Source organism: Mustela nivalis (genome assembly GCF_964662115.1).
Source record: "Mustela nivalis genome assembly, chromosome: 2".
In the NCBI taxonomy this organism is placed as follows: domain Eukaryota; kingdom Metazoa; phylum Chordata; class Mammalia; order Carnivora; family Mustelidae; genus Mustela; species Mustela nivalis.
Genome location: NC_139021.1, coordinates 95,090,733 through 95,229,307, shown reverse-complemented (window position 1 = coordinate 95,229,307; position 138,575 = coordinate 95,090,733). Strand labels below are relative to the sequence as shown.

At 44.7% G+C, this 138,575-nt stretch overlaps 1 protein-coding gene, 2 long non-coding RNA genes and 1 pseudogene across 4 annotated transcripts; all 4 read left to right on the top strand.

Moving 5' to 3' along the window:
- Nucleotides 1-19,800: 19,800 nt before the first annotated feature.
- On the top strand, nt 19,801-21,022 carry LOC309859117 (dual specificity mitogen-activated protein kinase kinase 4 pseudogene; annotated as a pseudogene). The gene has a single exon. The product of its transcript is annotated as a dual specificity mitogen-activated protein kinase kinase 4 pseudogene (transcript).
- Nucleotides 21,023-37,600: 16,578 nt separating this feature from the next.
- On the top strand, nt 37,601-51,410 carry LOC309859934. The gene is made up of 3 exons (XR_014309042.1): nt 37,601-37,697; nt 48,193-48,387; nt 51,269-51,410. It is a non-coding gene; the product is annotated as an uncharacterized lncRNA (long non-coding RNA).
- Nucleotides 51,411-52,966: 1,556 nt separating this feature from the next.
- LOC309859933 lies at nt 52,967-103,077 on the top strand. Its single transcript, XR_014309041.1, has 3 exons — nt 52,967-53,090; nt 102,167-102,265; nt 102,719-103,077. It is a non-coding gene; the product is annotated as an uncharacterized lncRNA (long non-coding RNA).
- A 674-nt stretch (nt 103,078-103,751) lies between these two features.
- LOC309859313 (spermatogenesis-associated protein 31A6-like) lies at nt 103,752-107,496 on the top strand (the record flags this gene model as incomplete). The annotated part of the gene is made up of 2 exons (XM_082719971.1): nt 103,752-103,808; nt 104,049-107,496. Exon 2 carries the CDS (start codon nt 104,128-104,130, stop codon nt 107,494-107,496), a length of 3,369 nt encoding a protein of 1,122 aa, XP_082576097.1. The 5' UTR covers nt 103,752-103,808; nt 104,049-104,127.
- Between the last annotated feature and the right edge of the window lie 31,079 nt (nt 107,497-138,575).

Sequence of the window (138,575 nt, the reverse complement as noted above, 5' to 3'; positions counted from 1 at the left end):
CCCCCTCTCCTTCCCTCTCACTCCCTCCCTTTCTCTCTCTCTCTCATTCATCATTAGCTCTTTCGGACATGCAGGTCACCCTGTAGATATCTGGGTGGCAAGGAACTGAAGCCCTCCACACCTGCCACCTACACAGAATTGAGGTCTGTCCATCATCACATGTCCTTCAAACAGCTGCAGCTGGCTGACTGTGTGATGGCAATCTCATGAGATACCTCAAGGCAGAAACACCCAGCTCAACTGCTTCCAGGTGCCTGACCCTTAGAAACTGTGTGAGATCACAAGTACTTAAATATATTGTTTGGGCTGCTAAGTTTGGGGGTAATTTATTGCACAGCCATAGAGGTGGGATTCTATACTCAGAATCAAAAAATGCCTTATTCCATATATGTACTCAGAGTCAGTCTGATGTTCAGAAAGAGATATGCCTGCCTGAGTCAGCTTAGACCCTGCAGTGCCTCAGAACAGGGGGAGACATTATAAAGAGGTAACCATGTGGGACTCAGGTGGTGAGTCATATGGTCAAAAACGAGGAGGGTTTGCAGAAGCAAGACTGGGAGGTACTGAGCCAAATCTAAGTGCCTTCAAAGCTGAGACCACTGTCTGCCTCTGTCCTGGAACATTCTATCTTCTTCCTACCCAAGTAGAAGTCAACTCCAGAACAAAGTCCAACCAGATTTCACAGAAAGAATTAAGAGGAATATTTCTACAAAGTAAGAAATATTCGGGTGGGTGCAGATCCAGGCGTTTCTGGGATGCTAGAATTTTAGAACTTCAGAATGTTATACCCCAGTGATAGATCCTGGAGGACCCTGACAGCCACACTAAGGTATTTTGACGTTATTGTGCAAGCCAAAGGCACCTGCAATGATTTGGGGCATGAGAGCTGGGAAATAATAACAGCCTTTAGGAAGATGAAACTAATCACGGCAGGCAATGTGAACTTGAGTCAGAGAAGCTATGAAAGTGTGGCCTATTTCCAGCATGAGGATGTCAGTTTCAACTTAGCAGAGTCCTTCTCATCCCTCATGCCCCCTGCCCGCTCAGCATCGAAGTGAGCCTCACTTCTCCATTCCCAGTGCCTTGCTGTCACCTTACGCCAATTAGAAACTTCTCTTCCGTGGCCACTCACTCCCTCATAAAAGTCCTTCCATAAGACCATCCTAGAAGCTGAAGTCCATCTGAGGCTAGCATGCTGAGTCCAGGGCCAAAGCAGGACTGGGCTCTGGGGGAGGTTAGAGTGGGTGCGAAGTCCTTGAAGAGGGAGGACAGGGCAGCCTCCCCTGGGATATGGAAAGATCTTCAGGAGAAAGAGCCAGAGAGCTGACTCTAGGCAAAGAGTGTGGGAGAACAGAGGCTTCCCACAAATTGTTTTAATGTGCTGGAGGGATCTTAGGCATATTCCGATTCAGCCCACAGTTTTGTTAGTAAGGCACCGAGCTAAGCCTTATACATACAATCCATGGAAAGGTCTCGACTCCTGGTCTGCAGTCCCCCAGGCCAGTCTAGTATCACCTACAGACCCCGTCTACTCCCCAAGAGGAAGAAAAGTCAGTGTCTACCAGCATGCAAGGGGAGCCTCCATGACTGGGATGATGGCACAGGGTTCCCTAGAAAGCAGACTGCCCCTGGGGTGTTTTTGCTCATTTTTTGATGAGTTAAAATTGGGGAACTTGGAACTGGTGCCTCCCACTTCCACCTAGACAAAAATGATTTTTACACTTGGGTGAAGGAGAGACGAATTCCCATCTAGTTTACTTTCTGTGACTCTATTGAGGGGGAAGTTAAGCAGGTAAACTCGACATATTTTTATAAGTCTGTTTTAAGAAAGTTGAAAGATTAATGTGATTTATTCAAGAGTATTTGTTTCTCCTCCTATAATTATTCTGCGCTGGCATAGATTTATTTACATTCACATGGGAAAGGCACAATCCTAAATAAGGGGAGGAAATCCTCCCACTCGATTTTGTCATCCACTTCCCTTCTCACATGTCTTTTCTTTTTTCCTGAGAAAGTCACCTGGTTGACTTGTAGCACTTCGTACCTCCCGGCACAGAAGCAAAAGTCACAATGTGTGTCAATCACACAATAGGACTGAAACACCTGTTTACAAAATTAAAGCAGAATTTTATTTACTAACCTGTGCATTTTATTAGGCATCATTTTCTTCTCTTTATGTTTCACACACAAGCCTGCAGGGTTCTCTTTTTGCAATATGGCAACCTAATTACCCAAATCATCCCTTCTTGCTGAAAATAATTAAAAAGGTTGAAAATCAAAGGCTTCTTCAAAGCGCTGATGAGCTGGCAAGAAATCAAGGCACACACAGGGCAGAACCCAAGGGAACATGGAAACAGAGGGAAGTAACAGAGTCGGCTCTCTGCCTGGGGCATTTGCCAGCTTTGGTGACACTGAGCTCCTGTGCTCACGGCTTTGTGGAGCCTAAGAGATGGAGATGCAGCACAGGACAGCCAAAGTGGCACATCCCAGAAGACCCTCATCCCCCAAAGCTGGGACGCCCGAAAATCACACCTTCAGCATCAGCTTGATCTGAAAATAGACCCAAGTTTCCCCTTACCACCACATAGCACTAGGAGGAAAATCACCCAGTTCCTTGGGGTCCAGCAGAAGGGAAACCCCGCCCATGGGAAGTCACGGCCACAGACTAGACCTTATACACATTTGCAGCACAGACTCACACTGCCTGGGTAACCAAGTTGCTACACTTGCACAAGCGCACAGTCATTACACGTGGGAAGGGACTTGAGGACTTTCAGGTGGCAGAAACCAGCAGAGCTGCAATGACTAGGCCAAGTTCCCATTACAGTGAAGGGCAATGTCAAATTCATTGCTCTTTCAAATTTGTTGAAGTCCCCCTTTCCTCCACCTCTCTTCTACAAAACAAGCATAGGTGTAAAAAAAAATAAGTGTTTTCCAAAGTACTGGAGCATGGTTCCTTGGATTGGTGAGGAGAAAAAAACCCTTTACAACCCCTCGACAAATTCAGTGTTAATAAGAACAGAGCGAGGTAGCTGGTATTGAACTAGAGCTAGTATCTGATGCATGATAGTAAAGATCAGAATGGGCACTAGTCGAACCTCAGCATGCCTTATCAATCAGCTGGGAAACTGATTCACTAACAGACTCCGCTCTGGGGGCTTGGGTTGGGACTTGAAATCCCTCAGCTCTGACGATGAGCTCCCAGGTGATGCTGATGTTGCTGGTCACTTTGAGAAGTGGGTGTCTACCAGATGGTAAGAGAGCCATTTGAGAGAGAGGCTTTCATTTAGTAACTTTTTTAAATTAATTTTTTATTTTTTATAAACATATATTTTTATCCCCAGGGGTACAGGTCTGTGAATCACCAGGTTTACACACTTCACAGCACTCACCCAAGCACATATCCTCCCCAATGTCCATAATCCCACCCCCTTCTCCCAAACCCCCTCCCCCCAGCAACCCTCAGTTTGTTTTGTGAGATTAAGAGTCACTTATGGTTTGTCTCCCTCCCAATCCCATCTTGTTTCATTTATTCTTCTCCTACCCACTTAAGCCTCCATGTTGCATCACCACTTCCTCATATCAGGGAGATCATATGATAGTTGTCTTTCTCTGCTTGACTTATTTCGCTAAGCATGATACGCTCTAGTTCCATCCATGTTGTTGCAAATGGCAAGATTTCATTTCTTTTGATGGCTGCATAGTATTCCATTGTGTATATATACAACATCTTCTTGATCCATTCATCTGTTGATGGACATCTAGGTTCTTTCCATAGTTTGGCTATTGTAGACATTGCTGCTATAAACATTCGGGTGCATGTGCCCCTTAGGATCACTACATTTGTATCTTTAGGGTAAATACCCAATAGTGCAATTGCTGGGTCATAGGGCAGTTCTATTTTCAACATTTTGAGGAACCTCCATGCTGTTTTCCAGAGTGGCTGCACCAGCTTGCATTCCCACCAACAGTGTAGGAGGGTTCCCCTTTCTCCGCATCCTCGCCAGCATCTGTCATTTCCTGACTTGTTGATTTTAGCCATTCTGACTGGTGTGAGGTGATATCTCATTGTGGTTTTGATTTGTATTTCCCTGATGCCGAGTGATATGGAACACTTTTTCATGTGTCTGTTCGCCATCTGGATGTCTTCTTTGCAGAAATGTCTGTTCATGTCCTCTGCCCATTTCTTGATTGGATTATTTGTTCTTTGGGTGTTGAGTTTGCTAAGTTCTTTATAGATTCTGGACACTAGTCCATTATCTGATATGTCGTTTGCAAATATCTTCTCCCATTCTATCAGTTGTCTTTTGATTTTGTTAACTGTTTCCTTTGCTGTGCAAAAGCTTTTGATCTTGATGAAATCCCAATAGTTCATTTTTGCCCTTGCTTCCCTTGCCTTTGGCGTTGTTCCTAGGAAGATGTTGCTGCAGCTGAGGTCGAAGAGGTTGCTGCCTGTGTTCTCCTCAAGGATTTTGATGGATTCCTTTCGCACATTGAGGTCCTTCATCCATTTTGAGTCTATTCTTGTGTGTGGTGTAAGGAAATGGTCCAATTTCATTTTTCTGCATGTGGCTGTCCAATTTTCCCAGCACCATTTATTGAAGAGGCTGTCTTTTTTCCATTGGACATTCTTTCCTGCTTTGTCGAAGATGAGTTGACCATAGATTTGAGGGTCTATTTCTGGGCTCTCTATTCTGTTCCATTGATCTATGTGTCTGTTTTTGTGCCAGTACCATGCTGTCTTGATGATGACAGCTTTGTAATAGAGCTTGAAGTCCGGAATTGTGATGCCACCAACGTTGGCTTTCTTTTTCAATATCCCTTTGGCTATTCGAGGTCTTTTAATTTTAGCATTATTTGTTCCATTTCTTTGAAAAAGATGGATGATACTTTAATAGGAATTGCATTAAATGTGTATTTGCTTTAGGTAGCATAGACATTTTCACAATATTTATTCTTCCAATCCAGGAGCATGGAACATTTTTCCATTTCTTTGTGTCTTCCTCAATTTCTTTCATGAGTACTTTATAGTTTTCTGAGTATAGATTCTGTGTCTCTTTGGTTAGGTTTATTCCTAGGTATCTTATGGTTTTGGATGCAATTGTAAATGGGATTGACTCCTTAATATCTCTTTCTTCTGTCTTGCTGTTGGTGTAGAGAAATGCAACTGATTTCTGTGCATTGATTTTATATCCTGACACTTTACTGAATTCCTGTATAAGTTCTAGCAGTTTTGGAGTGGAGTCTTTTGGGTTTTCCACATATAGTATCATATCATCTGTGAAGAGTGATAATTTGACTTCTTCTTTGCCGATTTGGATGCCTTTAATTTCCTTTTGTTGTCTGATTGCTGAGGCTAGGACCTCTAGTACTATGTTGAATAGCAGTGGTGATAATGGACATCCCTGCCGTGTTCCTGACCTTAGCGGAAAAGCTTTCAGTTTTTCTCCATTGAGAATGATATTTGCGGTGGGTTTTTCATAGATGGCTTTGATGATATTGAGGTATGTGCCCTCTATCCCTACACTTTGAAGAGTTTTGATCAGGAAGGGATGCTGTACTTTGTCAAATGCTTTTTCAGCATCTATTGAAAGTATCATATGGTTCTTGTTCTTTCTTTTATTGATGTGTTGTATCACATTGACTGATTTGCGGATGTTGAACCAACCTTGCAGCCCTGGAATAAATCCCACTTGGTCGTGGTGAATAATCTTTTTAATGTACTGTTGAATCCTATTGGCTAGTATTTTGTTGAGTATTTTCGCATCTGTGTTCATCAAGGATATCGGTCTATAGCTCTCTTTTTTGGTGGGATCCTTGTCTGGTTTTGGGATCAAGGTGATGCTGGCCTCATAAAATGAGTTTGGAAGTTTTCCTTCCATTTCTATTTTTTGGAACAGTTTCAGGAGAATAGGAATTAGTTCTTCTTTAAATGTTTGGTAGAATTCCCCCGGGAAGCCGTCTGGCCCTGGGCTTTTGTTTGTTTGGAGATTTTTAATGACTGTTTCAATCTCCTTACTGGTTATGGGTCTGTTCAGGCTTTCTATTTCTTCCTGGTTCAGTTGTGGTAGTTTATATGTTTCTAGGAATGCATCCATTTCTTCCAGATTGTCAAATTTATTGCCGTAGAGTTGCTCATAGTATGTTCTTATAATAGTTTGTATTTCTTTGGTGTTAGTTGTGATCTCTCCTCTTTCATTCATGATTTTATTTATTTGGGTACTTTCTCTTTTCTTTTTGATAAGTCAGGCCAGGGGTTTATCAATTTTATTAATTCTTTCAAAGAACCAGCTCCTAGTTTTGTTGATTTGTTCTATTGTTTTTTTGGTTTCTATTTCATTGATTTCTGCTCTGATCTTTATGATTTCTCTTCTCCTGCTGGGCTTAGGGTTTCTTTCTTGTTCTTTCTCCAGCTCCTTTAGGTGTAGGGTTAGGTTGTGTACCTGAGACCTTTCTTGTTTCTTGAGAAAGGCTTGTACCGCTATATATTTTCCTCTCAGGACTGCCTTTGTTGTGTCCCACAGATTTTGAACCGTTGTATTTTCATTATCATTTGTTTCCATGATTTTTTTCAATTCTTCTTTAATTTCCCGGTTGACCCATTCATTCTTTAGAAGGATACTATTTAGTCTCCATGTATTTGGGTTCTTTCCAAACTTCCTCTTGTGGTTGAGTTCTAGCTTTAGAGCATTGTGGTCTGAAAATATGCAGGGAATGATCCCAATCTTTTGATACCGGTTGAGTCCTGATTTAGGACCGAGGATGTGATCTATTCTGGAGAATGTTCCATGTGCACTAGAGAAGAATGTGTATTCTGTTGCTTTAGAATGAAATATTCTGAATATATCTGTGATGTCCATCTGGTCCAGTGTGTCGTTTAAGGCCTTTATTTCCTTGCTGATCTTTTGCTTGGATGACCTGTCCATTTCAGTGAGGGGAGTGTTAAAGTCCCCTACTATTATTGTATTATTGTTGATGTGTTTCTTTGATTTTGTTATTAATTGGTTTATATAGTTGGCTGCTCCCACGTTGGGGGCATAGATATTTAAAATTGTTAAATCTTCTTGTTGGACAGACCCTTTGAGTATGATATAGTGCCCTTTCTCATCTCTTATTATAGTCTTTGGCTTAAAATCTAATTGATCTGATATAAGGATTGCCACTCCTGCTTTCTTCTGATGTCCATTAGCATGGTAAATTCTTTTCCACCCCCTCACTTTAAATCTGGAGGTGTCTTCGGGCTTAAAATGAGTTTCTTGGAGGCAACATATAGATGGGTTTTGTTTTTTTATCCATTCTGATACCCTGTGTCTTTTGACAGGGGCATTTAGGCCATTCACATTCAGGGTAACTATTGAGAGATATGAATTTAGTGCCATTGTATTGCCTGTAAGGTGACTGTTACTGTATATGGTCTCTGTTCCTTTCTGATCTACCACTTGTAGGCTCTCTCTTTGCTTAGAGGACCCCTTTCAATATTTCCTGTAGAGCTGGTTTGGTGTTTGCAAATTCTTTCAGTTTTTGTTTGTCCTGGAAGCTTTTAATCTCTCCTTCTATTTTCAATGATAGCCTAGCTGGATATAGTATTCTTGGCTGCATGTTTTTCTCGTTTAGTGCTCTGAAAATATCATGCCAGCTCTTTCTGGCCTGCCAGGTCTTTGTGGATAAGTCAGCTGCCAATCTAATATTTTTACCATTGTATGTTACAGACTTCTTTTCCCGGGCTGCTTTCAGGATTTTCTCTTTGTCACTGAGACTTGTAAATTTTACTATTAGGTGATGGGGTGTGGGCCTATTCTTATTGATTTTGAGGGGCGTTCTCTGAACCTCCTGAATTTTGATGCTCATTCCCTTTGCCATATTGGGGAAATTCTCCCCAATAATTCTCTCCAGTATACCTTCTGCTCCCCTCTCTCTTTCTTCTTCTTCTGGAATCCCAATTATTCTAATGTTGTTTCGTCTTATGGTGTCACTTATCTCTTGAATTCTCCCCTCGTGGTCCAGTAGCTGTTTGTCCCTCTTTTGCTCAGCTTCTTTATTCTCTGTCATTTGGTCTTCTATATCACTAATTCTTTCTTCTGCCTCATTTATTCTAGCAGTTAGAGCCTCCATTTTTGATTGCATCTCATTAATAGCTTTTTTGATTTCAACTTGGTTAGATTTTAGTTCTTTTATTTCTCCAGAAAGGGCTTTTATATCTCTCGAGAGGGTTTCTCTAATATCTTCCATGCCTTTTTCGAGCCCGGCTAGAACCTTGAGAATTGTCATTCTGAACTCTAGATCTGACATATTACCGATGTCTGTATTGATTAGGTCCCTAGCCTTCGGTACTGCCTCTTGTTCTTTTTTTTGTGTTGAATTTTTACGTCTTGTCATTTTGTCCAGATAAGAGTAAATGAAGGGGCAAGTAAAATACTAAAAGGGTGGCAACAACCCCAGGAAAATATGCTTTAACCAAATTAGAAGAGATCCAAAATCGTGAGTGGGGAGAAAGGGGATAAAAAGAGGTTCAAAAAGGAAGAAAGGAAAAAAAAGCAAAAAGCAAAAAAAAAAAAAAAAAAAAAAAAAGAAAGAAAGAAAAGAAAAGAATTTTTTAAAAAAGAAAACACCTAAGAAAAATGTAAAAAAGATAAAATATATATATTAGATAAACTTTCAGAAAGTGGTTGTTTTTCTGTTTCCAGAATTGCTGTTCTTCTTTTCCTCGATCTGCCGATGGATTTTCAGGTGTTCGCAATCTTTAGATAAGCTATCCAGCTGATCTCCGGCTAGCTGAAGCAGTCTCAGCTTGCTACTTCTCCGCCATCTTGACTCCTCCCAGCTAGTTGTTTTTTAGTGAAGGATTTAAAATCACTTGATTGTTTCCTTCAATTTTTTAATTTTTAATTTCTGAGATCAATGATCATATTTGTTAGATAACCATTTCTTTTGAAAATGAAGCACAATTTTTTATTCATTCAGTTCATTTTACATATTTCATTGGAAAGTATTAACAGTGAGTTTACCTTATCAATATGATTTTTCCTAAGCCAGCCTTGATTTTACTCACTTTTTTCCCAGAACGTCACTGTCCTTTGGGATACAGCCTCTGATTCTCAAGGTTGATAACAGATATAAGAACATGACATGTGGGGGCCCCTGGGTGGCTCAGTCGGTTAAGCGTCTGCCTTCATCTTAGGTCAGGGCCTCAGGGTCCTGTGACTGAGCCCCACATCAGTCTCCCTGCTCAGCAGAGTCTGATTCTCCATCTTTGATCTCTCTGGCTCTCACTCTCTCAAATAAATAAAAATAAAAATCTTAAAAAAAAATGTTGCATGTGTCATGGATAACCATAGTCTGGAAAACACAGGTGTGATTTTTCTTCCGCTTGATAAAAATATGGGGAATGCTAGAGTCACTTCATTTTTCTGTCTTGGGTCATTCCATTTTATCTCTTACTGGTGGGAACATACAGCAAACAATATTGTGAGAGACTGGCATATCCCGTAATTGGAAACCTTACTCCATCGACGGCTGGTTACAACAGATTTCCCACCAATCGATGGGAAAGTTTTGAAAAGATCATACATTTCTTAAGTACTTCTTCAGTAATTCAGCAACTTTATATTAAAAGTGTATTGTAAGTGTAAAAAAGGGATCAAATGCATTTCAGTAGGAAAATTAAGGCTCATGAGCCTGAGAGAACATGTACATCTGTTACTACTAATAATAAGAACTGACATTCATTGGGGATGCACTAGCAGCTTTCCCTATATTCTCTTCTTTATTTCTTCCTTTTTTTAAAAAAGAATTTATTTATTTATTTGATAGACAGAGATCACAAGTAGGCAGAGAGGCAGGCAGAAAGAAAGAATGAAGCAGGCTCCCAGCTGAGCAGAGAGCCCGATGCGGGGCTCGATCCCAGGACACTGGGATCATGACCTGAGCTGAAGGCAGAGGCTTAACCCACTGAGCAACCAAGGTGTCCCTATTCTCTTATTTTTTGGAAAAACTCTGTGAGACAAGTACTACTGTACTATCTTCATTTTATAGATGGGGAATTTGCGAAAACACCAGATGACTCAAGTAAGTCACACAGCTAGCAAAACAACGAGCTTCATCGATCAAGTCAGAATCAACCTACTTCAAACACCTGTGCTTTACTACTTCAGAGTATGGGGGAAATGGCAACATATTTTAACAGGACCTCTTTGCATTTTATTGTGCAATAAATATCGGTATTTTATTTCTTGTAAATTTTATGGTCTCATGTGGCAATTTTTCTAGTATTCAAAGAGGTGAAGTCGACAATCCCATTATGCAGTCGGGATTTTAGCTCTGTTTTAAGACTCAGCCCCCAGGCGTTCAATGCACATATAATAGGAACTGTCTGTAGAAGAGTGTAGCTGTTGGTTTTATCTTCATGCTACAATGATACTTGAATCATCACCAGTAATAAAGACTCAGAGGACAGTAAAGTAAATATGCAAAATCAGAATGGCATTCAGCGTTTTCCCCCATTGATGTGTTGGCTTTGCTAAGAACAGCCCAGATTTTGCCTGAATTGTAAACTAAGCAAATATGACTAGAGGATACACAGGGAACAGATGTTGATTTTTAAAAGACCACTTATCCATCATCACTTTTTTATATAATCAGCTGAAACAAGCATTCAATCCTGTTTCTTTTTTTAATTTTTTATTTATTTTCAGCATAACAGTATTCATTATTTTTGCACCACACCCAGTGCTCCATGCAATCTGTGCCCTCTACAATACCCACCACCTGGTACCCCAACCTCCCACCCCCCCGCCACTTCAAACCCCTCAGATTGTTTTGCAGAGTCCATAGTCTCTCATGGTTCATCTCCCTTTCCAATTTCCCCCAATTCCCTTCTCCTCTCTAACTCCCCATGTCCTCCATGCTATTTGTTATGCTCCACAAATAAGTGAAACCATATGATAATTGACCCTCTCACTTGACTGATTTCACTCAGCATAATCTCTTCCAGTCCCGTCCATGTTGCTACAAAAGTTGGGTATTCATCCTTTCTGATGGAGGCGTAATACTCCATAGTGTATATGGACCACATCTTCCTTATCCATTCGTCCGTTGTAGGGCATCTTGGTTCTTTCCACAGTTTGGCGACCGTGGCCATTGCTGCTATAAAATTGGGGTACAGATGGCCCTTCTTTTCACGACATCTGTATCTTTGGGGTAAATACCCAGGAGTGCAATTGCAGGGTCATAGGGAAGTTCTATTTTTAATTTCTTGAGGAATCTCCACACTGTTCTCCAAAGAGGCTGCACCAATTTGCATTCCCACCAACAGTGGAAGAGGGTTCCCCTTTCTCCACATCCCCTCCAACACACGTTGTTTCCTGTCTTGTTAATTTTGGCCATTCTAACTGATGTAAGGTGATATCTCAATGTGGTTTTAATTTGAATCTCCCTGATGGTTAGTGATGATGAACATTTTTTCATGTGTCTGATAGTCATTTGTATGTCTTCATTGGAGAAGTCTCTGTTCATATCTTCTGCCCATTTTTTGATAGGATTGTCTGTTTCATGTTTGTTGAGTTTGAGGAGTTTATTATAGATCCTGGATATCAACCTTTTGTCTGTACTGTCATTTGCAAATATCTTCTCCCATTCCGTGGGTTGCCTCTTTGTTTTTTTTTTTTTTTTTTTGACTGTCTTTTTTTTTTAACTTTTTATTTTTTATAAACATATATTTTTATCCCCAGGGGTACAGGTCTGTGATTCACCAGGTTTACACACTTCACAGCACTCACCAAAGCACATACCCTCCCAATTCTCAAGGTTCTAGCCTCTTTGTTTTTTTGACTGTTTCCTTTGCTGTGCAGAAGCTTTTGATTTTGATGAAGTCCCAAAAGTTTATTTTCTCTTTTGTTTCCTTTGCCTTTGGAGACATATCTTGAAAGAAGTTGCTGTGGCTGATATCGAAGAGATTACTGCCTATGTTCTCCTCTAGGATTCTGATGGATTCCTGTCTCACACCAATATCACTGATGAATATGGATGCTAAGATTCTCAACAAGACCCTAGCAAACAGCATCCAACAGCACATTAAAAAGATTATCCACCATGATCAGGTGGGATTCATCCCTGGGCTATAAGGATGGTTTGACATTCGCAAATTGATTGATTTTAGAACAAATTAATAAGAGAAGAGAGAAGAATCACATGGTCCTCTCAATTGATGCAGAAAAAGCATTTGACAAAATCCAGCATCTGTTCCTGATTAAAACGCTTCAAAGTATAGGGATAGAGGGAACATTCCTGAACTTCATAAAATCTATCTATGAGAGACCCACAGCAAATATCATCCTCCATGGGAAAAAGCTTGCAGCCTTCCCGTTGAGATCAGGAACATGACAAGGATGCCCACTCTCACCACTCTTGTTCAACATAGTATTAGAAGTCCTAGCAACAGCAATCAGACAACAAAGAGAAATAAAAGGTATCCAGATTGGCAATGAAGAAGTCAAACTCTCTCTCTTTGCAGAAGACATGATTCTTTATATGGAAAACCCAAAAGACTCCACCCCAAACTAGTAGAACTCATACAGCAATTCAGCAACGTGGCAGGATACAAAGTCAATGTACAGAAATCAGTGGCTTTCTTATACACTAACAATGAAAATACAGAAAGGGAAATTAGAGAACCAATTCCATTTACTATAGCACCAAGAACCATAAGATACCTGGGAATAAACCTAACCAAAGAGGTAAAGGATCTGTATTCCACGAACTACAGAAGACTCATGAAAAAAATTGAAGAAGACACAAAAAGATGGAAGACCATTCCATGCTCTTGGATCAGAAGAATAAACATTGTTAAAATGTCTATACTGCCTAGAGCAATCTATACTTTTAATGCAATCCAATCAAAATTCCACCGGTATTCTTCAAAGAGCTGGAGGAAATAATCTGAAATTTGTACGGAATCAGAAGAGACCCCGAATCGCTAAGGAAGTGTTGAAAAACAAAAATAAAACTGGGGACATCACGTTACCGAATTTCAAGCTTTATTACAAAGCTGTGATCACCAAGACAGCATGGTACTGGCATAAAAACAGATACATAGACCAGAGGAACAGAGTAGAGAGCCCAGATATGGACCCTCAACTCTATGGGCAAATAATCTTCGACAAAGCAGTAAAAAATATACAGTGGAAAAAAGACAGTCTCTTCAATAAATGGTGCTGGGAAAATTGGGCAGTATACATGTCATATAATGTAGAAGAATGAAACTCGACCATTCTCTTACAAGGTACACAAAGATAAACTCAAAATGGATGAAGGCTTCTTTTTAATCACTATCCAGGGAAGTCACAGCCTGACTTAACATATGAAAGGAAGGACGGGAGAAAGTTCTACATGCAGGAATCAGGTTTTCTCCTTGGGTCCTTGAGCTGGTTCCTGACCCTCCAGTACCCCAGGCAGTTTGTTTTTAATCCTTAAATTAACAAGTAGTGAAGGTTTACCTGAGCAAACACACTTGTCAGGGAGTTAAATTTTATTGCCTCTCTGGGCAATCTCATGAGGGCCTCTGGGGAGTAGTCTAACCCAAGGGGCAGGAGGTGGGTAGACACTAACACCCAGCCATCCTGCGTACAGGGGCACCCCCAAGAGCTTTCTGCTGCAGGAATGGTGATACCTGCATGCTGGGCAGCTTCTGCCTATGTCCTGCCCATTTCACAAGCCAATACTGCCTGCATGATCAGAGGCATAGCTGGGTGCCTGTAGGAGCTGTCTGTGATTTGGGCAGGGAGAACCTGGGTTTGACCATGCGGAGGGGAATGGGGGGTGGGGTCCCCAGATTAGGGCAGGGAGCAGAGATCTAGGGTGGGGAGGCCGGGGGTGGGTGCGGGGCTTGGATACTCCTGGGTCCTGCATCTGCCTGCAGGGCTGCAGCTGCCTCTGCTCCGTGAGCGCAACACACTAATTCGTGGAGCCTGGACCTTCCACCACAGCCGCCTTTGCAGGTGTGTCTTCACAGCCCTGCACTGACTTCCCCAGCAAACACCGGGCATCTCAGTTAAGTGGATCTGCCTCCTGTGTACACAGTCCATGCTCCCAGGCAATGCACAGAGGTCTAGCGGTGCCAGGAGACAGAAAGGAGAACCTGGGGTGACTGATCACCTAAGAAAGTCATGTTCATTGTGATTACATAGAGTATTATTATTTTTATATTAATTACATGGTAATTAATGTCTATATTTATTATATGATGATATATATTATGCTCACAATGATTATATAATGATACTTAAAATAATTATTATGATTTATTATGCTCAGATGGCTGGGTTTAAATATGTTTTCCAAACAGTGTCCTTAAGTGTGCTTTCAGTGAACAGAGTTTGGGAGCACACAAGCTGCTAAGCAGAGCCACGCCTAGGAGAGAGGTTACAGACGAAATCCACAGTGATTTCCCTACACCAAGCCACACCCTCTCCTTGGCTGTGAAATGAGGAGGGCACTGGAGCAGCACAGGAACAGGCAAGGATGGCCACATGCTGCCCTTTAGAACCAACCAGGCCATGCTCCCAGAGAAAGAAGTACCTCGTAAGCGCAACTCAGGCCTCCCATACATTTTAATAGCCAGGACGGTGTGGCGAACACATGGGTGAGCACTAATTTTGAGACATCTGAGCAGTTTTTACAAATATGCGAGCTCTATTCAATCCTGGCAACTTTATTTGCAACTAATAAATCAGAACAAACACATACTTAACTTCAGATATAATCAGGGTCATAGAAAGTCTGCAACCTTCTATTAATCTGTAAGTGTTAAGCATGAGTCTTTAGAGGATAAGCATATATCTTCGACAGCTATTTAGCTATGGTGCCAGGAGACTTGCTCAACTCAGGCTTGCCAAAAACCAATTTGTAAAAAAAAAAAAAAATGCATTTTGGGCAAAGCTCAATAAAGTGAAGTGCACTAAAATGAGGTATGCCGATATGCCACTTCCTGAATGTAGTCTGCACATAGTAACTTCCTTCCGAAGAGTACAGGATAGAGGAGGGGCAGGGGGGAGTGTAAACTTAAAGCAATCTTATAAACAGTACCTCAGCCAGGTTGTCAACTTTAACACTGATAGTGATACCACACTGACAGCACGCATCCTTAGTACAACATGATGAAAACAGCAATTGACCTGAGGGGTTCTATTTCCCAAAACCCATACCCCCAGAGAAAAAGTCAGATAAATCACAATAGAGGGGCATTTTATGAAATTCTTGACCAGTACTCTTCAAAACTATCGAGGCCATCAACAAGGAAGCTCTAAGAAACTGCCACAGCAAGAGATGCCTAAGCAGACAACTACATGTGCATAACGTGGTACCTGGATGACATCCCAGAATGGAAAAAACACATGAGAGGAAACTGAAGAAATCCAAATGAAGTATGGACTTCCATTAACAATATATCAATATTGGTTCATCATTGAGACAAATGTGCCATAATAATGTTAGATGTTAATATCAGGAAAATTGAGTGTGAGGTACAAGGGAACTTCTGTTTTATCTTTGTGATTTTTCCAGAAACCCAAAACTGTTCTAAACTTTGAAATATAATTATAACATTGTTTTCCTGATCTGAAAATTTAAATGGAAATGAACCCAGAAGAGCCAAAACAATTTGAAAAAGTTGAACAAAATTGAAGGACTTAACCTTCCCAATTTCAAAACTTACTTTAAAGCTACTTTAGTTAAACCAGTGTGGTGTTTACATAAAGAAAGACATAGAGATCAATGGAACAGAACTGATTCTTGGTAAAGCTGGGAATGCATTGTAGGAGAGTCTTTTCAGCAGTTAGTGCTAAAAGGTTGGATATCAATATAACAATGTGCAAAAACAAAGAAAAAAGAACATTGATACATAACATCATACAAACATACAAAATAAACTACCTTGAAATGGATCATGGAACTAAATTTAAGATGTAAAGCTATATGAGTATTGAAACAATATACTAGAGGTAATTTTTATGATCTTGGGTTAGGGACAGATTAGGGTACAGATAAGTTCTGAACTAAGAGATGTTTTGTGTTCAATAATTCTTTTTTTTTTCAAGATTTTATTTATTTATTTGACAGACAGAGATCACAAGTAGGCAGAGAAGCAGGCAGAGAGGGAGGAAGCAGGCTCCCTGCTGAGCAGAGAGCTGGATGCGGGGCTTGATCCCAGGACCCTGAGACCATGACCTGAGCCAAAGGCAGAGGCTTTAACCCACCGAGCCACCCAGGTGCCCCAATAGTTATTTGTTAATCTGAAGTAGACACATTCCACTAATCACTGGTCCTATTCAGAATATGTCATGAGGGATCCAGTGTGACCACCAGCAGATTGGATTGGATGCTAATCTTTGATCCTAGCAGGATATCATCCTAGCCACCATCTCAAACAATGGCTCCTATGTCTATTCCAGTGTTCATAATTCTGGAAGGAGTATACATTTCAATACCCTTTGAATAAAGAGCAGGAGTGTGAGAAAAGGAAGAGAACCATATAGTTGACCAGTCTTCAAATACTGACTGAAATCAAATGCAAGGGTTTGGGAGAGGATGTGAGGGTTAGGGGAGAGGCAAAAGACACTGAAACACCTCATTTATTCAGCCAAAGTGTGAGTTAAATTCATACAATATATCTTAAGTGTTTTTAGACATTTCACTCTTTCATTCATCCATGTGCCAATGTTCTGCATAAGCAGGAGAGGCAAAATAAAAATGAGTGAATACAATTAAAGAAAAGTGCAAGAAGTGTTCTTAAATCAGAATTCTGATTCTGTTCCTTGAGGAGACCACCTTTATCTATTTGCTGCCATCCTTCAGCTTTTAGAACCTCTGCCATCTCCTGGATCTTTATTCATAAAGTTTCTTTTTTTTCCTCACTGTAACAGTGAATTTCACAACAGTGGTTCACTTACAGTAGCCAAACTTCATTCCTTCATTCTGGAGTTGGTTAACAGAATCTGGGTTGTACATTCTGACTATATATATATATATATATATATATATATATATATATATATATATATATATTGTTTTTTAAAAAAAATTTCAATTTATTTATTTTAAGAAAAACAGTATTCATTATTTTTTCACCACACCCAGTGCACCATGCAATCTGTGCCCTCTACAATACCCACCACCTGGTACCCCAACCTCCCACCCCCCCGCCACTTCAAACCCCTCAGATTGTTTTTCAGAGTCCATAGTCTCTCATGATTCACCTCCACTTCCAATTTCCCCCAACTCTCTTCTCCTAACACCCCTTGTCCTCCATGATATTTGTTATGCTCCACAAATAAGTGAAACCATATGATAATTGACTCTCTCTGCTTGACTTATTTCACTCAGCATAATCTCCTCCAGTCCTGTCCATGTTTCTACAAAAGTTGGGTGTTCATCCTTTCTGATGGAGGCATAATACTCCATAGTGTATATGGACCACATCTTCCTTATCCATTCATCCGTTGAAGGGCATCTTGGTTCTTTCCACAGTTTGGCGACCGTGGCCATTGCTGCTATAAACATTGGGGTACAGATGGCCCTTCTTTTCACGACATCTGTATCTTTGGGGTAAATACCCAGGAGTGCAATTGCAGGGTCATAGGGAAGTTCTATTTTTAATTTCTTGAGGAATCTCCACACTGTTCTTCAAAGAGGCTGCACCAACTTTCTGACTATATTTTTAAGCAAGCTCTTCTGCCCAGTGTTGTCTCTGATAAGCCTGATCTTATACTGTGATTACTCCAGTTCCCCTCATCTAAGGTTGCCTGTCCTCTGGCTGGGGACTGGTAGAGTGTGGATTAATGGACATGACTGGTGGTGTGTTTACTTTCTAAGAAATCCCAGTGCTGCTGATTAGAAGGCAGATGCTATTTCTATCCTATTTCTCTTCTCATCTTCATTTATCTTCTTGTCGGCATTTAACAGGCATTAAGTGCAAGAGCAGACTCTTGGAGAGGTTAATGGATTTGGAGGTAGAGTAACTTTAATTTGGTACACTCATGTGAAAGCATCTGTTCCTTTCTTTTTTATTTACTGAGATTTAAAAAAATAATGGTGGTTGGGTTTAAGGAAAAAGTTGGGTTTTGTTTGTTTGTTTGTTTTGTTGAGAAGCATGTGGTTGATAAAGAGGTGAAATGAAGCAAATACTTTTATTTTTTGCAAATTCATTTTTTGATACATTGAAAAGTACTCTAAGTGGAAAGAAAGATTGTGAAGTCTGTTGTATTTCATTCTTCTATACTTCATCTTGTCTTTTTCATAGCTTCACCCTATGCTTGGTACTTCATTCTAACAATCTTCAGTATCCAAATAACTAAAGAACCAAAGTTTGTGGCATGTATAAGTTCTGGATATTAGATTTCAAAGGAGTTTTTATTTTTTTATAAGAGAAGGCTAGTTTGAAAGGTATTGAATGTGACTTAGTTGGAAAAAAATAGTACTTCGAACATTTTTTTTGAAAAGTGAATAGTTACTTTTATGAGTCAATGGAAATCTGCTTTTGGTAGATATCAAAATTTTTTCCATACAAAGCTCTCTTTAATTTTCTAGAAATAAGGTTACTGAGAAAGGATTAGATGCATGCCTTAGCGGAGGGCCCTTGATATCAAGGACACTCCTAATGGGAGCCACTATTTTTTTTTATTATTAACATATCATGTATTATTTGTTTCAGAGGTATAGATATGTGATTCATCAGTCTTACACAACATACAGCGCTCACCACAATACATAACCTCCCCAGCATCCATCACCCAGCCATCCCATCTCCCCCTTCCTTCCAGCAACCTTTTCTCCTAAGATTAAGTGTCTCTTATGGCTTTTCTTCCTCTCTGGTTTCATCTTGTTTGATTTTTTTTTCTCTCTTCCTCTATGATCCTCTGCCTCTTTTTCTTAAATTCCCCTTATCAGTGAGATGATATGATAATTGTCTTTCTCTGATGGACTCATTTTGTTTAGCAAAATGCCCTCTACTTCCATACATGTCATTTCAAATGGCAAGACTCCTTTTTTCATGGCAATGTAGTATTCTGTTGTGTAAACATGGCACATCTTCTTTATCCATTCATCTGTTGAGGACATCTGGGCTCTCTCCATTGTTTGGCCATTGTGGACATTGCTGTTAGAAACAAAATAAAAGACATCCAAATCGAACACGAAGAAGTCAAACTCTCACTCTTTGCTGATGATATGATCCTTTTGGTGGGAAACCCAAAAGACTCCACTCCAAAACTGCTAGGACTCATACAGAAGTTCAGTAAAGTGTCAGGATATAAAATCCGTGCACAGAAATGAATTACATTTCTCCATACCAACAATGAGACAGATGAAAGAGAAATTAAGGCATAGCTCCCATTTACAACTGCATCCAAAAGCACAAGAAACCTGAAAGAAATCTAACCAAAAAGACAAAGGATCTGTATTCAGAAAACTGTAAAACACTCATGGAAGGAATTGAGGAAGACACAAAGAAATGGAAAAACATCCCGTGCTCATGGATTGGAAGAACAAATATTGCTAAAATGTCTATGCTACCTAGAGCCATTACACAGTCAATACAGTCCCTATCAAAATGCTATCAACTTTTTTCACAGAACTGGAACAAATAATCCTAAAATTTGCATGGAACCAGAAAAGACCCTAAATAGCCAAAAATATGTTGAAAAAGAAAATCAAAGTGGTGGCATCATGGGCTTCAAGCTCTATTACAAAGCTATAAAAATCAAGACAGGCCTTGCAGCCTCCCCAGCGCCTCTGGGCTCTTTACTCCCAACAATGGCGGCTCCAAGCCCGAGCGGTGGCCGTGGCTCCAGGAGCAGCAGCGGCAGTGGCACCCCGGCCCCGTGGGGACCCCGGTGCCGGGCCACCCGGCCGTCAGCAGCATGCAGGATAAACGCAAGTACTAAGGTTGAATTTTGCAAATCCACCTTTCAAATCTACAGCAAGGTTTACTCTGAATCCCAACACTACAGGAGTTCAAAACCCACGTATAGAGAGACTGAGAACACACAGCATTCAATTGTCAGAAAAACTGAAGATCTCGCCTGAGCAGCACTGGGATTTCACTGCAGAGGACTGGAAAGACCTTGGAGAAATTGGACGAGGAGCTTATGGTTCTGTCAACAAAATGTCCACAAACCAAGTGGGCAAATAATGGCAGTTAAAAGAGTTTGGTCAACAGTGGATGAGAAAGAACAAAACCAACTTCTTATGAATTTGGATGTAATAATGCAGAGTAGTGATTGCCCATACATTGTTCAGTTTTATGGTGCACTCTTCAGAGAGGGTGACTGTTGGATCTGTATGGAACTCATGTCTACCTCGTTTGATAAGTTTTACAAATATGTATATAGTGTATAAGATGATGTTATTCCAGAAGAAATTTTAGGTAAAATCACTTTAGCAACTGTGAAAGCACTAAACCACTTAAAAGAAAACTTGAAAATCATTCACAGAGATATAAAACCTTCTAATATTCTTCTGGACAGGAGTGGAAATATTAAGCTCTGTGACTTTGGTATCAGTGGACAGCTGGTGGACTCCATTGCTAAGACAAGAGATGCAGGGTGTAGGCCTTACATGGCACCTGAAAGAATAGACCCGAGTGCATCACGACAAGGATATGACGTCCACTCTGAAGTCTGGAGTTTGGAGATCACATTGTATGAGTTAGCCACAGGTGGGTTTCCTTACCCAAAGTGGAACAGTGTGTTCGATCAGCTCATGCAAGTCGTGAAAGGAGACCCTCCGCAGCTGCGCAACTCTGAAGAATGCAAGTTCTCCCTGAGCTTCATCAACTTTTTCAACTTGTGCCTTACGAAGGATGAATCCAAAAGGCCAAAGTATAAAGACCTTCTGAAACATCCCTTTATTTTGATGTATGAAGAACGTACGGTCGAGGTTGCTTGCTATGTTTGTAAGATCCTGGATCAGATGCCAGTGACTCCCAGCTCTCCCATGTATGTCGACTGATCTTGCTGCTGCATCAGATTTGAGAAAAAAAGGGCTGAGAGGAAGCAAGATGTAAAGAATTTTCATCCCATATCACAGTGTTTTACTGCTCTCCCAGACACCATGTGCAATAAGATTGGTGTTTGTTCCCATCCTGTCTGTATACTCCCGTCATTTAGAACACGCATCCCCATGATACCTGATTGATCACAGTGTTAGTGCTGGTCAGGTGCTGCCGGTGGTGCTGGGGCAGGGTGGGGGGAGTGCCCTCCCAGGGCGACTGTACCAAATGCTGTAAAACAGTCCAGGGAGGACGGTGTTGTGTCACGTGACATCCCCATAAATCTCCAAGTTTCAGAAATGAATTATCGCTTCGGTCCACTTCCCTAGTTTCCCCAGTTTTCCCCCACCCCAGCCTCCTAAACCTTCGACCACCCCAGTGCCCCGAAAGGAAGCCTTGTTGTGTGTCTTCCTTCAACCACACCAAGCCATCATCCTCCGTTGCTCCCAGAGACTCAAGAGGAAATCTGTTGCTCTGTTGTCCACTTCCCATCTGGCTCCAGGTAGGGTCACTTTGCCATTGGACACGTGGCGATAAAAGCAATTCTGACTGTCCAGGAGCTTCATCTGACAGTTCTCTTGTGTGGATGACCACATGAAAAGACAATTTTAGTGTATTAATCATAGATTATTATAAACTATAAACTTAAGGGCAAGGAACTTAGTACAATGTGTCTTTATTAAAACAAAAGGATGTATAGTGTTCATAAACTGTGAAAATAGTGTAAGAACTGTACATTGTGAGCTCTGGTTATTTTTCTCTTGTACCATAGAAAAATGTATAAAAATTATCAAAAAGATAATGTGCAGGGATATTGCTTTATTTGTCTGTACAAATGGAACTCAGTAACAGACCTGCTTCTTGGAGCTTGGGAATATTTTATCCTGTATTCTTGTTTGAATCCTCCTCTATTTAAGATATATACATGGAATTGAAGTGTTTATGTAATAGTTCTATCCTTTCGCCTGCAGGTCAGTTGTAATAAATCTAGGATATGATGATGACTTTGTAATTAGATTTCCTGAAGTCAGATCCTGAGAGGGGAAAATCAAGTAAATTCCATTAAATTATCTGTGCATAAAAAAATTAAGACATTATGGTACTGGCACAAAAGCAGACATATTTGTCAATGGCATAGAGCAGAGTGCTCAGAAATGGACCCTCAGCAATATGGTCATCTAATCTTTAACAAATCAGGAAAGAATATCTGATGGGAAAAAGACAGTTTCTTCAACAAATGGTGTTGGGAAAATCAGACAACCACATGCAGAAGAATGAAACTGGAGCATTTCCTTACACCAAACAGAAAAATAGACTCAAAATGGATGAAAGACCTCAATGTGAGACAGGATTCCATCAAAATCCTTGAGGATAACCCAGGCAGCAACCTCTTTGACCTTTACCCCAACAACTTCTTGTTAGACACATCTCCAAAGGCCATGGAAATAAAGGCAAAAATGAACTACTGGAACCTCATCAAAATAAGTAGCTTTTGGACAAAAAAGAAAACAGATAGAAAAGACAACCAACAGAATTGGAGAAGATATTTGCTAATGACATATCAGATAAAGGGCTATTAGCCAACAGCTATAAAGAACTTATCAAACTCAAAACCCAAAGAACAAATAATCCACTCAAGAAATGGGTAGAAGATGTGAACAGATATTTCTGCAAAGAAATCATCCAAATGGTTAACAGACTCATGGGAAAGTGCTCAATATCACTGGGTATCAGAGAAATATAAATCAAAACCACAGTGAGATACCACCTCACACCAGTCAGAATGGCTAAAATTAAGTCAGGAAATGACAGAAGTTGGTGAGGATGTGGAGAAAGCAGAACCTTCCCACACTGTTGGTGGGAATTCAAGCTGGTGCAGACAATCTGGGAAACAATTAGGAGTTTTCTCAAAAAGTTGAAGGTAGAGCTCCCCTATGACCCAGCACTGCGCTACTGGGTATTTATTGCAATGATACAAATGTAGTGATCTGAAGGGGCACACATGCCCCAATGTTTATAGCAGCAATGTCCACCATAACCAAACTATGGAAGGAGCCTAAATGTCCATCAACAAAAGAATGGATAAGGAAAACATTGTCTGTATATACAATGGAATATTATGCAGCCATCAACCCCCCCAAATCTTGCCATTTGGAATGACATGGATGGAACTAGAGGGTATTATGCTAAGTGAAACAAGTCAATCAGAAATAGCCAATTATCATATGATCACACGGAAATCAGGAATTTGAAAAACAAGATAGACTATCATACGGGAAGGGAGGGGAAAATGAAACAAGATGAAACCAGAGAGAATGACAAACCATAAGAGGGTCTTAAACTCAGGAAACAAATAAATGGTGGCTGGAATGGAGGAGGGTGAGCGGGGTGTCGTGACAGGGTGATGGACATTGGGGAGGGTATATGCTATGGTGAGCACTGTGAATTGTGTAAGGCTGATGAATCACAGAACTGTACCCCTGCAACAAATAATAGATTATATGTGAATTTTTTTAAAAAGGAAGTAGTCAAATATCATGGTCAGTGGGGAAAAAGACACCAACATCATCACACTGCTAAGATAATTCAATTGGAAAACAGGAAAAGATGAGCTTAAATTCAGTTATAAAAGACAATGATGGAATATTAAAATATTGGAAGCTCTAAATATCTTTATTTGATTTGCGATTGTCATGTTGTTTCTACTTTTCATTTTTTAAAAAGACTTTATTTATTTATTTATCTGAGCAAGAATAGTGCACATGCACAGGGTAAGGACAAGAGGAAGAGCTAGGAAAAGACTCCCTGCTAAGCTCGGAACCTGACATGGGGCTCAATGCGAGGACACCAAGATCATGACCTCAGCTGAAATTCAGAGTCCATAGCTCAATTCACTGAGCCACCCAGGCCACCCCTTCATTTTTTATTGGAAATGTCATAAACTAAACTCAAACTTTTTAGTTTTTGTATTTTAAAGTCTAAGATACTTTTATATCTTGCTACACATGCAATGTAAATATAATTATTTCAGCAATAGGCCATGTAACTAAATTTGCTTAAAATGGGCATATTACTTTCAGTGGAATACTTCCCAATTACATCATGATCTTGGAACTATAACTTCAAAACTCTCAATTACATGGAAGTACATTTAGAGATTGGTCTCTTCCAATGTATTGCTGCTGGTAGACTGTAGACATTGCCTATTCTCCAAATTATATCTATATCTATATATCTATATCTATCTATCTATATATGACAAATTATCTCTCTTTTACATGAACATTCTCATATGAACATTAAAAACTAGTTTAAAGCAGTGAATAGCAAATAAGTTATTTGCTTCAGTATTAAAATAATAAGCCCAATATAAATGATTAATTTATCTTAAAAATTATGATGAAAGACAATTTTATTGATTTTGCTGACAGAAGAAACTTTATATTAGGCATAGAGAGAGAAGAGGAAGTTTGAACCAGTTTTGCAACATCAAAGTACAGAGTAAGTGGCAAATAGAAATCCAGAGAGAAAATGACCTGTTAAATTTTGGTCATTTGGAAGAAATCTTGTGATTGCATTTTATTTTATTTTTTTAAAGGGCTTAAAAAAATTTATTTCACAGAGAGAGACAGAGCGAGAGAGAGAACACAGCAGGAGGAGTGGGAGAGGGAGAAGCAGGCATCCTGCCAAGCAGGGAGCATGATGTTTGTCTTGACCCCAGGACACTAAGATCATGACCTGAGCCAAAAGAGATGCTTAAGGACTGAGCCACTGAGGCACCCTCTGATAGCAATTTAAATTCAGATGGGTAAGGTCTAAAGTTGGCCACAGGCTAGGCTGTTGTCCGTGATTTGCCTATAGGGAAAGGCATAGCTTCCCTCCCTGTTAAGAACAGAAATAAGAAAAAGAAAAAAGAAAATTTCTAAAAGTGCTCAGAAATCAAATCTAAGGACTGGGGGAATTGTTATAGCAAACACTTCCTTCTAGTCTACCAGACAAGAGCAATTTAAATTATCTAGTTCAAGGAAAGAACTGATAAAAAGTATACCAATTATTTTTTCTATGTCATCATAAAAATAGTCTTCTCCTCTTTTTGGATTTTGTTTTGGATATTTCCTTCTAATACTGAAATACATATTACATATTTTGACAGGTCATCAATAATTTGAGCAAAGAAAATCATAAACTACATTTTAATGTACTCCCAAAATGCTCAAGAGACCCATGATTTGCAAGAGAGCATCAGGTTTACTTTTTGGTCTTTGTTTTTAATGTTCAGTTTGCCCCTCTATAGTACATCATTAGTTTTTGATGTAGTGTTCAGTGATTCATTATTTGCTTCTGACACCCAGTGCTCATCACAACATGTGCCCTCCCTAATACCCATCATGCTGGTACCCCTTCTTCCAGCCCCTCCCCTCTGAAACCCTTAGTTTGTTTCCTAGGGTCCATAGTCCTGGACTATGAGGATTCCTCTCCCTCTCTGATTTCTCCTCCTTCATTTCTCCCTTCTCCTAATGCCCTCCACACTATTCCTTATGTTCCACTTGTGAGTGAAACCATATAATTGTCTTTCTCTGCTTGAATTTGCTCAGCAAAATCCCCTCCAGTTCATTCATGTTGATGCAAATGATGGGCATTCATCCTTTCTGATGGCTGAATAATATTCCATTGTATACACGTACCATATCTGCTTTATCCATTGGTCTGTTGAAGGGCTCTTTCCACAGTCTGACAGTTGTGGACATTGCTGCTATGAACATTGCAGTGCATGTGCCCCTTCTTTTCAGTACATCTGTATCTTTGGGACAAAGACCTTGTAGTGCAATAGAATCAGTTTTTTTTTTTTAAAGATTTTATTTATTTATTTGACAGAGATCACAAGTAGGCAAAGAGGCAGGCAGAAAAAGGGGGGAGTAGGCTCCCCACTGAGCAGAGAGCCCGATGCGAGGCTTTATCCCAAGACCCTGAGATCATGATCTGAGCTGAAGGCAAAGGCTTTAACCCACTGAGCCACCCAGGTGCCCCCAAAAGTCCAGTTATAAATATTTCTGGTTTGTTACAAAAACTATACTTCTGTAAAATCCAATAAAATAAATTACTAGGAAAGTGAAATTGAATTAAAAACAGACAAAATACAACCCAATTTTTACTGTTAGATTCAACTGAAAATATATGGCATTTAACAAATATAATCAGAACAAGCATTACAGGAAAGTTTTAAAAACTGTGCATATTGTTCATTCAAAGTTTGCATCACAGCGATCATATAAAGAACCATAATTATACTTGAACTTTTTGTAGTTCCATAAGAGAAATTAAGGAAGTTATGAGTAAAATAGTGATTCTCCACATGGAATGCCTACTTCACAATTTGAAGAGACACCTTACACATCAAAATATAAAGTTATAATGTAAAAATGAACTTGTTCCTTGCTTGACTAATCTAATATAGCCTCTATTGGCCACAACAGTATTCACAGGGAATAACATACCTGAACTATTTCAGTTTCTTAAAACTTGTCATAGAGGAATCAGTCTCAAAATGATATTTTGATAGCAGTGAAAGAAGTGATTTTAAAGCAATTTCAGTAAGCTCAAGATACTCATTCTTAATTTTTTATTTAGGATAAAGAATGTGATGTTATATTTTCAAAATTTGTCTTTAATTCTTCATCAGTAGCCAGCGCCAACAGTTTATCCTGAGAGTTACTGTTAAGCTTTACTTAACTTATGATGAAAGAAGTTGATCTTGGATTTCATTAATATCTGTAAGTGTTCTTTTGATGGAAAAGGACTTTAAATCATTCTACCAAATTTATGAGGCCCTTGTTGACAACTTTACTACCTACTTACTGAATAATTGTTACTGAATTCTGGATCACATAACATTCTGTAGGAGTTCTCTTATCTCATGAATCTCACTTTTGTTTTTGCCTTTAAAAGCATCATTCCATTTCTTGATTGGATTATTTGTTCTTTGGTGTTGAGTTTGCTAAGTTCTTTATAGATTCTGGACACTAGTCCTTTATCTGATATGTCGTTTGCAAATATCTTCTCCCATTCTGTCAGTTGTCTTTTGATTTTGTTAACTGTTTCCTTTGCTGTGCAAAAGCTTTTGATCTTGATGAAATCCCAATAGTTCATTTTTTTCCCTTGCTTCCCTTGCCTTTTGCGTTGTTCCTAGGAAGATGTTGCTGCGGCAGAGGTCGAAGAGGTTGCTGCCTGTGTTCTTCTCAAGGATTTTGATGGATTCCTTTCGCACATTGAGGTCCTTCATCCATTTTGAGTCTATTTTTGTGTGTGGTGTAAGGAAATGGTCCAATTTCATTTTTCTGCATGTGGCTGTCCAATTTTCCCAGCACCATTTATTGAAGAGGCTGTCTTTTTTCCATTGGACATTCTTTCCTGCTTTGTCGAAGATGAGTTGACCATAGATTTGAGGGTCTATTTCTGGGCTCTTTATTCTGTTCCATTGATCTATGTGTCTGTTTTTGTGCCAGTACCATGCTGTCTTGGTTATGGACATTGGGGAGGGTATGTGCTTTGGTGAGTGCTGTGAAGTGTGTAAACCTGGTGATTCACAGACCTGTACCCCTGGGGATAAGAATATATGTTTATAAAAAATAAAAAATTTAAGAATGCAAAAAAAAAAAAAAAGCATCATTCCAGGGGCGCCTGGTGGCTCAGTTGGTTAAGCAGCTGCCTTCTGCTCAGGTCATGATTCCAGTGTCCTGGGATCAAGCCCCACATCGGGCTCCCATCTCAGTGGGGAGCCTGCTTCTCTCTCTCTGCCTGTTGCTTTGCTTCCTTGTGCTCCCTCTCTTTCTCTCTCTCAAATAAATAAAATCTTTTAAAAATTTTTGAAAAACAGAAAAATTTAAAATAAAACATGAAAGTATTAAATAATTAGAAATACCAGAAATACCAAATAACTAAGGTGGGTGCTTACTTTACAACTTTAAAATCTTGAGACCAAACTATATTCTTACATTGCATAAGTGATGAGATTTTACTCTGCAAGTCAAATATTTCAACAAAATTTTCTTCTTAAAAGCCATTATACTTCAGCATGAAGCATCAGTTTTTGTTTAGCTTTTGTATTATGTCCACATAAAAAGAATAATCTCAATTTGACCCTTCAGTCTTTAGAATCACAATTTGTACTATATCACTACACTATTTTGTGTATTCTACTTAAAAAAAAAAAAAACATTTCAGTGAAGTAAAGAATGTGGATTTTAAAAATATTCTGGCACCAGCACCTAAATCCTAGACAACCTCTGTGAGGTGCAGTATGTTTGTGTATCAGAGAACCAAGAGTTAATATAAGGGAGAGATACCCTAGAAGGTGGAGAGCCTAGAAATTCTAACAGAGGAATCTGATCTCATAGCCACAGGTACTTGGGAGCCAGCACAGCTTCTTAAACAAGGGAATAAATAGCATGAGGGTAGTCACATTTTAGCAGCCAGAGCTCTGCAGGAGGTTGGAACATCATGGTGATCTTGTGCAACCTACTCACTTTAGAGATAAGAAAACCATTATGTAAATAATTCACCAATAGAACCAAAGCTAGCTCCCAAAAACTAACACACCAAAATATAAACATATTTATAAAGAAGGTTTTGGTTAAAAAAAAAATAAACCAAAAACAAACAAACAAACAAAAAACCCTGAATAAAATACGCACAGGAAATAGCTTGTATGCCTTGCCATATTTAAAGTTAGGTAACACTGGAATGCCAAGAGCAGTTAAATTTACAAAAACACTGTGGAAGACCTTAACTTGACCCTGCCTGAGAAAAAGTCTCTGATGTTTAACTGTCTTTGGAAAGATACTCTTAATTCAATGACATGGGCAGTTTTCAGGACTCTCCAATCCCAACAGCTATGTGACATGCATTAGCCATGATCATGGAAGCATAAAGAAAGCAGACAACTAAAGAAGATATTAGGGAACTATAAAAACTATAAAAATTCAAGGACTGAAAGTGGCGAATGTAAAGTTGCAATTAGCCTATTGTATTCTTTTTTGGATGACATTTCACTAACGTGCATAAATTTGCAAATAACACAATAAAAATGCAAATATGCATCTCCTGAATTTGACCCTGTAATTGCACTCCTGGGTATTTACCCCAAAGATACAGATGGAGTGAAAAGAAGGGCCATCTGTACCCCAATGATTATAGCAGCAATGGCCACGGTCTCCAAACTGTGGAAAGAACCAAGATGCCCTTCAATGGACGAATAGATAAGGAAGATATGGTCCATATACACTATGGAGTATTATGCCTCCATCAGAAAGGACGAATACCCAACTTTTGTAGCAACATGGACGGGACTGGAAGAGATTATGCTGAGTGAAATAAATCAAGCAAGAGGGTCAGTTATCATATGGTTTGACTTATTTGTGGAACATAACAAATAGCATGGAGGACAACGGGAGATGGAGAGGAGAAGGGAGTTGAGGGAAATTGAAAGGGGAGGTGCACCATGAGAGACTATGGACTCTGAAAAACAATCTGAGGGTTTTGAAGGGGCAGGGGGTGGGAGGTTGGGGGAACCAGGTTTTGGGTATTGGAGAGGACACGGATTGCATAGAGCACTGGGTTTGGTGCAAAAACAATGAATACTGTTACACTGAAAATAAATTTAAAAAAATTAAAGTTTTACCCAGCTAGAAAAATTACATTTGTCTTTGAAAAGAAAAAAAAATTGTAAATTTATTATGGTAATAGTAGTTTGAATTAATTTAAACCCATTAATTATTCTACAGATATACCAGAGATTGTGAGTGGATTTTAAACAACCATTTCCCATTTTTAAATTTAGTTTGCAATACTTTAGCGCATATGCAAGATCTTTGGGAAAAGTTGATTCCACCCCTTATGCTACAGGTGGGAGAAGAAAATGGGACAAAATATCAATGGAGTGAAAAAGGGCCATACCTTACTCCTTACCTTTTCAATAGTCCCATAATTACCTCCTGCTAGACAATCTCTGAGCCACACAAAATGTAATGTAATCACTTTCTTTGAGAAAATGAAAAAAGAGCCTATTAGAGAGCAGAAACAACCTCAGAAGAGTTGGAGGAGACTAATGGATTATCCACAGAGTACATCATTGGTTTTTGATGTAGTGTTCAACAATTCATTCGTTTTGTATAATACCCAGTGCTCATAACAACATGTGCCCTCCTTGACGCCCATCATCCGATTACCCCATCCTCCCATGCCCCGCCCTTCTGTAACCCTCGGTTTGTTTTCTGGACTCCAAGGTCTCTCATGGTTTTTCTCCCTCTCTGATTTCTTCTCAATGATGAATTAGTTAATTAATTCAAGTAAGAGTTATTGACAAATATATGTAGAATGTATTGGTCACTTTGCTGGAGGTGCAGCCAAAGTCAACTCTATGGGATTTTCATTATACTGTGTTAGAAAAATATGAAAAAAATAAACAAAAATATGAATAAATTAATTTCAAAAACTGATTAAGCAAACCAGCCAGTTTTGTGATAGAAGATGATGGGTATTATGGAGGGCACATATTGCATGGAGCACTGGGTGTGGTGCATAAACAATGAATTCTGTTACGCTGAAAAGAAATAAAAAAAAAAAGATGATGGGGATGGAGTAGTAGACCATTCAGCAGGATGATCACAGAGGGCCTAAAGAGAAATATTTTACTAAGAACTGAATGAAGAAGAGGCAGATGAATGATAACCAGAGGAGTTGCCATCCTCAGGTGGGGACCACAAATTCAAAGCTTCAAAAGGGAAAAGGCTGGGATCTGATTTGTTAATTTGCTGTTGAATCCACAGGAGCTGGAAATTATGGAGTACATGTTAAGCGCAAAGTTAATAAATGATGATATCTTTTTTATATTTGGAAATAATAAATGAGGGAGAGTTTTGTTATTTGCAGAGGATCATGTATACATTTCAGGAAGCTGGAAGTCAAAGATGAATCTTGTGCTTCCTTGAGATTTGTTATACTTTGTATTTCCATAATATACTGTTCATTAATTTGATTTATCAATGTGTTCTCAGACCTACAAGCAGTTTTGTCTTATTGATTTCTATTAAATATCACAATTAATTGCTAGTTTGATAATTACCAATGTTAAAATTTTTTAACTTGAACTCTGAATGAACACAAAAGTGCTGAAGGCTTGACATAAGAAGATGGAAACATGGAACTAAAAATTCATGTAGGGGGAAAAAACCAAACATGGGAACAATCTGTTACATAGGCTAAGAGCAATATTTTTTATCTATTTATTTTTAGGATTTTATTTATATTTCAGTTAATGTACAGAATAACATTAGTTTAAGGTGTAAAAATCTAGTGATTCAACACTTTTCTACAACACCTGGTGTTCTTCCCCACTTCTTTTTTTAAATTTTTATTTATTTATTTTAATTTTTAAAAATTTCTTTTCAGTGTTCCACACTACACCAAGTTCTCTATGGAATATGTGCCCTCCATAATACCCACCACCAGGCTCACCCAACCTCCTACTCCTCGCCCCTCCAAATCCCTCAGTTTGTTTCCCAGAGTCCACAGTTTCTCATGATTTGTCCCTCCCTCCAATTCCCCCCCAACTCCCTTCTCCTCTCCATATCCCCATGTCCTCCATGCTATTTGTTATGCTCCACAAATAAGCAAAACCATATGATAATTTACTCTCTCTGCTTGACTTATTTCACTCAGTATAATCTCTTCCAGTTCTGTCCATGTTGATACAAAAGTTGGGTATTCATTCTTTCTGATGGAGGCATAATATTCCACAGTGTATATGGACCACATCTTCCTCATCCATTCGTCCGTTGAAGGGCATCTTGGTTCTTTCCACAGTTTAGTGATTGTGGCCATTGCTGTTATAAACACTGGGGTATGGATGGCCCTTCATTTCACTGAATCTGTATCTTTGGGGTAAATACCCAGTAGTGCAATTGCAAGGTCATAGGGAAGCTCTATTTTTAATTTCTTAAGGAATCTCCACACTATTTTCCAAAGTGTCCACACCAGCTTGCATTCCCACCAAGAGTGTAAGAGGGTTTCCCTTTCTCCACATCCTCTCCAACACACATTGTTTACTGTCTTGTTCATTTTGGCCCTTCTAACTGGTGTCAGGTGGTATCTCAATGTGGTTTTGATTTGAATCTCTCTGATCACTAGTGATGATGAACATTTTTTCATGTGTCTGTTAGCCATTTGTATGTCTTCATTGGAGAAGTGTCTGTTCATGTCTTCTGCCCATTTTCTGACATGATTATCTGTTTTGTGTGTGTTGAGTTTGAGGAATACCTTATAGATCCTGGATATCAGCCCTTTGTCTGTATTGTCATTTGCTAATATCTTCTCCCATTCTTTGGATTGTCTCTTTGTTCTGTTGACTGTTTCCTTTGCCGTACAGAAGATTTGATCTTGATGATGTCCCAAAAATTCATTTTCGCTTTTGCTTCCTTGAGAAGTATTTATTTAAATCACATGATGAATATTTTTACCACCTAGGTTTTTGTTAGAACAAATTTACAATTTTCCTAAAGAATTTTGGAATGTGTTTACTTGGAAAATAAGTAAAACAAGGTAATATTGTATTTCTGGAAAGACTACAAGTGCTTTCCTCCTTGCAAACTTCCCACTTGGTTAGGTAGACTTATTTAAAATCCTTGAAGTGAGTTGTGGGGCAGATCCTCTTGGCAAACATAGAGACTGCTTTTTATTGAGTGTGTCATCCTACTACTTTGGCAATTTCACGTTTGTTACCATAGCAAAATCTCAAATTACTTTTTGTTCTACCTAAATCGCAGTACATAAATAAAAAATATCATAGACTGTTTTGCCAAAAATTTAGAGGTAACTTGAAGTAGTGACATTCCATTTAAAAGAAAATACGTTTTACTAGTACCAAAATCCAATTTCCTTTAATCATCTCTCCCCAGTGCATTGTCTTTCCATTGCTAATGTATTTCCCACTTGTAACTATTGACAAACTTTTTGCAGTTCATGACTGAAATTACTTTCAGGGACACAATTTTAACTTTGTGTTTGCTTCATTTATTACTGAAAATAAATTTCATTAAACATTTAAAAATATTCTTATATGATATCATAATCTACATGGAAAAGGTATAATCCTTTTCCATGTAGATTATGTTCTTATATGATATCATAATCTACATGGAAAAGGATACCTTTTCCATGTAGATTATGATATCATATAAGAACATTTTTAAATGTTTAATGAAATATTTAAAAATATTCTTATATGATATCATAATCTACATGGAAAAGGTATAATCCTTTTCCATGTAGATTATGTTCTTATATGATATCATAATCTACATGGAAAAGGATACCTTTTCCATGTAGATTATGATATCATATAAGAACATTTTTAAATGTTTAATGAAATGGCTTATTAACTAGATTGAAAAGTCAGATAATAGAAATGGAAGAAATTCACTGAGGTTTATTCCTCTGGGTTATAAAATCATAAAAGCAGGTACATCTTGGTTACAGATTATTGTAGAGTTTGCAGCAGGTACTTTGTAACTTTTGTTCAGTGAGTGATTTAATTGGCAATCATTGGAAAGGCAAGTTAGAAAAGAGAGATAAGGGTTTGCAAGACCTGAAGATGTTGATTAAAAAATAAGGAAAATTGGGGGTCCCTGGGTGGTGATGTCTTGGTTTTGGCTGAGGTCCTGATCTCAGGGTTATGATATGGAGCCTTGTGTCAGGCTCCACACTCAGTGGGTGTCTGCTTAGGATTTTTCTTCCTCTCCCTCTCTTTCTGCCCCACCACCACCTCTTTCTCTCTCTCCCTTTCTCAAATAAATAAATAAATCTTAAAAGAAAATAAGCATCATGAGAGACTATGGACTCTGAAAAACAATCTGAGGGGTTTGAAGTGGTGGGGGGGTGGGAGGTTGGGGTACCAGGTGGTGGGTATTATAGAGGGCACGGATTGCATGGAGCACTGGGTGTGGTGAAAAAAAAATGAATACTGTTATGCTGAAAATAAATAAATTTAATTAAAAAAATTCTTAAAAAAAAAGAAAATAAGCACAACTGATTTGGTCTGAGAAATAAGGAGCTTAGAAATTGTCACTCCTTCCCAACAACTAAAAAGCTGAAGAAACTGAAAAATAAGCAATTCTCCTTAGATATTTCAGAGAGTGAGTTCATGGACAAAACACTGCTTCTAAAACTGGAGAGAAAGACAGGCAGAGACAGAGAATTACAACTTTCCAGAGCAGAAACTTCCACAGAAACCAGTCCTGGGGTTGGGAAACCTGAGCTGTAATTAGTGAATTGCTTGGAGGTTTAGTGTAGATATGACTCTGATAAGAACCCTAAGTGAGGACAAGTCCCGCAAAACAAAAACAAACTCCAAGGGGACCCAGCCATAGGGGGCCTCTATACATTTGTGAGTTTTACCTCCAGGGGTTCTACCAGGTCCTCATAGTTAATAGTGGAGAAAAATTTCCTCATACCTCTAGCAGGAGAAAGGAAAACGTAACCATTTATCTATATAAGAACAACTCAAGATGCTGATGGAAAGTAACGATGAGCAAAAGAATGGGAGAAAGTCTCCTTATTCATGCATAAAAAGATTCAATATGGTCAAGATGCAGGTTCTTCACAAATTGATCTGTAGATTCAAGACAATCCCAGTCAAAATACCATCAAGTTAATTTATGGATATCAGCAAACTAATTCTAAATTTACTTGAAAGAAGAAGACCAACAATAGTCAACATCATATTAAAGGAGAGGAACAAAGTCCGAACACAGATAATACTCTTTGTATGAAAGGAAAGGCATTCAGGAACCGGTAGTTGGGAAGATGAAATACCCTGGAGATGACCTCTTTTCTCTTTAAAAGATAAGTTTATGGATATAATAAATAATAGATAAATTAACAGAGATATCAGAATGAGACACGTTTGTTCCCAAGGGTGCAAAATTTAAGGAGTCACTCACTTAAAGAGTGACTTTACAGACTTACAGACTTACAGAGTCTGTTTACAGAAAACAAAATCTGGACACAGATGGCCAGTTTTGTCATAACAAATTTGCAACCATTTGTCCAGCAAATCAATTTTTATTTTGTACTTATAGATTTTCAGTTAAATTTCCAAATTCTGTTACGATTTCACTTTCCTCATTTACACTGTTTATTCATCCAAACGTGTTTATTGAATTCCTACCTAATGTGTCATGGGCTAGGCGATTGATTATATATTGGTGAAGAAAACAAAAGCTGACTGCCCTTTTGGAGTTAATGATAAGTGAGAGATCAAGAGACATTTAACATGTACATAACTAAGTTAATAAGGACTCATTGTGGTAAGGACAATAAAAGAAACAAACATGATGCAAGAATGTCTATTATTACTGATTCATGTTAGAGAAAATAATGATCATCTCCAAGACCTAAGATATGGTGGGGGATCAACCATATAGAAAAACTTTGGGGATGCAGTGTGGTTGAGGAAAATTCCTGCCTGAAGTCCCAAAATATCTCTTTGAATGTTAAATATTAAAGTTAAAAATGAAATAAAAAATAGGAAGATATTTTTTCAAGCATATAGAATAAAAACAAACTACATTTGGTCATACCACAAAGATACTACTAATGAAGTTATTTCTTTCTTTCTAGTTTTGTCCCATGCCAGCTTTAGTAAAATTCATATTACTCCTTGACTACTACTCTTCTGCTCTTGTCTTTCTTCTTTCTCTTCCTTCTACTCTTCCTTTTTATTCTTACATATTTAAGATTGATCTAATTTTAATTTCTTCTCATTTAAAGCCACTCTTGAAGGGGCGTCTGGGTGGCTCAGTTGTTGAGTTTCAGCTCAGGTCATGATCTTTTCATTTCTGGGATCCAGCCCAGAGTGGGCACAGAGCCCACTCCCTGCTCTGTGCCCAGCAGGGAGTCTGCTTGAAAATTCTCTGCCTCTGCCCATCACTCTCTCTCTCTCTCTCTCTCTCTCTCTCTCTCACACACACACACACACACACTCTCTTTCTATCTAAAATAAACAAATCTTTAAAACAATAAAGCTACTCTTGGATATTTTAAGTTTTTGTTGCTGTTGTGAATGAGGTCTGGTCTCTGTTCCTTTTCATAATCTACATAGTCTTGATGTTTCACTGTAGAGAAATTTTAAACAGAGAAAATTCTAAGGAGTAAATAAAAATCTCTCACAGTATGTTATCTGGTTAATATTTGCAGCATATTTCAGGTTTATGTTTATATTTATAAAATCAAGCATTTTTGTTGGTCATACATAATGATTACATTTTGTAACTATCATTTACTTATGTAAAAGAAATTATTGAGTTTTTCTATATGTAGCTTGTATATGCCATTATCCATTGTATCTAATTACTAACACTTTTAATCAAATGCTTTATCTTCATCTATTGAAATAATTATTTTCATATTTCACCAATTGATGAATAAGAGTAGATTTATGTATTTTTTTGGAACAGGAATGCCCGTGTGTTCCTGGAACAGAATTTATCTATTCATGGTATGTTGCTTCTATTTATTTAGTGTCAATTTACATACATGCAATACAAAATTTACTACAACAGCTCATTCCATATGCCTTATATATCAAAATTCTTCCTCTACTTATGAGAAGATCCTCTGGTAGAAAATAATAATTCTTCCATTTTCATCACTTTCTTTCAAGGATTGTTATTTCTTTGACTTTTCCATATCTCACTCTGAAGTCCACTTATATGACATTCAAAACATAATTTTATACTTTTAGCCATTTTAATAACAGAATTGTATAGAATTCACTATTATGAAGAGTGGTGTGATAGAAAATGTTTATCTGTTGATTGTTCAGAGCAACAACAAAAAGTAGCCTTAATTTGTAACATTCGTTTGCTTCCACGGGGATGGGAGGAGCCCCAGGCAGCAGTGCAGCAACAGCGGGGGGTGGGCGTGGTGGGCGGGAAAATCGTGGACGCTAAGGGGGCAGGGCAGCGAATCGCCGCAGAGGCCTGGGGCACAGGGCCAGATCCGATCCACGGCAGCTGAGGTAAGGGGGACAGGGTGAGGCGCACAGCAGGGTGGCAGGGTGCATGTGGGCTGTAGCAATGTGGAGGAAGCACTGGGAGGGGGGTGGATATTCAGGGCGGTAGTAGCGGTAACATGCCTGGCAGCGGGGAGGCAACGGAGCAGGGGGGAGGGGAAGCCGTCAGGCAGTAGTGGGGGTTGGGGGTGGGACAAGCCAGGCGTTAGCTGGTAGTCAACGTCAGGGCGTGGTGGGCTGGGCTGCATGGGCATGAGGGGTTTGCAGCCGGGAGAGAACACTGAGTTAGGGGGACGGGATCACGGAGGAGGGAGCAGGGGTCACCAGAGGCGGGGAAGGGGGCAGGCAGTAGTCGTACAGGGAGGGGTGTGAGCTGCGTGGCACCCGAGCGGGGCAGCCATGTGGCACCTCTGGGGGATGGGTAGAATCTAGGCAGCAGAGGGGTGAGGGGATGGGAGGAGCCCCAGGCAGCAGTGCAGCAACGGCAGGGGGCCGGCGTGGTGGGCGGGACCATCCTGCGCGCCAAGGGGGCAGGGCAGCGAAACGCCGCAGAGGCCTGAGGCACAGGGCCGCAGCGGATGGGCGGCAGCTGAGGTAAGGGGGGCAGGGTGAGGGACACAGCAGGGTGGCAGGATGCATGTGGCTGTAGCAATGTGGAGGAGGCGCGGGGAGGGGGGCGGATATTCAGGGCGGTAGTAGCGGTAACTTGCCTGACAGCGGGGAGGCAACGGAGCAGGGGGGAGGGGAAGCCGTCAGGCAGTAGTGGGGGTTGGGGGCGGGACAAGCCGGGCGTTAGCGCAGCGTCAATGTCAGGGTGTGGTGGGCCGGGCTGCATGGGTCTGGGGATTTGCAACTGGGAGGCAATACTGAGGTTCGGGGCCGGGATCACGGAGGAGGGAGCAGGGCTCACCAGAGGCGGGGAAGGGAACATACAGTAGAGGCACAGGGAGGGGTGGGAGCTGCGTGGCACCTGTGGGGGATGGTCGGAATCTAGGCGGCAGCAGAGGGGGTGAGGGGGTGAGGGGGTGGGAGGGTGCGAGCAGCCCCAGGCAGCGGGGCAGCAACAGTTAGGAGGGGGTGGTGGGCGGGCCCATCGTGCGCGTCAAGGGGGCGGGGAGGCGAAGTGCAGCAGAGGCCTGGGGCACAGGGCCGCAGTGGAGCGGCAGCAGCTGAGGTAAGGGGGACAGGGGTGTATGTGCGCGGTTGCAATGTGGTGGAAGCACGGGGAGGTGGTGGATAGGGTGCTAGTAGCACAGTAATGTGGCTGGCAGTGGGGAGACAACAGAGCCAGGGGAGAGGGAAGCAGCTAGGCGGTGATGGTGGGTGGAGGGGAGGGACCAGCCTGGCATCATCGGGAGTCCAGTGTTTTGGCGTGGTGGGCAGGGTAGCAGGGCTGCAAGGGTGCCAGGAGGTGTCAGAGAGGTGAAAACGCTCAGGTATGGGGGCGGGACCAGTGGGGGAGAGTGCTGGGGTCACCAGAGTCGGGGGAGGGGGCAACCAGTCAGTAGTGGGGCAGGGAGGGGTAGCGGCCGTGGGTCGGGAGCTGTGTGCCATCTGAGGGGGTCAGCAGTGTGGCACCTGGAGGGGGTGGGGAGATTAGAGGTGGCAGGGCAGTATAGGGAGGGTGGGACCAGCCCTGAGGCAGCAGCACAGAGACAGCTTGGCTGGTTTGCTGGGCCTGCTCATAGTGCATGCCAACGAGGTGGGGAAGCGAAGCGCAGCAGAGGCTGGGGCACAGGACAGAGGCTGCCCGGCAGTGAGGGGGCCTGTGGGGGGGGGCACAGCTGGGTGGCAGGGGTGCATTTTTAGGGGGCAGCAAGCTGGTAGCCGCGGGGGGGTTGGTGGACGTGCTGGGCAGCCACATGCTTGGCAGCCAGGAGGCATCGGAGTGGGGGGAGGGGAGTAGCTAGGCCGTAGTGTCCTTGGAGGTGGACAGGACTAGCCGGATATGAGCGGGTGTCAATGTCATGGTGTGGTGGGTCAGGCAGCGAAGCAAGGGCCTGGCTTTGCTGGTCTTGGTGCATGTCTACAGGGCGGGACCACTGTTGGCAGCAGCAGTGTGGACCCAGGGTAGCAGTGGAGAGGCAATGGTGGTTGTAAGTCGGGCGCTGTGGATGGTGGTACAGTGTGGTGGGGGCGGCTCACGTTGTGGGGGCAGCCTGGTGGTACCAGTGCGGGGAAGGTGGAGTAGGACTCATGGGGCGGCAGCAGCGCAGCAACAGGGGTAGGGAATCGGGAAGGCTCTGGTGTAGGGGACAGGAGTAGCGTCTAGGTGGTAGCTGCAGGGAGGGGTGGGCAGGAACAGCAGAGGGGCAGCGTGGCAGGTGGGGCAGTCATGCAAGTCAACAGGCAGGGCTGCATAAGGCTGGGCTATGAAGACCAGCAGCTGCAGAACACAGGGAAGCAGCAGGACATAGGGTAAGAGTGGGACCCAGGGTGGCAGCAGATCAGAAGCAGGGTAGCGGTAAGGGGGCAGTGACGGCGAGGGGCAGGGGACTGGTAGTGGGGGTGTGGGGAGAGCAGATGGGGGTGGTATCAGCAATGTGGTGGGGCATCAGGACAGTACTGAGCATGGTGGTGGGCGGGGTGGGACAGCATGGCTGCACGGGTGCGTGTGGGGTGGCAGGTGGTTGGTGGTGGCATGCGGAGAAGGGGGGACAGAACCAGCTGGGAGGCAGCGGCACAGCAACTGCACAGGTAGGGCACGAAGGGCAGGGTAGGGCCTCAGTGCATGTCAATGGGGCTGGACAGTGAAGGTCAGCAGTGGCCTCGGGCACAGGGCAGCAGCTTAGCTGCAGCAGTGGTGGTAAGGTGGACAGTATGAGGGGTGTGCTGCGGAGGGCAGGGTCACAAGGTGGGCACCCAGGCAGTAGCAGCATTGGGAGAAGGCTGGGATGCGTGGGGCGGCAGCAGCAGGTCAACGGGGAGGGAATCTGGAGGCACTGGAGCAAGGGTGGGGGGCCGACAGGCGGGAGAAGTTCGGGGGTGTTTGGTGGGACCAGCAGGGCAAGAGCATCAGGTTAATAGCTGTGTGGGCAGGGCAGGGGCTCTGCACAGCCGTGGCAGCAAGGGGACAGTATGCAGTGAAGAAATGGTGGGGGGTGGGCAGTGAGCAGCAGTGATTTGAGGAAGGCAGTGATTTGAGATGGCAGCAGGTGGGGAGGCAAAGCAGGGAGGCGAAATGGGGAGGGACTGGTCTGGATGTGGTTGGGAGGGACCAGTGGCGCAGCAGCTACATGGCAATGGCGCAGCATGGCTTGGGGGCTGGGTGGGGCAGTGGAGATGGGCAGGAGCAGAGTGACCACGGTAGCAGTGGTGGTGCTGTTGGAAACACAGGCACCAGGGCAGTAGAAGCACTGGAGGGTGGCGCAGCAGGAGGGCAGAGTCCTGGGGGGTGCACAGGGGAGCAGTAAGGGCACTGGGGGTGGCACAGCAGGGCATCAGTTGCAACAGGGCATCAGTTGCAACAGACCGGGCAGCAGGGCAGCTATGGTGAGGGTTAGCTGTTGTGGAACAAAGGGGCACTGCTGTGGAGTAGCAGGGTGGAGGGTAGCAGCGCTGGTGGCAGCGGCCTGTCAGGAATGGGGGGTGGAAGGGACAGCGGTGGGTGTGTAGGGTGCAGCAGGGTGGCAGTGGGGGATGGCACAGTGGGGTGGCAGTGGTACAGGGTGTGGGGACCAGCCAGGTGGCAGAAGCACAGGTCAGGGGGCAGTGATTTGGTAGCAGCGCTATCAAATGCTTTTTCTGCATCTGTTGAGATGGTCCTATGATGTTGATCCTTCGTTTTGTGAATGCGGCACATTAGTTTGATTTGTGGATGTTGAACCGCCCTTGCATCCCTGAAATAAATCTTACTGGATCATACTTCTTCCTGTATTGTAGAATTAGGTTTGCAGATATTTGGGTGAGGATTTTTATGTTTACGTTCATCACAGATAGTAGTCTGTAATTTTCTTGGGGCGCCTTGGGAGGTTTCGATACGGGCCATGCTAGCCTCCTAAAATGAGGTGGGGAGCATTCCTTCCTCTTGTTTTTCTGGCAGAGTTGGAGAAGGATTGGTACTTATTTTTGTCTGTGGATGATTTGTAGAATTCACCAGTGAAACCATGGGGTCCTGGACTTTTGCTTATTGGAAGTTTGATTTCTTATTCATTTTTAAAATTAATTTGTTTATTTTCAGCATAACAGTATTTATTATTTTTTCACCACACCCAGTGCTCCATGCTATCCGTGCCCTCTATAATACCCACCACCTGGTACCCCAACCTCCCACCCCTCCACCACTTCAAACCCCTCAGATTGTTTTTCAGAGTCCATAGTCTCTCATGATTCACCTCCCCTTCCAATTTACCCCAACTCCCTTCTCCTCTCTATGATCCTGCAATTGATTTCTTATTTAATCTCTCTACTGCTCATTGGTCTGTTCAGATGTCTGTTTCTTTAGGATTCGATCTTGGCAGGTTGTATGTTTCTGGAAATGTATCCTTTTCTTTTGGATTATCCAGCTTCATCTTGTTGGGGTGTAATTGTTCATAGTACATTCTTATGAGTCTTTGCATATCAATGGTTTCAGGGAACATCTCTTTCATTTCTGATGATGAGTCCTCTTTTTTTTTTTTTTTTTTTTAGCTTGAGTGGCTGAGACTCTGTCAGCTTTGTTCTTTTCAAAGAACCAGCTCTTTGTTGATCTGATATTGTTCTTGTTGTTTTTTTTTCCATTTATTTATTTTCAGCATAACAGTATTATTATTTTTTCACCACACCCAGTGCTCCATGCAATCCGTGCCCTCTATAATACCGAACACCTGGTACCCCGACCTCCCATCCCCCCCGCCACTTCAAACCCCTCAGATTGTTTTGCAGAGTCCATAGTCTCTCATGATTCACCTCCCCTTCCAATTTACCCCAACCCCCTTCTCTCTAACTCCCCATGTCCTCCATGCTTTTTGTTATGCTCCACAAATAAGTGAAACCATATGATAATTGACTCTCTCTGCTTGACTTATTTCACTCAGCATAATCTCTTCCAGTTCCGTCCATGTTGCTATAAAAGTTGGGTATTCATCCTTTCTGATGGAGGCATCATACTCCATAGTGTATATGGACCACATCTACTTCATCCATTCATCCGTTGAAGGGCATCTTGGTTCCTTACACAGTTTGGCGACAGTGGCCATTGCTGCTATAAACATTGGGGTACAGATGGCCCTTCTTTTCATGACATCTGTATCTTTGGGGCAAATACCCAGGAGTGCAATGGCAGGGTCATAGGGAAGTTCTATTTTTAGTTTCTTGAGGAATCGCCACACTGTTCTCCAAAGAGGCTGCACCAACTTGCATTCCCACCAACAGTGGAAGAGGGTTCCCCTTTCTCCACATCCTCTCCAACACATGTTTCCTGTCTTGTTAATTTTGGCCATTCTAACTGGTGTAAGGTGAAATCTCAATGTGGTTTTAATTTGAATCTCCCTGATGGCTAGTGATGATGAACTTTATTTAAGTTCTGATGTGTACCTTCTACTAACTTTGGACTTTATTTGTTCTTTTCTGTTTCCTTGAGGTATCAAGTTAGATTGCTTATTGGAGATGTTTCTTGTTTCTTGAGTTAGGCCTGTATCACTATAAACTTCCTTCTTAGAACAACTTTTTTTTTTTTTTTTTTTTTTTTTTTAAGTTGGCTCTAAGGGCTGCCGGTGTGGCTTGGTCTGTTAGGTGTTGGGCTTTGCTCAAGTTATGAATTTAGGGTCCTGGAATTGAGCCCTGCATGAGGTCCCTGGTCAGCACGGGGAGCCCCTTTCTCCCTCTTCTACTGCCTGCTGCTCCTTCCACTTTGCTCAGTTTGTCTGTCTCTCTCTCCCGCTCTGTGTCAAATCAATAAATGACATCTTTAAAAAAATAAAGTGAGCTCTATGCCCAGTGTGGGGTTGAAACTCAAAACCACAAGATCAGGAGTCACAGAGCTCCACCGACTAATCGACTAGACTAATCGGGTGCCCCATTTTAGAACCTGTTTTACTGCATTCTGTGAATTTTGTTTCATTGTATTATTTTTTCATTTACCTCAAAGTATTTCTGTGTTCCTATTTTGGTTTGCCCATGAACCCAATTGGTTGTTCAGTAGCATGTTGTTTAGTCTTTGTGTTTATGAATTTCCAGTTTTCTTCTTGGAATTGATTTCTAGTTCTATACCACTGTGGTTGGAAAAGATGGTTGATTTGATTTCAGTCCTCATTTGGGAAAATTCTAGGCTTCTGGAATTTATTGACTTGTCTTGTGGCCTTACATATGACCTAAGGTGGAGAACGTTCTAGGGGCACTTGAGAGGAGTATATTCCATTTGCTGCTTTTGGGTGGAGGGTTCTGTGTGTATCTGTCAAGTCCATCCAAGTAAGGGGTTGTCTGAGGCTTATGTTTCCTTTGTGATATTCTGTCTGGATGGGGGATCATTGAGAGAAGTGTGAGGTATTAAAGTTCCCTATGGTATTGGTGCTGATTGCTTCTCTTAGGTTTGTTCATATATGCTCTACATATTTAGTTGCTCCATGCTGGGTGGGTAAATATTTATGTTGCATCGTTTTACTGCATTAATTCCATTATCAGTTGTAATGCTCTTCATTGGCTCTTGTTACAGTGTTTGGATTTTTTCTTGTTCTACTCCATTGGACTGAAAACAAGAAGATCATCTGTTAGTTCTGCAGCCATGAACAAAGCACAGCCCTGCTCTAAGTCTGGTTTTCTTTTTTTTTCCTCTGTAAATAAACACAATAAATTCTTCTCCCATGACCATATCCTGACTCCAATACGAGAATGTGTATAAAAGTGCTTTATAAACTAGTAGGAGATACTGCCCAATTATGAAAGTGATTGTGCAACCACCAAATGTTCAGGATAAGATTTTTAAGGACATATTTATTTATTGTAGAGACAGAAAGAGAGTGCACAAGCATATGCTAGAGAAGGGAGGGTCAGAGGGAGAGAGGGTATCCTCCAGCAGCATCCCCGCTGAGTGTGGAGCCTGGTGCAGGGCTCTCTCCCAGGAGCTTGGGTTCTTGATTTGAGCCAAAATCAAGAGTCAGCTGCCTAACTGACTGTGCCACCCAGGTACCCCCAGAATAAGATTTTTTACAACATTTTTTGAGGGCTTACGGTACCCCCAGAATAAGATTTTTTATAACATTTTTTGAGGGCTTACTCTCATAGGTACTATTCTAAGTGATCTCTATTTCACTCAATTCTAAAAACTATTTTTAAATTTAAATAGAAGCTATGCTAAAAGCAAATATTCATAATATCCTCAGAGGTGGGCAAACAGGCAGAAAAGAGGTTAAGTAGGGGCACTGGGTGGTTCAGTCATTGAAGCTTCTGCCTTTGGCTCAGGACATAATCCCAGGTTCCTGGGATCGAACCCCAGGTCAGGCTCCCTGCTCAGTGGGGAGTCGTCTTCTCCCTCTCCCTCTGTCCCTCCCCCTGCTTATGTCCCCCCTGCTTATGCCCCCCCCGACTCTCAAATAAATAATTAAATTAAAAAGGTAAGGTACTTGCTCAGTGTCATGATAAATGTTAGAACTAGATATAGTCCTGAGTGTGTGACCCTGAAGAATGTGTTCTTTACTTCTTACATTTACCAAAACATACCTAGCCCTCAAAATACCATAGATTAAATTAGTTTCCCCTTTCTCCATACATTGAATATCAGAAGGTGCTACAATTCCAGGACCCTGGCTGCCTGGGTCAGTGGAGTGTCTGACTCTTGATGTCCGGGTTATGAGTTTAAGCCATATTGGGGGTACAGATTACTTAATTGAAAAAAAAAAGATGCTATATTTGGGTTTGTTTTCTTTTTCCGTTTTGACCCCTTCACCCATTTCTCCCACCTCCGTCCCCAAACTTCTGCCACCCCCTATCTGTCCTGTCTGTGAGCTCATATTTTTGTTTTTGTTTTGTTTAAGGTTCTACATGTGATTACTAGTATTTGTCTTTCTGTCTGGCTTGTTTTACTTAGCATAATGCCTTGAAGGGCCACCATGTTGTAAATCAAAAGATTTCATCCTTTATTATGGCTGAGTAGAATTCCACTGTGTTTATTGACCACAGTTTCCTTATTCATTCATCCACTGATGGCATTTAGGTTGTTTCTTTATTTTCACTGTTGTAAATAATCCTGCAGTGTACACAGGGGTGAATACACCTTTGTGAGTTAGTATTTTATTTCCTTCAGATAAATACTCAGAAAGGGTATTGCTGGCTCCTTTGGTAGTTCTGTTTCTCATTTTTTGGAGGAACTTCTGTACTGTTTTCCGTAGTGGCCACACCCTTTTATACTCCTAGTAATGGTGCACTAGAGTTTTCCTCTATTCCACATCTTCACCAAAACTTGCTATTTCTTGTGGTTTTTTTTTTAATCTTTTTTTTTTTTTAAGATTTCTTTATTTGACAGAGATCGCAAGTAGACAGAGGCAGGCAGACGGAGAGGAGGAAGCAGGCTCCCTGGTGAGCAGAGAGCCCGATGTGGGGCTCGATCCCAGGACCCTGAGATCAATGACCCAAGCTGAAGGCAGAGGCTTTAACCCACTGAGCCACCCAGGTGCCCCAATTTCTTGTGTTTTTGATAATGGCCCTTCTGACAGGTGTGAAGTGGTGCCTCATTCTGGTTTGATTTGCATTTCCCTGATGATTAATGATGTTGAGCATCTTTTTGTGTTTGTGTAGACCATCTGTATTTCTTCTTCAGGAAAATGTCTATTTGGATCTGCTGGTGTTACATTAGATTACTTGTGGAGTTTTGGTGCTTTTGTGTGTTTTGTTTTGTTTTGCTGTTGAGTTGCATGGGTTCTTTATATTTTATATATTAACCCCTTACTGGATATATAATTTATAAATGTTTTACCTTAGGTTAGCTTTTTATTTTCTTGATGGTTTCCTTTGTTGTTTGGACATTTTATAGTTTGATGTAGGCCCACACTTTGCTTCTTTGTTTTTCCTTTGGTATCAGCTTAAAAGCACCACTACCAAGACCTATGTCAAGGACCTTACCAAACCCTGTGTTTTCTGCTACAAGTTTTATAGTTCCAGGACTTATATTCAAGTATTTGACCCATTTTGAGTTAAATTTTGTATATGGTGTAAGAGAATGGTGCAGTTTTGTTCTTTTGCATGTGGCTCTCCAGTGTTCCCAGCACCATTGATGACAGAGACTGTTTCTTCCCTCTTGTTTATTCTTGGCTCCTTTGTCATAAGGGTCCCGGACCTTTATGTGTGTCATAAAGGTCCGGACCTTTAAATGGACTATAGATGTGTGTGTTTATTTCTGGGCTCTCTCCTGTCTTCTGGTGATGTGTGTGTTTGTTTTTATGACAATGCTAGATTGTTTTGATTCTCAAGCTTTGTCATTAGTCTGAAATGAGCAACTGCAATGCCTTTAGTATGGTTCTTCTTTCTCTAGATTACTTCAGAGTCTTTTGTGGCATCATACAAATTTTTAGATCCTTTTGTTCTCTTTCTGTGAAAAATGTCCTTAGAATTTTGATAGGAATTACAATGTAGATGGTTTAGGGAAGTATGGACATTTTACCACTATTATTTCTTCTCACCCATGAATTTGTGATAACTTTCGGTTTATGTGTGTTGCCTTCAGTTTCTTTCCTTACTGTCTTGTAGTTTTCATTATACAAGATTTTACCTCTTGGTGAAGTTTATTCCTGGGTATTTTATTCTTTTTGATGCAACTTAAGGTGGGATGATCTTCCTAATTTATTTTCTGATGATTCGTTATTAATGTATAGAAATGCAGTAGGTTTGGGGGTAGTGATATTGTATCCTGTCCCTTTACTGAATTTAGTCATAGGTTGAACAAGTTTTCACTGGCTTCTTTGAGGTTTTCCTTATATTCTGTATCATCTGCAAATAGTGACCATTTTACTTCTTTCTTTCCAGTTTTGATGCCTTCTGATTATCTTCTTGCATAATTGTTCTGCCTTGGATTTTTAATATTATGTTCAGTAAAAGTGGCAAGGAAAAAGTGACAGTGTTCCTAACTTCGGCAATCTTAGAGGAAATAGAAACAGCTAAAACTTTTCAGTATGGGATGTGACGTAATCTGTGTGGTTGTCACATATGGCCTTTTTTTTTTTAAAGATTTTATTTATTTATTTGAGAGAGAGAGATATCACAAGTAGGCAGAGAGGCAGAGAGGGGTGAAGCTGGTTCCCTGCTGAGCAGAGAGCCCGATGCGGGGCTTGATCCCAGGACCCTGGGATAATGACCTGAGCTTAAGGTAGAGGCTTTAACCCACTGAGCCACCCAGGTGGCCCATATATGGCCCTTTTGGTGTTGAGGTATGTTCCTGGTCTATGTGCTCTGTTAAGAATTTTGATTGAAAACAGATATTAAAGTTTGTCAAATGCTTCCCTGCTTCTCAAGATGATCACATCATTTTAATTCTTTATTTTGTTAATGTGCTATATCACTTTGATCGATGTGCTCCTGTAAACCATCGTTGCATTCCTACAAGATCCCACTTGATCATAGTATATGATCATCTCAGCATATTGGTGAACTTGGGTTTTTAGTATTTTGTTGAACATTTTTGCATCTATAGTTATCAGGGATATTGGACTTTAAGATTCTTTTCTTGGGGTGTCCTCGTTTATTTTTGTATCAGGGTGATGTTGGCCTTAGCAAGTGGGTTTAGAAGCTTTCTCTTCTGTTTTTTGGAAAAGCGGGCAAAGGACTGGTATGAATCCTTCCCTGAATGGTAGAATTTACCATGAAAGGCATCTGGTTCTGGAACTTGTTTTTTTTGGGAGGTTTTAAATGGCTGATATGATGAGTACTGGTGTTTTATATAAGTATTGAATCACTAGAGATGAAACTGTTTCCATATCTTGGTGGTGGGAAGGATGAAGGGGAACGAAAGTCATGGGGGCCCAGCACTCAGAGGCTCCATCTGCCACTGCGTCTGTGCCATTCCTCTCAGATGCTGGCAGAGGAGGAAGGACATGGTGGAAACACGGCAGAGTGGTGGTGGCAGAAAGTTGGGGTCCGAGCGGGGTGATGAGACTGATGCGTGGCCCTCCTGTCCCACCCATAGGGTATCAGACTGCCTACTGCCTGGCCAACAGCAACTCCAGCACGTTCACCACAATTGGAGATGGGAGCTATGGTGAGGTGATTCATGGCCACCGAGCTGGCCCCAGAGTCAGCGTACATCTTCAGGCTGATGATCAAGATGAGGCAGGGCTGGGGGAGCCCCGACAGGCCACCATCATCACCACTGAGAAGCGAGGTAAGGTCAGAGGCCCAGGTCCATTGTCCTGGTGATGTGGGAAGACAGCTGGGCCCAAGGCTTCCTGGGGCAGGGCTTGCAGGGTAGTGCGTCTACATAGCCCGATATTTACCAGATAGGCAGGAATGTCCCTGGAGAGGAGGTTGTGTAACTGGATCAGGGTGGTTCTGAGTCACCATGTTGGAGGGAGGCTCCCTGAAGCCAGGTACTTTTTCTCTGATGTTGAAGACCACATGATCAGCTGAGCCAGGGGTTCCAAAACAGGTTTCCTACCAAGCAATCCTAGGAAGATGTGTCTTCATGGATGGCACTTCTGTTCCAAGCCCTGGTAAGGTGCTTATTCATTGTCTTGGTTTATCCTCAGCCAATTTCTGGGGGAGAAAGTGCTCTGAGACCCAGTTCTACAGAAGACATGGGGCACAGACAGATTCAGTCATTTGCCAGGGACACAGCTGTTGAGGCAGTGATGTGGACACCCCCCACAGACACTGGGCTCCCTGTTCCCACAGCAATCTGCTATGGGTTCCCATCTCAGTGAGCCCCTGATATGCCATCCAGCCTCATCCCGGGATCTGCCTCAGGGGGTTCCCTTCCCAGAGCCACCCCAACTACTATAGCCCCTTTTTATGCCACCTGACCTTGGAGGGACCGTAAGGGTTCCAGCTTAGGTCTGAGTTAGGACACATCAGGGGCAATCTGGAATGCAGAGCTGGCACTGGACCCCCACTCTGAGGCTGCCAGGAGCCTGCGTGGCTTTCAGGGCAGCATGGTGCCTGCCAGTTTCTGTGCTACCACCAGCCCACATGCATAGTTCAGTTAGAGTTCTGGCTTCAGAATGTGTGGCTCAGGGACTGCATCCCTGTTCTCTCCACATCCAGGGAGCAGGCTGTGCTTTGGCCCTGCTGAGGCCACAGGGTAGCACACAGGTAGTAGCTTGACTTGGCCTATCCCAGGAGTGGTGTTGAGGGGAACATATGGCTCATTTACTGCCTGTGCTCTTGAACGGAGAGCCCCATCCATGCCCCAGAGCTATCTCCATGGACTTTGGAGCAAAATCAAAACAACAAAATGAAAGGATCCAGGTTACATTTGGGCCCATTTACCTGCAGAGGTACTCTTGGTCTGTGGCTTGCTCATCAATGTCAAAGCAGGGCTCTTACTGGAGCACAAGTAGGCTGACAACCGGGCCTGCTGCAGGGTATGTGGAAATGTTGCCACTCTGGGAGAAACACATTTGTTCACTACTCAAGCGTTATTTGTGCTGTTATGCTGAATCCTGCTCTGACCCACCTGCGTACCATGAGAGGCTGAGTGAAATGTAGTGCCTGGAGTGTAGATTATGTTGGCTTCTCTATACATCTGTCCCTAGGGGTTATTCGGGTGGTGTGGAGGTGGTTAGGGAGCAGGTATTTGGGGCTGACGTGTCTTGCTTCCGAGGAGACCCCTGTTTTTGAGCAGGAAGGCAGGGGGCTGCAGTCTGATCATCTGATCTGGCACCTGGGCCCACGTTGGTTACCATGGTGGTTGGGTTGAGGGAGAACACAGGGCCTGCCAGCCGGAGTCTGTGGTTCCTCAACTGCCTGTTGACAGCCTGCACCCAGGGCTCGGGCCACTCGAGGAGAGCCAGAGTCCCAGGGCCCAGGCAGATGCTCACAGGAAGGGACTGGGCCAGGGAGGGAGGGAGGCAGGCAGGCTCATGCAGCCACGGAAGCCAGCCAGGTCACTGGGGGGCTGAAGCCCGGCTCTGTGCTCTGTGCTGCATTGGAGGGTTGGCATGTCTCAGGGCAAAAAGCACACAGTGGCAAGTCTGCCATCACCACAACCCTGAAGTAGACGGTGTGATGTGGCATGAACTCAGGCACCTGGGTGCAATGGGCATGTCTCCTCATCCAGTCTACTTTCACATGCCTTAGGTCAGCACCTGGGCGTTGGACAGAGAGCAGCTAGCTAGGGTGCGGGAGTTCTTTCTGAGGAGGCTGGCAGGTGGAATGCTGCCCCGTGGCTGAGGTGGGCGGTGGGGGTAGAGACCAAAATAGCCTGCCAAGTGCTAAGGCTCAGATTATGTGCAAGGGGATTCTTGGAGGCGCCACAAAAGAAGAACCCCATCTACATGTCCCTGCAGAAACTTTGGTTGGGTGCAAGGAGGAAGAAAGTGTGGGAAGGAGTATATTTGCTCTTTCCACCACTATGCGGGTTACCTTCTTCCAAAGAGATCCATTGAGGACATGGAACACAGAGGCTGAGCGACCTGGTGGACACCAGGAGAGGGTGTGCTGTGCAACTGGGGGAGAAAGGGCTAGACCTGCCTGACTATAGTGGATGCAAAGGGGGCACTGAACAGGTCTATGGGCCTTGGGCAAGGCAGTGAGCTTCAGGGATTTGCCGTTATCCAGGAAGCCTTTGTAAACGCTGTTGCAAATCCTTTACAACCCCTCTGGTTTTCTCCTTGGGAGAAAATTTTAGAAGCAGAAACCTTAGCTCAGAAGACATGAGTGTATTTGGCTTGGAGATACAGAAACTCATGGACACGCCATGTCCTGGTGACCAGGATGCAGGTCTTGTGGCCTCTCTGCTTCCATGTTGATGTCTTGCCTTCTATGTTAGGTGAAAATATATCTCATTAAGTGTGTGTCCACAGGCCTTTTATCCCTACTTTGCCATTAAATGTGACTATACATGGTGATGTGTCTTGTGGGGTCTGAGTGTCCGATCGTGAAAATTCTCAAACTCAACTGGGTACGGATTTGCAGAACTCATGGAAAAGCTGCATTCAAGCCAAGCAAACATTAGTAAAGGGGGACTGAGTGAGTTGAGGAACATGAGCCTACCTTTGTGACTCTTGTTTGAGATGTTGCTGGTTCTTTAATATTTCTTCTTCCAGATTTAGGGAAACTGTATCTGAAAATATCCATGATCTACAGAAATGTGATGAAATACTTCTGTGTGAACAAATGGGAAAATTTAACTTCTCTCCCTTCCTGAACCCTCCATCATTCAGAAATTCTCAGGGAGAATTCTTTCTTCCAAGGAACTTAGGATTATTGGTGTAAGTTCAGCACAAGCACCTTTTTCTTGTTAACAGGACATGGCTGGAAACATTGGTTATTTTACCAAGGGATTGAGTGAAATGTCCAATTTGACAGTAATGTGTATAGACTCAGATAATGAACAGAAAATTTTCAGGAACTAAGGGTGACTTTGTGGAACCCCTTGGCAATAGCGGCTTCACACCTTGATGACACAGTGCTCAGGAGCCTTGCCAGATGAGTAGGGAATGTTACCTGTTGGCAGGTAGAGGAAACTCAGGATATTTGGGGGACCTCGAGAAGAGGAATCCACCCAAATCGATAGGTATTGAAGTCAAGTCTGATGGGAGTATTGCGCTTGCCTTTGGCCTGGGCACACTACTGAAAGTTCACTCTAGAGAATCCTCATGAGAAGTTCCAGCACAGCAGAGTTTCAAAATCTGTATGGAACGGTCCGTCACTATGCCTGCCAGGCTTAGTTAGAATAGATGCTAAGAAACCAAGTGTGCTTGTGGCTGCCTCCTTGCATCTAAGAAACCATCCCAAATCTGTTGAGCTGAAAGCCATCACCCATGTGGACTGGCACACGCTGACACCACCGCCAGGCATTTCTGTGCCTCACAGTGGGTCCCGTGAAGCTCTGAATCTGTTTAGTTCACAGTCAGGTTTGGGGACCTCACTTTGTAGGGTGGCAGTATATTATGGATTGGGAAAATCTTATCAGAACTATACCCCAAATCGTCCCAGAATCCTCTAGAAGCTGGCTGTTGTAGGGCTTGCCCTTTAGGTCAGTAGCATAGTCTCTGGTTAAGAGTGAAGCAACTTCGATCTCCAAGGTATAGGTTACATTCATATTGGGTGGTGATTAGTTGTTGGTTCTTTTATTTCTTTTTTTGAGTTCCAGGGTCCATGAGAGGCATGTCTTAGAAAAGAAAGACCAGAGGCTCATTTCAGCCAAAGAGAGTTGTGAAGAAAGAAAGGAAGCAAGACTAACAGAGTCACTCACATAGAGTAGAAAAGACATTGAGGAGGTAGAGTATATGCATATCTACAGTGGGAGTTCCGTGTCATTGAAGTTACAGGGTAGAGGAATGAGAATGCATGTCAAAGGTGAATGGAGATTCAAGGAGAAGTAAGCAACCCTAGGATGGTCATGCAAAATGCAGTTGAAATAGGGTTTATGCAGATCTTCTGTTTGGGTTCTGGGAGCAGCAGAAACTTTATTTAGACTCCTGTCACTAGTTGCACATGGTGATTGACCTCTGGGCCATTTCCTGGCCCACGTCCTCCTGCTTGGGTCTGGCAAAGATATCATGGAACTCCCGGTAGCCAGTTGACCGTGCATGTATCATCTGAAGGTCTGCCAGCAGCAATGATAAATCTTTAAATTTCGGGATTCTGTGGTTTTGGCCTCTTTGAGCTTGTGCTCTATGCTGGAAGGGAGGGGCATGCTTTCAGTTTTGTGTGACATTGTGTCTTCCCAAGTGCGGTTCCTGAGACCTCAACTAAATGCTCTCCCTGTTTTTACAGGTGGTGCTTTGAACCTCAACTAAAGGTGACTTGACCTCGTTGGCAGCATCCAGCGCGTCTGGCCTCTCTCTCTTCAGTGCAGATTCAAGTGCAAAATACACAGGAATGTGACCTCTGTCATCTCCCTGGTGGATGTATATCACAGTCGTAAGTTGTCATGGTTCTGAACCTCCCGCCAGGGTTGAGGTTCAGGCTTTGACTTGGGTATCTTTTTTGCCGGCTTCTGTCTTTCTTCTGGAGGGAAAAATATCCTCTTCTTGTCGATTAACTTGGAGATGTACCCTTAACCAGAATGTTTAGAGTTTGCTGCTTGGGGAAGATGACTTAGTGGCACATATGGAGAAGGTTCTGCTAGTCCCTGCCCCACACAAAACTTCTGAACTCCAGGTTGCCTCTGGTAGCAGAATCCTGAGTTATTGCAGCCTGACCTTGTATAGACATTCTCTTGATGATCGACTTTCTGCCCACAGTTGCTTTATTGGGCCATACATCTAGAGCAAAGAATCCCGGGCATCTTTACAAATGGATGTCTGAGTGGACTTCCGCACACATTCTCTCTATCTCTATTTCTATCTCTATGTTTCTTTTTGTGGGCGGAGTGGGAGATGCAGAGGATGAGAGAACCCTTCAGTACGCTCCCCATGCCTTCCATAGCCTGACCCAGGACTCAATCCCATAACCCTGACATCATAACCTGAGCCAAAGCAAAACATTGGTCCCTTAACTGAAAGTACCTCACAGGCATTCCTGGACAGGCTTTGTCTTTCTGGAAGGGAGTGTAATAACCCCCTCCTGTTCTAAAATCTTCCGAATTGGGGAGCATTTCCACGTCTGCAGTGATCGTACACCCTCTCAGGCCCAGAGATATGTAGCTGTTCTTTGTGTTGGAGAAAAGCGTTTGGCTCCCACGTTCTCATAGACGGGGAGGAAGCCCTCACTGCCTGATGCTGATGTGTTGAGGTTTGCCTGCCCTGGTCCCAACAGGTCTTCCAAAGAACACCTTTGTAGAAGATGAAATTAATTTGCCAGCCCCCGGGTGGCGCAGTTGGGTAAGCATCTGCCCTTGGCTGAGGTCAGGATCCCTGGATCCTGGGGGATCAAGCCCTGTATTGGGCACCTTTCTTTCTCTTCTCCGCTGCCGGACCCCGGCTGTTCTTGCTCCCTCGCTAGCTCTGTCGATCTCCAATAAGTGAAGTAGATATATTTCTAAGCATGCAATTATTTTTTAAATCCTTTGCGCTCTGTGAGGACAATATTAGTAGAATTAAAGACGCATGAGAGGTAGATCACAAACCATGTGATCTACCATGTGTTTGTTGAATCTTGTGGCCATTCATCCTTGCGATCTACCTACATGGATACGTTCATGTTTTCGTGAACATCCATCGATCGCCTTGTGTTCTGAGATTCTGAGTTCACCCTCGACTTGATGTCTCATGGATCCCAGGCAGTGTATTTCCTGTGACCCCACTTGCTAGCAAGAGACAGTACCTGTGTCAGTTGTGAGAGGTCGTAAAGGAAACGTCCCCCGTTCTTACTTGGCACAGTGTGCAGTGTTGTGAGACCCGCCTGTTCGGTGAGACTGTCCTTTATGCAAGTACTCCTGGATCAGAGCAGATGTGCTCTATTTCTAGCTATTGGTTACTGGAATAGCGCATTCCGCATCCCTCAGAACGGGGCCCTGCTGTATGTGTTGGCAGTGTCTGAGTTTGTATCTCAGAGTCAACCTGAGGAATTCCTTGGGAGGTAGTTGCCCAGTGATTCTCTGATGGGAGTGTCCGGGGAAGAATTTCCCCTCGTTGCTTTGGGATCAGTGATTCCTCGGTGTGAGGGTGTCGTTGCTGGCTAGGGAAGAAGGGATAGCTGAGCCCATTCCTTTGCTCATCAGACTGGGAGGATTTTCTTGTGTGCAAATCCTCCCAGGTCCATCCTGTGTTGGCTCCCTGAGGAATGGGATTCCCATATGGGATGTCCTCGCATTCAGCCATAGCGATGATGGAGGGGTTCCCAGTGGTACCCGCACCTTCGCTCCCGTGTGAGGGATGAAGCACACTCTGAGATGGTAGCGGGAGCCTCAGGCCTGAGCCCCACCTGAAGCTTCTCCCACCAGGATACAACACTAGTGGCTCTCCCCGTGTGAGTTCTCTGGTGTTGGGAAAGGGCCCACTTCTGGCTGAAGGCTCTGCCTCAGTGCCACTCCGGAGACAAGGGTTTGTACTGTGTGATTTCTGTGGTGGTGAGCAAGGTGGGCGCTCTGGGTACAGGCGGGGCCCCAGTGATGACAGACACAGGTTTCTCTGCTCTGAGTTGTCTGGTGTCTCCAAATGTGAGAGCTGTGTCTAACGGCTCTTCCACGTTGACTGCATTTGTCGGGGTTGCCGCCGGTGTGGATCCTCGGATGCTGGCTAAGGGTGTGGCTGGCCTAAATGCTTTCCCCTGAAGATGACATTCAACTGGTTTCATTCTGTGGGAACGTGCCCATGGCCTTGAAGGGATGCATGTAGCTGTGAGCTCTTGTGCAGCAATCCCAGCACATGGCTTCTACCCCGTGTGAGGTCCTGGGCATGAAGAAGAGCAGAGCTCTCTGAAGCAAGGGTCTCCCACCTTCGTTCCATCCCTGAGGTGGGTCTCCAGTGGTCTTACTGTGTACAGATGTGAGCACTGCCCTGGAGTTGTTCCCCCCATGTGTGTCCTGTCTCCTTTCCTTGGAGAGTGAGTTCTCTGGTGTCTCCCAAGGTTAGAGCCCCAACTAAAGGCTCTCCCACACTGGGGAGATGGGTGTGCTGCGATCCAGGATGAACGAGCTCTGATGTCCCTGGCACCAGGGACACATGGCTGAAGGTTCTTCCACATTGTCAGCAAATATGAGGCTTGACTTCCCAGGACACAACACAACCGGAGTGAGGTAAGGCACGTGAGACCTCTCCGTGCTGTGCTCCAGCATTGCCCGGGTTCCTGTGCAGTGTGAACCCTCTGCTAGTGGCCAGAACACGAGGGGCTGTGGCAGGATTGCACACTCATGTTCCTCCCTTCCTGACTCAAAGCACACGTTCCAGCCCCTTCCTTCAGGAATGGTCACTGCGAATACCCCTGCAAGCCACTTGTAGTCGGGTGCCGTGTTTCTCTCCGGAATTCAGATAGATCTTTTTACATGGTAGCCTCACCCCCACGTCAACTGCTGATTAAATTTCTGATGTTTCCGTTTCAAAGACTATATACCCGTGAGTCGTGCTGAAGCCAGTGACTTTTCCAGACACTCGGGCGGCGGCTTGACTTGAGGCCCATTTCAGCTGAGAAATGAAACTCTTCAGGTTTCTGGTGGGACAGCCCATATGCTCAGGGTCTTGGATGACAGGGGATTGTGGGGAATGCTTAGCGTAGCCCGTGTCCAGCTCTAGTGTGGAAGGCCAGGGTTCATGACCCTGAAGCTTCCCGTTGACTTGCAGAGAAGCCGACCTTTGAGATGCCCCCGTGTGGGTCTCCCTTCATCCTTTATAATAGGGAACGAATTGCCGTGAGCTCCTGGGTCTTGTATGCACAGAACGAGTCCCGGAACACTAGGTGAAAAAGTACTGAAGTGCTGTGTGGGGACTAACAGAACAGAAGGAGAAAAGGAAAGAGGGGGAGGGAGGAAGGAATACAAAGAATGAAAAGATCATGCAGGGAAAGAAGGAAGGACGGAAGGAAGGGAGGGAGGGCAGGCAGGTGGGCTTGAAAAAGGAAGAAGAGAAACTGGTAGAGAGGCATTAGGAGAAAGAAGAATTTTGAAAGTTGTGAGACAAACATCTGAGAGTAAGATTTGAGCTTGATGAGAAAGGAAAGGAATGGAGTCCTTTACTCAGGAGCAGAAACCGGTTATAGGGTGTTGGTGATGAGAACCTATGGACCAGATAAACCTACGAGACAAAGAAAGTGAGGATGGGAGGCTGGAGAGTTTCAGAAGGGCAACGTCAACCACGTCAAGGACTGAGAGAGGGGCCATGTGAGGGTTTGAGTGCAAGAACCACAGAAGGGTCCTGTCCTCGGAGGACACAGAATGTGCAGTGGGTGAGGTGGATGGAGTCGGAAGAGTTGACAGAAATGGGCCCGTGTTGCAGGGTTGTTTCCACAGGAGCCCTACAAGAGACAGGGCTGATGTAGGAAAGAGGTTAGCATTTAAGGCCAATGGTCAAGAAAGAAGTCTTGAGACGGCTTTGCTGGCAGGAGGTGATTTTTATTAAAGCACAGGGATATGACCCTTGGGTAGAAAGGGCTGCTTGCTGGGGTTGTGACGGGAGGCTGACTCTCTGGGATGGCATTGGGGGTGGTCAGGCAAAAGGGAGGTTTTGCAAGAACGTGGCAGGAGGACAGAGGACACTCAGGATATGGGAGGCTTTGCTCTTGTGAAGGGAAGGTGGTTTTTCCTGCTAGGAAGGCATGAATTGAAAGATGGTGCAGAGCTTCCTGGAGGAATGTTACCTTTCTCCTCTCCCAGGCCCTTCCCAAGGGACTGCAGGTTTGAAAAGAAACTCTGTTCTATGGACATTTCCTTCGGCCTCAGCCTCCCTCAGTGTCGTGGAGAGGAGGGAGATGTCAGGGCTTCAGGAAATGGAGATCTGGACCTCTGGCAGGTCGCTAGCCTCTCGTGAAGTGAGCCTCTTCCTGCAGAATCACGAGTCAGAGCGCCTGAGGGATGTCCCCCGTATCACAGGTTGGGGGGCGGTGTGGCGTGCCAGCTCCTGCTTGGTGCTCAGCTAGCCTTCTCCTCCCTCCTCGTGTGCCCCTGACCAGTGCGGAGCCTTGCGTGGTTAAGGTTGTTGAAGGAAGACAGTCTCATCTTCTGTAGCTTCTTCCTGCTGAATAGGGGTGCAGAGCTGTCCCTCCACGTGGGTCGTTGCTGGTCAGGTCGGGGAGGCCCAGCTGGGGGAGACCTCTGTTGTCAGAGTTGTCAAAGGAAGAGGCCACTGAGCGCAGGGGAGAACTTGTGACTGGATCATCCTGAGCGGAAAGGACCATCTGTCCTCTGGAACTTACTGCAGAGAAGGGTTCCTGGCACCACCTGCAGAGATGGGGCGGGGGCTGGGAAACAACACAACGGGGTTAGAAGAAGAAAGAGAAGGAGAATCCCCATGAAGAGTCCTCTGATAGTGGGTGAGAACCCTCCCCCAGGCCAAGAGTTGAGCCAGTCCTTAAGGAGAGGGATCCTTGGAAGTGGGGATTTGAGCAGTGGTGTCTGGTAGGAACCCAGAGTTCTCTTTGAGATCATGGGAAATGTATGCACAGCATTGTGTCTTTCGATGGGCACAGGCTCCACCTTGTGCAGCAGTTACCACCTCTGAAGCCTTTGTGTTCTGTAGAACTGCCTTGTGCGTTGGGATCATTCCCGTATTTCACTGAGAAATCCTGTTTGGGGTGACACGGTGGGCCTTGACTGTGTACTCAGTAAGGACTTGCCCATGCCCCATGACATCCTCCATTCCCAAAGAGGGGCAACGATGGATGCCAGGTGGCCACGTCAGTGGAACAGAACACCCGTGCACCGTTGCTTAAAATGGGGAAGGTCGGCTGGGTCGGTGATGGTTTTCATGATGCGCCCATGCATTTGGCCCAGCCCAAATGTCTGGTGGCCTCTGGAGCTTGGGGAAGCCATGGGCCCAGGTTAGAACTTCATGGCCACTGCGTCCCAGCTAGGGTCCCTTATCGAATCCCGAGTCTCCTTGAACCGCAGTCAGGCTTTCAAGGGCTCCTTGGGTTGGGAGGGCTATTCTTGGAACGTGCTAGCATTTCAGGCCCATTTCAGGTTGGCGGGTTCTGGCTTGGGAAGAAGAGCCGTTTCTGTCAATTGCTTCATGGGTGACGAGGACAAGGAAGGCCTGTTGGAGTCCGGATAAATGCTTGTGTGATTTGTTGCCAATGAGAACCAACAGGTGGGCACTAGGATCTCTGCTTTGGGGGCAGACATGTTTGCTGACAGGCTTTGGCCTCAGCAGTCCGAGTTCGACTGATGACAGCACACCTGGTTCTTCTTACCGTCTTTCCCTGAAACTATTGCCGTTGCTAAAGCACCTGTCCTCCTCATTTTCATAGGGGCATCTTCAGTCTAGTGGATTTCAGAGCCTTTCCAGAGTTAGGAGCCATGGGCGTAGAGCGGTTGGGTCCAGGCCCAAGGGTCACTGGGTTTCCAGGTGGGCTGGTTTCGGGTGTTAGTTCAGGTGTATCTGGAAGCATAAGGTGGTACTTGGTAACATCATGGGCCTGCTGTCATGGTTTGGTGCCTTTGTTCTCTGGGACGCTCTGGAGCTGATGCCAGGTCCTTACAGTCAGGGGTTATCCCTGTATGAATTGGGAGGTTCCTTTTCCCAGGAGGGCAGTTGGATGCTTAGCTAAAGCCTTTGTTTGCCAGTGTACCTGAATAGGGGTGGCTTCTTGGATCAGTGGGACTGGGAGGGAAGAAACCATTGCAAGAAGCCCTTTTGATTGGAGATCCCGCCGGAAGATCCTCATTAGTAGGAGTTGCTGGTGAGTGGGAGAAAACTTGTCCGGGAGCTAAGGGCACCCCAAGTGCACCCTCCACTCCAGGTAGAGCGCGGGGTCCTTCATTGTCCCCATAAGTCCCCAGAGAACCCTGTGGAGTGGTGTGTGTTCTCTGGCTTTGACGGGAAAGAGTTCCTCATCCCAGCCCCATCCAGCTGGTCAAGGTGCTCGTTGAGTTCCACAGTCGTGGGCTAATCAGTTGCATGGTCCAGTTGCTGAATGAGCCCTGAGCCCGTGGGGTCTCGGTGTTATGCCCGCAGAATAAGGAGCAAGGGGACTGCCCTCTCACGAGCTAATGGGGCCATGTTTCTGAAGGTGATTTCAAGATGTCTAGCTTATGTAAACGACACATTTGGAAAGGCCACCAGAGTTAGACATGAACGTTCACAAAGGTGGGTTCTTGAAACCGACTTTTTCTCTTCAAAAGAGCACTCCTTTCCAGAGATGGCCAACTCAGGGCTCATGTTCTTTGGAAAGCAAGCCCTGCTTTAACCCACGGGGCCCCCTTATTGACTTAAGCTCAGCAAGCTTTGTGATCGATCTGGAGTGGTTGCTTAGAATCTGCGTCGCCGGGACTTTTCCGAGGAATCTCTACCCGTTCGTTGTCTCTCGAGGCCAGAAGCCAAGGGAAGGGCTGGCCATTGGACTTGCCTGCGATACCTGTGGATTTGGACAGGTTCCTTTTCCTGAGGTGCCTGATAGGTCCTTGGGTTCCCACTCCTGCCAGGAAGTGACAGTCTTTCTGCTCCTGGTGAGGCGGTGGGTAGTCTGGAGGCCAAGGGGTCAGGCCAGCATTCCCAAAGGGCTTGCTGGCCGCCGGCTTCCCGAAAGTCAGCCTCAGTCCCTTAAAGCCCTTTGGTCCCATCTGGGTCTCGGCCTAGCTGTCTCCATAGGACAGTCCCATCCAAGCCTTGGTCTGATCAGCCATGTTTCCAGTGATGGCCCCGTTCTAAGGCAAAGAGGTTCTCATGGAACATCAGGAGACGCTGAGGGTTGCCATGGGAGAGGAAATGCTTCCTGAGACCTTTTGACTTGGAGGGCTCAGGCAGAGTCCAATGTGCCATGCTTTCACGTGCTTCTGAAGGAATGTTGGGTCCCATTTCGTTGTGTCCTAGATGTCTAGCATTGCCGTTCTTGAGGTCCAAGGTTTCCCTGGGGTGCAGCATGGTCCTTGGGGTCCCAGTTCCTCTGGCGTGGTGTCTGGGTGCTCCCGAGTCAGAGCTGAGATGAGGGACAGCCTCTCGTCGCTACACCTCTTGCTGCTGCCAAACACACAGACTGAGTGGGGCCCGTTTTGTGGGGCCGCTGCCAGTGTTGAGCCCAGCATTGGTCATGGTCCTGTGCGTGGAAGCAACAGGGGCAGTTTGGGGGCGGCACCCTCGGGGAATCCAGCAGGGGTAGGGCTGCTGCCCCTCGAGTGGATCCCAGGGTGGTCAAGGGGCCCTGGCAGTGCCGCTTGGTCCTGCATGTGTCATGCTGTGCAGGCTTTTGGGGACTGTAGGGGACAGCAGGAGGAGGAGCAGCCCCTGCAGCAGACAGGGGAGACGGGAAGGCTGCTGTCCCGCCCAGTCCCAGGTGGGCCCAGTCTCACCAGACAACGGACTGTTGTGGGCCCAGATGGTTGCCTTGTCCTCCCATCATCGGCAGGGCCCAGGCAGCCACCTCTGGGTGTGGCGGTTGACTCAGAGGGTCCTCTTGTCTCATCCTCGGGGCTCCAGTGCTGTCCTCTGGTGGGCTTCCCAGAAGTCTCTTTGGCCTACGGAGGTCAGGCGTAAGAGAGCCATTCTTGCAGGCGTATATCCCTGTGTGTTCACGCCGACTCCTCCTCCGGGCCCAAATCGGAGCCGCAAGGGGGGCCCCAGGGCCATCCTGGCTCCCTTTGTCGGAGCACCCCAGGAGCCTCTGGTGCCCTGGGGTCGTGGGCACACTGTCCTGTGTCGCAGCTGTGGAGACAACGGGTGAAGTGGTGTGAGATAGCGAGTGGCGTGTGGTGTGTGGCCTGGGCCAGGTCTTACCAGAGGCCTGTGGGGTTTTGCGGGGCGTGTCTTCTGAGGTGTTGAGGTGGAGGTTTCCCTGCAGGACCCATGCGTGACCTGAAGAGAGGGGAATTTCCCGTGGGCCCCCTGGGGCTGAATGAAGGCTACACTGCCAGGGCCCCTCAGGCCCCTTCCCTGACTGACTTCCTCCATGACAGCGGGGTCTTCCTCCTGCTGGGCTGTCCCTTCCCCAGCCTCTCTGAGAGCCCTGGACGTGCCCTTCTCTGTGGGGGAGGCCTTTGCCCACACGAGTGTTGCAGGTGGTGTGGCAGAGACGACGTGCTCCCGACTCCCACGGGAAGTGAGTTTGCACATTCCACGGGCTGTGGGCAGGTGTTGGGCGAGGTGGGAGTAGGCAGGGTGGCCTTTCCCTGGTGGGTCTCCCCTGCCGACTGAGGGATCGAGGTGAGTCTCTAGAGTATGAAACTCACAAAGCAAAATGGTGCCATGAGGGGACCCACTACCTCCCACGAGGCGTCTTGGAGGCTCGGGGGACTGGAGGTGTTGGTCAGATCGTATGGGAGTGGCCGGTGGACAGGACTCAGCTGGAGACCGGGCCCGTCTCTGTGCCCACAGGGATGTAGCGCTGGGAGGGGTGAGCTGTCCTGGTCCTGTGAGCCCAGGGGCCTGTCTTACTTGCTCATTTCTCACGTGCCTGAAGTGGGAGATGAGGCCACCCCACCACTGTCTGTTCCCGACTAGTGTCGTCCGGGCACAAGCCATCTGCTGACTTTAGCATTGCAGGGTCAGGCAGCAAGTGTGTGAAGCAGGTCCAGCAGCCCCTTCACACAGGCCCGGGGGACTGTGGCCCGCGACAAGGATTCTCTAGGGCAGCTGCATGGGGGCGTCCCGCCCTTGGGAACACGTCCACAGGTCAGACTCGGCTGGGGTTTGAAGGCTGGCAGAAGCTATGATTTATGGGCATCTGTGTGTAGTGAACTCAGGGGAAGTACGCTTTCCCTTCTGCAGCTCTGGGCGTCCCCTTGAGGGTACAGCAGCTCGGAGAGAACCGGGAAGGTTTGGTAGTGGAGGTTATGTGGAGAGAATTTAGACCTGTCTTCCACCTCCTGGCTCAGACCAGAAGGTAGTGTCGCGGCTCTCTTGCCCAGGATAGTGCGGTTGGGGCCGCCAAGTCCTGAGCATGACCAGGCCTGGGCCCATGCCAAGCAAGATGCAGAATCTCTTGTGCACCATTCCTGAGAGGCCACGAGCAAAGAGGCCAAGCTTTGACATGTGGCAGTGGCCACGGGAGGCACGAGCAGCTTTGATGGGAAAGATCCTTCAAGGAACCGTGCAAGGAGTCGAGTGGTGATGACAAACCCAGCCTACCCTAAAGGCACGTGGACACCTCGTCTGTTCTTTTCATGCCGAAACCGTGACATGAGGAAGTGATGCCTGTGCCAGAGCATCCCTTTCCTTGGTGGTTTTTGACCCACCTTCCTCATTCTCCGTAGCAGCAGGGGCAACCCCATGTTCCCGGGAGCCCTGTCCCAGTGTTCCCCTCCTCGGTGCCGTTCCCTACCTGAAGAGACTTCGTCCTCACTGGTGGAGTAGTCCTCGATGCTGTCTACCAGTAGATCTGTAAGAACTGAAAGAGGAGCAATGCTGTTAGGAGAGAAACCGCCTCACTCCTTCATCCCAAGTGCGTTGAGATGTCTCTGGGCCATGCAGCATCTGCCTGACCCTTTTGCTGTGCTGTCAGAGGTTCACGGGGCTGGTGGAGCCGGAGCCCTTGGAGGAGACAGGGATTGGAGTTTCACACCTTCTAATGAGACCAGGATGCTGCAGCAGCCACCTCAGTGTCAGTTCTGCATGCCCATGACCGCTGTCCCCTCCCAGTTCAACCATTGGAAACTCCAGTCGTTATGGGACTCTTGACATGTGGCTAGTGGGAGTGAGCAACTGGACGTTTTCGTTCCCTTGATTTCTGTGTACTGTGCTGAGATAATAAATGACTGTGTGTGATGGATACTAGACTCTTTCCTGGATCACTCAGCACTAGACACCAACCAGGAGCGAGAGACAAGGCCTACTCTCCTGCGTATTGCTCGGGCATCAGTGGCTGGCCTGACCGGGACGTTGATCAAGGGAAGACGTTCCCGGGCTCACACACACCCACGAGGTGCCGCTAGAGGTCTTTGGACCCGAAGAGATTAAGGTGAAGCCCCAGTTCCTAGAATAAATGGGGAACAGATTCTGTGCAGCACTGACCAAAAGCATACAGTGTGATGTTCTTGGGACAGAGGAGCTGCTACAGTAGATAAGGGAACCACAAAGGAGCACAACGAGCCACGACGTTTCTGAATATGAAGAAGTCGGTGGTGGGTCGCTAGAGGCTGACCTTCCAATACCTTGGATGACTCCCCTGAGCCAACAGGAGGATGCTGGCATACAAAGAGGCAGAAGAGAAATGCGGAAGAGAAATGCCCCCAGAAATGCGCTCATCTTAGCATCACGATGCTTGACAGGAGGACTGCCCAGAAAAAGCATCCTCTTCTGAAACAGCGAACAGAGTGAAAAGGCGGCCCACAGATTGGGGACACCGTTGGCAATCCTTATTTCAGAAAAGGTGTGTTCACTGGCAAAAAGGAAAAACAAGAAAGAAAACCAACCAAACAAAAGAAGACCGGGATTTCACCAAATGAAAGAATCGAGAAAAAGACTGGAATAGTCTGTGCTGCAAAGGGAATGGATGACTCGGCCAGTCCGAGTCCGAAAAGATGCTCAACATAAGGCATCGTGAGAGCAATGCGAATCCAAAGGATGCTGAGCTATGGCATAGTCAGTTAGGGCGGTGAGGACCCAAACCAGTAATTCAAACCCAGGACCCATGTTGGAAGGAGGCAGAAAATTGGAGACTTTGTATGCAATTCGTGGAATGCAGACTGGTGCAATTACCCTGGAAAAGCCCGTTGAGCGTCCTTGGAGAGCAGCGAAAGGTACTCCTGTGGATCCCGGGTGTGTGAGTGAGAAAAAGAGATGTCGGAAAATCAGATTCTGTTCCCATAGGTGTTTCTCATGAAAGAAAGTCTTGTTGGCTGCCGAAGAACCCTGAAACCCTGATTTGGCTCTGTTTCCATTCCCAGGCACTGAACTCCCTTGAGTTGTCTATTGGCCCAAACCTTCCGAATCTAACAAGGCCCTCTTGCATGGACAGATGGCCAGTGAAATGGGCGGTGATTGTCCTGTCACACCTGTTGAAGTTTGCGGTTCTCTTTGGCCACCTTGCAATGCACAGAGCACCCTTTGTTCCTGCATGGTTGGGGCCCAGGTGCCCCCAGTGATGCTCAGTCCCTGAAGACGACCTCATTCCCCCTTGGATAGGACACCCTTTGGGCCCACTGCTGAGAGCCCCAGCGAGGACCAGTGGTGGGTGTGGGATTTCCCCTGGGACAAGGCCAGTTGCATTCTTAGACACAGTATCTGCAGGGAAATGGTAGATCTCCATGGAGAAACGCGGAGTGAATTGGCCCCATCTGTTCCCTGGCCACTGTCCTGTTGTGCGGGTCGCCCCCGAACGGGCTGTTGCACGTGGCTGCCCCGGGAGCCGCCAGGTGGTGGGTATTAGGGCATAGATTACATGGAGTACTGGGTGTGGTACAAAAACAATGAATACTGTTATGCTGAGAAGAAATAAAAAAAAAAAAAACAAAGAAAATCCACAACTAGAATAAATTTTAAAAAACCTAAAAATTAATATGTATAAGAATAAATTACTTATTAAAAATAAGCCTAGAAGAAATTCTAAAATCAAATAATTTAAACACATGTACATATTTGACAATCACTTTAATGTTAAATGAATCTGAAAATAGATAACCATGTAAAAGAGTGGCTGTAGATTTGGGCAAGATGAAGGCAGTTGTCCCTTCTAAGTTATATAGGCTGCTCACTACATTAAAGAACAGAACCAAAATGGCGAAGGACTGTTGCAGTAGAAGTAGTGAGAGAGCAGACCCCAATGAATGAGGGGTAGGGGGATACATCTAGAAAATCTCCAGAACCAAGCCATCATGGATTTGTGCATTTCAGAGCAATAATAGGAGAGAGAGAGCTCTGTGAGGCTAGAGGTCTGCTTAAGACGTACTGCTTTCTACAAATCCAAGAAAACAAGTTTAGTGACAGAAAAATAGTGCCATGGACTCCCAGGCAGAGGGTTGTAAGAGGAAAGGGGAGTACCTTCAGAATAGCTCCACTGAAGAAAATGAAGGCATAAATTCCTGACAAACTTTATATACTTTCATGTGCTTTTTTCCCCAAAATGAAGAAAAAGGCATTAGGGAAATGAAACAGGATATTGAATGACACCATAAATTAGAGTTAGAAAAACTCAGTGAGGAAAGTACAGACCTCAGGGAAGAAGCAGCAGCATATCAAAACATTACTTCCTAAGTGAAATGGAAAGTAGTAAAAAAGGGAGCAGACAGTGCTGTATGAGAATGGGAAGTGAGAAGAGAAAAATGCTAAGAAAGAAACTAAAAAAAGAGACTACAAGATTTGAGAGAAAATACCAAAATGTGAAGTTATGGACAGGAAATGAGTATCTGGAATGCCTCTGGGAAAACCAAAGCAAAGACACAAAAACGTTAAAAGTCATAATACAGAATTTTTTGTAAACACAATAAATCCTTTCAAACTGTTTATTAACAGAGTACCGTGAGCACTGACTCAGAATGACAAATGGAAAGTTTAGTAAAATCATTGAGAGAAAAATGAAATTAAAATTGAAATGCAAAATTTAATTAAAATGTAAAGAAAAAAGGAAATCCGTGGGCATCTAGGGAAAAAGGAGCAGATGACATATAAAGGAAAGGAAATGAGAATGTAAGCCACATTTCTGAATGCCATATTTTGTACCACAAGAAAATGGAGTAATGTATTGAAAGACACTGAAGGGAAGACACTGTGAACCATGGATTTTATAGCTAGAAAGCCTGATTTATACAGAGTAAAAGTCTTGGCATTCAAGTCATTATGCAAGTACTCAGGCTATATATTTCCCATGACCCCTCGAAGAGGGATGACCAAACATAGGATAAGAAATGCCTTGAAAGAATGACAGATGGTTAACAGGCAATCTATGATGACTTTGCATCACTAAGGTTCTGTGAGAGGAAGAATGACCTCAGTGGCAGTCCCTAGGGTAATTGTTTCATAATAATCCAAGAGCTTTTTTGGATCGGAATGCTTTTTATTTTATGTAAATTTATTTTATGTAAATTTTATATTTTTAAAACAACTGGAAGTTAATATTGCTTAATATAGACAACTTATGTTAATTAATTGATTTTACATTTAAAAAATAGTAAACTTCCAGCATTAAGTGTAATGGTTATTCAATAAAACACATTCTAAGTCCACACAATTCAGAAGGAAATAACTGGCACTACATGAGCTGACTTGGGAGAGAGGAGTGTTCATGGGGGAGCCAAGAGGAAGCTCTCTTGTTGGCCTCATGGCTGATGGAAGCCCCTGGAAATGGGCAATCTCCAGCCCCTCCAAGGCCCAGGCTGGCTGCTCTATTGAGCAGTGATAGAATCTATAGAACTAGCAGGAATCCACAGATGTCACAGTGATGGATGGAAGAGGGGCTCAGCAGGGTGGGTGTGTGGGTACCTGTCAGGCCCTGGAAGATGATGACCTTGAGCCCTAGAATGTCCAAGGGTCAGATGCATAAGGTACTGGGGCCTGTTTGCTGCTCTGTGCTGAGGGGGTGATCTGTCAGCACACAGAATCATTTCACTTGGGTGACAGGCAGGTCAGCTTTCAGGATCAGGTCCTCTGGACTGGGAAGTAATGCAAAGGGAAGGGGAAGACTCTAGGTTTTCAGAGATGAACAGTCTGAGTTCCACAGACATGGGCCGAGGGAGGAGCTGGTTGTCTCAGGTCTCATGCAACAGGAGTGGAAGTTGACCCTTTCTTTCCCCGCATTCCTCCACTCAAGTCAGTCCTGTCATGAGATCTGCACCTCAAAAGTGGGCAGCTGCCTGGAGGGTTTCCTTTTTGCTCTAATAAAGATTTTTATTTCTAGCACAACCACTAAACCTTTCCTGTGCTTTTCAGTTAAAAGATCAAAAATTCTTATGCAGTGGCATTAAAAATATAAGAAAGCAGCAAAGTATATGTGAAACTTAACTTGCCTTCTCTGCTTCCTCTGCACACATATTCCACATGTCCATTTCCTCTACTTTATCATGTCATGGAAGTCATAGCTCACCAATCAGACAAAAAGAAATAAAAGGCATCTGAATCAGCAAAGAAGAAGTCTAACTCTTACTCTTTGCAGATGACATGATGATTTATGTGGAAAACCCAAAAGACTTCACTCTAAAGCTGCTAGAACTCATACAGGAATTCAGTAAAATGTTAGGGTATAAAGGCAATGCACAGAAAGCAGTTCCATTTCTATACACCAACAAGATGGAAGAAAGAGAAATTAAGGAGTCGGTCCCACTTACAATTGCATCAAAAACCGTAAGATACCTAGGAATAAGTTGAACCAAAGAGACAAAGTATCTGTACCCAGAAATACTGAGTACTCTGTATTTATACAGTACTCATGAAAGAAACTGGGGAAGACACAAAGAAATGTAAAAATGTTCCATGTTCATGGCTTGGAAGAACAAATATTGTGAAAATGTCTACGGTACATAGAGCAACCTACACATTTAATGGAATCCCTATGAAAATACCATCAACTTTTTTCAAAGAAATGGAACAAATAATCCTAAAATTTATGTGGAATAAGAAGAGACCCCAAATAGCCAGAGAAATGTTGAAAAAGAAAACCAAAGATGATGGCATCACAGTTCAGACCTCAAGCTTTATTACAAAGCTGTAATCATCAAGATAGTATGGTACGGGCACAAAAACACACACACAGATCAATGCAAGAGAGTAGAAAGCCCAGTAATGGACTCTCAAGTCTATGGTCAACTAATCTTTGACAAAGCAGGAATGAATGTCCAATAGAAAAAAGACAGTCTCTTCAATAAATGGTGCTGGAAAACTGGACATCCACATGCAGAAGAATGAAACTGGACCATTTCCTTACACCACACACAAAAATAGACTCAAAATTGATGAAAGACCTCAATGTGAGACAAAAATCCCTCAAAATCCTTTAGGAGAACACAGGCAGCAACCTGTTTGTCCTCAACCACAGGAGCTTCTTCCTAGAAACATCGCCAAAGGCAAGGGAAGCAAGGGCAAAAATGAACTATTGGGATTTCATCAAGATCCAAAACTTTTGCACAGCAAAGGAAGCAGTCAACAAAACCAAAAGACAACCAACAGAATGGGAAAAGACATTTGCAAATTACATATCAGATAAAGGGCTAGTTTCCAAAATCTATAAAGAACTTATTAAACTCAACACCCAAAGAACAGATGTTCCGTTCAAGAAATGGGCAGAGGACATGAACAGACATTTCTGCAAAAAAGACCTCCAAATGGCCAACAGACACATGAAAAAGTTCTCAACATCACTCAGGACCAGGGAAATCCAAATCAATACCACCAGATACCTCCTCACAGCAGTCGAATGGCTAAAATCAATCAGTCAGGAAACAACAGGTTTTGGTGAAGATGTAGAGAAAGGGGAATCCTCCTAAACTATTGGTAGGAATTCAAGCTAGTGCAGCCACTCTGGAAAACAGTATGGAGTTTCCTCAAAAAATTGAAAGTAGAGCTACCCTATGACCCAGCAATCCCACTACTGGATATTTACCCTAATGATAGAAATGTAGTGATCTGGAGGGGCACATGCACCCAAATGCTTATAGCAGCAAAGTCCACAATAGCCAAACTATGGGAAGAACCTAGATGTCCATCAACAGATGAACTGATAAAAAAGATGTGATAACTATATCTATATCTGTATCTCTCTCTATATATATATGTATCTGTATCTATGTCTATATCTATATCTGTGCGCGTGCACACACACACACACACACACTCACACACACACTTTTTTTTCTTGGTGTCCTGGAATTGAGTCCTGCATCTGGCTCTCTGCTCAGCAAGTAGCCTGTTTCTCGCTTCCTGTTTCTCTTCCTAAATGTGATCTTTGTCAAATATATAAATAAAATCTTTTTTTAAAAAGTAAATCCTTTAAAGAAACAATTAGGTTAAATTAAATCATAATTAAGTAGCTTAAATTAAGCTATAATTAAATGCTAATCCAATCCTAATCAATAAGTCAGGTGTCCTTATAAGAATGGGAAGAGACACCAAGGATGGACCTGCATAGGGAAGGACCATGTGAGGACACAGCAAGAAGGCCCGGTCTCCAAGCCAGGAAGAGAAGCTTCAGGAGAAACCAAACCTTCTGATACCTTAATTTTGGAACTTCCATCTTCCAGAATTCTGAAAAAATAAATTTCTTTTGTTTAAGCCACCCAGTCTGGTGGCTGGCATTCTATTAACACAATCCTAGCAACCTAATGGACATTTTAGCATTGAAAAGTAGGGAGCTGCTGTAACAAATACCTGCAAATATGAAAGTGACTTTGTGGAAGTGGGATGGGGAAAGGCTGGAAGAGTTACAAGGTGCATGTTAGAAAAGTCTACATTGACTGGAAGAGACTGTCAGTAGAGGTATGAAACTTTAAAGGTGATGCTCATGTGGTCTCTGATGGGAATGAATAATGTTATCAGAAACTTGAGGAAAGGTGATCTTTGTTATAAAGAGGTGAAGCACTTGGCTGAATTGTGCTTAGTGTTTTCTGGAAAACAACATATTTGTGATGAGCTTGAATGATTACCTGAGGAGATTTCTAAGAAAAAAAAATGTCAGGGGTGCAATCTGGATTTTTGTTACAGTTCATAGTAGAGTGCAAGAGCTTAGAGATGATTTTAACAAGGAATTGTTAAATAGTTGTTAAGCAAAAAGGAATCAGACTTTGAATACTCAGAAAACTGTCAGCCCATCCACATTGAAAAACACAGTAAAAGCATGATCTGGAGAAAACAAGAATTGTTGGCCAGAATACTTCGGTAAAGACATTATAGGTGTGACTCCTGGCCAGCAAGGTAGGAATGTGCAATGTTGAAATTTGAATCAGGGATCCACTTCTGGAATTTCAGCTTTTAACTCCAAAGCTCCCAACTTTCGCACTTTCTTGTTCACAGAATCTACCTCTCTATCCTGTACACTATACACACACACACACACGCACGCAAACACACACATTACATGGGATATAAGTTTGGTACTTTCTCCATCCTCCTGTGGTACAGATTTTAAAAGACAAGACGTGAAGTTTAAGAGGAGTGACAGTACTATAAAAATCATAGTACCATACGATTTCAGTTATATGTGGAATCTGAAAAACAAACAAAAACCAAACTCTTAAATACAGAGAACAAACTGGTGATTGCCAAAGGGAAAATGGGTAGGAGAATGGGAAAAACAGATAAAGGGGATAAAGAGGTAAAATTTTTTCAGTTACAAAATAAGTAAGTTACAGAAATGTAAAGTACAGCATTGGGAATATGTTCAATAATACTGTAACAATGCAGTGTGGTGACAGATGGTAACTATGTTTATCATGGTAAGCATCAAGTAATGTACAGAATTAACAAGTGACTCTATTGTATACCTGAAACTAATATAACATAGTATGTTATTGACACTACAGTATTTTTTCTAAAAAAATTAAAAATAAATTAAAAACAATACCAGTGCTATGGTGATTGGAATGCCAAAGGGACATTTCTTAGCCTAACGAGTTTGTGTCTATAAACATAATGTGGAAATGTTTGGGATCTTGTGTTTTCTGGAGTGAGTTGAGCAGTGACTTACATTGCTAGAAAGGGGGGAATCTCCCCATCCCACTGTCAATAGAATTTTCATATATGAGGGCTAGGTATCATTGGAAAATGCAGATATCTGAAATAACTGAAAACTGAGAAGAAACATTTTATCTTTGGTAAGCCCATTGGCAGCTTCTAAGAAAGGCATTTGTTTCAGTTGAATGTTAAGAAAGCTCCAGCTGACTGGAGCAATGTGTTAAAAGACACTTGTCAGATTTTCTTTACGAAAAAAAAAAAATGTGTTTTATGGGGTACCTGGGTGGCTCAGTTGATTAAGCATTAAACTCTTGGTTTTGGCTCAGGTCATGATCTCAGGGTTGTGAGATCAAGACTTATGTGGGGCTGCCTGCTCAGCATGGGGTCTGTTTCGATTTCTGTTCCTCTCCCTCTGTTACTGCCCCTCCTCCAACTCATGCACATGCACATCCTCTCCCTCCTTCTCTAAAATAAAAGAAAATCTTCTAAAATGTGTTTTTCATTTTTGAGATTTTGTACATTTGGATTTTCCTATAAAATTGGTAATTTTAAATGTTGGGAAGTAGTTAACATTAAGTATGTTGAAGGCAAAGAAAGGTGTCTATGCACTGAGACCCAACGCCTCATTTGTAATCTCTGGCCTGCACAAAGTGATGAAGAGGAAAAGAGTAACAAGTCTCCTTACACACCAGCTAGGGCTGGATAACAAAATGTTTAGTGCAGCCAGTAAACTTGGTCACAATTAGCAGTATGGGATTGGAGGAAAGGAAATAGATAGTGGTCACCAACCTGGACGTTTTGTTATGTGGGTTTGTCAGGCAGTCAAGAGATGGAAAGAAATCTGTATGGAAAGAACGACATTCATGACCCTATTGTTGGCTAGCTGAAATAGCCTGGAGGTGCACTAATTTCTCTTTTAAGGATAAGTTTATAGAAAGAATAAATAATATATACGTTAACAGAGATACCAGAATGAGACAAGTGAGACCCCTAGGGTACAAAATTGAAGGGGCCACTCACTTGCAGGGTCATGAAAGTTCATGGGTGAGGCTTGTGCAAACCTAGGTGTGAATGTCTCCTGACATCGTGTGCTCTGGATGCATCAATTGCCTCACCTTAGAGTTGGTTCTGGTGTTTACACTACGTCAAAAACAATTATTCTTTTCTCAGATGATACGGCTATTTTTCAGTTTGGGGAACAGCAAATCTTAGTGAAAAACAATAAAGAGTAGAAAAAAAAATCTGGAAAGTAATGGCCCATTTTGTGATGACAAATTTGCAATCATTTGCTCTAATAAATCAAATTTTATTTTGTATTTATAGATTTTATTTTTCTTTTTTAAAAAATTAAATTAACTTATTTATTTTCAGAAAAACAGTATTATTTTTCACCACACCCAGTTCTCCATGCAATCTGTGCCCTCTATAATACCCACCACCTGTTACCCCAACCTCCCACCCCATCGCCACTTCAAACCCCTCAGTTGTTTTTCAGAGTCCATAGTCTCTCATGATTCACCTCCCCTTCCAATTTACCACAACTCCTTTCTCCTCTCTAACACCCCTTGTCCTCCATGATATTTGTTATGCTCCACAAATAAGTGAAACCATATGATCATTGACTCTCTCTGCTTGACTTATTTCACTCAGCGTAATCTCTTCCATTCCAGTCCATGTTGCTACAAAAGTTGGGTATTCGTCCTTTCTGATGGAGGCATAATACTCCATAGTGTATATGGACGACATCTTCCTTATCCATTCGTCCGTTGAAGGGCATCTTTGTTCTTGCCATAGTTTGGCGACCATGGCCATTGCTGCTATAAACATTGGGGTACAGATGGCCCTTCTTTTCACGACATCTGTATCTTTGGGATAAATACTCAGGAGTGCAATTGCAGGGTCATAGGGAAGTTCTATTTTTAATTTCTTGAGGAATCTCCACGCTATTCTCCAAAGAGGCTGCTTCAAAATCAAAAGCTTCTGCACAGCAAAGGAAACAGTAAAAAAAAAAAAAAAAAAAAAAAAAAAAAGAGGCAACCCACAGAATGGGAGAAGATATTTACAAATGACAGTATAGACAAAAGGTTGATATCCAGGATATATAATGAACTCCTCAAACTCAACACAGGCGAAACAGGCAAACATATCAAAAAATGGGCAGAAGATATGAACAGACACTTCTCCAGTGAAGACATACAAATGGCTATCAGACACATGAAAAAATGTACATCATCACTAGCCCTCAGGGAGATTCAAATTAAAACCACATTGAGATACCACCTTACACCAGTTAGAATGGCCAAAATTAACAAAACAGGAAACAACATGTGTTGGAGAGGATGTGGGGAAAGGGGAACCCTCTTCCACTGTTGGTGGGAATGCAATTTGGTGCAGCCTCTTTGGAGAACAGTGTATTTATAGATTTTCAATTGTACTTCCAAACTCTGATACAACTTTTCTTGGTTTACATATTTATTCATTCCAAGGTATTTACTGAGTTCCTACCTAATGTGTCATTGTGCTAGGCAATTGATTATACATTGGTGAATAAAACAGAAAAGGTGACTGCCCTTTTGGAGTTGACAAGTGAGAGAGAAAAAGGCATTTATTATGTATATAACTAAATTAGTAAGTACTTATCATTGTGGTAAGGACAGTAAAAGAAACACGATGCAGGAATGCTTACTCTTATTGGTTCATGTTCGAGAACACAGTCAAGGATCACCTCCAAGACCCTTGGTGATACAGTGTGGTTGAGGAGAATTCCTGCCTAAGTCCTAAGACATTTGAGAAAGTAAATTATATAACATCTTTTCTTTCAATATTAAAGATAAAATTGAAATAATTCATGCATGCTTTAAAAATAGGAAGATATTTTTCAAGTGTTTAGAATAAAAACAAAACACATTTGTCCATACCACAAAGATACTACTAACAAAGTAATTTCTTTCTTTCTAGTTTTGTCTCATGCCACACTTTAGTAAAATTCATAATACTTCTTGACTACTCTTCCTCTGCTCTTGTCGTTCTTGTTTCTTTTTCTTCTCCTATTCTTCCTTTTAATTCTTACATACTTAGGATTGATCTAATTTTAATTTCTTCTTATTTAAAGCTATTCTTGGAGGGTAGCCTGGGTGGCTCAGTTGTTGAGTTTCAGCTCAGGTCTTTTACTTTTGGGTCCTGGGATCCTGCCCAGAGTTGGACTCTGTCCTCAGCAGGGCGTCCGTTTGAAGATTCTCTGCCTCTTCCCAACACCCCCCCCACTCTCTCTAATAAAAATTATTTTAAAAGATATGAAAAATAAGAAAAACCTGAAAAAAATAAAGGCTACAAAATAAAAATACAAAGAGTGCTACTTAGTGTTTTCCCTAAGCTCTGAAGCTTTGCAACCCTCTATCATCAGTAAACTTGAGAGGAGTGAGTTTTTTGTGATGGTCTTCTAGGGAAGGGATCCCTTGCCCTGATCCTCGTACTTCAACTAGCGCAGAAGCAGCTCTCCTAAGCAGCAGAAATAGGCCTCCATGTAAGCAGCTCTGGATTCCAGTATATGACGCTGTTTTACTCCCTGAAGGCTTGCAGTGCCAATGGGTGAGATGAGTATCACTGCACCTGGCTTTCTACCCAGGAAAAGAAAATCTGCACCCCAGTCCTTCAGTGAGTCCTCACAGAAGGGGAAAAAAAAAAAAACCAATCTGAACCACCCAGTCAGACCCAACTCCTATTTCTATGGATTCCTGTGGCACAGACCCACACCATACCTGCGGGGTGTTGGAGGTCTTGCCATGGTTCTGGTTTTTGCTGGAGCCCTCCCAGGAAAGTGAACGCCCTACCATGCTGTGATTCAGAATATAGGGCTACACAGCAGAAAGTGGCTTCGTGGTTTTCAGCCATTTTTCCCAAACAGATGTCTGGAAACTCCGAAGCATTCGGACCCCACCTGTTCTTCTTGTGACCTGTAGGTTCCTGAGATCATACTGTTACACCTGGGATTCCACCCAGCTTCACCACTTGAACACTTTTAAGCCAGGAGTGTCCCCCACAGTAGTAGACTCCTAAGTGTTTCAATCACACACTTCGTTGCAGTAGGCACCTCGAGATAGGTGCCTCCCCTTTGCTGTATCCACAGCCGTATCATCTGCACAACTTATTCCCATCCATGCCACTCGAGCTCTGAAGCTGCCACAGGTACCACGCTGGGAGCCAGAGGTAGCTCTGAGGTGGTTCAGGATCTTCTTCTGGGGCTGGTGCTGTAGGTCCAAGAAGAGAAAAGTATCATCACCATGATTGACTTTTCATGTCCCTCCTAAATAAAGGAAAAATTTCCCACCATTCAGTGTTCCCTGAGTCCACGAAGCAATCCCTGCAAGGTCTCCTCTGATGGCAGGACATGGGCACAGGGTTCTGAGAGTACTCCCGGAATACCAGTCGATAGAGGCTTGCTCTGTGGGGCCTAAGCTTTTCCCTCCAAAGGTCTACATCAGAAACACCCTGTTCTCCTCACCTCAGCATCTCTCTGGTTCACCTCCTTTTGCTCCTCCCCCTCCTGTTTGTGCTCTTTTCCCTCTAATAAAGAAATAAAATCCTAAAAAAATACATGATTGAGCCTAAAAGTGTACATTTAGGCCTTCAAGACCTGGCTGGAAACACCCTCCTGTGTGTTTTTCTTTGTCATCTTTCCTCTTGTGCTGATGGCATCAGAGGTGCATGACAACCTAGGGAGTGAGAATGCCCATGGTGGAGGGACTCTGCGTTGCTGAAAGACTATATAAAGGATTTCAGTCTCCTAATCTGAAAAGCCCCTCAGCACTGTCATGGGGGGAAATCTGTGGCAAGCTACTAAATTTGGGGAGTTACTTGATAATTTAGCATAATGTAATATACCTACAACATGTTGAAATCACCAAGTAAACTTCAATAGTTATCAGTCTAAAACCTTTAAAAATGTCCAAAGAGGCACCTGGCTTCCTCAGTCAGTAGGATACTTGATCTCAGGGTTAGGAGTTTGAGCCCCACATCAGGCATAGTTAACTTAAAAAACAAAAGAAAAGAAAACAAAAGGACTTACACATGGCCAAAATGAATAAGGCTCAAGCAATGGAGCTGGTCAGTGTGGGGATGGATCCTGTCTCCCGTTCATTCAGCCACTGGGCACTGCCCACTCAGATGGTGCCCATGCTTATCAGCCAACCAGATTCTCCTACGAGCTCAGGGTCTAGAGGAGAAGATGGAAAAACTAGAAACAAAAATGTGAATGAAAAGAGCAATTGTTTGTTGTAGCTGTCCTTTTAACCATTGCTGGTTCTCTAATGTTTACTCTTCCAGACTAAGGAAACTTTTTTCTTTAGATGTCCCTGACTTATAGAAATGTAAAAATAAAAATTAAACAAAAAAGAAATGTAAAAAAATGTAAAAATATTTATTTATAAATAAAGCATTCAACTTTTCTCAAAAAAAGAGAAAAGAGCAATTGCTCCATAGGAAAAGAGCAAAGGGACTACAACTAAGTCCTGAGCTCCACCAGGTGAGGGGTATGACAAGGCTATGCTGAGATGACATTAAGTTCTGTGACAGGAAAGGAGACAGCCCCATATGAATCTGAATGTAGTTAGCCTTGCAGAGGGCACCATGCAGCAGAGGATTGGAGGCAGAGTTTGATGTTCCCAGAGGGTAGGTTAGAAAGGAGGCCAGGGTGGCCAGAGGAAGCTGAGGAAGAGAGCAGAGATGGAGGGTAGGAGGGCCACAGCCCAGGGCAGTTTGACAGTATCAGTGCACTTCTCCCAGTGCTGTGTGACCACATTTCCCCACACTCAGTGGCTGAACCCACAAACACTGTCTCTCTGTCTCAGGGGGTCAGTAACCAGCAGGGCTCAGCTGATTGGGGTTTTTGACAACACCAAGAGAGGACCTGCTTCACTGAGAACCTGACTCACTTAGGGGCGCTAGCCAGATAGAGCCCATCTCAAAGACCTGAGTTCTCTCTGTTGTTGACCCACAGTGCTAGGCCATGTGCATATGTCTGTACTTGTACTCCAGTGTGAGGATCTGAGAGAGAACATGTGTCAGAGTCAACATGGGGCTAGGCAATGGCTTTTAAAAATAAATCTCAGCAGGGCCTTTGGGTCATGTTGCCATGTTCTGTGGAATGGAAGTGAATCACTAAATTCAGACCACACTCAGGGGAGGGGGTTGCAAAAGGATGTATACAGAGGAGTTGGGGAACCAGTAGAGCCCCTGCAGGGAGAAGGTGATGATCCCTGCAGAATCCATGCCTTGCCCAGAATCAGGCTAGTAGGAAGTATTATTATGTATGAACCCAGCTCTTTGAGTTTCCTCAAAGGTGGGGGTCCTGGTTGTACCTAGTCATTCGCTGGGGGCTCTGGAAAAGGTTGTCTAGAAGGAAGTGGCTGTAGACATGGAAATGGTATTGGGCTGAGGGTGATCATTGATGTCCTACATAGGAGATATCTCTCCATGTTCTTGTCTGAGGAGGACCCCAGGTCATGGCAACTCAGTGAATGGACCCCTATCAACATCACACCATTTGGAAAGGAGGTCATGGCTTGCCTCACAGGACAGGCAGCCTCTAGGGGTAAGGGTGGATTCTGACCATCAAGGGCCAAGGCTCCAGTCCCTTCTTTAGGGTTTGCATTGAAAATTAGAAGCCTAAGGTCTTGGGAAGCTATTGCCCACCCCTCTGTAGGTGGGGCTGTCATCTTCTGGGATTCCAGAATGTGAGCACTGATGAACACTTGCATGCACACAGGAGCGAGTGTGCATATGCTCACAAAAACACACAAACCAGTCGGGACTGTGGGGTGGGATCTGACTAGAAGCAGATTCAAAAAAGTTGATAAGAGGAAGGAAGTTTGGTTGGAGATATTTCCTACATGTGACACTACTCCTCTAACATCATAGATATTATCCAACCTATGCCTGTGGTAGGTGGTAGAAGGGCTTGCTAGAATCATCTGTATTTTACAGAGAAGACCATTCCAGTTAGGCAAAATGGCTTATCTAGAGTCTAAAACAGGTAAGAATAGAGAGCTGTGCCTGAAACCAGGTACGTTTCCAAGCTGAGGCCCTGGCTGCACTCAGATATTCCCTGGGGGCCTGTGGAGAGGGATGTGTTGTTGTCACTGTTTACAGATGTGGCCTTGCATGCAGAAAGGGTCTGAGGAGATGGCAGACCAGAGCACTGTTTGTGTAGGTGCCAAATAAAGAGTGGACTCCGGTAGGGGATCCCAGGCAGTGATGTCACTTCCTCGACCAGAGACCCCAACAGAACTTGGTACCCCTGCAACCAGGCAACCACATTCTAGTGTAGTCCAGTATCAGAGTTACTTGGCTGGAGACATCTGATATGGAAAGGTGTTCTCTTGCTTCTTGCCTACTTCCTGGGACTCTGGCTCCCAGAAACCCCAGGGGAATGGCGTCTTACATGCTGGGGACTTTGGCTCAAACCTCGACCCCAATGCCTCAGGGAATTTGACAGGAGGTGCTATAAGGTACTTAATACTGAGCAGACTAGGCGATGCCCACCTCTCTGAACCATCCAAGGGCAGCCCCATTTCTTCCTCTTAAGTTTTAGGGAAAGAGGGCTATATGTGGTTTCCTGCCCATGGCCTGGGGGAGGTTGAGCACAGTGGATGCCCCGGTGATCCCTTCTTGTTCACACCAATGTCATGGTGGGCAGGGTGGAAAGAGGATTCCTGAGGTGACTTTTACCTGTGCCAGAGCACATCCAAGGCCCTGAAGCTGTGCCACGTTTCTCTCTCCTTGGTGGAGGTGTGTGCATACTGGGGTGTGATGTGTCTGGAATAGAGTTCCTAGATCTAAAGACCAACAAAGCCATCCAGGCAGGGCTCTGAGGCTTCCTGCCTGGCTGCCGGGCACTGCCTCTGTAGAGTTCTACAAAGGAGATGAGGCAGAAGCTGAATGAGGAGATCCCCTGCTCTACCTCCTTGAAGGACAAGAAGGTGCCCCACACTGCCAACAGAATCCAGTGCTGGCTCAGGGTGAGTGCACCTGAGTGCAGGTGCTAGGGAGAACTGACCCCCAGGGCACTGATGCAACACAAAAGGCCCCACTTCCTAGAAGCCAGCCTGAGCTCCTAGAGCCCTGTACTCCCATGAATATGCATCCCATCTCTTCCCCAAACTTGCCCTCATGGTCCTGCCCATGCCTTGGATAGAAGCAGAGTCACTGTCCACATATTTATAGGAATAGAGACTTATTAAAGAGACTTTCAACCATGTTCCATCCCATTTATCTAGAATCCTTTTGCACTGTGCTATGGATTTTCCTAAATAGTGCTCCCAGTGTCCCCATTGGCCCAACAGTCCTTCCCCAAATTCGGCAAGTCTTGCAAATGATCATGGTGAGTTGGGAGACTTTTATCCAAAGGGACCTCTGGCCCATGGTACTATGTCTCTTGCTCTGCCCTTTTGTTTTGATGGAACACATCTTTGCCCGCCCCCCAGGGTCAGGAAGAGGGACCTCACTGCACTGCACCCCATTCCTGAAGGCCAGTCATTTATCACAGCCATTGAGCCCTTTACTGATGCAGGACTTTGATGTGATCCCCTTCTGTCACCAACACACAGTACTGCATCCTACATCCTCCATGCCCTAATATTCTAAGCTCTCTCACCTAAAACATCTTTGTGTTCTCGTCTCAAGAATGGGGTATGTTATCAGAAATCACAGGATCCATGCCATTCATGCAGAGAGGTGCTATCAATACTCAGCTCACAAAGTGACCTGAGATACTATCAAGTTCAGACATCATTTCCTTCAATTCCTTTAACAGATGCAAAGAACATGTTTTTTCTTTTTCCTTAAAGGTTAACTAATTGGTCGATTGGTGGATTTGAGAGAGAGGCAGGGGGAGATTGGGGAGAAGCAGAGGGAGAGACAGAATCCTTAAGCAGACACTGCCCCATGTACACAGCCCTATGAGGAGCTCAGTCTCAGGACATGGAGACCATGACCTGGACCAAAACCAAGAGCCTTACGTTTAACCCAATGAAACACTGAGTCATCTTATTCTTTTTAGGACTGTGGGCCCTCTTGTCCCACCTCTTGCCACAAGTCACTCCCCAACTCTGACTCATGTCTCCTCTGATTCACCTCATGGTAAAAATGGATCAAACAGGAAGAGAAATGAGACCTCTGTGCTATGGACCAACCAGGCCAACATGCTGGAGACAGAAATAAAACACCTGGTGCCTGCCTTCCTAAGAAGAGATCTTAAGTATGTCTACATGTTCTTGGGTACACACCGAGCCTTTGCCACCACCCAAGATGTGCTGGACCTCTTATTTGTGAGATGAGCACCCTGCCCCTAACTGCCAAGTGTGATTGGGCCAATGCATGGTTGTGATACTTTGGTATGTCCCCCAAATTCACAAAGCCTCAATTTGCTCCTACTTGGTGCAGAGTTATTATAGAGACCCAGTGGGGTCTTTGTAGGGAAAGTACACCTGGGTGTCTGCTCCTGTGGAAAAGTCTGCTAGAGGGCCTGTGGTCAGGAAATTTTAGCATTCTCCTTCTACTCATGATGAAGCCTCTGCCTCATCCTTCACTATCACTATGGTCTTGCACTGGGCTGTTCTGCCATTTAAAGGGAGATCTGAGACTCCATCTGGGGATCGTGGGTGTGGGTAAGGGACCAGTCCCACTCACATATCTGTGATGGCTGGTTGGGGTCCCTTCATTCGTCAAGCATTCAGGAGCTCCACTCAGTAGAGGCATTTATCTAGGAGCTGAATGGGATCCCTACAGAGAACAGGCAGTGCCCCAGGGCTACAGAGTAGTAGGGGGTCAGATGTTGGCGGAGCCCAGAAGAAGCGGAACATGTGAGTGAGCTTTAGCTGATAAAGGAGGGCCTTCCATCTTCACCAGGCAAGCGAGGTACTGTAAATTAGAGGGGCTGCTGGACCTTCAACCACACATCTGTTATTCGTGCTTTAGGGTAAAGGTCTGAGAGCTGCTTCTGGAAAATCCGAAGTTGTCCTGGGGAGATGTGGTTGGTGTGTGAGCACTGTGGGAGAGCATAGGGGAATGGAGGACCTCTTGAACCCCTAAGAGGGTCATTCTCCATCCCTTCCTTGTCCTGGCCCTATCTCTACCCCAATTCCGGGACCCTGAACTGAGGATTTAGGAACCATCACACAGCATTCTGTTGGAACCTGGACACTAGGTTCTCAGATGATTCTCAGGAGACCCAGTGAGAGCTAAGGGAGCAGACATCCCACACTCTGTGGGATATTAGGGTCAGTGGAAGGAGACCCATTCATGGCACCTAGTGAATAAGGCAGCACATGCGTACAGGAGGTAATGTTTGAGGCATTTGGGAGGGTCCTGGGAAGGTCTGGCTAGAGACAAAGTCCCTTAGTTCCCTCCTTGGTTGGATCTTCACAGAGCAGTGGCATGTGCAGTGAGGGTAATCAGGAGGCCAGACACCACCCCTCTTTGGCACATGCAGTTGAATTCAAGGGGCAAGTGGGCAAGGAGACATCAGGGGAGCTGGACACACTCCTTGGTCTAAGGACAGAAATGGTCACACCATTAATCAAGGACTCCCACTCACAGTGCCTTTTTGCCAGCCTGCTGTCTGTGACCAGGCCTGTCTCAGGCAGGACTGCCAGATCACAGGTGGACCAGGACTAGGACTGGACTCCGACAGGAACTGGAAACCCAGGGGCCCAGTTTCCCACAGGGGTTCCCTGGGATATTGGTTAGGATCGGTGCCCTGTCCTCTGACTTCTCTGCCTACCTGTCTGTCCCTAGGGCACTCTACTCCATCTTGAGCATATGGCTAGAACAATATCTTGGGGATTTTTTCCAGCCCCCAGAATTACCCAGCCTGAATATGCTGCTGGCATACCTGGGGCTTAATATGTCAGGCTCAGACCTGGAGTGCCGTGTCCAGCTTCTGCTCTCACAGCTGCAACAGCTTGATCCCACAGAGCCAGAGCCTGGGGATGAGGAGGACTGGGGGTGGCTCATGGGAGCCTGAGAAGGAGACAGTGTGGGCTACAGGTTGGGCCGAGTGGAGTGAGTAGTCTCAGATCCCTGCCCCCATGGGCTTCAGTTGGGGGGACCTTCCAGGAATTGGGTCTTGAATGCAGACCACACTGAGTGGTGGGAAAAGTTTCTTTTATTATAAGGCAAAAGGGAAGTCAGTCATGTTGATGATACTTTCTCTTCTTGGAGCTACAGCACCAGCCCCAGAGCAAGGTCCTAATCTACCTCGGGAGCTCGTCCTAAAACCTGCTCTGGCACCTGCTGCATCTTTGGAGCCTGAGCTGGCCCACCCCATCCCTGCTGCTGTGGCTCACCCGTCAGAAAAAGCAGTGACAGCACTTGCCCTGTTGGGGCCAGTGCAGGTGGTAGTCAGGGCTCTAATTCACTCTCCTGAGATGGAAGAGCCATCAACCCCTTTGCCTGACCTGGAGGTCCAGAAGGGCCCTGCCCCTTCTCCTGGGTTTCCTGAAGAGCATAAACCACTACTGCCTCAGTGGAGCAACCAGCCTTAGACCCTGAGCATTAGCTGGTGCAGGCTGCAGCCCCAAACAATGCCTTCCCCTCCCCTGGCATTGCTTTCTTTATAATATTTGTGTTTTGTATACAACTGTGTAATGCCTTAATAGATTTTGTTCATTAAGTAAGTAGAATTTGAGTTTACATAAAGTTTTACTCACATATTTTTCAGTGGTATATCGAGGTCTCATTAGGTACATTCAGAGTTTGGCACAACCATTTACTTCTACAACATTTCCATCAGAGACACCTGTGCTGCTAATCACTCACTGCTCATTCCCTCACCCCAGTCCCAGAAACCACTGCTCTTCTCTCTGTCTCTGGTACTTTACCTCGTCTTGGTTTTTCATGTGCCTGGAATCCTACGATATGGGCATCTATGTCTGTCTGCAGATCATAAGAGTGATTCACATTTTCTAATTTTTTATACAAATAACATTTTATTACATAGGAATGTTCCTGAAAGAACAAAGATCACAGGAAGCCCCCAAATGAACTATTTTCATTATCTGTGATAGGGTTCCCTTTGACAAGGATCCCTTGAAAAGCAGAAAGCACAAGAGAAATGTCTGGGTCCATGAGACACCTTTCAGTTCTTTCATTTTCCTGGGCTGTCTACATTTAAAGTATTCTAATGGGCATATTGTAAAATATTAACATTATAGCTTAAATATTCTCATTTATTGCTTATAAGTTAGGTAATAAGGTAAATAGTTCTTTAGGTTTTATCCAGACTATGTTTATTTAGTAAATAATGATTTAAATATGAAAAAGGCACGTTCCTTCTACCAAGAAATAATTGCCCATAAGACACAGTGTCCTTTTCCCCTGTCTTTCCCTGTAAGTGTAGTGTGTGTGTGTGTGTGTATGTGTGTGTCAGAGTGGGTCAGGGATGCTTCCAGGACTGAGCTCTTGTTCTACCGTATGTCCCCACAGTGGATGGACAGGCACTGTCGCTGCTGTCTCCTTGGGCATTCTCAGTGACAGCACTCATAATTGAATAACTAAGACATTTTCAATTATTTGACTCTCATAATATAAGTGATAAGCATGTCTGTGCTATAAATCTCTGTTTCTTTAGGAATGATTCCTATAAACACCAGTACTGAAACACAGTTTAACCACATTTTGGGGGAACTGGGTGCTGGCTCCTCTATGCCCTCTTTATTAAGGAGAAGCATTGCTTTGGAAAGGAAGGATCCCGGGTTCTATAGATGAGAACTGAGATCATGAGGAGGACAAGCCACCAGTGATGCCATCGGGGTATTGGTAGTGACCATAGAGCATGGAAGAGCCTGCGCACAATGCCCCTCATATGTCCTCTCCCACAAGCTTCCTTGCCTTGTGTCCTGGAACACACCTCACCCATGCCCTGTCTGGTGACACACTCCAGCCCCTCGTGCTTTGTAACTTAGATTCTAACTAGAGCAACCAGACCCTGCTCCAGGCCAGTAGAGGCGTTCAGGCGAGGCCACTCTTCTCAGCTGGATCCGTGTCCTTCCTGGCTGAACCCCATCCTCTCAGGGAGGAACCTCTAAGGACAGTGCATGTCAGTGGGTTACAGACAAGTGTTCATCCAGTTGTAGTTTTAGTGGCAACAGCAAGAACCACTTGTACTTGTGTGAGCAAGAGAGGCCTTTACAAAACACACTGGCTGCTCATGGAAGCTACAGGATGGACAGAGCCTCAACCAAGGGCTTTCGCACTGGACACAGCTCATCAACACCCCTTAGGATCCTCTAGCTGTGACCCCCTGACACTTCTAACCCCAAACTTGGCATCCCTCAAGTTGAACCTGTCTGATAGAGGGGGCTGTGCTTCCTGCTGAGACCCCTTTTCTCCCACAAAGTTGGGTAAAGGGGAGTCCAATTGATCTGATGCTGTAATAGAGGCCATCGTCAGTTATTCCTGTCTTCTCTGCCATAGCACGGAGCTAACCAGGCACAGAAGGTACATCTTCAGAGAGAGGACATTTGGGGCTCTCTCTGCAGGAAGAGAGAGAAAGACCAGTGAGTGGGACTCAGTGAAAAAGGAGAGCTCTGAGCACTAAGGGAAGGGCTGCCATGGGCTGGGCACTGCCATATTGGTCCATGGCACAGGCTTTGTGTTGGCTTGTAGGGAGTGGTCAGGCTTCATCCTATTAATAGGTCCAACAAAAACCAAAATGATGCCCATAAAATACTTCCAACTCCAACTACAGAAAGGCTCTAGGACCCAGGCATCCAAGGAGGCCCAAGATGCTATGTACCAATAATTACATGGTGTGGGAAAAAGCGGGACAGTCGTGATGGAACTGAGGGCAGCTCATTTCCCTGCTTTGGGGAGAATGAGCCCCATCACAAGGCACCCCAATATTTGTTCCAAAAACGGGTGACAGCTTAGGGGGCTCCTGCCTGCCAGTCTCCACAATGAGGATTGTCCATGTTCCAGACACAAGGTCTGGGTGACATCTGGTCCCAGGGCTGGCCTGGGTCTGATGGATGAGCGCCAGTGTTGTGGGATCCCATAGTGGAGGGGATGAAGGATTTCTAGAAGGACAACTGAGTCAGGGGAGCCTGGATTGGCAGGCTGAAGGGACACAGTAAGGCAAGAGCCCAGAGCCCATGGCAGCAGTGTACTCCCAGTGGGCTAATTTTAACAGGCAAAGCTAAGGATTACTCAGTATCTTTTGAGAGAATGAATCATGTCAGTCAATCCCCCTAACAATTCCATGAGGAAGGTAGAAATACTGTCTCTATTTGATGAAGGAAACCAAGGTTTTAAGAATCTGCCCCTTTCCATGCTCCACATTGAGTCACAGGCAGGATTTGAACCCAGGGCTTGCAGCATTATGGGCCTGACCTCACAAGAAAGTTGCATGCAGATGCTTCAGAAGACTTCCAACTCTGAGGTTACATGAGCCTTTGTACCCAGGGAGAAACCTCCTCCTACCCACAGAAAAGCTAGCTGGTACTGGGAGAGTCCTTAGTGCCAAGGCACAGCATCATCAGGTAACAGATGCGGGACAAGGCCCAGTCAGAGGTGGTACTGCTGCACCTTGGATTCAGTGAGGTCTCCAGGCCTGTGGAGCCTTCTGCACTCTGAGTTCAAGGAGTGAGTTGTGGATGGAACACAGAGTCCAGTGGCAGAGAGACAGCAGTTCTAGCCCCTGCTCAGCCTCTTTGTCGCTGGGTGACCCCAAGCAGGGCTCTGAAGCTACATACCTCTTCCCTAATTGGAGAATGTAATGAGTACTGCTATGTGGGATGTAGAAAGATATGACTCCTATGGTTCCTGCCTGGTGCCTGGGAGCACGTGTGGAGCCCAGAGGGAAGGCATTTTTGTCAGTGACCAATTTACCCATGCACCTGTTCTTCCACTTGTTAATTCTGGTGTCGTCCTTAAAAAACAGATGCCAAAGCTAAGGTCAGGAATATTTCTTCTTAGGCATTCTTCTCTGAGGTTTATAGCTTTAGCTCTTAAATTAAGATTGTGACCCATATGGGGTTCATTTTGTGATTCCTCTGAGGGCAGGGTCCATGGACCTTCCTTCAGTCATTTATAATTTTATGTATTTGTATGTGCAAGAAGGGACTGGTCAATAGTTATGCAAGAATTTGTAGAATAATATTTATTCTTTCCTTGAAGAAATTCGCTGAGATTGTGAAAAGGAGGTTAACTTGTATCTTGTGTGGAGGTAGTGTTCTTGTTAAGAGCACACTCCCCCCTCTGGTGGCCACTGGAGACATTGCAGGAGTTCCCTGATGCGTCTGCAAAGCAATCCACAATGTTGGGCATCTTCAAGGATTCACAGAGATCCTAACATTTCTGTAAAATTTAATGTTTTGGAGGGTGTCTTCTAGGAAATCTGTGATAAAGTGCACTATTTAGAGAAATATTTTCTGAGAATCCTAGTCAGGCCCTGAGTTCAGGATAAAAAGTAGGGAGAGTGGTGGATGCTTCCCAAGAGTCACAAGGAGTACAGTGGGGTATAGTGTGGAAGATAACTGGTCTACACCAAAGCTCTGTATATCCAGTTGAAAGAAAAAAAAAACATATTTATGGATTCCTGTGCTTACATTAACCATAAAACATTTAAGAAAAATTGAAAACTATCACTCAGCATAGCTGGATCCTCTTTTCCCAGTTAGATGACATCAACTTATATTCCCAGCTTATTTTTTACTTATTAGGAGATGATGATGTCATATATTGAACCCTTAATAACTTTACAAAAATCCTTGCAGAACTAACAGATGGATTAAGTCCTAAACTTATTGACACAGATTTAATATACAAAAATGAGTTTCATCTCTATACACGAATAATGTGCTGTCAAGAACAGAAATTAAGAAAATAGTTTGTAATTGATAATCACTCAAAAAGAATAAGATTCATAGGAATTACTTTCACCCAGAGATGAAAGACCTGCATACTGAAAACTTAAATCATTAATGAAAGAATTTGAAAAAGCCAGAATTAAGTCTGAAGACACCCCATGCTAATGGATCCCTAGAATATATGTAATCCAAAGGTCCACACTGTGTAAAGGAATCTAAATATTCGGTGAAAATCCCATGAAGATCTAATGACATTTTCAGAAATAAAACCAATAATCCTACAAAGTGAATGATACCACAGAAGGCCCTGAATAGACAAAGCCATCTGGGGAAAGAACAAAACTGGAGACATTATGCTTTCAGAGCAGAATATCCAGCAAAAAACCCACACACATGTAGTCAATTAATTTAGAACAAAAGCTCCAAGAATATAAAATAGGGAAGCAACAGTCTCCACCAAAAGTGGCTTTGGAAACACTGGGCAACCTCAAGTAACACTGGGCAACTGAATGTCTAGCCAACCCCATCCACAACAACAAAGTCACAATGTGTCAAGGACTTCAACAAAACAGCTACAGCCATAAAAACATAGCTTAAAATTGGGCAGAATGTTATTAACACCTCTGATTTTTTATAATAAATTCCATGAACAAAATTTGAACTCCAGATTCTGAGATCAAGAGTCAGATGCTGTGCTAACTAAGCCAGCCAAGAATCTATTAAAACAATGGGGCACAGAGGCATCAGCAGAGATCTATTCATTTATCCCCCTTAACACATTTTTTTAGAAGAATGTTTCTTGAGTTCCTTCTTGACACTGATTTTTGGATTTGACATCAGAAGTAAAAGTTACAATGAAAAATAAAATGGGACTGCATCAAACTAAAAGCCTTCTGTACAGCAAAGGAAATCTCCAGTCATCAACATACTGAAAAGACAACATACTGAAGAGAAGAAAATATTTGCAAACTACCTAATTGTTAAATGTCTCATATCCAAAATATTGAAGAACTCATACCATCAGGGAAATGCAAATCAAAGCCCAAAATGATGTCACCTCTCACCTGTCAGAATGACTAGTATCCAGTAGACCAAACAAGAAGGTTTGCCAAGATGTAGAGGAAAGGGAACTGTGCTCTTTTCGTGGGACTGTAAACAGGCTCTGTTGGTAGGACTGTACGTGGTGCAGTCACTATAGAAAACAGTATCAATTTTTCTTAAAAAAAATTCAAAATAGGGGCACCTGGCTGACACAGTCAGAAGAGTGAGAGACTCTTGATGTCAGGGTCATGAGGTTGAGCCCCACATTGGGGGTAGAGAGTACTTTAAAAATGGATATAGAACAACCATATAATCCAGCAATTCCTTTACACATTAGAATAAATCCAAGTCTTCTCTCTTCTAAAATGAACCTGTATATGGGTGCCTGGGTGGCTCAGTCGTTAAGCATCTGCCCTCAGTTCAAGTCATAATCTTAGGGTCCTGGGATTGAGTCCAACATTGGGCTCCCTGCTCAATGGAGAGTCTGCTTCTCCCTCTCCCACTCTCCCTGCTTGCGCTCTCTCTCTCTCTTGCTGTCTCTCTCTCTCTGTCAAATAAATAAATAAAATCTTCTAAAAAATAAAATAAGATGAAGGCATATAGTTTTATGTGCCCCGCTGTTTCATTCCAGCACTGAGAGTCTCTGTTCCTTTGAAGTAGACTGTGAAGGGCCCTGGCCACCAAGGCTCAGGTAAACTGCCCTCCAGAGCTCTACTCAGATTCTGACAAGTTAGCTCTCAGTCTATTCCCCTTGTACCCACAGCTCTGCCTCCCCAGTCTTTTAAGTCCCAGCCCACCAACCCCTGGGAACTTGACATAAGTTTGTGGTTTGACTGACCCAGGACTTGCTGAGTCAGCACTGCCCCAAAGCTATGTCCTGAGCTGTCCCCTATAAACATGCCTGGGTCACAGGAACTTACGAACTACTTAGGAGAATGCTCTCACAAGCACAGGTTCCCAACCTGTATACTTGCTGATCAGGGAGCATGTCCCGTCCTTTGCTGTGTCACTGTATCCAATGAGCCATAAGGTGTTCTGTACAAATTCCTTCCACACTCGTCCCTCAAGCAGCCAAGTCAGATGCACATGATCACCAAAATGTTTCTGGTTTTAAGTCTTCTGCTACTCATGCAGCTATTTCCTTCCTACCTCAGCAGTATCTGGAAGTGAGGACACGCTACTGAGTCTTCTGATCTTGAAACCTTAGACCCTTCATCTATCTCATGGTCTGATGTGCCTGGTGTCTTCCTTCTGCTCTCAGGAATCTTTTTCTTCATAAGGTCCAGTCCTTGGCTCTGAGTGCTGCATTAACGAATGGAGTCCACCAGGTAACCTTCATGATCCTTAGAGTCTCCCTGTTGATAGCTTGGGAACAATAATCCGGAGTTTATGGGTTTCTAGGAAGTTTCTGGAGTGAATAAGTGATATATATCAGTCTAGCTGTCTCAGATTTTGTTTTGTGGAGGGAAACACTGACACTGACAAGGCAAACAAAGTCCATTCAAATGTAAGATATTTCATACATATACATGATCAAAAAGGAAAATTCAAACCATAATTTGTCTCATTTTATATTTATTCAAAATGATGACCTAAGTTTGTTTCCTTCAAAAGGCCCACATAAGAAAGCAAGAGCCTATTATAATTGGTCATTTTGACAGAAATCTAGGTGGTGTTTTTCCTCTCCCATCACTGACCTTTTCTTCCTCCAACTTGCAACACATAGCCTATTCTTTTTTCTTCTTTGGAAGGAAGCCAGGTGCCCACCTTAATGCTCAATCCCTGAAGAATAGGGTCTTCAGATAATCACACAAAAACAATGGCTGGCCCAGTTGGGGCCAGTACCCACAAGGGAACTGCATTTCCACTTTTGGCAACATTATCTGAGTTGAAATTTTAGATCCCAATTGCGGAAATTTGGAGTGAATTTTCCTCAGCTCCTTCCAGAGGTGAATGTGGGACGTGACTGCCCCAGGGCCTGACTGCTACAGCAAGGAACACTGCTCCAGAACTCCAGACTATGAAGACTATGGGAGGATTAACTCTGAAACTGCCTGTAATCAAAAAAGAATGAGTGAAGGAAGGACAAACAGTGAAGCATCAGTGTGGGAAATACCCACTGGATAACAAAAGTACTTGAATGCTGAGCAAGGACTGGGCCTGATGTCTTGCACCTGGCATGTATCCCCACAGAAGGCTCTCTCAAGCAAGGACTAAAGCCATAGTTGATGCCAAACTCAGTAGAAATTTACAGTCCCTTCCAGGCAGTGGAGATGTGAGAGAAAGTGCTTGGGCTTTGAAACCAAGGCACCAAAACTTCCGTGCCCATTTTCTCATCTAGTAGTCCTCAAGTCTCTGTTCCCTCACACAGCACACAAAGACCATGATGGTGCCTTTTCTTTTCTTATGCTTGTTTAAATGCCATGAGGGAAATCTAAAGCCTGCTCAGAGGTGAGGTTTATTGTTAGATGAAGTTATTACTGACTCATTAACAGAGATTCCGAAGTGTGGTTTTTGTTCATTTATCACCCTGTGAACATGTTTTTCAGTGGTGATGACATTTCTCCCCAGGTTTATTGAGGTGCTACTTGATGTACAATAAACTGAGGCCCAAGCATCACCAGGCTTCCCTCAAGAGAAGGCACAGGGTCCAAGTGGATGCTCATTGCTCACAATCCTTGTCTTGACTTCTGGGCATTACCTGTAAGACTGGCCATTGGGGAAGTACAGTCAACATGAGTTAAAAATTTGCCATACTAGCATTTGTAGGAACTTTCACATGATGACCCCATGCCAATGCTTAAGTGGTTCTTTAGATAAACAGAAAAGAGAAGGAAAATAAATAGAACAAGGGATAAATAGAAAGAGAATGAAAACTTCTCATCTCTGTCTATGAAGCTAGCATTAACCTGGTCCTCAAACTAGGCAAAGATCCCATGAAAAAGAAGAATTTCAGACCAATATCTCAATGAATATGGACACCAAGATTCTCAACAAGATTCTAGCTAATAGGATCCAACAGTACATTAAAAGGATTATCTGCCATGACCAGGTGAGTTTGATCTCTGGGATGCAAGGGTGGTTCAATATCCGCAAATCAGTCAATGTGACAGAACAAATCAATAAGAGAAGAGAACCACATGGTCCTCTCGATGCAGAAAAAGAATTTGACAAAATACATCATCTGTTCCTGATTAAAATGCTTCAAAGAATAGGGACAGAGGGAGCATTCCTCAACTTCATCAAATCTATCTATGCAAAACCCACAGCAAATATAATCCTCAATGGGAAAAACCTGACAGCCTTCCCTTTGAGATCAGGAACACGACAAGGATGTTCACTCTCACCACTCCTGTTCAACATAGTACTAGAAGTCCTAGAAACAAGAGACAGCAAAAAGAACTAAAACGTACTCAATTTGGGAAAGAAGTCAAACTCTCTCTCTCTGCAGATGATGTGATACTTTATACCCAAAATACTCCACCCCCAAACTACCAGAACTCATATAACAATTCAGTAATGTGGCAAGATACAAAATCAATGCACAGATATAACTTGCTTTCTTATTCACTAACCATGAAAAGACAGAAAGGGAAATTAGAGAATTTACTATAGCACCGAGAACCACAAAATACCCTGGAATAAACCTAACCAAAGACATAAAACATCTGTACTTGAGGAACTAAAGAATATTCATGAAAGAAACTGAAAAAGACACAAAAAGTTGGAAAAGTATTCCATGCTCATGGAACAGAAGAATAAACATTGTTAAAATGTCTGTACTTCACAGAGCTTTCAATTCCATCCTGGTTCCATGGAACTTTCAATTCCATCCTGGTCAAAATTCCACCAGCATTGTTCAAGGTGCTGGAACAAGCAATCCCAAAATTTGTATGGAACCAGAAGAGATCCCAAATTTCTAAAGAAATGTTCAAAAAGAAAAACAAAGCCAGGGACATTATGTTGCCTGACTTGCATATGGATGCAAAACTCTATCGTTAAATAATCTTCGACAAAACAGGAAACAGTATCCAGTGGAAAAAAGACAGTCTCTTCAATAAATGGTACTGGGAAAATTGGACAGCTATATATACAAGAATGAAGCTTGACCATCCTCTTACACCATATACAAAGATAAACTCAAAATGAATAAAAGACCTCAACGTGAGGCAGGAATGTATCAAAATCCTAGAGGAGAACATAGGCAGTAAGCTCTTCGACATCATCCACAGCAACTTCTTTCAAGACATGTCTCCAAATGCAAAGGAAAGAAATGCAAAAATGAACTTTTGGGACTTCATCAAGATCAAAAACTTCTGCACAGCAAAGGAAACAGTCAATAAAACAAAGAGGTAACCCACAGAATGGGAGAAGATATTCGAAAATGATAGTACAGACAAAGGGCTGTTATCCAAGATCTATAAAGAACTCCTCAAACTCAACACTCAAAAAAGCATATAATCTTGTAAAAAAGTGAGTAGACAGGAACAGACACTTCTCCAAAGAAGACATACAAATGGCTACCAGACACATGAAAAAATGTTCATCATCATTATCATCAGGGAGATTCAAATCAAAACCACTTTGAGATGCCACCTTACACCAGTTAGAATGGCCAAAATTAACAGCACAGGAAACAAGTGTTGGAGAAGAGATGGAGAAAGGGGAATCATTTTCCAGGGTCCTGTCCCTCGAGCTCTCCAATTGGGAAACACTGAGTCACGCCCCACAAGTCCACCTGCCACCCAGGCAGAAACGATGCCTTTCAGAGCTGTGGAAAAGCCTCAGAGTGAGAGAAACCTTTGTGACCCAACAGGGCCATATCCAAACTCTGGCGCCACGGCAGGTCAAAAGTCGGAGACTGATGCCTGGCCACAACCCCTCCCTCAACTCTGCTCCAGGAAAGCTCCCCTGCGCTGGGGCCCCTGGGTGGGCCCCATCGTCTCCACACATTTTCCAGATGGCCGAGACATGCCCTAGGCAAAAAAGCGCTCTAGGCCACAGGGGACAGGGGAGTCCGAAGGGCTGCCCAACACCGACCAATTCTCACGAGTTTTCTGTCCAAACCTTTATCAATTTGGGCATAAAGCTCATGAGAATTGGCCAGAAAATCCCCAGCGAACTCGCTTCGTGTGACGCATGTCTGCCTGGCTCGGGATCCCGAGTTGTCCTGGCTCGAACCCTGCCAGAAGGCCCTCTTGTGAGTCAGGTGCAGGTGAAGCCAATGCCTCCTGCTCCTCAGCCTCCAGGGGTCCCCTCCCTGTCGCTGGCAGATGGGGCCTGCCATGCCTCTAGGCCCGGGCCTGAACCCTCACCTGGTTTTTCTGTCTTCCTTTTCCAGGGTCCTGTCCCTTGAGCCCTCCAGTTGGGGAACCCTGAGTCCCACTCCACGAGTCCACCAGCCACCGAGCCAGAAATGGTGCCTTTCAGAGCTGCAGAAAACCCTCAGAGTAAGAGAAACCTTTGTTCCCCCACTGAGGCCATCCCCAAACTACGGTGCCACAGCAGGCTGAAAAGTTGGAGACTGACACCCTGCCAAAACCTCTCCAACAACTCTGCTCTGGGAAAGCTCCACTGTGCCAGGGCTCCCAGGTGGGCCGCATTGTCTCAGTGCATTTTCCCAATGGCCGAGACATGCACCGAGTGAGAAAGCACTCTAGGCCACGGGGGACAGGGCGGTCCCCCATTGATTTGGGTAGAAAGCTCATGAGAATTGGCCGGCATTGGGCAGTAATTGGGACTGCACTGTCCCCTGTGGCCTAGAGCGATTTCTTGCTCGGTGCATGTCTCAGTCATCCAGAAAATGCGCCGAGATGACCCTGCCCACCCAAGGGCCCCTGCCCAGGGGAGCTTTCTAGGAGCAGAGTTAAGGGAGGGTTTCGAGCCAGGCATCAGCCTCCAACTTTTCCTCCTGGTTTGGTGTTGACAGTTGGGGATGGCCTCAGTGGGGGCATGAAGTTTTCTCTTGCTCTGAGGCTTTTTGCGCAGCTCTGAAAGGCAGTGTTTCCTCTTGGTGGCAGGTGGATTCATTGGGTGTGACTCGGAGTTTCCCCATTGGAGGTCTCAAGGAACAGGACCCTGAAGATGGAAGACTGAAAAACCAGGCGAGGGTCAGGGCCCTGGCCTAGGGGCATGGCAGGCCCCATCTACCAGTGCCACCAAGGGTACCTCAGGAGGCTGAGTAACAGGAGGTGGTGGCCTCACCTGTGCCTGACAAACTGTGGGCTTACTGGCAGGGTTCGAGCAGGGACAACTCAAGATCCTGTGCAAGGCCCAGGGGGTGGCCCTGCAGACATGTGGTGCATGAAGTGAATTCGCCACAGGTTTTCCAGCGAATTCTCATGAGCTTTCTGCCCAAATCAATAACGATATTGATTTAGGCAGAGAGCTCATGAAAATTGGCCAGTGTTGGGTGACTATTCAAACCGCACTGTCTCCATGCTGCCCACCCGAGGGCCCCTGCGCAGGGGAGCTTTCCAGGCGCACAGTTGAGGTAAGGAGTGTGGCCGGGCGTCAGCCTCTGACTCTTCGGCCCAGTGTGGCACCAATGGTTGGGGATGGCTTCAGTGTGGACATGAAAGTTTCTGACAGTATTCCACAGCTCTGAAAGGAACCATTTCCTCCTGGTTGACATGTGGACCCATGGGGTGTGACTCAGGGTTCCTCAACTGGAGGGCTCGATGGACAGGACCCTGGAAAAGGAAGGCTGAAAATCTAAGTGAGTGTGAAGGCCCAGGTCCCATCTGCCTGAGCGAGGGAGGGTACCCCAGGAGGCTGAGTAGCAGGAGGTGGTGGCCTTACCAGCTCCTGACTCACTGAGGGCTTTCTCACAGGGTTCAAGCTGGTGGAACTCGGGATCCCAGGCCAGGCCCAGAAGGTGGCACTGCAGACTTGTAGCACATGAAGCGTGTTTGCTGGGTGTTTCTCGGCCAATTCACAGGAGCTTTCTGCCCAAATCCTTATCTCTTCAGAGATGGCATCATGAGAGGTAAGGTGTTTAATGATCCTGACTACGCAGAAAAATGAGACTGCTAATCCACCGTGGAGGAAATGGAGGGCATGTCTGTAGTATAAGAGATTCCTTTGAGGCAGCAAGACCTGGTATGAAAGTCAGTGAAAAAAGACAGCTGTCCAATCCAGGCAGAACTACTGGTAGTCCATAAAACTCAGGAATGAAGGGTTGGGTCACTCCACCAGATAAAGAATTATGACCAGCTGAGGTGCTTGTTCACAGTGAATGTAATGTAGAATGAGCAGCCAAAGTAGCAGGTAAAATACCAGCTATGACCATGTGACCAGTTACAGAAATAAGGACTCTAATTCTTCTTTTCATAAGATTTTGTTCATTTGTTTCTTTGTTCAGAGTGCAAGTGTTGGGCGGGACAGAGGCAGAGGGAGAAAGAATCTTCAGCGATTCCATGCTGAGCACAGAGCCCCATGTGGTGCTCAGTGTCAGGACACTGACATCATGACCTGGGCCAAAACCAAGAGTCGGAAGCTTAACCAACTCAGTCACCCGGGCATTATAGGACTCTAATTCTTATGAGTATTTCTTCCCTATTTTGTTATGAGTATTTTTGTGTTGATCCATCTGTTTTCTTCCTTCTCTTGGTTCCTTATCAGAGAACATACGATGCACGTTTGTGATGGTTAATTCTATGTGACAACTTATGTAGGTCAGAGGATCCAGATAATTGATCAATTACAGGTCTGGATGTAACTGCAGAGGTATTTTTTTTATATGTGATTTTTACTTAAATTTTGAGAAAAGCAGATTATGCTCTGTAACGTGTGTGGGCCTCATCTAATCAGGTGAAGGTCTTAAAAGAAAAGATTGAGGTCCCCAAGTGTGAAGGAGTTCTGCCTCCAGGCAGGGATCAGACTCAAATTGCCACATCAGCTTGGTCTGCATCCAATCTGCAGAGTTCAAACATTCCAGCTTTCAAAGTCAGCAAATTCTTTAAAATAAATCTCTTTCTCTGTCTCTTTCTCTTTTTCTCTCTCAGTAAACACACATACACATTCTGAAACCCTACTACAGAAAGTACTTCCCATTTGTAATTAAGAACATGATGAATAAGGAATGGAAGATGGGCATCCTATTTACTCAGAAATTATTGGCATGTGTCTTGGCTATTAATTATAAAAATTCTAACGGAAGTTTCTAGTAAATTCTCAACAAGCACCTTAAAAGAAAGTATAGAAAAGGACTAGGCTATATACCAAAACCCAGAAAAAAATAAACAAAATGAAAATCCAGTAACTGCATGAAGTAGTAGGCAAAGTGATCATAAGAATAAAATTAAACAAATAAGAATCATACACAACTGCAACTAAGAAGGGACATATAGCCAGACATCAACAAAACATGAGCATGGGATTTGCTTCTCCTGGAGGCAATGGAGCCAGGATGCTGGGTTTCTCCAAACTCTGAGCAGGCCAGTCTGGATTTGATCCTCTGGCAGAGAGCTACCCACTGAAGAACTCAGGGGTGGTTCTCTTTCCTTCAGAGAATTGCTGACAGACCATCTGTCACACACTCAGCCTGAGCCTGAGCATAAAGAATAGCAGTGTCAGCCACAATTGTGATTCTTAAGAATGACTCTCAGCCCCATCCTAGTGCAGTATCCTCTCACGAAGAAGAGCCTGGTTAGGAAGCTCGGAAGCCAGGCGACTCACATTGGGCCAGGGCGCATGGCTCTGGGATCAGCTGTTCCCAGGACGGTTGGGAGATCTGATCAGCGTAAGAAGTGGGTCAGATTGAGCAGGGTGGAGATGCGTAACAAAGAAATAAATGTGGACACCCGTGGCTGGCTGATACTCAACCTAGATGGCTCAGTGGGTTAAGTGCCTGACTCTTGATTTCAGCTCAGGTCAGGATCTCAGGGTCAGCTGGGCTAACCAGCACTTAGCAGGGAGTCAGCTGAAGATTCTCTCTCTCTCTGCTCCTCCCCCCTCCATTGTACTTTCTATCACTCTCCCCAAATAAATATATAAATCTTTTTTAAAAAAAGAATGATAAGAAAGGCTGCAGGGCTAAACAAAGTGAAAGGCCAGTGAGTCATCATGACATCTCAGATTTCAAAATGATAATGAAGAAAGTGGAAAACAACCCAACCTCCAAAACAGGCCAAACTCCGTGGGGGGGGGGGGATCTGTTGCCTTTTAAAAAAATGTGCCCTTGGAAAATATTTCCAAGGACACTTTCTGTTACTTGCTCATTGTGCTTCTTATGAATATTTATGGCACAGGTATGGAATGAATGCTGTTACATAGAGCATGAACATGAAAACAGGCAGAAGCCATGAACCCGGCATCAGAGAATGCATTGCTAAGGCAATTTCTGGTGCTTCAGGATTTCTTGTCAATTTGGCTGTGACTGTGATGGTATCTGTGGGGTGTTGTCTACTTAAGGACACGGCTCAGGGGCCAAGCCGTGGACTACGGCTTATCTTCCCAGGTGTGTTTAGAGAGAAGGCCAGAGCTCAGTATTGTTAGGTAAATTGCACATTTTTATTAAAGCAATAATCTTTGAAGAGTTTAAGTACTGTTTTCCATTTCGTATATTATGTACCACCTGAAGGGACAGTCAGCACTTAGCATCATGGAAAAACTGGGGGTGACCCATGGGTTTACCTGCAAGAACCTGTAGGAGCTTCAGAAAAGCACACATTTGCTCAAAATAATTTTTTAAGTGAAACTGTATTAGGAACTAGTTTCAGTCCCTTTCTGGCTCACATTGGCCATTTTAAAAAAGGGGTAGAGGGAATGTAGCCACAGCACAGATTTATCCATTTTCACACCAGACCTGGGGAAACTCACGCTCTGCATTCTGTGTTCTTCAGAGAAGGAAGAGCACCACTGTGATCCAAAAAGCGTGACCAGACAGCATACCCATACTTTCATGTAACCAATGGCGCAGGTGGAAACACACGTGACCAGCCAGTCAGGCAAGTGATTGTAGCTGGGGTCGCTGGGGCCAGGGAGTTGGTCGGAGTCAAGTTGGCCCACAGAAGTGCATTTTAAAGGAAACTTGCTGTAATGGGGTGTAAACATTGGCAGAGAAAGGAGTCCTGGCGACTTCCTGCTCCTGCCCCCTACAAATACCACTGACTATCTCACTGTCAAGGAGGAGACATGCATCATTTGTTTTCTTTAAAGTGGAAGAATCAGAATCTACAAATGCCTTGATGTAATAGAACAGGTCTTATCAACTTGACATTCAGCACGATCCAATGTCCTAATACAGCCTGCTTCAGGTTCACGTCAACTTGCTTGGACTTCTGAGGATCCAAGGAGCTAATCAGTGCCATTTCCTAAAAATTTCCTAATGGGGGTTCAGGGCCAGATGGTTAAGTGTCTGCCTCTGTCTCATCTTTAGATCCTGGGACCCAGCCCTGTGAAGGCATCCCAGCTCAGTGGGAAGTCTGCTTTTCCCTCCCCCTCTGCCTGTCCCCCCTGTTTGTACTCTCTGTCTCTGTCTCTCTGTTTCTCAATTGAATAAATAAAATCTTAAAAAAGAAAATCTCCCAACATCATATCTAGGGAGGGACTGTAACTTCCTTGTCAATTAAAGATGACAATAACCCAAATTGTTGAAACTTTTGTGCATATCCCACTCTGATCCTGGGATAATTTGGTAGGTTGTCTTCATCATGTTGCTGGTTTCCTTTTCTGTGCACCATACTTTCCAGTGCTCTGAGAACATGAACGTAAGCCCATTTTTAAAATTCAACAGCTCCTCCTGGAATATTCTGGAGTTGATGACCACCACTCACACCTCACCAGGACATATGAGAGCACCTGTGATCCTGCTCCTTCCCCAGCATTTTTTAGCTTAGCCAGTCTGATGATTGAAACACCTTATCATATCCTCCACTGTGTGCAGTTCGCTCTGTCAATGGAAGACTCAGATAGGAGGCAGAGTAGTTGCAACTTCACTAATCCTAGAAAGATAACAGGCTAGAGAGGATATGAAGCAGAAGCATCCTCTGTGTAGTGAAAGGGACCACAAAAATCCTCCAGGTCTCACCGAACTGGATTTACAAAAAATATTTATATTGGAAGCTAAACTCCTTCTCTAGATACTAACATGAATATTAAGAAGGTTTCATTGAAGCCTGGGAGAAATGCAGAACCATTTGGGAGTTCTTGTCTATTTCAGGGAATGTCTTAGACTCTGGGGTTTGCGTCTTTCCGGCCCAGAGTTTGGGCAGGACCTCAACTGACCTTCCCGGATTTGAATAAAAGACACAGGCACAGATGTGCTCAGTGCTTCAACCTGAGTTGTTGAGTGAGCACTCCCAGGTAAAACATTTCTCAAACCTTGGCATTCATCACAGAAAAGGCAGGGTGGTACACCCTGTGTTCTATCATTGGAGATTTTATTATGTATCAGGTGAAGCACACGGAAGAGGAAAACAGGAATGGAGTCCATCTCTGTGAACATCAGTGTCATTACCAAGCATGTAATAGTGCACTTCAGATGTCTGCCCAGTGTAAATACATGGAAACATTGTGCTTTTCTTACAAAAAGATACACATTATACCTAAATATGTAGACCAGTGTTTATAACTGAACAAGCAAAATACTCCAAACATGAAAGCCCCATCTAATTTTCTCCAAAAGCTGCTATATCTCTCAAATGCTTACTTTCCACCATGCTTTATTTATGAAAAGCTCCTTTTTCTCCATCACTTGTCAGGCTCAGGGCTTGTTAGCCTGAAAGTCCCTGGCTTAAATTCAAATACATTTTCACCTCCTGTTCTTTGATTTAATAAAATCCATCCCCAAGTGTGAGGCCTGGTCTGATCTGTTTTCTGTAAAGTCACAGAAACCACTTGTTCCACAGAACCACAGAAACCGCTTGTTCCACAAGCCCTGGTGGTGGGCCAGCCGGACCCAGGCAACTGCTGCCTGGCACAGTCAGAATGCAGCCTGCTAACAGCCACAGCCCAATACCTTCATTTGCTGCTAAAAATCTCCAGCCTAGGAGGAAGCAAGTACCATCCACTAAGAATCAAAAGCCTGCATCTTGTTCTTTTAGGTCTGGGAACCATCAGAAAGTGACCTTAGTTGGATTCAGCTTGTCATAAACAGGGCAGTGGGGAGGTTTCAAAACTGAAAGTCACACTGGGCTCTTTAAGGTCTTGGCAACAAAGACCCCTGCAGGGGACAAAACGTCTTACAATCGGTTTTTCTCCTCCCTTCCTGTTGGCCATTTCATTTTTGCTATGTCTAATTTTATTTCCAAAGGGGTTGTTTACATTTTAGTGTATCTTAGTGTTTAAAAGTTGCAAGCTGACATTTATGAATTATATAGAAGATGTAAGGAATAAGGAAAAGAAACCCATACACATCCCAACCGTTCTAAGAAATGCAGTATCACCCACAGCTTTGGAGTCCTCTGTACATCCCTCCCCCTGTCTATCAGTCCTGTTCACTATTCTCTGTGTTACTTTATGTTTTTACCAAATTAAATGCATTGCTAAATCGTATTTTATTTTGTATAGTTTCAAAAATAGAACAAATGCAACCATCCTTCACAATTTTTCTGCAAGTCGCTTTTATCTCTTCCTCAGTAGCACTGTAACTTGAGCATGATACTGCAGAGCACACACCTTCCACTCTACAGGCCTGGGTTGGTCCCCATTTTTTATTACTACAAAATGGCAGGTTTTCTCTAGCTCTGGCAGCAGAATCACTCTTTCAACAGGCGTGCTCTCTTCAGCCTGGCCCAGATCATGGTGAAGCATTTTCAAAAGCGATGGCTCTAACTCACAGACCTACCCCAGTCAGAACCCATGGGCAGAGGCATGACATCACCACACAGGCCGCTTTCCGTGGTGTCAGCAAAACACTCCATACCCAAGACATTCTCAGAACTGAGGCTACTTTCTAGACACCAACGTGAATGTTGAGAAACTTGGTCTGTCAGTAGCAGTTCACTGCAAGCCTGGGAGAAATGTAAAGTCATTTGGAAGTCCTTACCTACTTCCTCAGCTTTGTAAATTTTGAATAGTCATTAATTTTCTAAGTCCCTCTATCTGAAGTTAGTGAAGATTAATTGAAATAAAACATCTTAAGGTGTTTTCAAAATGTACATGGCTAAAGAAGCACAGAAGAAATTTGAGTTTCTTTTGTACTAGGGTGATGCAAGGAAAGAACATATTATGTAGGGAGACTGGAGCTACAGACAGAGGATAAAAGTTCCTGGAATTAACCAAAATTCCAAGGACAACTCCAGATTTTTTTTCCTTTTTTTTTTTTCAGTGTAACAGTATTCATTGTTTTTTCACAACACCCAGGGCTCCATGCAATACGTGCCCTCCCCAATACCCACCGCCTGGTTCCCCCATCCTCCCACCCCCTGCCCCTTCAAAACCCTCAGGTTGTTTTTCAGTGTCCATAGTCTCTCATGGTTCACCTCCCCTTCCAATGTCCCTCAACTCCCTTCTCCTCTCTGTCTCTCCATGTCTTCCATGTTACTTGTTACGCTCCACAAATAATTGACTCTCTTTGCTTAACTTATTTCACTCAGCATAATCTCTTCCAGTCCCACTCATGTTGATACAAAAGTTGGGTATTCATCCTTTCTGATGGAGGCATCAAACTCCATAGTGTATATGGATCACATCTTCCTTATCCATTTGCCCGCTGAAGGGCATCTTGGTTCTTTCCACAGTTTGGCGACCGTAACCATTGCTGCTATAATCATTGGGGTCAGATGGCCCTTCTTTTCACTACATCTGTATCTTTGGGGTAAATACCGAGTGGTGCAATTGCAGGGTCAGAGGGTAGCTCTATTTTTAATTTCTTGAGGAATTTCCACACTGTTCTCCAAAGTGGCTGCACCAACTTGCATTCCTACCAACAGTGGAAGAGGGTTCCCCTTTCTCCATATCCTCTACAACACACGTTTCCTGTCTTGCTAATTTTGGCCATTCTAACTGGTGTAATGTGATATCTCCACAGATTTTTAAAAGCTATGAAACTGATGGAGCACAACTGGAGATCTCAAGGGGAACAGGTATTCTCTGAGCTTCATGCAGGATGAAAGGCAAATTGACAAAGGTCTGTCTAGCACAGTGAGCGGGTAGGAGTGTCAGGCCTGGGAGGGTGGAGGGATGACAGAGCTACAGGGCTTGCAGTGGAGAGGGGATGTGGCTTGGCTACTTGTGTCCCTTACCTGCCCTCAATGGCCCTTTGTGACCAGACCACAGCTCTGTGATGTGGGCATGGGGCTTGTGTCTGTATGGACACACCCAGGGCTCAGTTGTCTGAGGGCAGCAGTGCGATCAGTCACTAACTCTCAGGGCTCAGTTACCTGAGGGCAGCAGTGCGATTGGAAAATAATTCTTTCCAGAGGGAAGAGATAATTCTCCAGAGATGGAGAATTATCTCTTCCCTCAGGAATTCCTTACGGATGGTTGGCTGAGCTCCAGTCCCACTCTCTGGGCAGTTAATGCCATCTTTGCCTTTGTGTGCGGACTGGGGCTCTTCGTCTTCATACTTTCGTATTTCCAGCCTGATCCGTCCTCACCACGAGGCAAGAAACATAGGAAGAGCAGGAAGGTAAGGAACCCTTGGCCCAGAGCCAGCAGAGTGTAACTCTATCATCTTTTCTATTATTCTTTCCACTTTTCCAAGTCACTGGAGAGACTCCTGAAATTGGAAAGAATAGAATGGGTATTCTCAGGAGAGAGTAGAGCACCATCCATCCAGGACAAGCCAGACCAGCCAATGGTTAGAGGGACATGAGGATTTCTCCCTGAAGATCTCGGGTCGGAGTCCAGGTGTGGTGGAGGGGTCCAGGGCAACGTCCCAAACACAGTGACCGGTGACTAAGGACCGGAGGTTAAGAGCTGCCTCTCTAGCAGAGGTCAGGCCCCTGAGCATTGGGTCATCTGCTGCTGGGGTGGGGGTCCCAGCCTCCCCGTGTTTTTTTATCTCAGTACCAAGTGGAGCCACGGAGAAGGAGCAATGGAATCAAATATCAGACCATGAAAGGTGAGTGTCCGCCACTCACCCCTGCGTGTCCCAGTTACACTGTGCCCCCCGCTCTGAAAGCCCAGTACCACCATCTCCAGGACACCAGAGCCTAAGCCCATCCCTCAGGAAACAGAGCCCTGGGTGGGGGTTGGGGGCTCTGAGGAGGGAGAATGAACCCGCAGGCTTCCCAGATTCTGCACCAGAACGAAGCCCCGAGGGGCTGGAAACTGATATCCTTCACCAGGCACCCCAGGGCCTGGACTGGGTGCGGGACCTCCCACTCCCACTGTGGACAAGCTGTTCAACTCTGCTTAGATTCCTCTGGAGGCTACAGTAGTCCTTCTTCCCCCAGCAAGCTCATGAATGAGGAAGCACTTTGGAAAAGACAAAGCGATCCCCATCATGAATCCTGTAATCTCCATGCAAGCATGTGGCCTTGGACAGTGCTGTTTGGGGCTCCCAAGTCCAATCCCCCTAAGGTCTCCCCTAAAGGGACATTGTACCCAACCTCCTGTAAGATCCCTGGACCCTGTCTTCTGCTGTGACCCAGTCTCCTGCTTCCAGGTTTCAGAGAATTTCTGAAGAATCTAGAAGAGGTTCAGGACCTATTCTCCCTTCTGGAAAGGTAAAGAATCTGCCCCCTTCTCCCCTGGGTGGGCCTTCCCGAGTCTATGGTGTGACCCCTAGGCTGCCTCTGGGTCTGTTTGCAGGGGCTGGGAGGAGCTGTGGGGACAGACTGTGACCAAAGCCCGGGGCTGAGGGACAGCAGGAGCATTGTGATGTGGGCATGGGGCGTGGAGGGCCATGGGGACTGCTCCCAGCCCCAACTGCTACAGCAGCAGCTCATGCCTCCTGTCTCCCACAGCCACCTGGAGAGGCTCTCTGGCCAGGGGGGCTTTCACCAGTTCTTACGTCAAGCAGCCCCTGGACAGGTGCGCCGAGGGATGCCAGCTAGAGCCCGTCAGCCATGCAGGGAGCCTCTGAAAGATGCTGCTCCCGCTGTGGCCCCATCACCTGCCCTAACTCCACTGACGGGGTCCCCTCAGCCTCTGGCCTCCACCCTGCCAGCAGGACCAATGTCCTCTTCAATTGCTGTTGCTTCACACTCCTCCCTGACTACTTCCTGGCTAGCAGAGCCTTTCCTCCCCCGGGATGGCTTTCCACACCAGCCACTTGCTCTTCCTCCTTCCCCACCATGTCTCCCTCCTTCAGAGGCCTCCCCTGGGCCTCTGACAGCCTCCTTGGCCCCAGAGTGGCCGGACTCTCCTTTGACTCTCCCTCAGTGTGACTCAAGGGCACCCCTGCCGTTCCCCATCCCACAGAGCTCGGCTCCACACACGCCCTGCTCAGCTGACAGGTCAGCTTCTCCTGTCCCAGCCATCTCGGGCCTGGCCCGCTCACACTGCCCCATTTCGGCCCTGTCCTGGTGGCAAGCGGCTGCCAATGCCTGGAACCTGTCCACCTCAACACGCCTGGAGTCCCATCAAGCGCCTGTGTCCCATGGCCCACCAGAAGCCTTGTTCTGGGGAGACCCCACACACAAACAGGAAGAGACTAAGATCCCCCCTTCCATCAAACCGGACGTCCAGAAGATTCTGGAGATACTAACTGCCAAGACAAAAGAACTGAAGTCTTGGAGGGAGGACAAGAAAGAAAGGTCAAAATACCAGCTGACCTCTTTCGGGAGAATGTTCAAGTCCCCAGGTGACAGGCAGGACACCATGGGCCGCCCATCCTTCTGGAGCATGAGGGGCAAAGCAAAACAGCTGCTTGGCCCTGAGAAGCCCCCACATCCCAAGATTCCAAGGGACAATTTGGAGCAGAAATGCCTCCAGCTCTTCTGGGGTCTCCCCTTTCTGCACAGCGAGTCCCTGGTGGCCACTCTCAGAGTGACTGATCCCCCACTGGAGTTCCCGTCTGTCATATTCAATGAGCTCTCTCATGCCTTGCCACTCCAGATTCAAGGCAACGTGACTCCAAGCCTCTCCCTGACCCATGACTTAAATCACCCTTCGGCTCGGCCCCAACCCCTCCCTCTAACTCAGTCCCAGCCCCTCCTTCTGGATCAGCCCCTGCCCCTGCCCCTCCCTCTGACTCAGCCCCAGCCCCTCCCTGTGACTCAGCCTCTGCCCCAACCCCTACCTCAGACTCAGCCCCAGCCCCTCCCTCTGGATCAGCCCACCAGGAGCAGCACAGTCGAGAAGCACCCAGAGAAGGACCTGAGAGACCATTTCAGGAAGTTGGGGCAGTTCAGAGAGGGTCAGATGCCTTTGGATGTTCATCCTTCCAGGCTTGCTGCCCACCATGCCTTGGACCATCCTGGAAAGCCACGCCCTCATGGGAAACCGGGAAAGCCAGTGCTTTCCAAGTGCTGGGAACCCTCCCATGATTTTTCCATCCTCAGTCCATATGCTCAGCGGATGCTAGAAGCACATATCATGAGGCTCAGGGTGAAGCACCGGTGGGGCCTCCCCCTCAAGGTTCTCAAGATTATAAACCTCTTCAAGTTGAAGGGCTTCATCCTTTCCCAGTCCTTCCCTTCCCGCTCAGCCACCTGCATATCCAAGGCTGGCTTGGGCACCAAGTTCGGGGGAAATCCTCCTCAGCCCTATCAAGGAGAGGTGATGAAAGAGTCTTACGCCGCATGGGGAGGTCCCCTCAGTGCTCCCCAGCCTACGTGTAAGGAAATCCAGCAGGCTCTGGAAGGGACCTCACCTGGGGGTGGTCCTTTGGCTCTACAGGGGCCCAGGCCACCTTCTCGGACCTTCACATACAGCTTTGTGGGCAGAATCTGGCACAGTGAGACTGCCTCTAGGACTCTTATAAACAACAACTTAGAGTCAAGTCCAAGTCCAGGATCGGCCACAAAGGAGCCAAGGAGGGTTAATGGGGGTTCGGCCTCACGGGACGTGACCATGCTAGAGGTCAACTTAGAGCCCCAGAATTTGAGTGCCAAAGAGCCCGGGGAGGTGGGGGAGTTCAAGGAGGACCCTGCCTGGGGAGTCACCTTAGAACCCCGTGTGCTGGCCAACAACCAAGGCCTCCGTGGCAAGCTGAGATCAGGGTCTGCAGGGAAAAGTGACATCCCCCTACAACATACAAAGTTGGTCATCCGAGACCCCAAAGAGCTATGCCTTGAGGCACAATGCAGGGGATCGGAGCCCCGGAAGTTGATGGAGTCAGAGAACCGGCCTCGTGATGCCACCCCCACCATGCTCCTTCAAGACTGTGAAACTGGGGTCCTCCTTCAAGACTGTGCGACGGAGAGTCTCTTTCAAGACTGTCAGTCCAACATGTTCCTCGCTGCCAACATCTTGGCTGCTCAGGGATCACTGTCTGGCTTCCAGAGCAGGTCCAGTGAAGACACATCTACTTCTGAGGTGCTGCATGGCCAAAGATCCCATGAGCAGAGCCCCCACAGGCAGCTAGGACCCCTGGGACTGCAGCACCAGTGTAAGAGCCTGAGGAAGTCATGTGTCCCCTGTGAGGAGAGAGAGAGCTCCAGGAGGTCCCCCTTGAGAGAGCCTGCCAAAGGGTTGTCAGAAATGAAGTTGCTCCAGATCAGTGAAGTGAGACGTCCAGCCCAGAGCAAGGAGTCAAGAGAGGCCTCGGGAAGCAAGGCCTGTGAGATCTTGCTGAAGAAGGAGGAGGCGCCTCCGGAAAACTATTTCAGGAGAAGGATGATGCACTTGCTCCAGTGGTTCTTTCCCAGTAGACGTAGAGGACTGGAAGATTCCATTCAAAAGGGCAAGGCTTCATCATCCCAGGGCCGGGGACAAGTCATGGGCAGGTCAGCCATGGACAGCGCTTCTGCGGAGGCTCAGATGGTCGTGAGGGCTGTTAGGCAGATCTTACAGGAGAAAGTTTTGCCATACCAGGGACTCAGGATCCCAGAGGTCGGCTGGTGCAAAAAGGATCTCCAGGCTTTGGCAGACCCCGATGTCTGCTACCAAAGACTTCTCTCCTACCAAGAGCAGAGGAGAGTGATGAGGGACACAGTGAGTCCACAGGGCACCACCAGGGCTCAGAACTATGCCAACAAGACCAAGTGCATCGAGTGGCCCTTCCCCACCAGGGTGCCAGAGTGCCCAAGCAGACCCTGCCAGAATGGGTCCCTGGTGCCGGGCCCTTCAGGCCGCACCCTGCAGGCCGACTACCCCAGGCACTCCCTCCTTAAAAAAGACAGTTCACCTGGTCAGCGACTGTGTGCTTCTAATGCCTTTCCTGGCAGGACAACTTTCCTCCAAGAAAAAACACAAACGGTGCAGAGAAAAACTTTTTTTTCTCACATTAGTACATCATCTATGGGCTAATGGCGTCTTCATGCCACAGTTACTTAGCTTCCCCAAAATAAATTTTTTTTTTCCCCTCATAAGTGGTGATGGCTTCTGTGTGTGCCCTGCTGTTGTGGGAGGGAAGGATCAGGGTCTTCTCTCCCCGAGGACCTGCTTTGGCTTCCAGAATGAATGGGGCTTGGAGGACGGTTTATCTCGGGGTCCACCCCCACCCCCTTCCTCCCTCTTCTTCAGTTTCCTTGACAAGGTGAACAAAACCCAGACTGGGACCTCGCACTGCCCATCCTCTCCTGCTCTCCCTCCACCTGGAGATTGTGTGGCTTTAGGGAGGGTTTGCCGAGGCAGAAATCCCTCACAGGCTTTAGGAAGGATGGAATCCTAGATTAGAGTGGGGCCGCAGTTGGGAGACACATGGCTGGCCTTGAGGGCAGAGGTGAGAAATCCTGCCCCACCCCCTGCAGTCTCCTGCGGGGAGTAGTGGAGGGCCACCCTAGGAGCCTTCTCACCCCAGAGAATCCCATCTTAGTGCCCTCAGCTCCTCTTCTCACACTCAGAGCTGCAAGGGACAAGCTCGATCCCGGAGCTGAGGGTGTGTGGGGCGTGCCACAGAGATCCCCAGGGACCCAATGCCCAGGCCCAGGGCACTGAAGGGGACTGCCCACCAGCACCCCCTTCCCCTCTTGGGGGATTGAGGGAGTGTGGCTGTGGGCAGGGGTCCCGGTTCTTAGGGTGGGATGCCAGGAAGGAGGTCAAGTGACAGAGTGTGCCCATGCCTGATGTGAGGACTGAAGACCCTTGGTGTTCCACTGCCACCTATGTGCCTTGGGGCTGTCCCTGCAGGGTCTGCGCCCCACTGCAGCTGCCAATTCCAGGGGTGGGGGGGGTTGGAGTGGGGTGGGGGTTGTACAGAAGCCACCTGAGCTCCCACACAGACAGACAGGTGCCCAGAGGCAGCAAGGCCTTCAGGCAGAGAAGTTAATTTCTGCATAATTTGATAAGCTTGTAGGACTGGGGGCCCCAGACAGACTTGTGGTCTGTGACCCTTATGTACATGTGTGGCCCAAGGATGGCTCCCAGGAGACTGGTGGGGACCACTTCCCCTAACCCCTCCCCTAACCCCTCCTCCAATGACTTCTCTAACCCCTACTTTAGCCACACCCCTAACCACTCCCACCTTCAAAGGAACCAATCCATGTGACTGATGAAGAGCAGGAAAGTTTCTTGCTGTTGTCTGCTTTGTAAAACAAGGTTGCTTGTTGCCACCTCTCTTCTGTATTATTTCACAGACAGACAAAGCTTTAGAATAAAGTTCTCCCTCATCTAAGAGAGTGGATCTTCCCACATTTACGTTTTATCACAAACCTTTCCTACAAACATTTCAGAAATGCCAATATAATATATAATACTTTCTACAAATGAATAAAAGCAAAGATTTATCTCATTCATGTAAATGCTAAGAAAGCAAGACAGCAAATTAGTGATTGAAGCCTCACACCTGAGGCTCATGCAGACGAGCAGAGACCTGCAGCCGATCAGCTACAGAGAAGGATGATACACGTAACTGATGTCGACTTTGCAATCACAGGGAAAACTATGATGTGGGATATGAAAAGTCATAGAAATGGTCACTGCCTTTCAAAACATCCCTCCTATTCTTCCCCCCCAGGGTCCAAGAGGCCGATGAGGCCTCAAACTTTTGATTTACCATGAGCCATAAAAGCTTTTCAATCTGGAGAAGTCCCTTTCTGAAATGGAACCACCCTTTTATGGCATTCTTTTAAGTCAGGTTCTCTCCTTCATTTCTTCATCCAAACATATTTGTTGAACAGCCAGGGTCGGCATAGAGCTGGAAGAGAAGTCCCCATCAGCCTCTCTGCTGGCTTGAACCACACAGACAGAGAACTAAAGAAAAGGTCCCACCTGTGTTGAGATCTGACTGTTTCCAGGACACTAAATGTGATTTTTTTTCATAAGCAGGTTCTCAAGAAATCCATGCCATGGCCCTGTGTGTTAAGGTTAATCAGGCTGTTTTTTATGGCAAGAAAGAAAAACAGAGGTTGAGGTCTGAAAAGTTTCTTGGCCAAGGGGTCATCCCTGGAGAGGCCTGCCCCTGAGACTGAGGGTGGGAGGTTTCTGGAATAATGTCCCCCACACTAGGGCACTTGCTGGGAGGAATGCACTTACTTACAGGAGGTTTTATCTACACATACTCCTTGGTTTTCCTACCAAATAGGACTGCTGAATCATGAAAACACTAAGTAGGAATTCTCAGGGGAAATGCCAAGAAAGAAACATTGAGACTAGGGTGCTGAGTGACTGTCTGTCTTAAGTCAATCTTTCATCTGTCTCATGCCTTCAAACTACCCTTTGTTTTATGCCACAACTACCTATGTCAGCATGTGGAGGGTTTGCACAGATGGGCTTAGAAGCCCTACAAACTCTGACTAAAAGAAAGACCCCATGACAAGATTTCACTCATGCCCAGGAGTTTAAAGGACAGCAGAGAGAGCCAAGATTCCACATCAGAAGAAGCCAGGGACATCTGGAGGAGAAAGGTACAGCTTAGTCCCTCACAGGCCTGCTTCGCATGGAAAGAAAGGCAGAAAATTCTGGCACTCCTTCCCGTGAGCATTGAAAGACCATTCTTCCTTCACTCAAAAATTACCACCCCCCAAACAAACAAACAAACAAACAAACAAACGTAACATGCAGAAAGGCTAAGCCAGGGGCAGTGGTTTCTATCCCAACTATTCCTGGTCTTGCAATACCTCACTTTTATTGTTTAACTGTCTCTTCTCTGAATACATTTCAGCGAAAATTCTTAAGTGAGCATTCAAGTGAAGCAATAAAAATGTTATGTACTGTGATCAAGTGGGCATTTTAACGACTTATAATTGCGCTTCTAATGTAGGAACCACTCCATACCTCCCAAGCTAAGCTTGTTAGGGGTCAGACAGATTCATGAATGTGTGCAGTCTCTATTATATTTCTGTCCCAGGTTGTTTTACTTATAAATGTTTATAGATGCTTAAACAGTGATTGAGAAAAAAAAAATACTTTCACTATATTTTTTCACTCTACAAACCCACTTTAAATATTCTGGAAATATTAAAAGATATAATTCTCTCATTCCGTTCTCATGTCTCGAAGCCTTTTAGTTTGTGTTTTTGAGAATGCTGTGCACTGAAAGTGATGGAAGTGTGCTTGGGTGTCCTGATACAAGGGTGGTGTTTTCCATTCGATGCCTGTTTCTTGAAGGCTCACTTAAGCCCAGAGGAGCTTCTGACATATTCTGCTGCTTCTGTGGGGGCTCTGCCTGTCCCATCACTGGGCTTACTTGCCCTGCTCTGTGCCACCAATAGTTTACTGGACTCCTGGGGGTCTAGGTTCTGGGATCATGGCTTCTCAGCTGGATGTACTGGGAGAGACCTGGAGACCACATGATCTGCCTACAGAGTCATACCATGGCCCGGGGTAGTAACAGGGAAGATCAAGGGTTGAGTGAATGCTCAGCACTGCTTCCCTGGGCTCCCCGCCCCCACCCCCTTGCCAGGGCAGCACCCCACCTCAGCTTCTGGCCACCCACTCCCAGGACACAGTGGTGGGTGCTACAAACTAGGGTTGTAAGAGCCTTCTGCCCACATGTGACATAAATGTAATCTTAGTGAGGCAGTGATGAACCAGGGAAGAAAACAGTATCTGTTAAGTAGCTTTAATGCAAAGTGTGACTGTCCTGCAGTGTCTGTGCCTACATTTCTGACTCTTCATGGACTTCCACTCTTTTTCCATGCAAAACTGAAGGGACAGTGATGCCTTGGCTAGCCCCTACCATGGAGTAGGGAAGGGGTGCTTGTGATTTATAGACTGAGAGGAAAGCACAGGAATCCCATGGGCAATGATTTGTGGAACCAGGCCAGGTAGAAAGAAGTAAAAGAAGGAACAAAAAGAGAAAGATGCAGTGTCCTTTTCTTTCAGAGCAGAGTGTGAAAGGTGGCCAGGAGCTGGGATCCAGGGCCCTGTGGACACCACAGACCTCTGAGCCTCAGCTGAATGCACAAATCTCAGTCCCACATCACCATTAATGAACTGAAATGTCTCCTCTCTGTCAGTTTCAGGTGATGAAAGACTATTTATATATTTTGGAACTGTCCTGGGCAGTACCAGAGTCTTGGTTCTCTTACCTGAGAAGGAAAGTAAGGTTGAAAATGAGAATAAAGGGTAAAGACTGATCATAAATTGTTAACTTTTCCTCTCCCCCTGATGACTCAACATCGCCAGGCAGAGGCTGTGAGCCCCCTCTGGGGCTCACCAGGGTGGTCAGGCTGGCTCCTGTCACAAGGTCTCCATCTCACCTTCCTATGTCTATAACCCAGGGACTCCAAACATAACAGTGAAATCCCCTCAAGTCTTTGTGGCCATCCCAACTTGAAATACATGGAGCTGACCAGGTGTTCTCAGTGGTTCAGGACTGTACCTGCTGGATACAGTTACCTCCTAGGCCCGCCTGCCATGTGGCCACCAGCAAGGAGTGCCGATTGTGCCTCCTGCCCTAGCACCCAAGGGCGTAACAAGTCCGGTCATTTCTTAGCTTTCCTGTGTGTGACTTCCACGACCATGCTGGAATGTTCCTTAAAGACCCTACAAGGGGGACTAACCTCCCCCACTCACAATACAGTGGTATTGGCAGAAAACAGAATCTTCATTACAAATACATGTGGTCCGGGAAAGCTAAGAGACTCACTAAACCAGACTTCTAGAAGGTGTCCTGCATCCCAGATGCCTGATGAACTCAGAGAGCCCATTTCCTGCCCATTTCAGTGGATCACAACAGCTCAGTTCCTCCCTGCCCCAAATCCTTGCTTCCCTGACTGACCCTGCTCTCATGACCATCAGTTGTGGCTTATGACTAGTCAATGCCAATTGTGTAAAATACACTAGAAGGAGGACCTTGCATGACAAATGATTGAGACAGAAGAAGTCATACTTCTGCCACAGTCTCTTAAAACACCAAGAAACTTCTTTAAACTTGAATCAGAAGAAGTCAGGATATCTAGCACAGGAGGCTATGCATCTCTGTCTGAGTGGGCCAGTCCCTCAGATCACTCACCATCTACGACTGATTTTAAAAAGACAGTGTGTACTAAGTAAATGTAATTTAACTTATATAATTTTGGAATGCTTTACAAAAAGGACAGAATTCCTGATATTATCTTTTAATGATTAAGAAAAGAGTTAGTTTGACCTTTGCTCCGTATTTATTCAAGTGTGATTTTTAAGCCTCATTTTACTAAATGAGATGAACCATAAAGCTATGGAATATTGTAGCATGAGCAATTCAGAAGTCCTGAATGCAGCTGAAAGGCTAACCTGTGCAGAGAGGATCTAAGGGCAGGGGACCCGGAACAACGTGCTTGTAGATGTCACCATAGGTTTATGTCATGCACAACTTTTCAGTCTCATAATGAATGGGTTTTGTGAATTCAAAATTATTCTGTAGAAGCGGTCATAGCTGTCCTTGCCCTCCGTCATCACTCTGGTGACTGGGCACTAGGAATCCTGTAAAATATTTTACATCAGACCTACCCACCCACCAGTGATAAAACTATAATATGCTCTATATACAAAGAATCATTTAAAAGAATTTTTAGGAGCTGGGATTCTATGAGAAGACAGCTGCTTTCACCTGAAAATGCCGTAAATACTTTCCTTACAAGATTCCAATGGCTGATGGGTGAGAAAACATACTAGACACCAAGTGCAAGGGGCCAGAGCCAGGCTCTCAGGGCTGTGCAGGCTGGGACTGTGGGCCATGAACCAGCACCACCAGATCAGGAGCCCCAGAGCCTGGGGTCCACAGCGAAATGCAGTAGGTGCACTGGTCTGAAGTCAGGGAGTGCTCCCTGGAGGAGGAGGCAGTAGATGCGGGGTTTCCACAGCAGAGTTTAGACTGAGGCCACCAGAGCAGGGATGACGTGGGCAGGGCACACCTGCAGGGAAGAAACCAAGGGGAAGGAGGACACAGGGGGCTAGCAGGCTGCCCCCAGGACACGGGAGGATGTTTAGGACATGGGCTGGCCAGGGGACGAGCCTGCAAACCAGGTCAGGACGTCGCACTGTGAGGGGTACTGAGTGTCCGAGCCAGAAGGGCGATGCAGACCCCAGACAAGGAGAACTCAGGGAGGCTTCAGGGTGCAGACCGGCACCTGCTCCAGTGGGATGACCCAGCAGGGCCTGGTTGGGGGAGGGGAGTGGGGTTGCTGTGAACCTGGGCTGGGAATCTATCTTTACAGACTGTACCTGAAATGGAGCTAATTAGTGATCAGGACTGAGTGAAATGGAGTGAGTCCAGTTCTTGGAAAGTTGCAAGGTGGTTTGCCTCCTGGTGTCCAGCCTGGCTTTTGTCGTTGTTGGGTTTCCCTTTTTTTCCAACTAGCTGCCGTGAAATCAGCATCTGTTAGAGTTCCAGTGACTAGCTGGACGTGGGTGGGGGCCATGGGAAGCAGGGTCCCCATCTTCTCATGTGGATGCAGCTCACTCAGGGCTTCCTGGGGGAGGGCCTGCGCCCTGAGAGTCTCACGTGGATTCCGAGTCCTTGACCCTCCACAGGCTGAGGTCAGAGAGAGGACTGTCCCTCCTTCCTCTGGAGGGGGTGCCCTGGAGAGGGCCCTGAGAGGGGGCCTGTGGACCTGTCCCTTCTTTGCCAGTGGCCTCCCTGCTGCACTTGTTGGGGTCCCTTGGTTGTGAGGATGTGCCCCACAGAAGTGGTAATTTAGTGATTCCCCAATATGGCACTGCTTCCCCCCCGGGTGACGGTCACATCCAGCTGGCCCTCAGGAAACATCTCATAGGAAATGGGAAGTGTGGGTGCCTGAAAATGGGCTGCAGGGAAGGGCAGAGGGGATTTGCAGAGCCAGTGATAGAGGTACACAGGACATGGCTGGAGGTCAGCAGGGACATGGGAGGAGCCTATCTGAGTACTGCGTCCCAGGTGGGGTTCCAGCTCTCCGTCAGCCCACAAACCTCCCCTGAGGAGGGAAGGCTGCTTTGGTTGCCAGCGTGTTATTACAGTAACTATCATGGCCTGAGCACCAGTGGGATGGTCCCTGGTACCTGGGAGCCTTGGCAGTGCCCTTTCATGCTATGAGTGTCCAGACACATGGTGTTTCCAGCAGCATCTGGAGAGATGGATACCAGCCCTCAGTGCAGGAAACACATCTGTGTGCAAGGAGGAGCCTCTCCACTCACACACGGTCCATCGGTTTAAAGGTCCTCTTAGGCATCACACATATCAGTCTGACAGGGTAAAGACTTCTTATTCCAGCAGTAACTGGAACCCACTCACACTGTGTTTTCATTTTAAAAATATGGAAACTGGGAGACGAAAATAACAGAACACGAACATGTATGCACCAGCACATTTTGAAATAGACTGGATATTTTAAAAACTTACTTAAAAATTCAGGAGAGTGATGTCAGCAAGATGACACACAAGAAAACTCCAGGCTTGTTCCCTCCACAGAAACACCAAAAACAACTAGAGACTGACCAAAATAACCTTTGGGAACTATGGGAATGGCCAGAGTCACAGCAACCAAGTGAGTGCTTGGTCAAGAAGGAGCCACATGTGGCAGGGCAGGAAATTCCGTGACTGTGTTGGGCAGAACACCTTGAGCAGAGTAGTCACCATAAGTGAGTCCCCTTTGCAAACCAGAGAGAGCAAAGTGGACTAATTTGAGACCTTTTGATTTCTAACCTGTCTAGGGGATACCTGAGGGACTGGTCTTGGGACACCCAACACAGAGTTCAGACAACCAAAAGTGGCTCACAGCTCAGAAAAGGGGAAAACAGTGGAAGCAGCAGGTATGACTTATGAAAAACATCCTAAAGGTCATTACAGACACAGACATCTGGGGCAAGTGATTATAGATTGAGGAATACAATAGAACAGCTAACATCCCTAAAATGAGCAAGGGTGTGAGCCTTACAAAAAGGAAGACATTAAAAACAGCCATACCAATGGGAGAACTGGGAAGAGAGCATGTGCACAGATGTAGGGATAACACAGGTATGAGAAAAGTGCATGCCAGGCTGATTAGCAAGGGTCTCCCCTGCATGAAGCCAGCATGCAAAGCCTGGGAGAGGGGGCTGTTTTTAAAAATATCCAGTTTTCAATATGAGATCACAAGCTATATAAAGAAGAAGTAAAATATGGCTCATTCAAAGGAACAAAATACATCTCCAGAAACCATGCCAAAAGAAACATTGGCTTTGGACTTACTAGAGAATGGCTTTAAAACAATTGCCTTAAATATGCTCTAAAGGCTAAAGGAAAACATGGACAAAAGAAATAAGGGAAATCAAGAAAATATATGAGCAAAATATTTATAATATAATATTTACAAAGAATTTGGAATTATTAGAAACAATCAAATGGAGGGGCACCTGGGTGGCTCAGTGGGTTAAAGCCTCTGCCTTTGGCTCAGTTCATGATCCCAGGGTCCTGAGATGGAGCCCTGCATCCAGCTCTCTGCTCCCCCCACCCCATCTCTGCCTGCCTCTCTGCCTACTTGTGATCTCGGACTGTCATATAAATAATAAAATCCTTAAAAAAAAGAATCAATCAAATAGAAATTTTGGAGATGAAAAATACAAAGTTGAATTGAAAAAAAGTCATTTGAGGGGTTAAATAGAAGAGGCAAATAGAAAGAAAGGCTCAGCGAACTTGAATACAGGTCCCTTGAAACTATTGAGACTGAAGAGTAAAACGAGAAAAAAAGGACAGTGAGCCAAAGCCTGAGAGACTTATGATGGGAGAACATCAAGCTGAACCATATAGACATTATGGGACATGCAGGGGAGAAATGACAGAAAAAAAGGTGGAGTAGTAATGACCATGCATTTCACAAGTCTGAGGAAAGTCGTGGATATAGCAATACAAGCTTAACAAATGCCAAGGAGGATAAACACAAACAGACCCACACCAAAAGAAGAGTGGCTCATCATATACGGGGTAGCCTCTGTAAAACTATCAGTGGGTTCCTCGGGCAAAAAGACAGGTCAGGGAGAATTCAACATTAGGCAAATGTCCTGCAAAAATGAGTGAGAAAGAAAGACATTCCCAGATCAACAACAGAAACTGAGAATGTCCATAACCACTAGACCTGCCATACAAGAAATGCTAAAGAACGTCTATCAAGTTGGAATTAAGGACGCTAGATGGCAACTCAAAACCATAGGAAAATATCATATTCTCCAGGAGAGAAAAGTACATGGACAAATACAAAAACCAGCAAAGTATTATTGTAATTTTGGATTGTTACTCCTTTCCACTTCTCTTGAGAAATTACTGACATCCATTATAACTCCACTTTTTATTCTTCTACAAGATTAGCAACAAACAGCCATATAAGTATATATTTAAGTATATATAATACTTATAAATCTATGTTACTAAGTACAAAATATATAAAGATGTAATTTGTAAATAAGGTAAAGTGTGTGTGAATAAATAAACAAATGAATAAGATGTGGGTAAAAAAGCTAAAAGGAGGGTTTGTATGCAATAAAGTTAAATATCAGGTAAAAACAGGTTATCATAACTTTAAGATATTATATGCAATACCCATAGAAATCACAAAGAAAATATTATAGAATTTACAGAAAAGAAAATGAAAGTTAAATCAAAATGAATAAATCAAAATGAGTAAAAAAGTTAAATTCAAAAGAAGACAATAAAGGAAGAACAAGACAGTTAAGACCGAAAGACAACAAATAACAAAATGCCAATAGTAGGCAATCCTACCAGTAACCACTTTAAATGTAAGTGAATTAAGTTCCCCAATGAAAAGGCCTGTATTGGTGGAATGATACCAAAAAACTAAGACCAAAAAACCCAGGATCCAACTTTATTCTTTCTATAACATTCTCATTTTAGATGTAAGGATATAAACATAGATTGGGAAGTAAAAAAGGTAGAACAAGATATTCCATGCAATTAGTAACCAAAAGACCAGGGTTGGGTATACTAATATCAGATAAAACAGACTAAGGCAAGAAGTGTTTCAAGCAATGAAGAAGAACATTATACAATGATAAGAGCTCAATTCACAAAGAGGATATAAGAATTATAAATAAATGTGCAACCAACATCAGAGCACCTACATATCAAACTGACAAAACTGAAGGGAGAAATAGACTGATCTAGAATAAAAGAAGGAGACTTCAATACCACATTTTCAATAACAAACAGAATAATCACACAGAAGATCAGTAAAAATTAGGGGACCTCAACAAGACTATAAGCCAATTGGTCACAACAGAGATTTACAAAATACTCCATCCAACAAGAGTAGAATACACATCTTTTCTCAAAAAGACATGGAACATTCTCTAGTATAGACCAGATGTTAGCCCATAAAACAAGTCTTAAAAAAATTTAGAAAGGTGGGGATTGTGAATAATATATTTTCTGATCAAAATGAAATGAAACCAGAAATGTTTCAGAAGGAAAACTGGAAAATCTACAAATATGTGGAAATTGAACATTACCGTCAACAACAAATGAGTCAAAGAATAAATCACAAAGGAAATGTGAAAATTTATTGAGACAAATGGGAATGAAACCACAACCTAGCAAAACTTATGGGATGTAGTAAAAGAAGTGCTATCAGGGAAATTTATAACTATCAATGCTTACATTGAAAAAGAAGAAATATCTCAAGTCAGCAACCTAACATTACACTGTAAGGAACTAGAAAAAAAAAGAACAAATGAAATCAAAAGCTAGCAGAAGGAAAAAAAAATAATAAAAATTAGCAAAATAGAGATAGCAAAATAGAGAATAAAAACAAGATAAACAAAACAAGATAAGCAAAATAGAAAATAGAAACAGAAAATCCACAAAATCAAGAGTTGAGTCTTCAAAAATCAAAATAAAAATCTTAGCAACACTGACTAATTAAAAAACAGAGACTACTCAAACAGCTAAAGGCAACAATGAAAGTTGGTCATTACGACAGATTTTATAGATAGGGAAGGGTTATAAGAGAATACAGTGAACACTGTATAGTAACAAATTGAATAACTGAGATGAAATGGATTAGTTCCTAAAAATATGAAATTTCACCAAGACTAACCTAGAAAGAAATAGAAAATATGAACAGATCCATAACAAGTAAGGCTACTGAATCAGTCATCAGGTCTCCTTACAAAGAAAAGTATCTGACTTGATGGCTTCACTGGTGATTTTACCAAATATTTAAAGAAGAGCCAACACCAATCCTCTTAAACATTTCCAGAAATATGAAGAGGAGAGAGAACTCCCTGACTCATTCAATGAGTTCAGCATTACTCCATAATCCAGAGATACTACAAGAAAAAAAAAAAAAAAAAAACTACAGACCAATGCAAGAATTGTCAACAACATACTAGCAAACTGAATTTGGTAGCATATGAAAAGGATTATGCACCATTACCAAGTGCGATTAATTCCTGGAATGCAAGAATGAGTCAATACACAAGAAACATTCAGTGTCATAGGTCACATTACGAAAAGAAGGGCAAGTCACATGATCATCTCAATTGATGCAGAAAAAGCACTTGACAACATTCAGCACATTTTCATGATAAAAGCACTCAACAGACTACTAATAGAAGAAACTATATCAACATAAGAAAATCCATATATGAAAAACACACAGTGAGTATCATACCCCCCCAGGGAAAGGTTACAAGTTTTTTCCACTAAGATCAGGAACAATTCAGGGATGCCAGATTTTTGTCAATTCTACTAAACATAATACTGGAAAGTACAAGCCAGAACCCTTAGCCATGAAAGGGAATCCAAATTGGAAAGAAATAAGTAAAATTATCTCTGTTTGCAGATGGCATGATCTTATATGTAGAAAACCCTGAAGATTCCAGGGAAACAACAACACTTTTAGAATTAATCAATGATAGTTGACCAAAATCAACATACAGAAATCTGTTGCAATTCAATACCCCAGCAATGAATAATTTAAAAAGGAAACTAAGAAAACAATTTCATGTGTAACAGCATCAAAAAGAATAGAATACATTGGAATAATCTTAACCAAGAGGTAGTAGAGCTGTACACTGGAAACTATGAAATGCTGCTGAAAGAAATGAAATTTGTAAATTTATAACTGGAAGGCTATACCATGTTCATGTTTTGGAAACCTTGATATTTTTAAGATGTTAATGCTTTGCAAAGGGATCTACAAATAATTTTCAACATGGGTGCCAGGATTACACAACAGGGAAAGGACGGTTTTCCAACAACCGAGGTTAGGAGAATCGGATAACAGTATGCAAAGGAATAAAAATGGACATTCACCTTATACAGCATACAAAAATTAATTCAAAATGAATTAAAGTTCTCAGCACAAGACCTAGGGTTATAAAAACTCTTCAGGAAGAAAAACCGGACAAAAGCTTTATCACATTAAATTTGATGATGATTTCTTGGATAGGACACTAAAAGCACAGACAACATAAGATAAAATAGATAAATTCAAATCCATCAACATTTAAAACTTTTGTGCTTCAAAGAATGCCATCAACAGAGTGAAATGGCAACCCATGAATGACAGAAAATATCTGCAAATTCTCTATCTGATTAGGGGTTCATATCCATAATATATAAAGAACGTTGTACATCCCAGCAAACAAAAACTCAAACACCTTGATTTTAAAATGCACAAAGTACTTCAATAGATATTTATCCAAAGAAAACATACAAATGCCCAAAGAACACATGAAAAGATGCTCAACATCAGAAGTCATCAGGGAAATGCAAATCAAAACTACAGTGAGACACCACTTCCCAACCTTTCACTATTTTTTTTTTAAATAAGATGTGTTGATGAGCATGAGTTGCAGCTGCGGTGCACTGCTGGTATGTAATACAGCAAAGCAGACAGTTCCTCAAAAACTTAAAAATAGAATTGTCACAGAATCCAGGAATTGCACTTGTAGGAATACACCCAAAAGAACTGAAAGCAAGGTGTCAAAGATATTTGTTCACCCAAATTCACAGCAACTTTATTCACTACAGCCAAAAGGTGGAAAAGTCCACAGATCCCCCAGGAGAGGAGATGAGCAGAACTGGCATATATATATTGTAAAACATTCTTCAGAATTAGACACACGCCCCAGCACTGATCGACCTAGAGGACATTATGCTACATTAGATCCACCTGTCACGGAAGGACCAAAATGGTATGACGCCACTTAGATGAGGTGCCCAGATGAGTCAAATTCATGGATACAGAAAGTGGAAAGGCAGTTGCCAGGGTCTGGAGAAAGGGAGGGATGGGGAATTAGTATCTAGAGGGCAGTGAGTTTCAGTTCGGCAAGATGGCAAGGATTCTGGAGAGACCACAATGTGAAAATGCTAATGCCATTGACCCATCTACTTAAAAATAGTTACAAAGCTAACTTCTATGTTATGTCTGTTTTACCACAATAAGAAATATTTAAACAAGAAGTGCACTTCCATTAACGTGAAGGAAACCCAGCCTGATTTGTAATGCAGTGAGAAACCCAATTCCTCACCTACACTCCCTGGGGTGATGGGGAACCCCACCCAACCCCACCTCTCAGTGCAGATCTCCTGGTCACCTTGTTAGTCAGCCACCATGCTCACTACCAACATCATGGCAGTGACATGGGACTCACCTGCCATCATGCCTCGTTTGGAGTCACAGAGTGGCAGGATGCTTGGCACAATTTCTCACCTGTTCTAACACAGTGGGAATATACCCACCACCAACTTCACACAGTGAGGGCCCCCAAATGCCTCACTCTGGTGTTTCTTTTTGTTTTTGTTTTTTTAAGGCTTTATTAATATATTTGAGAAAGAGAGAATGCATGTGCATACACTGAGAGCACATAAGCTGGGACAGGAGAGAGTGAGAAGCAGCCGCCCCACTGAGTAGGGAGCCCGAGGCGGGGCTCGATCCCAGGACCCCAGGATCATTACTGAGCTAAAGGCAGATGCTTCACCACCTGAGCCCCCCAGGCACTCAGAATGCCCAGTCTCTTAACCTAGATGTAGCTACCACCAACAACTTTTATCTTCAGGGTAATAAACTCTGACTCATTAATCCAAACAGAACAGTGAAACACAGGAAGTTAACAATCCATGACTCCATTAGGATAAAGGCAGAGGCTTCCCCTCTCACCCCCTTATGATTTGCACAGGGGCAGGGCATACAGCTGAGCAGTCAGGTCTCACTGAAACTCCCCCACCCCACCCCAAGAACAGGTAGCACCCTCTCCCAGAAGGTTGTGAGCCTGTCCCCACTGGGCTTCTTGGGGACTGCGAAGCAGGAGAGGGTCATCTCCAGAGGCTGCTCAATAGGCTAAGCAGGATTGAGGTAACAAAATCTGCCTTTGGCAAACATAAAATGTCTAGTCTAATTTAAAAAAAAGTATAACTTGGGAGTCACAATGCTAAAATCAGGTGTAAGAAGCAGAAAGCAAAACCGAAGCACATTCAGCTGCAACGTGTGAAGGAGAAACTTAAAATGAGAGTTGAAAATGACATGAAATGGCTGAATGGAGAGCCTTGGCTCTGGGGTGCTGTCCAGCCCCCTGCCCAAGGAGCTGCAGGGAGACTGGCAGTCAAGTGGCAGGCGTCTGAGTCTCTGCACGAGGTGCTGGAGCTGGGAACTTCCATCTGCCTCTCCCCTGTGTCCCCTACCCTTCTGATTCATTCCTGACCTACAGTGGTTCCTCAGGATCAGGCTCCAGGTTTGGAGTGATCCAGAGAACAAGAGGTATAAGGGCTGGATAGGAAGATCTCCTAAGACAGCTGCTTCAGAGAGAAAGGATATGAAAGCCAGAAAGGCAGAGAGGGAAGTGAACTCAGAGACACCGTGTCCAGGCCAGACGCAAGTCTAGGATGCCCATCTTCACTGCCTTGTATTTACCTGAACCAAGATGCCCTGAGATGCTGAGCAAGTCCCCAGCCCAGGATGAGGCAGGTGATGCATTTTCCCAATGCTGAGAATCTCTCTTTGCTGGCACCCCAACCTGGAAGTAACTGCCTTGGCTGCTCTGCATTTCACTCCCACCAGAGAGAAACCATCAGCAGCGGCACCATGGGGGAACTCTGAATAAGATGGCAGAGCTCTATGGACCGAGCCCAGGAGGAGCTTGGACAGCAGCCAAAACACATCATTCTGTAATGCCACAGAGGATCTCAAGAGCAGCAAGTGCCCAGACATCTCCTGACCACTGTCCTTGGGTGCACCTTCACTTGCAGAACCCAAACCTTGGGGGACCTAGATCTGCCTCTACCTCCCCAAGGGCATGGCCATCCTCTCATGCCTCCTCCCCCTATTCTGTAAGGCTCTCTTCTGCATGGGCCAGGAATGGATCTCAAATCAGGCAACAAGAACAAGAGCGAAAAGGAAAATAAACAACTATGTTGATCTTACCTAACACTATTCTAGGGTAGCACTGAAACTGACCATTGTGCAACTCGGAGCTTCAGTTTCTCATTCTGCAATTTGAAGACACCTGCTGAACAAGACCAAATGACATAAAGCACCTGGAATGCTTGAAACCACGTCTGGCTCATAGTAAATGCCCACTAAATGTTGGATGCCAAGCCCCGGGCATCATCTTGGCTCACACACCCACTTCCTTCTCTCGGTCCCACTGCATGTTGCACTTGGGGTGCTCTTTGCTCATCTTCCCACATTCTTCAAAAGCATTTTTCTTCGGGAGCCTGGGTGGCTCAGTGGGTTAAGCCACTGCCTTCGGCTCAGGTCATGATCTCAGGGTCCTGGGATCGAGTCCCGCATCGGGCTCTCTGCTCAGCAGGGAGCCTGCTTCCTCCTCTCTCTCTGCCTGCCTCTCTGCCTGCTTGTAATCTCTCTCTGTCAAATAAATAAATAAATCTTTAAGAAAAAAAAGCATTTTTCTTCAATTTCCTATGAATTCCAGATTATTGCTCTTCCTCCCTTATAAAAAATGCTCACAACAGCCAAAATGAGAAAGTCTATCTCTGCAACTGCCCCTCAGAACAATGTATTACTTAAACTATAACCCCTGGATGATTTTAGTAGTTACCAAGCACATTTAGATACGGCCTTAAGAAATACATATACCGGCAACAGGTCTTTGGGGGAAAGGACGATATAAGACCTTGAAGCTGAGCAGCTGGGGTAGCTCAGCAGCAGAACGCCACCAGCTTCCTGGAAGCAAGCAGCTGGGAATGCCCGGCCTGCTCAGGGCTGACCACTGCCTGCTTCCCTTTTCCATTGTCTCTCCTTTCTCCTCAAAATAGCACCTGTTGTTAGTTAGATGTGTCCTTTGAATGTGCTTGTTTAACTATAAACTTTACCCTCCTTCTTGTTTGTCCACAAGACATGTGACTAATGTTTGACCTTCATCAACTCTTTTGTTGGTTATTGTTTCTATCTAATAAAAGTGAGACTGAGGAGTTGCTTGGTGAAGCAGTCTTTTTGACTGTTGTCCTCTGCTCCCTTTCTCTTGCAGCCGACTTGTTTGTGCCTAATTCTTCTCCTGTTCATGGACTGGAAGGGCATAGCTATCATTTGACTACAGCTGCCTTTGTCCTTCCTGGCCATTGTCATGTTGGGATGTGTTGGAATCCCAGTACTGGGACCTGTGAATGTGACCTCGTTTGTTATCTGGTCTTTGCAACAGTCAAGTTACGGTCACTGGGATGGGCCCTAATCCAGTATGACTGGATGGTTTGTAAGACAGATGAGAGTAGAGGGGAGACAACAAGAAGACACATGGAAGATGCCTTGTGATGACAGAGGCAGACATCCCAGTGATCCATCTACAAGCCAGGGGCCCCAAGAATCACCAACAACATCAAACTATTAGAAGGACATGGAAGCACTGGGTGTAGTGCAAAAATAATGAATACTGTTATGCTGAAAATAAATAAAAAATAAATTTTAAAAAAAGGAGGACATGGAAGGTTCTCCCCTAGACCCTCTGGGTGAAGTATGTCCCTGACAACATATTTGAGTTTGTATTTCTAGCCTCCAGAGTCGTGCAAGCATAAATTTCTGTTGTTTTAAGCCCAAGGTACTTAGTAACAATGCCTAGAAATATCTTACAGGGATAGACTTAATTCCTTCCCACCTCAAGTTGCCCAGGAGTGTCTGAGAGGCAGGTTTTCCAAGAGAGCCAGGAGCTCACTGTGTGCCTCCTTAATAATCAATTAATGAATTTATTGAATTTAAGGGTAGAAAATATTCAACAAGGTGATGAATGCACTGAGCATTTTACTTATTATTTGGGGGCATACAGAAAAAAGCACTACCACATTAACTTTGCCTTCCATTTGAGACATTTTTCTAACCCTCAAGTTTCCTCCCAGGAAATAGGAACTGGTGCTGGGTTTGAATCTTCCTTCAGTGGGAACTTCCAGTAATAAAGCTCTTACTGCAGAATGTGCCCAGCTCCCTGGGGGTGGGGGCGGGGGTGGGGGTGTATCTTTCTGTGGTCCTGCAAATTTTCTCTTCTTTTAAAAAGAAGGCTACTGAATTAGTACAGTGATCAAAACTCTGAAAGGAAGATAAGCCACTTGGGTTTGAATGATTAAGTGCCTTTGCCTAATGCACATCAAATGGGGAGGATTTTAAACTTCTCTCTCGGTCACAGATGTGACACGAGGCAAAGTTCGGGGGCATCTGCTGCCTGCCTTTCTCCTCCTGGAAAAAGGGTCTGACCTTGGATTCTTTTTCAAAACTGGACTCTTTTGATAGTTTTTAACTGATTTATCCTCAAGGGCAGAAGGAACAAGATTATGCCAATAAGAAAGTAAAAAGAGTTCTGAGCATAGCACAGCATCACAGGGACTATGACTGGCAGGAGATCTGGTGTCTCCAGTGTGGAGCTCAGCCGGCAGACAGGAATGGGACAGAGAGACACGCTCATCTCCATACACACAGGCCTCTGTACCATAATTCTAGAGGCATCTTGCCCTTTTATGTGCAAGATGAAAGTCACCTAAAGAAGTTTTTCTTAAATTGGAGTAGTATTTATTCTTGTCTGTATCATCAAAAAGCCTATATTAGAAATATAGTAACAGATGACTTAAGATTCTATTTACATGAAGGACACTCAAGCCTAAATCCTCATTTCAGCTGACTATCTCAAATAAATAGCGAGCATATTTTTATTTTTTTATGTGTAATAAAAAGAGCATGAATGATATGACTTGTAGCCATTAGCCTGTAGATCTTAGAATCGACACAATTTATGTCAAGGGTGTAATCTGGGGAGAAAGGCCAGCACAGAGCATTATGAAAGAGAGAAGTCAGGAACTGGAAGTTTCCAATTGCCATCAGGGAAAGACTGGCATCATGGAAGTCACAACCATCCTGGAAAAAAAAAAAAAAAACCAGGAATGACAGCGTTTTGGAAGCCATTCCCCCAACAGAGAAGATGTGGCTTCATGAATATGGGGCCAACTCATCAGGCCTTTTTGAGAACCACAGAGATGCAAAGGCTCCTACTGCTTTAGAGGACAAGAGCACAGAGCTTGGGGAGATCCATGTAGAGTGAGCAGAAGCAAACCTGGACTGGGTCTGGGGAGGCAGCCCCTCAGCTCTCAGGGTTGCTATTCTGATACACCCTGATAATGGCCTCCAGGGTCTTGCGCTCCTAGAATACCTGGCAAGGACATGTGGGGCCACTCAGGTTCACTGGGGATTACCTGTCCTTACAAAGCCTATGGGTAAGAGAACCATAGAAACACACTGTGTAGATGAGAAATTAGAACCCCTGTGTACTGTTGGTGGGAATGCAAAATGGTGCAGCCCTTGAGGAAAAGATTTTGGAGCTTCCTCAAAAACTTAAAATAGAATAAACATATCCAGCAATTACACTTCCCGGGATACGTCCAAGAAACTTCAAAGCAGGATCTCCAAGAGACAGGTGCACACCCATGTTCAATGCAGTATTATTCATATTAACCAAGATGTAGAATCTACTTAAGGGGCCTTTGATGGATGAAGGGATATCTCAATCCATTCAGGCAGGTAGAACAAAACAATGAAGACTGGGTGCCTTCTAAACGACAGAAAATTACCGCTCACAGTTCTAGAGGCTGGAAATATGGGGTTGGTGTGCCAACATGACCAGTGAGGATCCTTTTCTGGGCCACACACGTTCACTGCGTCCTCACAGGGCAGAAGAGTGTAGGCATGTGCCTGAGCCTCTTTGAAAAGGCACCGTCTGGTTCTAGAGGATTCTGAACCCATGACCTAAGCACCTCCCAAAGGTTCCACCTGCTAATACCATCATCACCACTGGGGGTTGGGGTTAGAGCAATGACTTCAGGTGGGACACAAACATTCAGATCATCACAACAGATAAAGAAAAGATGGTGTCTCAAGACAATGGAATATTATGCAGCCATTACAAGGAAAGAGGTCCTGTCCCATCAAAGACCTTATGCTGAGTGAAGCAAGCCAGCCACAGCTAAATTTATGCTATAGGATACCACTTACACAAAGCACCTGAAGCAGTCAAAGTCCTAGACACAGTTGCTGAAATGTGGTTTCTAAATGCTGGGGAGAGGAGGAAGGGGAACTTGGTGTTCAGTGTGTTCAGACCTCCTTCCATTTTACAAGATGAGAAACTTCTAGAGATGTGTTGCTCAACACCATGAATATACTTAATATATTAACTTAATATAATTATCTTCAGTAATTATACTTAAACACGTAAAACCCATTAAAATAGTAAATTTAACGTTATGTGCTTTTTACCACAATAAAAATGAACCGTTTTTTATTTTGTTTTTTAAATCCTTTCAAACCAGTACTTAACCAAACAGCAATATATACATGTAGTTTAAAAATAACAATTATTTCCAGAGTGGCTGCACCAGCTTGCATTCCCACCAACAGTGTAGGAGGGTTCCCCTTTCTCCACATCCTCGCCAGCATCTGTCATTTCCTGACTTGTTGATTTTAGCCATTCTGACTGGCGTGAGGTGATATCTCATTGTGGTTTTGATTTGTATTTCCCTGATGCCGAGTGATATGGAGCACTTTTTCATGTGTCTGTTGGCCATCTGGATGTCTTCTTTGCAGAAATGTCTGTTCATGTCCTCTGCCCATTTCTTGATTGGATTATTTGTTCTTTGGGTGTTGAGTTTGCTAAGTTCTTTATAGATTCCGGACACTAGTCCTTTATCCGAATGTTTATAGCAGCAATGTCCACAATAGCCAAACTATGGAAAGAACCTAGATGTCCATCCACAGATGAATGGATCAAGAAGATGTGGTATATATACACAATGGAATACTATGCAGCCATCAAAAGAAATGAAATCTTGCCATTTGCGACAACATGGATGGAACTAGAGCGTATCATGCTTAGCGAAATAAGTCAAGCAGAGAAAGACAACTATCATATGATCTCCCTGATATGAGGAAGTGGTGATGCAACATGGAGGCTTAAGTGGGCAGGAGAAGAATAAATGAAAGAAGATGGGATTGGGAGGGAGACAAACCATAAGTGACTCTTAATCTCACAAAACAAACTGAGGGTTGCTGGGGGGAGGGGGTTTGGGAGAAGAGGGTGGGATTATGGACATTGGGGAGGGTATGTGCTTTGGTGAGTGCTGTGAAGTGTGTAAACCTGGTGATTCACAGACCTGTACCCCTGGGGATAAAAATATATGTTTATAAAAAATAAAAAGTTACAAAAAATAACAATTATTGTGTATTTTTAGCCCCCAGCCCCTTCCACAGAGTGAGAAATGCTATTACTAATTTGTTGTGTGTCTTTCCAGAATTAATGCGTGTGCACACATGCATGCATATGTGCATGTTCATCTCAGGGACTTCGGATGGGAGCACAGTGTGTGTACTGCTTCTCCTCACTTTGAAATACTGTTTCCTAAATCTTGTTATCAATAAATAGATTCACTTCTCTCTTTTCAAAGGAAGGCATTCTATGAAATACTGCACTTTAGCATGCTTTATCTCTGCACTCGCCAGCGGCAGAGAACCAGACCATGACTGTGATGACATGAGCACTGTCCTCACAGGAGTAATCTGTGCAGCTCACGTGTCCCTGTGGGATTCATTCCTAGGAGTGGAGTTTCTACTCTGTTTAGACAGTGTACCGAAGGGACTTAAGGTCCTGCTCCTTCCTGTCATCTTCAGAGCTAAAAGCAGGTGTTTGGGAACCCCTTTACTTAATTTTATGGAAATTGTCCTCCAAGGGTTTGTGAGAGTGAAAAACTTTTCATATATTTATAAAACTCTCGCTTTCATTTTATTTACAGCCTATTTCTATCTTTACCCATTTTTTTTCAAGAATATTTATTTATTTGTCAGAGAGAGAGAAAGCGCTGAAGAACAGAGAGCAGCAGGCACAATAGGCAGAGCAGGCAAAGGGAGAGGCAGGCTCACTGCTGAGAAAGGAACCCAGTGTGGGACTTGATCCCAGGACCCTGGGGTCATGACCAGAGCTGAAGAAAGATGCTTAACCAACTGAGCCACCCAGGCATCCGTATCTTTACCCATTTTTAAAATCTTACCCATTTATTTACAAGAATGCTTTATAAATAAAGAGAACTTCCTTTGTCATATATATTTAAATTTTCCTCAATTTATCTTTGGTGTTTTCTCACAGCAATTTTTTTCCCCACATCATTTTTAATTATTCTGATTTATCAATCTTTTTTATTTTTTGTAGCATTTGGTTTTCCCATTTTCCTTAGCATGCTCTTTCCAATAAGCCACACAAAACATTTTCTAATTGCATCTAGTCCTTTCTCTGTGGCTGACTTATTTTAAATTGTATCTATTTAAGATGTAAAATAGGGATCCAACATTATTTTTTTCCAGGTTGTCCCAGTATCACTTATTGAATAATCCATTTTTCATCACTAATTTGAAATGCCACATTTATTTTTTGCTAATTCTGTAAATATATTTAACGAACCCTATTATGTTTCTGCACTAATCTTGCATTATTATGCTAATATAAACAATATTAATATTAAGTAGTTTCAAACAGCTACGTTTAAGCTTCATAAGGCATTTTACTAACTTAATAGGAATAATTCCCTTTAATAATATTCTTTTTACCAATTGCTGTGGCTACTTCTGCATGCAAACATTTTAAAATGTAAGTTAGAAAGACTTCATATTAGGGGGGCCTGGGTGGCTCAGTGGTTCAGTGTCTGCTTTCAGCTCAGGTCATGATCCCAGGGTCCTGGGATCAAGGCCCACATCAGCCTCCCTGCTCAGCGGGAAGCCTGCTTCTCCCTCTACCACTCCCCATGCCTGTGTTGTCTCTCTCACTGTCTCTCTCTTTCTGTCAAATAAATAAAATTGATCGAAAGGAAGGAATGAAGAGAGAAAGAGAGGGGGAAAAAAAGACAGTCTTCATTTTATTTTATTTCATTTCAGGGTTAGTTAAGGATGAGCATACATCATACATCATTACACTATCAAGTCCTAATACCCAAGGACAAGGATTAATCCCACTTTTCTGTGATGCTCCTTAATGGTGTTTTAAGTACTTTTTGAGCATTTCTTATCAATTTTATTGTTTGTGATTCTATTCTAAATGAAGTCCATGGCTCCTTCATCATTTAACTAATTACTTATAGGTACAAAGAGAAATTAATTAATTTTGGAAATTATTTTCCTAAGAAGGTATATTGCTGAGTTATTTTTTTCAAAATTATTTCCCAGGAGATTTTCTATGGTTCTCCAAGAACATACACTGATAATTTATCTTCATTTGTAATTTTTATGCCTCTTGTATTATTTCCTTCTCTATCTGAATGTACTTCATAACTTGAGAATGTAAGGTTAGAGGCTTAGAAAGGAGGGCTTAACATGTTCATCTTTTAAGGTCATGTGGGATAAGTGCTTTTAAAAAGCCCTCCAAATTCTCAAAAGTAAAGGAAATCCCAGATTGATTATCTCTGACACAAATTCTGAAATAAGGCATAAGTAGAAGTTTAAAACTTAATCTGGATGAACAAACAATAAGGGGAAAGACTACTTTCCTCCTATGTAAGACAACCCATTATTAAGACAAGTCACCCATAAGACCTCATGACTGAAACTTGAAAAACACTGGTATCCTTCAGATTGCCAAGCAGGTGTTTGTTTTTCATCCATTTTAATGCTGTTCCCTGCGTAACACTGCTCAGTAAATGATACTGTAGCAACTAGCAGCCATCTGGAAAAATCCATAAGCACGGATCCCTACCTCACGCCTTAGACAGATACAAAATGGACTAAACCAGGAATCAAGCAACCTGAGCACATGCAGGCTGTCAAACGCCCTGCAGAGCACCAGTCCGGGCCCTGCAACAAAGAAGAATCTGGCCCAAGATGTGAATCATGTGGCCGGTGAAACACTGAGACTGGTGCGTGAGGCACCACGGCTCGTTCTGCAAACTGTGTTTGTGTGGCGGCAAAGACGTGAGCCGTGTTTGTGAGGAACCAGCCCAGGGTCCCACGTGCCCTGCAGCAGGGTCTGGAGCTCGCCGTGCGGGACAGAAAGCGTGGGGCGCGCTCACGGAGGACTGTCACCAACAACACAGTGTGAAGAGACTGCGCGGTGGTTCCAGAGCCGGACCGCGGAGCATGGGGCACACATGAGGTAAGAAAGGCGTGGGCTTTAAGAAGACCAAAGACAAAAGCACCGTCTGGATTGGGGTCAGGGGGAATAAGCCCAGGTTTCAGCCTTGACAGCCGGGGAGGCTGCGGCTCGGTGGGTCCGGAGCGCTGGCAAGGGGCTGGGTCTGAGAGCCGGAGAGCCCGCAAGGGCAGCGGCCAGGAGGTCGCGGCTGGGCGCTCGGGGTGTGGGGGGCTGGGTCTCAAGGCGCTGGAGCATTAGGAGGCACACGTCGGGGTTACCAGGACACCTGGGAGAGGGGACGGCAGGAGCGCCCAACACGCAGAAGGAACCAGGCAGCCACCGTCCTGCGGGCGGACACCGAGAGGTCCGGCACTCGCGCTGTCCAACGCCGCCCAGGACTTCCGCGCTCACAGGGGACGAGGCCCGCGGTCCTGGCCACCGAGCAGGCAGGCTGCACGTGCTCCACCCCCGTAGCCTGTCCAGCACCTCGACCCCGCAGCCGGTAGCTTACCGCTCCTCACGGTCCGACGCCGCCGGGTATCTGCCCCATGGGCCAGAGGAGAGGCTCCTGGAAGGCAGGCTGGGGGGGGGGGGCAGCACCCCACGCGGGGCATGGCCAGGCCCACTGCCCCCCCCCCCCACGCTCGTGGGGACCCGCGGGGACACATATCGCGGCTCTCACATGTCCCCTCTGCTAGGCGGTTGAGGTGCGGTGGGAGCAAGGCGCCTTCTCTTGCGGGGCGACGAAGCCGGTGCTGCGGGGGTGTGGGGACACCGAAGGAAAACATGGGGGGCGTGGGCAACTGTTTGCAGCCAAGGTGGCGCTCGTCTGTGGGCGGCGCGGCCGGGGAGCCGCTGGTTCAGAGCGTGGCGGAGGGCGCCGCCTGCGGGGTCGAGCAGCGGACACGTGAGGGCGTTGGTGTGGAGAAGACGCTTTGTTCCTGCCAGGCTGTTGGTGGGCTCTGGTGCTGTGTGTCCTGGGAGCGCAGACCCGCTGCGGGTCCGGGAGGGCGGCTCTGAGGCCTGATCTGTCCCTCCGCCAGACACCGCGGTGCGGCCACCGCCGGAACCCCCGCGGGACACCGTGTGGACATGCGAGCGGACACCGGGGAGCCACGCGGGCCCGCGGGCGCGACAGAACACTGGCCACTGTGCACCCTCGCGGACATGCAGTCGGAGTGCGGCTGGACGGCAGGGAGCAGCGCTGGGGGTCCGCACGAGGTGAGGAAGCAGCCGCGTCAGGTCCTGCCCTGCACCCCAAGTGGACGGCGCCGTTGTCCTCGCTGCTCAGGACAGCCCAGACGGGACAGCTTGGTGCGCGCTGGGGGGCGCTTGTGGGAGGAGATGTGACACATGCACACGCACGACACTGATATATCAGCCGACTGTGAAGAAGACGGAGTGACCGCACGGACGGGGCTGCCGCCATGACGCCGAGTAACCGCAGTCTGCCAGGGACAGACGCAGATGCTGTCCGAGTGCACTTCTGCATGCGCGAAGCTTGGCCCGACCTCCAGCACCACCGCCACAGCCGAGAACAGCTCTGGAGCAGGGAACAGCTGGGGTGTGTGTGGGCCTCAAGGCAGGGGCGCGGGAACGAGAGAAATGGGCGAACTGCCTTGTTGGTTATGTTTAAATCAACCCGGGCCGAAGTTAGCGTTCTCGCCGGGATCCAGGATGTCAGACATGACCCGACCCTACCCTCTTCTGGGCCCCACCCGGCCCTCAACCTCGGGCCAGCTTCCTGCCCCAGGAAACCTCTTCTGAGAGTTGGTCTCCATCCTGACCGCTCCGTGGCACTCCTTTCCCCAGAAAACCAACTCGCCCTTCCTTCCCTGCTGAGGATCATTGCCCACAGCGGCTCTAGCTGCAGGCTTTTCAGCACCCGTTGCTGCCCTTTCTGACTCCCAGTGCTCGCGCTGGACACACTGGCGCTCCCTGAACCAGGCTTTCTTTTCTCTGTAGAAGTGACCGCTGACATGCCCTGTGCTCTACTGATGCATTGGCTTCTCCGTCTCTGTGCTGGAGAGGATTCTGTGCTTGACCTCCCGTGTTGTCTGGGCACAGAGTCTCCCTTGCTCTCTTTCCAGCTCCGCTCATGCTCAAGAGATCACTCTCTCGGGCCCTTGGTTAGCTCAGTCCACGAAGACCTGCCTTTGGCTCCAGTTATGTTCTTGGGATTGAGTTCCACCGAGTAGGCAACCAGCCTCTCCTTCTCCCTTTGCCTCCCTCCACCCAGGTGGTCATTGCTCTAGCTCTCTATCAAATAAGTAAATAAGATCTTAAAAAAAAAAAAAAAGAAAAGGAAAGATAAGACTACCCTTCATGAACTATCCAGCGTGTGCTTGCCTGGTTGGACCTGTGGCTGGACCCTGAGACTCCTAAGCCAGAAATCATTTCTGCATCCAGTGTGGACTTGAGGGGAACCTGGTGCACTGCCTCTGAGAGCTGGTCTCCTGTGGAGCAGGTAGGACTTGCAAACAGGCTTTTTGAAATGCTAAGCCATATGAAGAATGCTGGCAGCCCATGCCTGTGAAGACACAGGAGGCAGTGAGGATTGAAGGTCTAATAACATCATCTTGGACCTAATAATTTAGCTTTTTAAGATCTCCTTTTAGCTATGTTTTCTTGACTGTGACACAATTGTGGTTTTATTTCCCATACTTGAAGGAATAGCGGTGGTGGCTGCTTCGGCTCTCTTGAAATTGGCGGGACACAGCCACACCACAGGAACATGAAACAGGGCAGCCTGAGCAGGCAGGAATTCACTGTGTGTTCAGCAAAGTCACATTTGGCATGGCCAGAGATGTGCACAGCATCTGCCATGCTTCATGGCAGGTGAGACATCCAAATGGTAGAAGATCGTAAATCACTGGGTGAAATTACTTTGCACAGATAAATCAGCTTACATTTCTTCTTTTTGCTTTGTTATATGTTAGTGGTTAAGAGCTATTTCATACTTTTCTGTGTAATCTAGTTAATACTCTTTTAAAAACCTGTCATCATTTAACCTCAGGAAAAGGAACATTTTAGCCTGTTCAGGAATATAAAGATTCTTACATCACAAAATGTTAAAATGTATTTGATGTGTGCTACACATGTAAATATCCTGGTTCTGAGTCTGTGCCTATAAATTACATGTTTGATTTAATGGTTGTTACAACTTATAACATTTTTTAAAGTAGGCTCCACAGAGCTCAAACTCGTAACCCTGGGATCAAGACCTGAGCCGAGATCAAGTCAGACACTTAACCTACTGAGCCACCCAGGCAATGCAGGTTGTGAATGATTTTTTTAAAAAACCTCTTATCTTTAAGGTGGTGAAGTTCATTTTGGGCTGCTATGTAATGAAGCCACATGGCTACTAGGTGGAGGTGATGTACAGCGCAGAGCACACTGCCCTTCTGCAGAGACTTTTCATTATTTTAAAAGTTGTTTTTTTTTTTTAAAGTAAACTCTGCACACAATGTGGAGCTTGAACTCATAACCCTAAGATCAAGAGTCGCACACTCATCTGATTCAGCCAGCCGGGCACCCAGAGACTTTTACTGCTTAATACAAAAAATCAAATGGAAAAGTTCTGTGGAAGTGGACGTTTTTGAATATACATCCATTTAAGGTTTCAAAGCACTAAATACGATCAAAATATTCAGGACAAAAATTGTGAAGATAAATTATCCTGGTAGTGTTATTCTGCATTTTCCTCTTTTTTGAGGGTTTATTCATTTTTCTTTCACATATTTTCAGTTTCAAATTCCATGTGTAGTATATAAAAGGAAAATGCATCACTATCTAAAAGAGCACACATGCATACACCTAGACACATAAATACATAGTTCTTACTGTAGTATTTACAAGGGGGAAAGCAATGACCTCTTTTGTCATGAAAGAACCTTTGATCTTTCTATGTATATTTCTCTTTTTCTTAGTAACTAGAAAAGTAGCAACATAGTTTAAATTTCTTTTTTTATGTTTAGATACTGGCTGCTTACAAAATTGATAATGTAGACTGTCAGAAAATACAACATTGCATGTCAGAATGCTTTTGAAGGTTCTGGTGTGTTTATATTGCTTTGCTGTGATACAGAATTCGAAAGGCCTTTGCTCCATTCTGTGTGTTTGCTGTGCAGAAGCTTTTGATTTTGATGAAGTCCCAAAAGTTTATTTTCGCTTTTGTTTCCTTTGCCTTTGGAGACATATCTTGAAAGAAGTTGCTGTGGCTGATATCGAAGAGATTACTGCCTATGTTCTCCTCTAGGATTCTGATGGATTCCTGTCTCACCTTGAGGTCTTTTATCCATTGGGGAGACAAGATAGCGGGGAAGTAGGAGGAGGCGCCCTTTCAACCTGTACCCTAAAGTGAGCTGATTACCTTCTAAAGAAATCATTCTTTTTTTTAAAAAAGATTTTATTTATTTATTTGAGAGAGATAATTCAGCACAGTGGCCATAACTCAGAGGTTTGTAGCTGAGAAGCTTGACAGGCAGGATTTCTGCTGGGGCCCCAGCGTGAGAAGGAGAGGAAGCCTTGGGTGCAGGAGAGCTCTGCCGAGATCCCTCCCCTTCTGCCCTCCTGGGAGTCAGCTTCCATCAAATAAAGATCTGTTGTTAGTGTGTTATGCTTCTCATTGGATCTCATTTTGCTCTCCTGGGACTCCCTCGCTTTTAGGTTAATATAAACAACACATTTTGAGTCATTTTAATTAAAAAATGGGTACTGACTCAGTGTCCATCATGAAACCACCATGAGAGTGTTCTATTCTGGAAACTGCTAGTAGCAACTCAGACCAGCCTCGGACACTATTCTTTGCACATCGCAATAGGCCCTTTTCAGCAACCCTGTTCTTCTGACAAACTCCTGCTCATGCTTTGAGCCTCTGCACAAATGCCACCTCCTCTGGGAAGCCCTCCCTGCTTCCACCCAGGCTTGACTTGATGATACGTCCTTGACATCATTTCTGTAGTACTTTCCCCATTTCTGCAAGGTTTTCTTCACAATCTTCATAAACCTTAAGGGTTGGCCAATTCCTTTAGAAATAAACACACAACTATCTTACAATTCAGCGTTCACACTCAGGTATTTGTCTAAGACACGCAAACGCGCGTCTGCACAGAGCTTTGCACACGATGTTCATAGCAGCTTTAATCGTCCTCGTCAAAGCAAGAAGCAGGGCAGCTGTCCATCAGCTGGTGAGTGGGTGCAGAGCATAGTCTGTCCACACAGTGCAAGGCCACCCAGCAACAGAAGTGTCGAACCAATGTGTGCAGAAGCACGGGGATTTCTCAGACACGTTTTATGAGCCAAAGAAGCCAGACACAAGCGTGTATACTGTGATTCCATTTACAGGAAATTCTAGAAAAGATCAATCTAAGTTACAGCCTGGAAAGCAGAGCAGTGGTTGACTAGGGCTGTGGGGCAGGCAAAGATAGCTGCTGGGAGGGGGTGGGGATCAGTGATGGGATGTCCTGGCCTCAGATGTGGTTCCCAAAAGGGCAATCTTGTGTCCAAATCAATGTCCATGGGGAGTGGGCAGGACGGGATAAGGGTTGGTTTTGCAATCCAAGGGGCTGCTTTGCAGGGAATAGGACTTCTGAGCAGTGGATAGACAGCTCCACAGCTGGAAAATGAGAAGGGGCAGGGGACAGGGTCCCCTGAGATGGTGGCTGGGGTTAAAGGTATAGGGGCAAAAGTGGGCTAGTTAGTTACGGGGACAGAAGCCAAGTGAATCCGGGAGGGTGAAGGGAATCGATTCCTCAAACAGAAGTTGTAGAGAGACCAGGGATCCTAAACATGAGCCGTCTCCTATAGCTGAAATCAGCACGGCCCCTGTGGAAGGCAGAAAAAGGCTAGCCCAGATGAGGGCTCGACCTGGGAGTCAATCCTAATCTGGAGAGACACTCTGCTTCTGAACCACGTTGCCAGCCTCTGCCTTTCCCCTGCTGGAGCCAAGGTGCTGTGATGCTTAACAGTGGAATCTCTATTACGTGCAGCCTTGACATTGGGGTATAGTGGGAGAGGCCCAGATGGCCTAGCCACATGCTCCGCCCACTTTGTCCCCCAGGCAGGGTCCCCCGGCCTAGCAGGTCTGCTGATCCCAGGCCCAGGTGTGCCTCACTTCCCTCCACGGTCAGCATATATGACTGAGAAATTGCTGTCAGTCTCATCTGTCCTATGTTGGGAGCTGTGTGTTGGGCCCTCCCTGGAAGGCGAGGTGGGACACCCGCCTTCATCAGGACACACAGGGAGTCTTTGAAGAGTCACGGAAGAAGCGTATTTCTGTGAGACTTCTTGTCCCTTTGGGCATGGCAAGTGTCAGCAGGGAGACACCAGCTCCAGGGCAGTGAGCCTGCAGTGCTTATGGGGCAGAAGTCCACCTGCCTCTCAGTCCTCTCTCCTGAGAACCTGTCTTCGCAGGGCTGGCCTTGCCCCTCTGTCCCCACTCTGAGCATAGGAGCATCTCTGCTTTCCTCCTCCGGTTCCATGTCCTCTCCTCAGATCTGTCCCAGAGGACAGCAGTGAGCACCATTGTCCTTGCCCACACCCCTGAATCTCCCCCCCCCCAACAGATGGGATGACCTTGCTTCCACTTCCCAGGAGCCCTTCTGCTCCTGTTGTGGTTTCCAGCTCAGGAAAGGTGGTTTATAGAGCAAATTCGAGAGGTCACGTGTATCAGACTCCCAGCAGGGGATGGTGTGACCACCTCCAGGGCAAATCAGGGCTTTTCCTCATTGCAAGGCTTCAGAATAACTGGGATGGGGGCAGAAGCGAGCGTGGGAGCCCCACCTTCTCTGCTGCTCTATGAAAAGTGTGAAATCATGGGAGGATGTTTGGGTCAGTCCAGTCAAAACAGCAGCTGCTTCTTTTCAATTTCTCTCCAAGTGACTGCCATCTGGGACTCCTGAAGGCTGAACTGGGTTGTCATTAGGGTGAGCCTTTTTGACTCATGCTGTTGTGTGTTCCCTAAGTGTAGGGGAGGGGCACACAGCAGCTTCTGCAGCTTCCAGGACCCCTGGTCCCTAGGGTGGCTCATTGAGGGGCTCCGGACTCAGACGCTGACCCTAGTTCTGATGTGTGGCCCCCCGCAACACCAAGCAAGTAACTCTGTTCTGACAGCATCTACCTGGAGATGGCATCAGATCCTCCAGGCTGCGGACGCAGTCCCACAAAACTGGTCCTTACCTGGAGTCAGAAGTCAGTTTTGAACCCAGGCTGTGCCCTGTGCTCCAGGCCTGGCTCTAGGTTGGGTCTCATGATCCACTCTCCCAGACCTACCCTGGTTTTTATAAATTTGCTAAAATGACTGCAGAACTCAGAGACGTTTTACTTCCTGGAATACAGGTTTATGATAAAAGGATAAAACTTGGGAACAGACATATGGGAGTGAGGCACAGAGCCCGGCATAGGGAAGGACACAGAACTTCCATGCTCCCTCCAGGGACTACCTCTCCAAACCCCGACCC